The 142,512-nt window shown below is 40.0% G+C and overlaps 2 protein-coding genes across 2 annotated transcripts; one reads left to right on the plus strand and one right to left on the minus strand.

Moving 5' to 3' along the window:
- Nucleotides 1-24,824: 24,824 nt before the first annotated feature.
- Nucleotides 24,825-76,087, minus strand: hs3st4 (heparan sulfate (glucosamine) 3-O-sulfotransferase 4). The gene is made up of 2 exons (XM_067232972.1): nt 75,474-76,087; nt 24,825-25,479 (listed from the first exon to the last, which is right to left on the minus strand). The coding sequence occupies exons 1-2, from the start codon at nt 76,085-76,087 to the stop codon at nt 24,825-24,827; spliced, it is 1,269 nt and encodes a 422-aa protein (XP_067089073.1).
- Nucleotides 76,088-107,214: 31,127 nt separating this feature from the next.
- hs3st2 (heparan sulfate (glucosamine) 3-O-sulfotransferase 2) lies at nt 107,215-116,468 on the plus strand. Its single transcript, XM_067233029.1, has 2 exons — nt 107,215-107,759; nt 115,850-116,468. The coding sequence occupies exons 1-2, from the start codon at nt 107,215-107,217 to the stop codon at nt 116,466-116,468; spliced, it is 1,164 nt and encodes a 387-aa protein (XP_067089130.1).
- Nucleotides 116,469-142,512: the final 26,044 nt, after the last annotated feature.

Consider the following 142,512-nt stretch of genomic DNA (forward strand, 5'->3'; position numbering starts at 1 on the left):
TTGTGCATCTGGAAAATAGATTTCAGCACAGAGGAAATAACAGTCATGCAAATAAATGCACTTGTGAGGAATTTATTCATCAGATCTTGAGAGATGATTTGTGTCTCAATAAAGCACAATGGAAAATGTATGATTTTAGAGGGAGATGCAACAGCTTAAACAAAACGTACTGTAAAAAAAAAAGGTTTGCATGTCAGGCACAGGTCACTGTCTGAAAATTGTGAGACATTAGAAGGGATGACAAAAGCTATTCAGTAATTTGCAGTTAGAGCAAGCAAGTCTTTTCATACAGCAATTTGTGTTTTTCAATCAAATTATCAATGTTTAGGAAAAGCATTGCCAACCGATGTCAAGCAAACTACACACACACAGACATGCACACTAACCACACACACATTAATACCTATTTATACCGTACTAATTACGTTTTACTGAAGCTTAGTATGAAAGTTGCTTTTTTTACATACTGACTAGTTTCAAAATAGGCTGAATGCAGATGCACACACACGCACACAAACAAGCATTCATGAACACACACATTCTCTCTGTAGATGTAGATCCAAGAGTTATCTTTCTCAGTTGCTTAAGCACATTTTTAAGTTGATTTTTAAGAAAACTAACTTTTTCAAAATTGTAAAAAAAACACAAAGACCCAAACTGGAACTGGATCAAAGACAAGACACAAAATCAATTACCTTCATCAAAACAGATAACTTGACATCTAATTACAGGTTTTTCAGTTGCTGTAATCAATAACCCAATGAATACAAATTACACATAGTTCACCTTTTTCTGTGCCATTGTTAATAATTTTATAATAGTATATCACGTAAATAAAAGAAGACATATTACACATTTGGATATTGTTTCAGAATTACAGTGTTTTACCTAAGACTTCAGACATTCAGTAACAAAGACAGTATATATTTTTTTTCCTTTTGTCATGATTTTTCATGATCTACTCAACTGAAATATATGCTTAACTATTGCATTGTGTGTTATAGAAATTAAAAAAATGACACTGTTTTGGAATAAGTATAGCAGTAGTAGGTTATTTTGGAGATAACGTGAATCTGAGTTTCACTGAAAGCATCATAACATCTGTAAAAACTGAAAGATTTGACTTGGACTCCAGATGTTAGACTTTAAACAATGTGACAATACATGATTAAACATATTTAAAATGTAACAAATGTTTCACTGTTTAAAACGTTTTTTGGGGTACTGGGATTACAAAAGAAAATACAGGTAAGTGTAATAAAACACATTTCACCATTCAACTAACCCCAACCCTATACAAATATTCTAGTTATTACAAATAATTAATTACATATTTTTTTTATGGTCTTAAGACAGGGTTTGTATAACTTTACCCCACTGTTGATAGAAAGCTTGTGTCAAAAAGGTTGACTCAGGAAAAGATTTGGGACTTGACTTTGAACCTCTCGGCTTTAGATATTTCACTCTACTTGGATATCCACTCAAGCCTCTGTGAAAATTAGTCCATCCTTTTCCAAGAGGTCAGTAAGAGGTGAATTTTAGTCAATGATATATACCCACTCATCTAGCAAAACATTTCTCAACTGTCATCACTATCTATACTCAATAACGTTGAGGGATTGTCCTGGGCAAGGTCAGTCCTCTCAGTCACTGTGTCCAGTTGTTTCCAGCACATCTTACTGCTATCTCAGGAAGGCTGAAGAAGTAATGAGTCTGAAATGATTTACCACCTTCTCAACCTTTTTCAGACTGTACTAACTAACTAAAAATCACCATACAAATCAGTGTTTTAATGTATACTTTGAGAAGACCATTAATCTATAGATCGGGGTGAATAAACATAGAGATATTGCCACAGCATCTGAATAATTGTTCACAGTCAATGAGGCCTACATGTTTTAATGTACATAATGTTAAGGTGTACAATAGCTTCAGTAATTCTGTAAAAGACTGGGAAAGATGATTTCCTTTTTAATGGGCTATATCATGGATCAAGCTATCATCAATTAATATCCCACAATAATAGGCTTAATTTCTGGTCTTTATTTTCCATTACTAACAAAATTGTACTTATGCATGGTTGAATGGTTTATCATTATCTCCCCACATATCACTCCCTCGTCTTTACTTGTACTATTCTATTCTAAGTTTAATTTCAGTGTAGTTTAACAAGCTTGTCTTACATACTGATGTGTTGACAAGGAGTGGGTGTATTTCTCCAAACAGAGGCAATTGAAAATGTGAGAAAGGGTCATGGAGGAGGAAATATTGAAAGACAAAATAAAAAAATTCTCTAAAGCCTTAAATGATCTTGCATAGCCACGCTACACTTGTATAATAATAAAGTGTGACCTCGATATTACTATATGTAAATTGACTTGACGTCTAAGACTAACAGAGTGATTAATTTACCATCCCCAAGGCTATTTTCATAGCACAAATTCAGGTTGAAACTCATAGACAAAGTTTATGTTTACCCTCAGAGTTACGTTTTGCCCTCCCTGAGTCACCACCTTACCGCGGTGGAGGGGTTTGCGTGTCCTAATGATCCTGGAAGCTATGTTGTCGGGGGCTTTATGCCCCTGGTAGGGTCACCCAAGGCAAACAGGTTCCAGGCGAAGGATCAGACAAAGCGTGGCTCAAAAAACTACCATGAAGAAAACTAACAATGGTTCTCAGTTGCCCCTGCCCGGAAGCGGGTCACCGGGGCCCCCCCCCTGGAGCCAGGCCCGGGGGTGGGGCTCGATGGCGAGCGCCTGGTGGCCGGGCCTTTTCCCATGGGGCCCGGTCGGGCACAGCCCGAAGAGACAACGTGGGACCCCCTTCCAGTGGGCTCACCATCCGCAGGAGGGGTCATGGGGGTCGGGTGCAGTGCGAGACGGGCGGCGGCCGAAGGCGGGGGCCTTGGCGGTCCGATCCTCGGCTGCAGAAGCTAGCTCTAGGGATGTGGAACGTCACCTCGCTGGCGGGAAAGGAGCCGGAGCTGGTGCGCGAGGTAGAGAGGTTCCGGCTAGATATAGTCGGCCTCGCCTCGACGCACAGCATCGGCTCCGGAACCAGTCTCCTTGAGAGGGGCTGGACTCTCTTCCACTCTGGAGTTGCCCTCGGTGAGAGGCGTCGAGCTGGGGTGGGAATACTTGTTTCCCCTCGGTTCGGCGCCTGTACGTTGGGGTTCACCCCGGTGGACGAGAGGGTAGCCTCCCTCCGCCTTCGGGTGGGGGGACGGGTCCTCACTGTTGTTTGTGCTTATGCACCAAATGGCAGTGCAGAGTACCCACCCTTTTTGGAGTCTCTGGGAGGGGTGCTGGAAAGCGCTCCTCCCGGAGATTCCCTCGTCCTCCTGGGGGACTTCAATGCTCATGTGGGCAATGACAGTGAGACCTGGAGGGGCGTGATTGGGAGGAACGGCCCCCCCAATCTGAACCCGAGCGGTGTTTTGTTGTTGGACTTCTGTGCTAGACACGGCTTGATCATAACTAACACCATGTTCAAGCATAAGGGTGTCCATATGTGCACTTGGCACCAGGACACCCGAGGTCTCAGTTCGATGATAGACTTTGTAGTCGTGTCGTCGGATCTGAGGCCGAATGTCTTGGACACTCGGGTGAGGAGAGGGGCGGAGCTGTCAACTGATCACCACCTGGTGGTGAGTTGGCTACGATGGTGGGGGAAGACGCCGGTCAGGCCTGGCAGGCCCAAACGTAATGTGAGGGTCTGCTGGGAACGGCTGGCAGAATCCCCTGTCAGAAGGAGCTTCAACTCCCACCTCCGGGAGAGCTTCGACCATGTCTCGGGGGAGGCCGGGGACATTGAGTCCGAATGGGCCATGTTCCGGGCCTCCATTGTTGAGGCGGCTGACCGGAGCTGCGGACGCAAGGCGATCGGTGCATGTCGCGGCGGTAACCCTCGGACTCGGTGGTGGACGCCGGTGGTGAGGGAAGCCGTCAAGCTGAATAAGGAGGCCTATCGGACTTTGTTGGCTGGTAGGACTCCAGAGGCAGCTGATGTGTACCGGCAGGCCAAGCGGAATGCGGCTTTGGCGGTCGCGGAGGCAAAAACCCGGGCGTGGGAGGAGTTTGGCGAGGCCATGGAGAATGACTTCCGAACGGCTTCGAAAAGGTTCTGGACCACCATCCGGCGACTCAGGAGGGGGAAGCAGGTTTTCGTCCTGGCCGTGGAACTGTGGACCAGCTCTATACCCTCGGCAGGGTTCTGGAGGGTGCGTGGGAGTTCGCCCAACCAGTCTACACATGTTTTGTGGATTTGGAAAAGGCGTTCGACCGTGTCCCTCGGGGACTCATGTGGGGGGTGCTCCGGGAGTACGGGGTACCGGACTCCCTGATCGGGGCTGTTCGGTCCCTGTACGACCGATGCCAGAGTTTGGTCCGCATTGCCGGTAGTAAGTCGAACTTGTTCCCGGTGAGGGTTGGACTCCGCCAGGGCTGCCCTTTGTCACCGATTCTGTTCATAACTTATATGGACAGAATTTCTAGGCGCAGCCAGGGCGTTGAGGGGGTCCGGTTTGGGGACCTCAGGATCGGGTCGCTGCTTTTTGCGGATGATGTGGTCCTGTTGGCTTCATCGGGCCGTGACCTCCAGCTCTCATTCGGTTCGCAACCGAATGCGAAGCGGCTGGGATGGGAATCAGCACCTCCAAATCTGAGGCCATGGTTATCGACCGGAAAAAGGTGGAGTGCAATCTCCGGGTCGGGGAGGAGATCTTGTCCCAAGCGGAGGAGTTCAAGTATCTCGGGGTCTTGTTCACGAGTGAGGGAAGGATGGAGCGCAAGATCGACAGGCGGAACGGTGCGGCGTCCGCAGTGATGCGGGCTCTGCATCGGTCCGTTGTGGTGAAGAAGGAGCTGAGTCGAAAGGCGAAGCTCTCTATTTACCAGTCGATCTACGTTCCTACCCTCACCTATGGTCACGAACTGTGGGTAGTGACCGAAAGAACGAGATCGCGAATACAAGCGGCCAAAATGAGTTTTCTCCGCAGGGTGTCCGGGCTCTCCCTTAGAGATAGGGTGAGAAGCTCGGTCATCCGGGAGGGGCTCAGAGTAGAACCGCTGCTCCTCCGCGTCGAGAGGGGCCAGTTGAGGTGGCTCGGGCATCTGATAAGGATGCCTCCTGGACGCCTCCCTGGTGAGGTGTTCTGGGCACGTCCCACTGGGAAAAGGCCCCGGGGAAGACCCAGGACACGCTGGAGGGACTATGTCTCTCGGCTGGCCTGGGAACGCCTCGGTGTCCCCCAGGAAGAGCTGGTGGAAGTGGCCGGGGAGAGGAAAGTCTGGGCCTCCCTGCTTAGGTTGCTGCCCCCGCGACCCGACCCCCGGACAAGCGGAAGATGATGGATGGATGGATGGAAATTGACTTGACGTCTAAGACTAACAGAGTGATTAATTTACCATCCCCAAGGCTATTTTCATAGCACAAATTCAGGTTGAAACTCATAGACAAAGTTTATGTTTACCCTCAGAGTTACGTTTTGCACAGACATTTATTATGAAGACACGATCTCTGTTGTACCATACTGTTAACATTCCATCACCATTATCAATCCATGCATTTGCCATTCCAAGATCAGAGCAGAACATTTTATCTACCTTAACAAAATAGAATGGATTTCCAATGAGACACCATGTTCAAGCGAGTTGTAGCTTTAGATAAGTCAATATAAGTTAATTATCACAATAGCACACATGGATAAGCTTATTTACGCACTGTGCCCATAGGAACTTGAAGATAATATGGAAATGTTTTGAATCTTTGAAAAAAGTTTGGTCACAGTAGCCAGTCCTACACAGCAGTTCAGATGGGTAGAACTGCAAATCTAGCATAGAGAGGTACTTGTGACAAAAGTATTTTTCCATTGTTAGAATTGTACTAATCATACAACTGCCATGACATTTTATCGATACCCCCATCCCAATTTTGTTGAGTGATGCAGGCAGTGCATCAGAAGTATCTGTCTCTCTAAACATGGATGCTGCAGTTAATTAGTCAAATCAATGCTATCTATAGCTCAGTATCAAAGTTTAGGTTTGTGTTGAAAACTAGCCGTAAAAACTGTAACTGAAACATGTTCTTCCACTTCCATTTGACCTAGTTGTGTAGCCATATCACATGGAAATATAAACATTGATGCAGGTGCATGACTAGTCAGGATGATTTGAGTCATGTGGGTGGATAGGCATCGGCATGAACCAATGACTTTAGTGGGTTTCTCCCAAATCCAATATTCAGTGTAGGCCTTTTGTTTCGTTTTAAGTTGCTGGTATTATTCATCTTCACCTAGTCAATGTGTGTCTTCCTCTATCTTCAGAGACATCATTTCTCAATGCCACATTAATGATTCCTGTGTTTTAAACCTATTAGCACCAACTATAGCAGAAGATCCATTGAACAAAATCAGCATGCCTCATTTGCAGGTCACCTGAGTGGCACCTGAGACAACTTACTATGTGTAGCCTGTGTATTTGCACCTTAACTAGTCCCTCAAATTGCACTACATAGACAGTGTTGTGTGTCAAAATGTTCGTCTTGATCCCGAAATCGTCGCTTGTATTGGCTGGAACGTTCCGTTGCACAGTTTAGGACAGTTTAGTTTGTTTGTGGCAAAAAGTGAACCTAACGGTAGCTAACTAGCTAGCCACAGTCATAAACCTGCCTGCATTTACCAACAGAACATCACAGTTCAATAGCTTGTTAGCTTAAGGGAGATCCAGCAGTAGTTACCTCAGCTGTACAAGTTACTTAGACTACCGGTTCGGGGGTCAAATCTGAAGCTAGGAGCAAAACAAAGCACAGCCGAATTCTCCAGGTGAGCAACATGGTACATTAGGCCTGATAGGGTGCTCTTCTGTAGCTATAATTTCCAGTTCTCCAAAGCACTGGATGTACAAGCTGGTAGCCAGCTATAGTTGGTATACCCATAGATATATATAAAGACTAGATGTCTTACGGAGGAGTCTAGAACGTCCGCACATGGCGGCCATGTTGCTACAGTCAACTACTTTTTAAATGACCATAACTTGCTCAGTTTTCAACCGATTTTGAAACGGTTTGGTTTGTTATCAACGTCAGAGATGTCGTTATGCCACTGCATACTTTTTTTTAAATAGAAGTATGCAGTGGCATAACGACATCAAAAGTACATGTAGCACCAACACAATGTTATGGGTGAGCGAGTTGACTGTAGCAAGATGGCCGCCATGTGCGGACGTTCGACTCTGTTGGCCGGCAAAGCGGACGAGACATCTACCCTTTATATACATCTATGGGTATACCAACCAGTAATACTTTGTCAACTTAGTTTTCCCTGCGCTGTTGAGCTAGAATTGTGGTGTGACTGATATATTATCAAAGCAATAAACCAAGATAGGGGTATCAAATAATGATCTAAAGTCCTGCAGAGCAATCGATGCCATTCAATATCCGAACAATTGGAGTGGATACTGTAAACCCATACAGTGATTTCGCTACATGAACGAGCACGTCAAGTTTCCTTCTGGCCATAGCCAGAAGGACTAGCTACACTGTAAAAAAAAAAAGATCCTGTAAATTATACGTGTTTTTTTCTGTGTTTCTGAATGACAGGAAATACAGATAGAAAGAGAATGGCAAACTGTAAATTTATATTTTTACATAAAAATTACAGGCAAATGTTGTTAATTAAAATTACACAAAAATACTTTTTATTTTATTTTTTACAAATATTAATAACATTTTCACCAAAATTTTCTGTTAAAACACAATTTCATAATAAACTAGAAAGTGCATTTCCTGCAGAAAATGCGTTGGAATGCTGAAAGCTGTGTGTTCAAAAATGTGTGAGTCACACAAAAGAGGAAGTGTGGAAACTGAACTTCATCATCTAACAATGCTAAGAGCTGAAATACAATGCGCGAGAAGCTGAAAGCTGAACTTTTAAACTGTAGAAGTAGTAGAATATTCGTTTTAGTAGCTGAAATTATAGTGCTCGTAGTCTTTTAATGAGACTGAGTGGCGCATGTCTGTTTGGTTGCCACGGTGATGGTGCAGCTATGATTGCTAACAGTGCGTGTCCACTGCAGCAACGCAAATCGCTTGCCATCCCTTGCCTTCCCACAGTTCACCACGCTCGGGGGCGTTTCAAACAGATTAATGTAGAATGTAGTTCTCTATAGTCACTGTTGTAGTTGTCATGGCAAAGTGTGCAGACTTGGGTTTACGTACTCACAACATCGATCAAAATACAACTTATATACAAAATACAAAACAGTTTAATAGACATACACGTTGACATGTGTAAAAAACGTTTTATTATATTACTCAAAGTCTCTGCTAATCTGTCGATACGACCCGGGAGTTCCAGCCGGGCTACTACTGTAACTAGCTGGTTACCAGAACAAAGTTACGTAACTAATGTGACAAGAGACTGAATTCGAAAGTACAAAATTCCTCTTCTCTTGAACCAAAGGTGAAATTGACTTGAAATTTGGTACAGATATGCATCATTGACGTATTTAAAAACGTTACTTAAGGCAATTGAATCAAGTACAAAATGGCTGAAATGGGTGTATTTATGTAAATGTCCACATTGCCTCAATATGTTTGTGTCACTAAATCAAATGTATTTTTCAAGGATGGTTCAAACCTAATAAGCTTTAAGGTGACATGCCTCTGAAGTACCATGCAAAGTTTCACCTTGATATGTCAAAATATGACTGAATTACAGCTGTTTGAACTTGGACCAAATCTGACAATGCTCGCCATTGGAGAAACAGCTTTTTTTAATTATCCAGTTATTGAACTTTGTGTATTCCATGCCTGGGAATGGCTCAATTGGCTGAGATGTTGTGCTGGTAATCAAGGTTCAATACCAGTCAGAGGCATAGTTTTTCATTTTTTATTCTGACTAAACGGTTTCTAGTCTCCCGATAAATCCTCCGGTTGTAAAACATAGCAATGCGTGTTTATTTGAGCCCATCACAACACATCTGTTAAACGAGACTTTGTAAACCACTGCAACACAAGCCAGGTTCACCACAGTAGCTAGCTACACATGGTAGTGTTAGATTCACAACTGAGTTAGCTCTAATGAAGTATATTGATTATTGAGGTGGACCCTTTGCCTGTTGCGCAAATTATTTCAGTGACCTAAGCTAGGACACACGGCCACTGATGCTAGACATGATTTGAAATTCTCTTCCATGACTTATGTTGAGTTATGGCACCCCAAACAACCTAATCTAAGCACTATGAGTAATATATTCTTTACAGCAGCAACCAGGTCTAGCCTGACGTTGTCATACTCATAATTCTAGTCAGAATATGAGTCTGAAAACTCTCCGTTGGGCTGTGACTACGGGGCCTGTTTCAACCGAACTCGTAAAACAAATGCCTCTTCGCTCAATTGGATAGACCTACAACCAATCAGAGCAACGTAATATGTTGTTTGTTGAAAACTAATTCAACCCAAGGGCTCTTTCGTGACGTTGTTGATTACGTTACTGTTAGATGATTTTCTGTCAGAGGAGGGGCCAAGGAAAGCACCACAATGAAAAGAGTTGACTTTGTTTATTAAGTCGAGCTGCTCGGATCACGTAACCACAACAGGTAGAGTGGTTGGCATGAGTGAGAAAACATGTCTCTCAGAAGTCCTTTATATATGGCTGGACTGTACAAATATAGTTACCATCACAACATCTCCTTAAACGGTACTCATTCCACAACTTGATGCACAGAAGAACCTACACACAGGTGATGCGGCAATCAATCATTGCTTGTACTATTCTCTGCATCTTGCACTTAACCTAAGTTGACCATAGCACATTCCTTGATCTATATGTGTATTGTCCAAGGCCTGCTCCGTGACCTCTTGACCACAGCAAGAAACAACCTCACACATGTATAGAAAATCTGCGTATCAGTTACTGTTGATCATCTGTCCATCATCGTATAAAGCCCGCCCTGGCAATTTCATTGGTCTGTCCAGATCCTGGTTTTATGTAGTTGTTCCCAATACGAGACCCTCCAGACCCAACTTCCCGACCAAATTATTTTGTGGGCGGGGAGAAGTTGGGCTGGCAGCCAGGCTAAACCAGGTCATCCCCATGTCTTGTTTTTATAGGAAATGTACATATCTTGATAGTGGACAACTTTTTGTTCCCCAATCTCAATGAACAGCCAAATACAGCAACAGCATTCACATTGTTTAACAATTACCACAGTCATTTTCTCACTTGTTGTACTTCTAAACTCGCAGAATGAAATCAAAACAACCACTAGCGCAGTGGTTTCATTCCACCTTATATTTAATGAATGGTCACATTTATAATCTTTGAAATAATTTGATCTGTCTTCAAAATATTATAATTATATATGCATATGGAAAACGTTTCAACAACAATGATATGGTATGCAATGCCATAGATTAATTATACATTACATGTTTATAATATTTTGCCATTTTGCGGAGGAACCCGCAATGCTGCTTGCAGCTATATTTATTATTCTATTTCTTCCGCGACACCTTTCAGCGCCTTCAAATCTTCAGCTATTAAAACCGTTCAGCTATCAAAAAATTCAGCAGTTTCAGGCTATGACTGCTATATCTTTTCAGCTTTGTACCTCTTATGCTTGAATGAATAGCTATAAATCAATATTCATTTATATTTTTAACATGGTTTTCCAATTGAGTTTTTTATCAAATCCTCTCAATCCTCTTAAACGTCTTCAACTTTCAAATCCTTCTTCTTCCTCAATCCTTCAGCTACAGCCACCATTTAAACTTTAAAATGTTGACAAAACCTTAACTGTTTTTTTTTTATTCAGCTTTTTGACATCTATTCAACTTTTTTAAATATCACTGATTATGTTTCATGAGTTTTTCAAACCGTTTCTGAGATTTACATGGGTGTGTATGTGAGAGCCTAGAGTGCTGACTGAAACGCTTAGAGTGGAGGGGAGCTTCGAAATCAGTTTCAAAAAGTATTTCTAGTTTGCCAGCATTGCCACAATTTTCACTCTTCATGCTTAATTTTTGGATCAATAGATAGCTAATTTTGTGCTGGTCGTAGACAGTTGTCTGTGGAATCCAACAGACGTACACATTTGTTCAGAGCCCCACGAAAGCGAGACAAAGTCCAACTCTCGCCCCATAGAGACCAATGCAAATCTGGTGACACATTTCTCAGAGAAAGCAGAAGTTACACGTTTTTGAAACTGCCGGTAGAGTCGTATTTCTGACCGCACAGACATATAAAGGATATCTCTGGTTTTGGCAAAGTCTTGGGTCTCAGAAAATATCCTTATTTTTGGGATTGGACGTATAGTTTTGCGTCTAGGTTAACTTGTTTGAGGTGTGGATTCTAGCTACATTTCTGTTATTTGCTTTACCCTCAGCGCGTTAGCAATCATAGCTGCACCATCACCGTGGCAACAAAACAGACATGCGCCACTTAAGCTTAATTTATACTTAGGTCGCGGACACCTTTGAAATGGTCGCCGACGAAAAAGAAAAAGTGTGCTCAGGCTGCTGCATTTATACTTCGGCAAACAGTCGCCTGTGCTCAAGGTTCGCGTGACGTAAACATAATCATTTTACCGTTACATTCATTGCTATGGTTACATTGTTAACGCTTTGTAGCCATGTTGATCAATCGGAGAAACTGACTATTTTAATTTTTCACTATGTGAAGACATCAGCGCCAGTAGATATTTCTCCTGGTAGGCGACACTTCTAAGCGACGGTTAAAATTGTCGACCAAGACGTCATTTCTGTCGGCGACCTTTTCAAAAGTGTCTGCGACCTAAGTATAAATTGGGCTTTAGTCTCTTACACAGGTGATTGGTATTAGCTTATTAGTGGAGACACAAGACAAGTTATTCAGTCAACTAGTCTCATTTAAGGAGTGAGTTATTTTTCCAAAACGGAAGCTAGCTAGTTTTAGTTAGCTTCCGTTACCTAGCAACCTACTTGTTAGCCTCCTAATTGTAAATTTTGAAGCCATACTATAGCGTCTGTCATATATTTTTTGTCTATCGGAAAATAGTCGGTTGGAATGTTCAGAATCACATATGTGATGCTACTCCTTAACGGGTTAAAAGACTAAGACCACCTACTAATTCTGCAGATGCTGCTAATATCTCTTTTACTAACTACTATTGCTAATGGAACTGTTTTGTTCCACTACGCCACTGAGTGCGTTCACTTGACCATGAGAAACCGATTACTAGCAATTGTCGGTTTATGCCAATAATACGATTACTCCGTTTACATGTGTAATTAGTTATGCGATTACTCAATAAACGCGTCTACATGATTCTTTTTATTAATAGTTGTATGCTCCACGGACAAAACTTCACCACCATCATCCTTCTCCAACAAAGTGTCGCCGTGTCTTCCTGTATCGGCCCTACTGCTGTGTTTCATTCAATCAATACATTGAATCCTACTAAGAAAGCCGAGTAAACGCAATCAATGATAGGCTACATCTGCTACTGCTATTACTATCCCAACTATAATTTCAGCTGTTAAAACTATAATATTCTTGTTACGACTAGCTACTTCTTCTGTTTAAAAGTTAAGCTTTCAGCTTCTCCCGCATTGCTTTGTTAAGATGATGCAGTTCAGCTTCCACACTGCCTCTTGAAATTCAACTATTTCTTCGATTGCTTCACACCGTTCAAACTTATGCTACATGATTTTTTTACTAACGCTGTTTGCAAGGAACGTAAATTATCCTATTCTTTCGTAACTTTCCTTCTAATAACAGTCTCTCAGGGGCGTCAAACCCAGCTGGTCCTCGAGGGCCACTGTCCTGCATGTTTTAGATGTTTCCCTGCTCCAACACACCTGATTCTATTAAATGGGTTGAAATTCATTTCAGCTTGCGGGTATTTTCTCATTTCTGTATTTTCAGCAATTAAAAAATAATAATTTCAGCTTTCAGCATTCCAACGCATTTTCTGCAGGAAATGCACTTTCTAGTTCTTTTTATTATAATGTCTTAGTACAAATACAGAGACGTATCGTACAGGACTGGATATGCAGCCACAGGCGATTAGCAGAGCCTGTTTAAGGATTAGTTTAAATGGTGGCTGTAGCTGAAGGATTGAGGAAGAAGAAGGATTTGAAAGTTGAAGACGTTTAAGAGGATTGAGAGGATTTGAAAAAAAAACTCAGTTGGAAAACCATGTAAACAATATGATGAATATTGATTTATATTAATTCAAGCATAAGAGGTACAAAGCTGAAAAGATATAGCAGTCATAGCCTGAAACTGCTGAATTTTTTGATAGCTGAACGGTTTTAATAGCTGAATAGTAATATTCCTCCAATTCACACAGCTAGCTGACGCTACAGTTGTAAATATTATCTGGATACTGATTCCCGCATCTAGATGCTGTATGTTGTGCACACGACTTGTTTTGAATGAACATGTTAAATTTAGATATCTTGTTTTGGCTTTATTGAATATTTGTATTCATTGAGAATGCTGTATTTTTACATTGAAGTAAAAAAAAAAAAAAATTGTCATAACATGAGTTTATAATGTGAACATACACAACGTACATATGTTTGTACAATTTTTTACAGAGAAGCTCAATTAATAAAAGTCATATTTACCGGCAAAGAACATGGCCTATCATTGGCACTAAGGAAAAGAGCAGAACCCTGTTTCATTCTACACTTTCACGCTGTATTTGCAAAATCGTCTTACGTACCAAAATATCAGTTATAAAAAAGTACACCCATGAAAAATCTCCATCCAAAAATATTTGGATGTTTGATATTAGTTTAAACAATAGGTTTGGATGTAATACAATTAAAAAAATGCCCCAGCTGCAACCGATACAAGCACACCTCACAATTTCCCCCTCTCTGGTTGAATATTACTTTGTCACTAAAAGTAACTTAAATCCTTGACATCTTAATTACTCGATTTCTTAGTGTGTGTCACCATCTAAAACAGGTTTTTGTAATGATGTCAAACCCAGAAAGAGAATGATTTATAGAAAGACAACATTCCACAGTGTTACAATAACACTCTAGAATGGCTTGTTTTGACAGTCCACGTGAATCTGTAAAGACTCTAGGCCTCTATCCATCGCCATCCTAAACTGTACACTCTTCTGTCTATTTTATGCTAGCCAAAGAGTGAATGAGTGCACTCCTGGGATGAGCAGCAGTGATTTTCAACATACTGCCAGGTTTTTTTTGCTGACATTGTGGGCAAAACGCAGGTGCATTCATTATCCTGTAATTACCCTGCTGTTAGTCCTCTGGTATATTATTCATTACATGCATTCTCCACACAGGGCTGTGACAGGGAGGGTAAAATGGATGAGCACCTCAGATAAGTTCAACCACTACAGCCTGTATGGCCATCATTAATACTGCACCAAAGGTGAGAACTACATCACCTCAGTTCAAGGCTTCTCGCAATGACCCTTGCATAGTTTGAATGCCAAATGGAGCGTAAGACTATTGCAGTAGTTTTATGAAAACAATGTCTAGTCTAGTGCAATTTTCTGGGTAATATCAATAATAATGACAACTTTGGGAAATACCAACAAAATACTGAAATAAATACAGAATAGGAGCAAGTGAAATGTTCCTTTTCCTTGTTATCACATGGAAAATGTAATGTGTCATCTTAAATGATCCTTTAATAAACCTTTTATGATGAGCATTGAGTTTTCAGACTGATCATGCTTCTGGGGTTTAAAGCAGGCCAACTCAGCAGGCCTAGGAGGAAGTAAAAAACAGTGCACTGAATCACTCCAAGGGGATCATTGCACAAGAGGACCGCTTACTCTCTTAGCAGCAAGGAAAACAAGGGAAGCGGGATCTGTGCAACTTAGGAGAGAATAAATTGAAGCTCTATCGATCCTCCAGCGAGACCAGCAGAGAACAGAGCTAGCACACTGACGGGAAGGGCCTCATCAGTTGAGAAGATGCGACACACATTGTGCAAGAAAATGCCCTGCTTGAAAGTAAGGATCAAATGCTGTCCTACACATAGGATGGAGAAAGAAGTTCAACAGGGAAACCAATCGACCTAACATTAAAGTGTATCAAGGTTATCTGTACAAAATCATCAGTAGTTGACCTTTTAATATCAGATATTCTTAAAAGTAGTTTTGCCCCTTTGTTAAAGGTCAGTAGGCTTTCTTCGGCTTCGAAGGGTATCTGTTCACTTCAGTGCCAGTGCCAACATCCATCACGCATGTAGTCACTGTGCTGTCAGTGTGCTGTCATAAAAAGAAAGCTGGCGTCCCTCTTCAAAACCACAGAAATGTTTGTTTCAATTTCACCTCACAACTCAGTGATATTACATAATAAGAATTCTTCTTCATTCTTAAATCATTTGCTATATGTCTACAAATGTCCAACTTTGCACAGTCCCAGAAATTCTAGAGTGAGTTGACTAAAATCAAAGTCTTATTTAAGTGAGGCTTACAGTAGTAAAGTGCAGTCAAAGGCAATACAACATACACTCTTTAGATAATAGTACACTTCATAAATGGTGGGCTTTGAAAATGAGAGTTCATGGCCACCTTCGCTGATAATAACTATTTTCAATAACCATCAATCCTTACCAAGTTGAGCCTTAGCATAACATTCAAAATTGATTCACCTGCAGGCAACTTAGAACTGTCCAAAGGTCTCCTCACGCTTGTCTTTTTTCATGAACCTGAGTTCCCACTTGGGATTTGACTGGGCCCTCATCTTGTGCCTTGGTCTATCAGAGTTTCTGCAACACAGCAACATTTATATTTTAACGGGTGGATATGAATTATGCACAATAACCAGTGAGAAGGAATTTAATGATGCCTCCTTGGTACAGTCTGCCTCACCGAACGAAGAGTGATTCCCCCTATCTTAGCCTGGGGGAGGGAGGTGCTGATTTGAACAAATCTTGACCTCATCCTTCTTGTTGCTTGGTGTGTGCAGTTGAGGTATGAGCAGGAGACAGGAGGAAAAGTATACCTCACCCTGTCAGCATATTGATTTGTTCTGACACCTAATGTAATGATTCTTTGTCAGTAATGAAATGACTAAAGACTGTGAATCTGGGGTGCATCAAGAGTGGCTTTTAATTAAGGCCCAATACAGCATCTTCCTTCGACCTTGCCATCCACATACCAGTCATATATGATCTGTATTCACTACAGTTGAATCCAGCCATGCAGTTTTCTTTTTTTATCATGCTGAGGGGAAGTTACAGTTAGTTAAACCTCAATAGTGTAAACAAACCAAGGCTTTGCCTGGACAACCTCTGCGAGTGAACAGGAATGGGCTTTATTGATTGACGAGATCACCTAATGCCAGCTGTAATTTTTAATCCATTAATTTGACAAGAGCATATTTTCAATGCACCCGAGACTAACAACCTTTCAAGATAGTGTAACTGAATTGGGACCAATAGGACATTGTATTTGCTGTTTCTTGAGTGTGCCATTTGGGTCCCAGACAGGGTAATATAATCAAGAGTTAATAATAGTAGTTGCAAACCACCTCAGCTACAATTGACCCTCTTCCTCACTTCCACAAATTTTGTTTTCTGAATAAATGTGGTCTGGCTCATAGTTTTTGAAGCTCAACAAATTATTCTCCGTTGTATGGGTTGTTTGCATATCATTGAAACATCAAAGAATGTTTATGCTCAAAACAGTGTTTTTTTCCCTCTGCTTCCCTCTGCATAATGGTTTTCCTCATCCTGAATCTGATCAATGACTTTATCACTGGAAGCGATGCATCTAAATTATAATTGGGCACAGCACACGGTATCTTCCTGAAAACAATCTGCCCATCCTCAACTGTGTTTGGTGATTAATGAAACTCCTGTAGGAGAGGATAGAAGCGCCACACTTCCCTTCACCCGCTTCCTGAGGATCACAAAACCTTCCCTCATCCCCCATGAGGTATCCCCATTTGCACCGTCTGTCTTACTATCACACTTTTACTTTGAATGCAGTTTCCAATTGGTTTATTTGGGGGTTTTGGCTCATGCTTGGCCCCACTATCTCTTGTGATTTCATGTGCTGCCTGTTCTCTATGCAATTAAATGATAAGCCTTCCTCCTCGCCATTCAAAGGATTGTATGAATCAATCGAAATTCATGAGCTGAACATGGTTGTCTCTCACTGGCCTTGGCACCATAATTGTCCAGAACTCCCTTTATTAAAAAGAGGTGAAAAAATCTCCTAGAGCACCACACCCCCCAACCCCCGTACACAAAAAATAATGTTTGTGTTGCAAACACAGGATTTTCTTTCAACCAATTATGACAAATGACCAAATGTAACAACCTACCTCCAAGTTATGACACTTCCATTCATATCTCTGTACTCATATTTCCCCTCATGTTTAAATCAGGGGCGTAGCCACGGGTAGGCCTACCCAATTTGTTCTAAGGTCTACCCAAAAACGAAAATATCTCCGAAAAATTATGCACCGGGTGCACATCGCAAAGTAAATAAGTAAAAAAAACGGAATAGATGCCTATCCATATTTTTCTAGGCCTACCCAAAAAGATTATTCTGGCTACGCCCCTGGTTTAAATGTAGTCTTATTTGAATGTATTAACATATTGGAGGATGTTTGACAGCATATACTGTTTTATCCCAGGAAGCTTTATTACACTACATCTACCAAAGCCTTTTTTCCAAGAGCCAACAATGGCGCTTCCAGATTTTCAGCATTGAAGGATTCTTACTTTTCACAACCAATGCTAATTCACAAATGGTAAAGACTCTCCTGAAATGTATTGTGGTAACATGCAAAATAGCGTGTTGCAATCGTTGACTACACACTGACATCTGCAAATTTTAGATGAATGGTCACATGTAAATGGATCATTAACATTGTTGTTCATATAGGCCTGTACTTTATTGTTATCTTTGTGCTGTTTGTGTCAGCTGTTTTTTTTTAATGTTGGATTGCTTAAGGCACACTTCCTCCTGACATGACATCTCTACTGCATCATTTATGTAGCATCAACATCAGAGTACATCTGTAGAGGCTAGAACAGTGTGCAATTGCGAACTGTACTACAGCAGCACACCCAATGGATGTTTGCAGTTTTATCAGGACAGCATACTATAGCGGGCGATGGCGCAATGTGATCTTTGCAGAAAATGGTTTCACATACAGTATTTGAAGCAGTATTCACATATTTGCCTTGTGTATATTTCATCTTCTCTTCACTAATGCACAGCGTGTTCCTCAACTATATGTGTTGGTAAACATCAAGACAAAAAAATCTGTTTAGTAAATTATTAAAACAAAACTTCAGGCAATGCAGAATAACCCAGTTAACCCTGGTAAGCATTTCCATTATCAGCTTTCATTTCAAGTAACACTCTGAAAAATAGAATAGGACACTAGTTAATAATGGAGGCTTCCAAAATAATTTAAAATGCATTATCTGCAATAAGTGTGGGAGGCCTGCATGGGGTTCTTCATAAAAGCAGAGCCTAGTTGCAACCATTCAGGCAGAGGATTCCTCGGAAACACAAAGAGGTTTAGGCATTCAGCATCACATACCATCACTTGAAAGCAACTAGGAAACTGATAAGCATTGAATGCATTAATTATATATTACACATTACAAGCATTATAAGCAGTTAAATGAAAAAAATAAATAATTTGTCAGTGTTCAATTACAGTTTTCTGACTGCTAAGGCAACACCTTTGAAACTATCGGCTATTTATTAAACTAGATATTTCTCTACACACTAACCACAAAACCTTGCAGCAAACCAGAAAAACATTACAGAAAACAAACAATTATTAGAAAACAAACAATTATTAAAAAACATTGTTTTTTTGATCAATACAATGCACATGAACCATCATTGGAATAAGCACACAAAGCAGTTACTACACACTATATATATAAAACACTTGTGGCTTTTGCTTTTTCTGTGTCCAGGGCATAACCGTAAGGTTTTGTCATACATGTTGTAGTGGAGTTCTGTGAACTTTAATCGCAATTGTAACTGCGAAAGGCCACTGATGCAGCATCAACACATGTTTATAAGCAGACAAAGAAAGTTCATTTTAGAAACAGATGAATTTTTGGGTAGGTTTAATTAATTTATGTAAGAAATGGAGTCATGCCTCCCTCCCTGTGGCTCTGTCTTTCTCTGGTAAACAACCACATGTCCTCCCAGCCAGCTGCATATCTTACCAGCCTTACATACAGTGTACTACCTGAGTGAGGTGTGAACCCCAGTTTAATTACATAAACAATAAAACAAAACAAATACAATAAACAATATTTACTGATAATAATAATAATAATGCATGGTGTAATGTCTTCTACACAGGTAGTTCAGTGAACACACAAACACAGGTGTCCAAATGTATAAATGTACCACAGTAGATGCTGACCACATCATTAAATGTTCCCCAATGGGAAAAATACAGAATACGAACCCCTAACTTAGCAGGATATGACGTCTTATCTCTCTGGAGGAGCCTCAAAGGGTTGATACTAGACCCTCTGTCTCCCTCTCCCTAGCGGCCAGCCTCCTTCAGTCCTTTGTCCCCTCTAACCCAGAGGAACTCAGGATAAGGGAACTTACCCAAAACTGACCTTTATGGATTTAAAAAGTTTCTCAAGGACCACTCTGTTTATGGACACTACAAGGATGATAGGAATTGATGTGTGACAATGTGTGTTTTTCCCTTTTATACTGTGTTCAGAATCAGAATCAGAGTTTATTCGCCATGTATGTTATACAAACATGGAATTTACTGTGGCAGGGAGGTGCAAAACACTAAACATATACGAATCTTAAATAATATAATAGATGTTTGATATAATTTGATGTTTTAATGTAACTTCCTTTTACATTACATCAGATAACCTTACATTTAGTCATTTAGCAGACGCTCTTATCCAGAGCGACTTACAGTAAGTACAGGGACATTCCCCCTGAGGCAAGTAGGGTGAAGTGCCTTGCCCAAGGACACAACGTACTTTTTCACAGCTGGGAATCAAACTGGCAACCTTCTGATTACTAGCCCGATTCCATAACTGCTCAGCCACCTGACTCCCACCTTGGTATCCAATTTATTGTAATCTAGTAACAAAACAATTTATCAATGTTGTGTAGAAACATTATGCTCGTACAGCCAAAAAGTTTGAACAACCTCTTTTTTTGTAGGTTCAACTATACATTATGATTGTATGGAAACAATAACTGAATGATCTTGGGAAGAATATTGAGAAAGAAAAAAATATGTATTTTTCTCTGGGAAATGTCTGTATAATCATGATCAGTTAGAGCATTAGCATAGGAAGAGCTCTTTTATTTGGTGTATTTCTGTGTATCCAATACAGAACACTTGCCAACCACCCCGCTCACACATAATGAATGTTTGCTGGCAAAAGGTTAATATCCACTCAGTAAAAAATGAATCAACAATCTATTAATGATACCATTACCACCTATGATTGATAAAGATATCAGTCTCATTCAGAGATCTGGGAAGTGAATACTGTAGATTAGCTAAATAATGCATATTTTAGGCCACACCTCTTTTTGAAAACACTAGAAAGAGACAATGCAGGCCACTATGCCAAGTAAACAGTGCTGAAGATGATACTTGTGAAGCTGAGAACAAACCAGTACACGTCATGGTGTACCTGCCATGTAGGCTACATAAAGTTGGGCTTTGAAATGGTAACAGACTCGGCTTGTTTTGATTTTGGTGTGTCTTTATTTTCAAAATGAACATCTGAAACACACAGACAAACAATAAAATAAACAAACAATTGAATAAATGATCGCCCCCCTGCCCCACTCCACAGGACCAACAATTGCTAAGTGTTTTATGTATGAAATGGACAGTATAATAACACATGGTCATTCTGAACATACAAATTCTTAGTAGTTGGCAATCAACAGTTATGAAGTTGGCATAGAAAATGTTTTAGTTGGCATTTTAGATTCACAAATGTAGGCAAAAATAGCAATTAACACTAGCAGTTCCAAGAACAACTTAACAACTTTGATCAGGCTAAATTGTCCCTTGTTCATTTCCATTTGACCTTGCTACAGAACAACAGAAGTTTTGCGAACCTAGCAATTTTATGTTGAGTTTGAAAGGAATAAAGCCAGACTACAGGGAGGTAGGTAAACAGATTGACAGTAGCCCGTCCAGTCATTGCATTTGGTCCGAATGCCGTCCCAGAACCATGTAAAGGGAGAGTTTCGTCAACTCCTTTCACTTAGGGAACGTTATAACAGATTAGTCTAGGGCAGGGGTTCCCTATCCTGGTCCTCAGGGCCCCCTGTCCTGCATGTTTTAGATGTTTCCCTGCTCCAACACACCTGATTTAAATGAATGGTCGTTATCCAAGCCTGATAAAGGTACAGGTCAGTGTGCTGTATTGGAAATCAATGCATTCAATGTGTTATTAACTACAAATTATAAAAAATGTCTGTCTCTCTGTTTTAATCTATTCAAATGGACAGCCAAGAATTTCCTGGAACTATTTGAGTCTACATGAACCATGTGACAATCAAGCATTTTGGACTTCCGTTGACATGACTCTCTCTTTACAACCACTAGTGCCGGTACAACCTTAAAGATTGGTCCTGTTTATAACAGTCCTGCGATGACAACTGATATAGGATTGATTTCATTTTAGTCAAACCTTTAGATTTATTGTTTGCTATCAGGATGTGAAGTTTATCCAGTAAATATGACAAAAAGTGCTTCTCAACAACATTACCTAACCTGCCTTTAACTTGGTGCTAGGTTCCTCTTTTTGACCAGTAAGGAAACATGGTTAACTTCCCTCCTAAATCTAGAGCTGTTAAACTGATTATTGGGTAAAAGATAAGAGTGGGATTGGCATTTTCTTTCAGGCATAAGTCTTGAGACCCAGAATAAGACCTAAACTCAAAACAAGACACATGACAAACACAGTCCATCCCAGACAGTAGCTAGAGGACTCCTGTACACAAGTTATATCCCCATAAAGATGCATCCTATCGGACAGAGATTGGACATTGGATGTAAATTGAACATGAAACCTTCACAAGATTCAACATGATGGTTTTGTCTCTTTAGGCTGGTCCCGAATGACAAACCAGGCTTAAGTAATAAGCCTGGCAATAAGTAAGGGGATGAGGGGGTGAGGCTCGACCTGCCGTCTCCGAGTATTGTTCTCTTGCTTGCCGATATCTCTATCGAACCGCACACCACCACATGAACCCCACTGGGAGACACACATGGAGGACAGCTTAGCATGCCTTTCATGCTGTGGAACTCTTGCAGGTTGTATCAAAGTACTGCTCCACTGAGATCAGCGCTCACCTAAAAACAAGCCAGAAGTACAAATGAAAAGGTGCATAAATCTGTTAATGAAAGATTGAAACAAGAGATTAGTCTTTGGCAGGATGATCCCCCTATGCATATGTTCTTTGATGCCTAAATGATTATTTTATTGCACAGAAAGAAGAATATCACATTTTGTATAAAATAAATCTAACTTTACTCTAAGCATGTTCTTCTATTTGTGACATAATGTAGCCTACAGTGGGAAATCATGATTGGTATTGGTACACAGCAGTGAAAAAGCCTGAATGGTCTGAAATTTTAAGGTGCCTCCTTACAATAGAATTGTGATTGGTATTTATATTATAATTGCATGGCTTACAATTATCTATTGGGTTTCAAAAATATGCAAAATTCAGAGGTTTTTTTTCATGCAAAACAAGCAAAACAGTTTCAGCAGGCTGACTGAATAAACATGTAAAAAGATAAATACTTCACTCTAGAGGACTGTAGATTTAACCAGGTCCATTTGTTAATTGTGGTCGTTAGGATTTTTTTATTAAAGGTTGGTCACCTCTAGTGTCTAAAACAAATGTTGCACATTTTGAAAGTATCATTATGTTTGCCTGTATTATGTTAATAAGGAACATTCACTACTATAAATGGAGAAACTATATATGCTTAAAAACATACACGCCATTCTGTTAACCAGGCTGCCAAAGGTCAACAGTGAGGAGTTTAATCTGAGGTGTGTTCCTAGGAAGGAGCCTTCTGAGGGAGAAACTGGTGGTTGACAACAGTGAGCTGGCTCAAAGTGGAAGGTGTGACTGTTTGATAGTGAGACTCAGAGGTAAGTGTTCAGGCTCGCTGCTACAAAGGGCAGTACAGTGCTTACCTTGATTGAATCAATCGCTTTGTGTAACTAGCTGCCTGAGTCGGCCTCTCCTGGGTAACAGAGAGGCTTGCAGAGTGTGAACCAGTCCAGCCTTGCATGGCCAGAACACATAGAGGGTTACAATTGTAGTGCATCATAGCTGTGCAAACCACTGATGTGTAGAAGGCTGTATTTATTGACTCATTGACTGTATTGATTGTCTCAATTGATGAAAAGTCCAGAGACAGCAGACAGAAGCACAGCAAGCAATGCATGGTTCCATGGACCCCTGTTATAACATGTTGTAAAGCACAAGTAAAGTAACATTTATGCTGAAATTCATTTAAACCCTGTTGTATTTCTTGTACCATGTATGCCAACCTGGGTGAGTATGATCACATACGGGGATTGCAGTAAAAAGCATTTTTCCTTAACTGACATATTAATTCACGTTAGATACATACAGTCTTAATGGTTACGCAGTTTACTGGGAAAACTTGTGCATGAAGCGTTAATCTGCAGCCCATTTTGACATTGACATGGATGTTCCACAGACAGGCTGACTTAACAGCCACTTTATCTTTGATGACAGAAGAATGCATTAGCAGATGTTTGCTAACACCCTTCTGTTGATCCACCAGTGTTGTTCTCCACCCCTGTTCACTTGAATGGCTTGAATGGGATAAAGAGAAAGTATCAGTGTACAATATACCTATCCTCTGTGCAGTACTGTAGATAAAGCAATAATGTATTTTTATCAATTAATATTTCAAACCGTGACCTTGGTTTTTCTGAAGGATCCAACATCTCTGAATGCACAGTAATCCTTAGTTATTTATGGGACATATTTAAATGAATGCCAAAACCATTTGAGTGGCAGGTGAAGTCTTCATTGGAATGCAAGCTTTTTCCAAAATTAAGACAAGTTATGAAAAACACGACTGAATAGTATGATCTACCCACCTATGTTAAAGGTTTGTGTAATTTATGACCGCAGAGAACATATAGATTCTGGGGAAATTAAAGATATGCTTTGGTAAACTTGGATTGACAACAGGGGCTGTGTCCATTTTGAATACAAACACAGAACTTCAAATAGAACATAGGTGCATGTCAAGGGACTGTTGTACGTTGAGACAATAACTTCTCCCCTTATTTCTCTACAATAGGATGGGAAAGTGTCTAAATAAATCCAGCAAAGTGCTTCATGCCCTCAGTCACCTGAGGTGAATGAATGCACTGTATGCTGGTGAGTGGGTGCAAGGGCATCAAACTGCAATGATAAGTAAAGGGAGAAGAAACAGGCGGAGTTTGCCCTTAGGGCTCAGGAGGTAAGGACACTTAACTCATCGCATGCATCGCCATAGTCAACATGATTTATATATCAGCTCTATGTTTGAAAACAAAAGCAATAAAATCATCTCCTCTTCACAAATATAAATATATTTTATGTATAATATATACAATAATGTTTTCCACCGTCAACGACTTAGTATTGGAGGAGAAAAAAAAGCATGTCAGTACATTTTTGCTATGGATACAGACACTTAGCAAAGACAGCCATGATTGATTGACGTGCTCAAGCACTCGCTCCAAGGATGAAGGGGACACTAGTTGTTTAATTGAGAAGGCTGGTGGTGTGCTGTGCCGAGCGGCAGTCTGCTAGTCCCGAGAGATATTCGAGTCACTGCCCTCCTCAAGCTCCCATTCAAAGTTTTGGCCAGTCATTTGGTAGAACATCATGTTAAAGGGTTTGAAGAACTTGTGCAGTCGTCTAATAACGTCAGGGTCAATTTTAGGGTGAGTTCTCCCTTTAGACTTGCCCAGGCACCTGGGGGTACTACTGTCTTCTGGCTTTTTTAGACAAGGAAATCCCTTTGTTTTGTTGAAGTAAAAGTGCTTATCCGTGACAATCCTCTTGAGTCCAAGAAAGTCCTGCACCTTGGCCATCTCGCCCGCAGGATCAACAATAAGCCTTTCTCCACTGACAAAGTGCATCTGGGAGAGAGGGAAGTACTGCATCCAGCTCTCCAAGTGGAGTGCATAGATCCCAATACGCAATGCACTCCACGATGCATCTATCAGTCCCAGCGTCCGGTTCTTGAAGGCCAGAACCTCAAAGGTAGGGATCTCAGGTTTTTTGGACAGAGTCTGTGTGTAGTCTGAAATGGCTCTGGTGACTGGGTTTCGGACCACTATAATGAGCTTGATGTCCCTGGCCATCGAGTGGATACGCTTGGGGGCGTGGTTAGTCACAAAGTAGCTTGGTGTCTTCTCCATTGTGATCTGTCCCTCCAGTGTTGAAGGCATCAGGTCTCTGTGAACACAAACCCCAAAGGCAGCAGTTAGCTCAGTACAATGAATACCTAACACCTCACAACTAGCATAAATGAGATAACCAAGGACGCTGTATCAGCAACATTGGTCAATTTATTAAGTCGTAAATTATTTGAAATTACAAGTGAATGTAACTGTTATTATCACTGGACATTAAGTTGCGCAGAGAAACATACAGCTAATTACATCCGTGGAGTAATATGGAAGAGATAAAAGAAAGAAGATGAAAAGGCGCACAAGTATGCTCATTGCTTAATTGACTCCATCTGTGTTACTCCAGGAGCTGTTTTGGAACTTTAATAATGAGTTCACTGCATATCATTAATACTCTGGTGCCTTGGGTATTGTTTTGTCATACATTTATTCTGTATGCTCCACACTGTGCCTGAGTTCTATTTCTTAGCACATACTCACAATGTGTGAAGACACTTTTCTTATCCTCCACCTCATGTTTAAGGTTAGAGGCTGTTCATTGAAGGAATCAGTGATTAGTTATGAGATTCTTTGTGATAATTTGTAGTAGAACAGAAATGCCCCTGCCTTGAGAGATCTTTCTCTGGGATGAAAGGAAATCATTTGCCAGTGCCACAAATATAATGCTCAACTTTGTCTCAGAGACTATTAGGGGATGAATCAATGCAGATCCAAATGTAATTTATTTGTACAAAGGAGATGTGTTCTTACAGTTTCAATTTTTTTATCTGGATAATAAAGCATAGTGCTTGCCTCAAGCAAATCAATATTTACTGCTTACAAGGTTTTTCATTGCCATCCTTTGTGTTCCTATTTGTTTAGATGCTATTTAATGTAATACTTTTCGTATTCATTTACTCTATATGAAGGTACTGTATAGTTCAGCCTTTATTTAGTTAACCAAAAATATTTCATAAGAATTTTATGATATTAGGAAATGATTTATGATTGAGAGCATCCACAACGGCTCATAAAGGTTAACAGTCTCATCATGAAAATAATCATTTCAAAGCAAAGTCAATATTGTTCAGACAACATTTTTTAGTAGGGTGAAATAACCCCCTACTACCACATACTGTATATCATGCAGTATTCATCCTGAAAAGCAATTGCCTTAATTTTTAACTCTCTGTTTAAATGGCCCACGTATCTCCAGTGATAAAGATATACAGCCACATCAATCATTTGCATCTTGGACACATTCTAAATTAACTGTTCTCCGGCAAAAAAAATCCAATTTACTGTGTGAAACACATCAACTGTTATGTACATATCGACCTCTCGGCACTCATTCACACATGGACACTCGCGCTCAGGTCTTACAAGTGGCCTGGTAATTTCATCTCTGCATCAGTATTGCACTCCAGATGGGTAATTTCCCCCTGGATTATGTTTGGCTCAAGACACTATAGAACTGTAGCTGCTTTGAAGACTGTAATGGGATATAAAACATATCTACAGATAAAATAATGACTGGAAGGAGTATTCGTTTTCATTATTCTCCATCAATGTACCACATTTCCTCAGAGTGGTAATGAATGGCTAAAGATTTTTCTCTCCTTTCAAGGTCTTCAGCTGTTGGCTTTTTAAAGTAAACTGTAAAGCATGTATGGCATGAAGGTGTGCAATCATGGTGTACAGTATGAGGGGAAAAAACACAGAACGAGAAAACTCACACAACCACAACGAATCACCCTGAAACAACCTAGCAATGCCCATCCGACACAGAACTGTAAGGGGGTGCCAAAGAGTGTAAGTCGCCAGGCCTCTATGGAGAAAAAATCCCATTGACAGTTCACACAAATGATGTTCAAGGTAACCTTTCTTATATATGGCAGGAACATAACAAGCTATTGTCCTCATCAGGCTCAATGCCACTCATTATGTGATTAATTACAAAAATATGGAGATTGCACAATACCGATGCCTTTTTCTCTGATTGAGGTCGAACTCATTTTGATTAAGCATGAATCAGTCATGGATCGTGTACATCTAAAATGTCAGTAGGATGGAGGGGCGGAACAAAAATCACAATGCTTATAAACAAGCTCATTTTCCCAGCGAGGCAGATGACTCCTCTGGCCTTGCCGTCTTGTGGAACCCCTGTAAACAAGGCCAGCAGATAACTCCCATTCCTCTCTGCATCAGATGTTCAGCTCCACACAGGTCATTCAGGTGGGTAGCTACTGTAGGGTAGAGAAAATGCACAGTGCTGAAGGTAACTTGCTTACCATCTGCTGTTTACCGAATCCGACCACAGAATATGTCTCATACATTTACTTCCTGTACAGACCTTGTGTACAGTGTACAAAGAAGCATCCTGTACTATTAAGTAATGGAAAACTAAATTAACTATTTGGTTTTGGTTGAAATATTGGTTTGGTTCTATTTGTGTGACACTGTACCTAGATAAGATCTAATTAGATTCAAATCAAACTACTCCACAGCATTAGGTAGGTTTATCAAACAAATAATTTGACAAGATATGAGATTTGTTGGATTTAAAACATGCTGTTCTGAGGTACGCCATTGTTAGTGGAAAAATAGATAGTTGTAATGAACAGTACTTATGAGCCTTACTACTCTCTTAGTCCCCAAGCCTTCAAATGCATTTCTGTGAGTGCTTTGAAGTTAAAAGCAATCTAATTGCCTCTATGATTTCTAATGCAGGAAAAAATATGGCAGAACTGATCATTTTAACCAAGTCTTTTAAACTTATGCAACTAAAATGTTGTTTGAATCCTCCAAGCAAACATTTGGTCTACCAATGGGGATTTATAAGCATAATGAAGAACTGGGCTGCCCAGTACAATGTAAAGACAAAATATAAACACACTATTTATTACACTATTTATTTATAGGCTATGTCTGGATCTGGACCATTGCAACATATCAGACAATTGTATACTGTAAATTAACAGTATAGTCATTTCCTCGAAAGGTCTGGAAACAAAATAGTTCTTCAATGAATGTACTCATGTGATATGACATCAGACATTTTTCTCTGTGACTTTTTTCATTAGGTTCTGTCAAACCAGTGGAAGGGAAGCACTTCAAGCCATGACGAGTTGAAAGATTGTAATAATTTGCATCCTCAGATATTAATAGGGCCAAGCTGTTTTTCGAGCAAAGAGAGCAATTCTGCGGAGACGCTTGGTAAACACTGGCAGAATAATAAGATCTCTCATTGGTCTGATCAGGGTTTTTTTCGCTGCATTTTATTCCACTTCCTCCATGTCATGTCAAATGCATTCAAACATTTCAGGGACATAAACTAACTTACAGTTGGCATAAACCATGGATTAAACATATTTGTATTGCCACAAACAAGGAACTAGATATTTTTTAAGTGGGTGAGGGATTATCTGTCTGAGAAGCAGGAGCATGGAGCAAACACCTATAGCAGTGGTTTTCTGGCATATGTCCATCGTCAAGCTCAGGAATTTAACACCGTTTTTCTAACAAGCGAAACGTAACTGTTGAATGGCTGGCAGGATAGAATGGTGTGTTGATTGAAAACATAACACAGGAGTTTTCTGCTGTAAATAAACCCATTATACTCCTGCAAAACTGTGTGCTTCAATGGAACAGTTACAGAAAGAACTGACAGCTGGTGCTGATCAAAACCCTTTTCCCCACCTTCTTCCTGAGATCCCCTGAAGACCGTTCTACTTCCAACAGTGGGGGAGCCAGACACTGCTCTACCCACAACACCACACTGCAGAGCTGAGATCTGAAGAAATGTTCACATGCCCTTTGGACATAGAACATCATGAAATAAAACAAAGGCAAGAAAAAAATGCCTGTTCCATCCAAGGAATATCATATTTTACTGCATGATTAGGCCATCATGGTGTTTTTTGGCCGTTACATTTGCCCGTGTGTTAATGAGATTACAGTCAGAGGTGGACACTGAGATGATTACCTATCAAAAATGATGATATCTGTGACTTTGAGTTAAATTTTGTGTCACTGTTTTCATGAACATTTCAAAACATTTGCCCAGACTGAAATAGAAAGTATCCTATTTAATCTAGTACCCTTAGCAAATCCAATATTCCTACATTACTGTTCATCAGCTCTTAAATACACAGGACAACAACAGCAACCTGCCACTCATTTGAATATTGATGTTGTTCTGTATCAGTCCTCGCTTCTGTTTGTTATGTATGTTTTGTTGTGCTGATGAGAGCACTTCAGGCTACACACATACAATTTGCTTACAATAGCCCTCAATATTCTATGATTGGTGTTGCAATTACAGAAACAAGCAGACATGACGTGTTGCATTCTACTCTAGAGCAGCAGAAAAGAGACAAGTAAAAATGACCGCTCTCTTCAGTTATCTTTCAATGTCATTATGTACCTACCTGAAACACTGGTGAGACTTTAGATGCATGAAATAAACCCTAAACAGTAATTGGTAGTCACACCTGAACGCGTCAGAGGCAAAGGCTAAAATTTACATCAAGGACATTTTGTGGATCTGGTTCAGTTAAGCAGAACCGATTAATATGACAGATTGAACTTGATAGATTTCTTCTCTAGCTTGAAAGGGGACACACACACACACACACACACAGCTTGAGCACTTATCCAGCCACTGAGAAGATGCTGCAGCAGTTGACCATGGATGAAACTCAACACCTGTCCTGTTACAGCCTCTGCTTAAGTGATAAGAGTAAAATACACCTATTAGTGCATGGATAAACTTGTGGGCATGAAATACATTAAATAAATCCCTTTCACATCAGACAGCCCATATGGTTCTTGCCCAACTCGGGAACAAGTGGCATGTGACTCATCACAGATGACACTGACCAGTTACCATAATGATATCCACATTACTGTACTGTACAGTTTCTGGGGCACAAACATTTCATATTTAGCTGAGTTACATCTCTATCTTATTGGTTGTATGGAATAGTACATAATATGGTAATGACATTGATAGAACACCCTTCTAATTCTGACCAAACTTGTTTGGATTGGAATTGTTTTATTACTTTAGTGGGAAGGTTGATGAAAGGTCATACCAAAAGTATTGCTTTGAATGTAAACGCACCAATGAAGTAGTGCAAACCCACCATTACATTGTTTCCCCATAGTTATAAATGATTTTGACTCAATTTATTTTACAGTTTGTATAACGTAAATTGATGTTTAAAGTGAAAAAGCTGGATCGGTTTATAGAATAGCTCTGAATGACAAGCCACCAAATATACATATTGCGATACAATGCCATGTTGCTTGCAAAACAAGCAATATTTATATACTACAAACCTCCTTAGACAACCATAATCTGTCTGAAAGGTTTCCTGGTGTGCATAGTGACCTTGGTTAGAAAATAATGAGATACTGGATTCCTAAAACTGCACTAAGACCACGCTCAATAAAATAAGTCAGCACTGTCAGGTAAAAATCACTACCATGGCTATTTCTCTACCACATAAACTATGTATTTTTATTGATTAATTATTTATAAAGTTACTAAATGTATGGACTTTTCTCACTTAGTGTTAAAAAGGAGCATACCAGAAAAAGGTTTAAAGAAAAGGCATCATGATTACACTGACATCTATTTGGTAGCATGAGGCTGCAAGGAAGCAGGCTGCTAAGAATGCTATAATCATGTACAGAGAGCCCTAAGCTGCTCCATTAAGGGCTAAGCTGACCTATCAGTAGAACCTTTACTAATCCAAATTGTGCTTTAGCTGCCTGAGATTGCTCAATTCAAGCAGACAGCCAGCACTAGAAAATGGTACACCTGGGTTTGGCAGCAGAACCTATTATGTATCTATTACATTGTTTTGGCACAAAAGCCTGGTATTTTACTGTTTACTGTATCATGTTTGGAGCACCTTGAATGCGTTTCATTGCAACACACAATGAAAACGTGTTATGCCAGGTTGCTTTGCGTTGTCTTGTCCTAACAATTTCAGTGCCCAGTCTGACCTTGTGTTGTTCTGTGCAACTGACAATAAAAGACTTGAACTTGAACATTATAATAATGACAACAAACAGACAGTTTTACAGACTTTTGATTTTCTAAGCTTGGACAGTTGTTTGTCTGATCAATGGTCTTCCCATTCCTCTATGGTAAGAAGACTAGACTGTAGACAAGTTGATCTCCAAGCCTGTTTATTACTGCGGCATAGACCTATTACAAGTACAGGTAGAGGATGCATATTAGACCAGCAAACGTAACAACATCCTACAAACGTAGTAAACCACACATATAATACAAATCTGCAGCTGTTAATGTAAAAATCCTACAAAAGTAATACATTTACATTTAGTAGATGTTCTTATCCAGAGCGACTTACAGTAAGTACAGGGACATTCCCCAGAGGCAAGTAGGGTGAAGTGCTTTGCCCAAGGACACAATGTCATTTTTCCCGGCCGAAATCGAACCGGCAACCTTCTGATTATTAGCCTGATTCCCTAACCGCTCAGCCACATGACTCCCGTTGATATACGTTTCCTGCTGTATTTTATTAGTGATTTATTACATTTGTGGGGGGTTAGTAAAATGTTCAAGTTGACGTACTACGTTTGTGGTAGGCAACTGTTATTACGTTTGTGGGAAACGTATTACATTTGTGGGATTGTTACAATAAAAGCAGCAGATATGTATTAAGTTTGTGGTTTACTACATTTGCGGAACGTTGTTACGTTTGTGGGTCTAACAACCCACATGAAAGTTCATTTTATATAGTTTGGTTAACTTAAACCAGGTCAAACTAAAGAATGCGACAGAACCCTTATCTCAAAGGTCACCTCAAAGAATCTCAAGCAGAGATTCCGTAACTACAAAAAAGTGTGAACACACATCAGAGATAGTGTGCTCTGAGGGGAAGGACCCTTTCTGTACAACATCAGGGCATAGAGGTTAACAGCACTGTCAAAATAGAAAACTCAAGAGAGAAATGGCTACCACCAGACCACTCCATTTAATGTCTCTCTTTATGCTGGACAGGGTTCACATAACACCAGCACAGTTGTGTCTAGTTTCTATGTTCATGTATATTTTATGGTTCTCAGGATCAAAGCATGCTATGTGCAATCTACTTTCACTGCCCTGAAGTAAGCCACAAGCAACCATATCATGGAGATAATTCCAGACAAACGTTCTCCATATACATTTTCAAATGCTGCACAACCTCTAACGCAAAATGTTTTGGAGGTGATGTGCTCCACCAACTCAGCACACTCTTTATCTTGGGAAAAAGGACTGACAGCATGTCGGCTGTGAAATGGCTATTACAAGTCATTGAAATGCTTGCAGGCTTGCCATGCTAAAGATTGGGAGACATTATGTGTGTAATCCTGGAATGGATCTCAGTGCAGCCCTTGGAGGCTTTTGGGCCAATGAGCAGCTTGTTTAAGCACTTCCATTAAAGCACTGTACATATCCTTAATCTCCCCAGCAGAGGTAGCCCGACACTGTGAGTGATTCCACCATAAACACACATCACAAATGCAGGATAATGTTTTACAGATATACAGATTAATTTGTGTAATCCCTGATGCCAAAGGGAGAGCTTAAAGGGGAACGTGTCAAACGTTTATGTACGAAATAAAACCCAAATATTAAAGCCTCATCCGCAGAGGGGTTTTTCCTCTTGTTGCTGTAATCTCAAATATTGCTCTCTTTCAGGAGTATCTGCAAGATCAGTGACATATCTTCTTCTCTGCAAAACTCGAAATCTCCTTGCTTAACAAGACGGAAATAAGATTTTTTTTTTTTAACTTTACTGACTCATAATAAACTGTGTCTACTTTGACAAATGGCTGTGAACCCAGGGTTAAGACAGTGCTAAGTATAAACTGTGTCTCAGACCAAAGCTGAAATAACCTATTTAACAGCAAATCTCACCAAGGTTATGGGGAAATATGAGGCGCTGAGTTAAATCTCTGCCAGATTGTTGCTGGGCTCACACTGAGGCTAACTGGTTTACTGCAGCCGCTGCTGTCCATTCCTGAGTTCAACTGAGTACTGCAGTACTATTATTATATGTATTATTATTAACTATCAAAAGAATTGACTCAAATTACTTTTAATTTTATTTATTTTCATAAATAATGATGGTGTTAAAGGAAGGGACGAAAGTAAAGCAAAGTAAGCCAAGTGAAAGATGATTCTGTGGGATGAAAGAGCGCTCCAGTATCACAGTGCATTTCCTAACTGGAAATAAGATACATCTCAAGACACTGATGGAAGATCCTGTCCTTCAATCCCCGGCTGAACACCCAACCTTGAAAAACCTTAATTTAGCAGGCAGAGAGGGCTGAAAAATTAGCCTGCAAAGCAACACTGCAGACATCGCCTCAAAAATGTAAACAGAAGACATTTCACTTGGTTTAGTGTTGCAGTGATATAGCACATTGAGGTGGCCTGCTGCACAAAGGTATGTTCTAATCCATTCAATGGCACTCTCATGTAATCCTGGATAAATACAAGGAAATACATTTTACATATCTATACTGCATCAACATGGGACTTTCCTATGTACAGTTCTGTGCCTCATTAGCTAGAATCAGGAGTGCATATCTCTGGCTCTGTGCCTGAACCAGCTGAGATATTTCAGGGCATAGTGATGGAGTGACCAGGCCTGGAAGGTATGCTGCAGAGTTTTGTTGCCAAAGCAGCTCAAGTTTGCTACAAAGAGGCAGTCCTCCACTCCAGGAAGGTTGAGAACAAATACTGTAGTAAAAGATGGCTGACTATTCACCCTTGAGATGGCCTGGCTGCCCCAACTTTGTCCCCCCTTACTGATTGAATACTTATATATAGTTATAATTGATTCTTCAACAGCAACTTAGTTGAGTAGAAAACATTTCAAATAAAGCTGAATAGTTATTTTACTTTTTTATGACAGTTTGTGCTTGATAGACTGAACGGAACTCATACATTAATGATGCTGAAGAATGTTTTCTGTTAGCAAATATGAATTTATAAAAGTTTGCTTGTTTACTTTTCTCAGCAACATTAGATTTACTTTTTTGGCTGGCCTAAATTCCTTTCTTTTGAAAGCCATTCTTCATCCAAGAGTCTATGAATATTGTATGGTGTTGTTGCGTATTTTACTGGTATTTATTGGTTTAAAGTTACGGAAAGTGTTAGACAGGGCCTTGAATGGACTTGAGGTGAAATGCAACATCACCTTAACTGTGCCCTAAGATTACAACACAACATCTTAACACAACTACTCACTGTACTATCAGTGCTGTCTAATCTAACCAACACTTGAGATATTTGCAAATATTTCTGTTAAATATTTGAAGAAATGTTTTAGCATAAACGTTGATGAGACGAATATGGAGGCAGTAACCTTACTTGTGTGTTAATGAAATGATGGCCTTTGGCATGATTTTCACGGAGGCAGACTCCTGTAATGTATGCAGATGTATTCCTTGTGATATTACCACTTTGCTCCTCTGTTTCATTGTCGCTTCACCAGTTCTACTTAACACTCGACCCTTGGACAACTTCCTCCTGACCTACTTTATAATTCCTTGACAGCGGTTAGTGTCTTTTGTTTGATGCCTTTCAGTCAAACACAGTCATCCAATGCAACATCAAACATCTAAAGATTGTAAAATGATTGTTTATTTCAAATAAATAGTTTTGCAAAAACAATGGTTTGTGGTTTTATGTGCCACGTATGTCATAGTGAATGCATGCATTGGTAGTGCAGTGTTCAGTAAGTATGGAGTAATTGTACGCTGCCGCATCCAAACAGAAACCACATCATTAAAACTCATCAAATGAGTCATTTTCCCTGCTCTGAGCAAGAAACCAAAAGAACACAGTGTACGTTTGTACACAGCATGCATTGCCTTTATCTTTAATACTTTAAACCTGTCCATCGCCGCTATCATCTGCTCACTGAAGAAAGTCACTGCCGCCAGAGGTTTAATCATCACCATTATGTTAAGAGGGAACGCTACAAAAGGACCAAACATCCCAGGAAAGCCTGAAAACACACAGGGAGGGTACTCATAAACACTCAGAGACCATGTTTTCCTTCCAGTATTTTGTAATAAGCCTGTTTCCGGGAGTGTGGCACATTGTCTCCCAAAGCCTTGCGGTTCAACAGTCGGTTTGTAAGAATAGAATTGTATTCCAGTGAAGTTCATGGATAGCTCAGCACAATGCATCTCTGACTGTGAAAATGTCTTATCTGTCTCTGATGGTTCTTTAAAGAACTTGTTGTGACAAAAGGGTAAGTGTTAAAAGGAATTAATTAATCAGAGTGGTGTATTGACATTTGTTGTCATAAAATGTGTTTTGTCCAATTTTTTCACAAACATTCCATTAAGCTCATGTGAACAGGTGGTTCGACGCAACAAACTACACAGGATCTTTTGTGTCTTGTTTCACACAATAAATCTTCTCAAAGGGAAATGTTTAACTAATGAGGGGGGAGGGGATGAGAAGGTTTAACTTACATTTACTACAGCTTGTGTTAACTCTCCATTTTAACACTATTATATTTGACCTTCTGATAGAATTCAACCACCCATTAAACAGTGAACTCCGTCATTAACTTCATCAATGTCAGTATCTCCATTAGCGCCACAGTTATTTGCATCCATCTGTATTATGTCATTAACCACTCAACTCATCTCAGATTTATTATCCAGGATATACAGAGAAGTCTAACAGCCATTAGACTGTACAGAAGAAGTAGGCTGACCAGTCCTTGAACTCTAGCTGAAGGCTGCAGCTTTGTGGGGCTGGATACCTCATTCAGGAAAGAATGCATTGTTCACTTGAAGAACCTAGTTTGACTATTTATACTGACCTACACCTATCCACAACAGAAATATTCTTCTGTACTTGTATTAATATTACATCACCAACATCTGTTTCATATTCTGCATAACTGATGCCAAAGTATAGTTTCATACCTCATATTCAGACACAAATCTACTTAATTACTAATTATATAATGAGTGATAAACTGTTTCAGTACACATTTGACAAATGTGAACCGCAAATTAGTATATTCGTATTCAAACAAGCAAAATGGCTTGATGGTATATAATTACATGATAAAATATAAAATGTACATACTGTATATTTTTCAGTCAGTAACACAGACAAATGATGTTAAAGATCCTGTAAAGTGGACCTGGAAATGAGTTAAGTTCGCCACACCACAGAATAATGTGTTATTAACTACCCATCCAAATTCGAATGAAAAAATAACACCGACAAGTATGTTAAATTAGGCTTTGAAATCGTGAAAAAAATCAGCAGTCTTCTCTTCTTGAGACTGGGGGGGCGTGTCGCCTGAAGGAGCTGAAGCTCCGCCCCTCGCTGCCTAGTGCCTACCTCCGACCCAGATAATGGACGCTATGTCAAGCCGAACAAAACCGTATAGAATTAGAATGTATTTGTTCAATGAGTGAAACATACAGATGCATATAAATGAAATGTTCCCCTGAGCTGTAAAAGTAAAAATGGACACCAGAGATAGCAGACAGTGAGCTCTCCAACTAGGCTACTTCTCACACATTAGCTACCATTTCACCAAAATACCATTATTCTACACCGAGTAGCCTAATATGAAGTTAGCGGTTTGCACTAATTATAGCAGAGATACCTCTGGAAAAGTTATCTAGTATAATTATAACAAGCATACAGAACTGAGTGATGAACTGCTGGCGGCGGTGGATGGTCCAGGTGCGACCGGAGGATGAACGGCCGGGGGGGGCGATGCTCTGTATGGCTCCGCGCTGCAATAGAAGCTGTGTGTTGGTGAACCCCGTCTGTGTCTGGTCCATGTTAAAACTGTCCGCCGTGAAATGGTCAGTGGCGCAGAGGCGGCTGTTGGAGTTTATCCAAAGCTTTCCATGAGCGTGGCTCTTCACAATATCTATCCACCTATTTTTCCTTTCATTATCAACAGGGAACTTACAGTAAATGGCTTTGCAGCGCAGCTGGAGTTCTTGCATCCAGGGAAGAGTCAGTTGCGGATGGTGGGAGACATCCTGAAGCTAGCTAGCTAGCTGATGTAAGCTCCAATAACAGTACAGCAGGAGTACTTTACAGGATATTTAATAGCAGTTGTGGGGTGCAGTTGTCTGAACGCACATGGCTTTGGTGGGCAGTGCGGTTCAGTTCATGACTTTCACTTTTGCTTCACACAGGCAGTGAGCAATACAAATGTTTATTTCCTCCCATTAACTGTTAATTATATCTGAAAAAATTATGCTGACATCCCAGGCATATTGCATTTCTACCTCTGAGTCAAGGTTGAATACTTTCAACATTTCACATTAAACAAAATATACATTTTTTGAATTGAAAGTGCCTTACTGAAATCGACAACATCTATCAAACACTCTATTGTTCTATTCCCTCGCGTTGATCTGTAAACAACCTTGAATACAGAGATAAACAAAGATCTTGCTGTTGCGCTTAAAGACAGTTCTAGGCCAGTGTGATGCAATCACAATGGGAGGTCTGAGGCTGGCTTTCATTATTGAAAAGATATGGCTCCAGCCCCAATCGGACAGCTATGAAGGCAAATGCAGCTCTAATGTGCAGCTTGTGACAAGCAAACACTACCGGCTCCCACACAGTCTGGTGACGCTGTTGTCACACCATCCCACCGCAACCTGCAATTATTCATGCTGCTTAAGTGCTCCAAACCAGACAAGGGAATATTTTGTTAGGTGAGACTTGTTCCAGAAACAAACTTGGTGACAGAGAAAGAAAAGCCTTGGTTATTGTATTTCACCAAATAAGGAATCCTGAAGGACTTGAAATTGTTACTTGAGATAAGGTCCCCCTTCCTCAAATTAACCCTGATTGAAACACTTTGGCACCTCTCTCGTCGTAACAAGCAGTTTTAAACGTGTTAATCGAAAACATGCATGCTCGTTATCCATTGGTTGAAAGCACAGAGAGGAAAAACATCAGCTGAATCTTTGTTTCAGGAAACACTGATGGTCCAAAAACAGAAGTAGAGTTACTCCCCCTTCATCTGTGAAAGCTCTCAATGCTCCACAATTTTTCCTCAAGGATGTTTTGATCTGACACGTTGCACAGAGTAGAGACAAGCCGTAGGCAGTTTGCTCATCATTGGGCAGATCCCATACCAATCTCTCCCAAAACCCTCTCTACCCCTGTCCCACCTTCCATATGAGGTAGCACAGCACAGGGCCCCTTTGGGTTCCTGACACTGCAGGCTGAGTCACAGAAAGCTCCAGCTCCTGTCTGCCTGTCACCGGCCCTGACGATGACAGAGAGGCACACGGCTGCAGGACTCTCACACATTCCCTCTGTGCTGCCACCGCCGCCTCTACTGACACCCTGGATCCCGGCTGGAATGAGCTATGTTTGAAGGCCCTGGGACCGACTCGCAGCTGTCTGCAATAGAGGCATGGGAGCCTCTGGATACCTGTCAAGCCATGTCAATGTTGTTCAGGCTGGCAATTCTAAGCAGCCGCTGACTTAGAGGAGAGATAGAGGACAGTTGTGAAATGGCCTACCATTCAACTGAGTAGTTCATTGATTCCTGAATATAAGTATACTATCATAATTTTGAATCTTTCACCTTACACTGACATATTCAGAATCAACCACATCTACATCCTTCAGATATTCAATTTCTGAAAGACTGTTTATGAACATTATCAAATTAACCCCAATTTAACTTCATCTTTCATATGGAGAGGAAAAACAAGTGATTTGTTTGGTCCAATGGTGGATAATCAGTGGCCATTAAATGTTCTGTCTGTTCAACAACTGCCAAGAGGTGAACCTTTAAGAGGAGCAACAAGATATTATAATGAGAATAAAAAGGCTAACCTTGAACCCAGTTACTCATTGTATTGAGATAAAAGCATAGTTTGGTGTGGTGTCTGGTATAGCGAGGCAGACATAGCAGACTTCATTGTCATTTGAACAGACTTTGCTGAGTACAGATGACCTATTGGTATATGAGAATGTCATTGGTTTGCTCTCATCATTTTATGCTCAATGCTATGTTATCTTACTTAATGTCTGTAGCAAATGACTGCCATTTCCTCAGAGTGCAGCCATTTATAAAGGTTGCACAAAGAAGTAGTCAAAAAAAAAAGCTATTACCCACATGGGTACATGTGTTTTGATGGCTGTCTTGATATGCTAGCCCGTGAATAAAATTCCAGGCAAGGCAGTTAAATGTCATCGGAAAAATGGTACAGATCAGGGCCTAAAAATTCATTGTACCCAATTAAAGATAAATATGCCAGGAATTGATATGAGACATCAGGTTATCAGGCCACTTCCATTTTATAGCAATTAGTTTGTCACAGACTAGGAGGCTGTCTGACTACTGAGCAGTTCACACCAGAGTGAAGAGATCCACAGACCTGTAACACACCATCAGTTAGTTGGAATCAATGCCATAACCTTTGCTGCGTCAAAGATTACTGGGTTTTCAGTCGAGTCCTTTATGGAATTGTAGTGAGGATGTGTCGTGGCTAGGGGGTGAACTAGTAACCTTGAGGCCAATGTGCCAGTCCCAATCTGCCCTGCTCATTGCTGTCCTTCATGCCCTACAACACATGCTCTTTCTAAACTGTAAAAATAAAGACACCAATGACCTTTTGTGGGCCTTGCCACTGCAATGTAAAATGACCTGCTGACACTGTATTTCCTCCAACACTCTTTCTGGCACACAATTCACTTCTGATTGTCTTGTAAGATACCACATTTCTTAAGTAACGTGGGGAAGGGGGTTACGATTTCTCCAAACGTAAAGAATCCCAGATTGCACCATAAAAAATGCACCGGGTGTTGGATGAATTGATGCCAAAGAGATGCTGGCTCAGAGAGGCTGGCACTCTGGAGAAAATGGAGAGACGGAAACAAACAATGTCATCAAATATTAATGGTTGTCTTTTCTACTAAAACAGTGTATTTGACCAAGTAAATGGTACCTTTACATAGTAATCCAGAGAGACACAGACACAACGCTATTAAACTATATACACAATACATACAGTAGAGGGGGCAAATGGAAGTCCAGGGAGAGTCATGATGGCAGCAGAACTACACATGTATGAGAAGCATTTACTAGACAACAGGAGTACTCTGCAGTGCATAGAAGTCACAAGGAAGGAAAAAAGGAGGAACAGACCTTTCATGCAGATTCACTTTCAGTATGATGTCAAGAGTGTTTTAACAGTACTATATAGCTATGAAGGTCCAAAAAAAACGAGTTACTGGAACTCATCAGGGATTCTATGCTCAAGATGGAGCTCAACTGAGCCTTTCAAAGGCTAATTCACACTCTGCAGACATTCAAAGTCACTCAAACAAGCCCTGTCATTTGAAATGCCACATTATTGAGGTCAAAATTCAATTTTCCCGCTTTGAACATGTCAACGCTTGAATGGTTAATCAATTACAGTTGCCTTGCAATTTAATCGTGTCTACATAAAGCTCTGTCATCGGACTCCTCCTAGGGACGTTGGTGGCTGTGCAGTCTGCATATCCCTCAGTGTCAGTGGGCAGAGAGAAGACCAATTGAAGACCAGTTTATCTTTTGCAATTTTAGCCAACAATATCATCCACCCATTAATGCTAAATGTGTCAGCCAGACTTTAAATGTCATCTTCATCATCATCATCATTACAGACCATGTATGGATTAAGCCACCTTATCCTCTATTCAAAATCACCCATCCACTTTAAAATAACTCAATATAAAATCATTGAAATCAACTTTTGTTCAACTGGATTTTAAATTAGACAGCCACTGTATTTTCCCATCAACAGAAGTTATAAATATTCTTCCTATTATGTCATCTACAAGATCAACATAGACAGAGAACAACAGTTACCATTTTTTGTCTCCTAATATCCTGATCAGCATCTTACATTTTCATGCAACATTGCTTTTATATAACGTGTTTCCCTGACAAAATCAAGCCTGGCTCCTTTCATCTCTGGGGAGACATAACCCCTTTTGCAATCCTGCTTTCAGACACTGTCTGAAGCGTACAGAGCTGTGAGGCTTATTTACTCCTCTCGTCCATCATCTACATGTCAAAACCACTTTTAAACTCTTATCACTTAATCTGGAGGAAGAGAAATGAAATAGCGCTGTAAAATGAAAAATGTGCTTCATAATGACAGGAGCTGCAGCCGTGATAAAAGGCAGAGTAGCACACTGACACTTCTCCTGACAAGTGTGGCCTTGGAGTCAGCTAATGTTTAAAAAAGAACAATATATTTATAATTTCTTATGTTATTTCCAGCCTCTTCTCTACCAGGAAAATAAACCTGTGTGGCGGACATGTTTGCAGGAAACCAGTCATCTACTCTGAGTGGTTGCCACGGTAACAATAAGGAAGGCTCATATCGGAGCCTTCTCTGTATTAGTGCAAAATGGGGGACCATACATTTACAGCATGGACCACAGTAATCACAAGAACAAATACAAAAACATACCTTTATCAACGTTTTTTGGACGAAGACAACAAAATAATGACCACCTTAAAGGATTTATATGTAACTGTAACCTGTAACAGTACAACTGTAGGCAAGACTATATTCAGCACAGTCAGTACATAAAATCATTCTGAATGTGAAGAACTGTGAGGGATGGAGCGAGCCACAGTTTTGCATAAATTGTTACAATCTAATCTAAACTATAATGAATAATAATAATTTGACATAAATGTCAGAATAGGTACAACTGAGAATAACAAAAAATAACCACTGCTAATGACAAAGCAAAAATAGTGCTTTTCTTCGATTAATTGTTATTTAGGTCAGCCAAATAGCCTAAAAGACATATCAGGAAACTACTAAGGGCCTTACCTTGCTGTTTATTGAACCTCCCTTTTCCTGTCATGAATTCTAATCAAGTTTCATGTGAAAATATTTATTTACTAATTGTGACAGTCTCATAAAAAGAACATCTGGCTGTTTATGCTCAAAGCAGAACAACATATGTAAATTAGATTACTTATGCCTGGGTTAGGTGATAGCATTCTGACTAAATCTGGACCCACAAACCAAATGACTAATACGTCAAAAGGCAACATGCTTCTGAGATTGAACAAGCTCTTTTTCAAGTGACCTCTGTTGTCACACATGACTGATACATGGAGGAAAAGATGCTCCACAAGGCCCCAGAATCCACAAAATCTTATTGGTCACAAAGAGTTGTCAGCTGGGGAGTTCAGAGTAAATACATAAGACAAGCCAGGGCCCAATTAAGACTGAAGGAACAAAGGCTTGTTCTGATTATTTTGTATATCTGATACTAATTAAAAGTTAGCAGAACACATTGGGTATACTTGAATATGCACTTGAGTTATTTAAAAAGACAGCACACATGTCCATTGGTTTCAGACAGACAGGACCACAAATCAATATGAAAAGACCGTCCACATGATTAGTACTCATTCCCTTTTCTGTAGTAGCCAAAGCCTGTTCCCTAAAGTGAGCACAAATACAAGTCTGCCACAAGTCATTAATGATACATGCATTACAGTTGAAATGTCTTCTATATTTGATGAATCTATTTTAATACATGACTTAATTTTCCAAAGCTGTGGGGGAGACCTTCTACTCCTCGTACCAGATTCTGTCATGGATTACATTGGATGTAGGACGAGAACTTCAACTTCTTTCCATCTCCAGACTGTATTATGATTCAGAAATAATAATATATTCTTATCTTAGTTATTCTCTTATCTGCTGACATGTCTTATCTTTTCCCTTTAATGCACATGTCATTAGGAATATTATTACATTAGGAATGTCATTGTTCGTTGATATACAGTACAATGTCTAGACATGGACACACTGGAGAACTTTCCACTCATCTCCACAAGATGCATCATTTCAACATATTAAGTCATATTGAAAAATAAAAACCACCCCCTGACTAAGAGGCAGTAAACATCAATCATTGCAGCTGCAACATCTGGAAACAGCAGAGCATAACTCAGCTTTATGAGTCCCAATAATCCTCTAAAATCCACACATTTCTGGGAATTTAGGGACAATAATCACAACGCATAACCACTTTGTCTGTGCAGCTCTCACAGAGCATTAAAGAGCCAACAGTGCAGTTAACATCCAAATCTTAGCTTCTCAGATCAATGCAAAGCAGCAGGTAATGAGTGGGTAACTCAACGACATTGTGCAACAACAACAGTATTCACTGGCGAACTCGGCACAGTTTCAATATTTGTTCCAAAAACGGTATGTTCCAAAACAGGCCATACATCATTCATCTCAAATGAATGAGAAAATCTGACAAACTAATTGAGAGTGCAGTGTTTCCTTACACCAAATGAGGTATGACTAAAGGTATCCTCGCAAATAAAACCTGTATTTACTATAAAACACTCAGAGCACACGATGACATTCTGCACGACACTCAATGCAAAATACAGGGGCATGCTGTTTCGTGCCAGTTACATAAACACAGCAATCACTGCAAACTGGGTGCCAACAAAAAATCTATGATGCCGTGACTAAAATGGGAATCCTAAATGAGGTGTGTGTTGTCTTTGCCTATCGTCTTCATCACCCTGAATTGAGCCTAGTGCTCAACTTCAAACAACTATTGCCAGCATTCTCACAATCAATCACACATAACTTGGAGTAATGAAAATACATTTGTCGCTAATTTACATCCTGCTGCCAAACATCTGAGATATGTCTTAAGGTAAGAAACAGTGGATTTTTCACAAAACTTTACGATTGATATAATGCTTGTCTTTGTACTGTATGTGTTCCATCAATTCAACTTGGCGACAATGAAAGTCTGTAAAAATAGACCCAGCGATCAAAGCCACATCTGGGACTGGCAAGGAAAAAAGAATTCATCACCAGTGAGAGAATGGCAGGTCTGTTCACCTCGCACTGAAAGCATTGCATAAACCGGGGGAGCAGTCCTCACACATCTCCTTAGAGAGACAGGTGCTCAACATCACCTGAGGTCACCAGCACACTCCCCACATGGGCCTCCATGTTCATGGCAGGTATTATCAATGTTTAAAAGATATACAAGGACAGGGAGCAAGGGCGGGAGAGGGAAGGAGAGAAAATGAGAGAGGGAGCATTTAGCAGAAGATTGACTGAATTCTGTCCATTGTGAGGGCTATCTCTATCCTTTTCCAGAAACAAACTGGGTCATTCATTTTCTATATTTTGTGTTAACGCAAATCAGCACACAATTTATACTCTGTAATGCAGAAACAAATGCCAGCATGAAAATTTGATCTTGATCCACAAATATAATTCCCTGTATACCAATTTAATCTCAAGAGGCTTGTCCTCAGAGTCCCTTCAAAGCTGGACAATTGGACAACAACTGGGATTTTTTTTTAATTCTAACGTCAATTTAACAGACAAGCATTGGAGTACTGCCTAAAAGTGTACAACTGTTTTAATTAAATACTTATTCACTAAATATGCTGGGGCCCTAATTGCTCCCCAAAGCCGTAGATGAGGAATGTTTGGCTAATGTTTTGGTGATTTAGCAGTGAGGGAAATTTGGGTGGCTCTTCTGCTTTGATGTGTGATCCAGGCTATGTGCATGGATGGGGAGTCTGAATACACTCTATGTGCTTCACACAGGGATGAGGATTGAGCTGTAATTGAGATCCAGAGCCCTGTGGTGTCCATCATGTCAATCACAGCCATCAGTCTAGAGCTAGCTGGGAGGGACAGCCATTACTGTAAGAAACTCAGCCATCTCAAAATGATACACATTGCTAGCAACAGGCTGGATTTGTGTGTATATAGGACCTTCTTATTTGGAAAATCTTCATATTCTAGATCAAATTTGTGCACATCTGTGCAAATAGGGAAACGGCCTGGGCCCTGAAGATGGGCCCTTGCATTATTATTCATTTACATTTAGTCATTTAACAGACGCTCTTATCCAGAGCGACTTACAGTAAGTACAGGGACATTCCCCCGAGGCAAGTAAGGTGAAGTGCCTTTCCCAAGGACACAACGTTATTTTGCATGGCTGGGAATCGAACTGGCAACCTTCAGATTACTAGCCCGATTCCCTAACCGCTCAGCCACCTGACTCCCTATTCAAGCTGAATACATTCAAGCTGAAAGTAACCTCATGTTCTCTTCCACTGGACATTAAGATTGGAGCAATAGTGTCTCTTCAAAATATTCCTCATTACTGGTAGCATCATTAAACTGGATGCTCAGACAGCAGCCGTCAGCCGAGTGACAACGCGGGAAAAAATGTGGGGTGACACTCTCAGCTTAATGACGAATTAGCATCTCAAAACAGATCTGTTATATGTGGGAAGGCCACCAGCTCTGGAGGTGTTTTATTTAAATATATATTTCAAGTTGTCAGTATTAGCCACGTCACGACGTGAGCGTAGCACCCTGTGAGCGCCCACTGTGCTGTAAACGAGATGAAATGAGTCCTGCTGAGAGGCGGCTGTGCAAGCTGTCCTCCTTTGTGTGCCGCTGACCTTCTAATGATCGAGTCACTGACACGGGACAGCACCCCTCTTCTGAAAATGCAACACTGACAGAGGAGATACTGCTAAGACTGTAATGCGCTGTACAGTCTAATCAGAATCAGAATCAGAATTCGGTTTATTCGCCATGTATGTTATACAAACACGGAATTTACTGTGGCAGGGAGGTGCAAACACTAAACATATACGAATCTTAAATTAAGTAAAGGTACAGAAGTTTAACTATTCCTAAGAACTAAACAATCTAAGAATAAAACAATTTAAATATAAAATAAAATATATATAAAAATAAGAATAAGAATGAGCAGCATGAGTGGTCAAGATAGTGCAATAGTGCAATTCCATACCTACTCTCGCAGAGCTGTTAATAAAATCCCTTAGGCATATGTGAGGCGGCTGGCTTCCTTTTTCTGATTACCGAAGAAAACGGCAAGTCAAATAGCGTGGCTACGGTATACCGTTCAACATTTTTAACATGCAGACGCATTTTGGATAGATTGAGAAAACTGCCAAGCAGGACTAACTCCTCTCTAAAGTGGGAGAGAGAGAACTGGCAGATAAACAATGGTGGACTGAATGATCTAACAATTTTAACTAGGGCTCAAAGTAAAGCAAACAACCCCATCCCGACAAGATAAATATCCATACACTGTTAGACTTTAGAACAGTTGATATGGTACCACTGATTTTACTCATGGCTGAATATAAACCAGGCATCTAGTTTTAACTTATTCATTGTGCTGTTTTAGTTGTTACAGGACAGAAAACATCTTCACAGAGGGAACTTAATGGCAGAAACCCTCCCATGAATAAGCCTGGCATTTTTTTTATGGAAATGCTGTGTTCCGCTGTGTAAGCAATATGCCCTGGGTGAAAAAGCGTTAAAAGCTAAGGTCTACTCAGAGTTAATGTCTGCTCCACAATGAACCTAATGGCATGGAAATATGCTAGGCCATGACGAGTGTTTCTTTAGGGTGTTTGTACTGGTGATGGTGGAGGGTCTCCAGTGGTCTGGTCTTCACAAGACTCTAGTTATTCCATTCATCTTGAGTTGATCCATGCAGCTTCAAAGTCTGCAGTTTCCTTGACTCTCTCAGATTCCTTTCTGTCTATGTTTCTTGTCACATAGTGATTGAAAACCACTAAAACCACCAACTAGAACAGTTTTGTGCACCTGTTGTGCTAACGTTACATCACATACACATGTTTCTGAAACGTGTTTTGTTATCAAAGGCAGGTAGTAATGAAGGCCTCTGAGGATGAATCCTATTTGTCTCCTTGATCAATGTTATCTTTAGTTTTTCTGCAATGGTCTCTGCACTCCAGTCTACTCCACTTGCTGTGTGTCTCACTTGAGATAATGTCACTGGAAGGGCATAGGGAACACTTTCACCTCCCCTCTGTTCTTGAGACGCTCTTCGGTTTTCATCAAGCACCGAACCAGACATGGACAAGCATGTTAAAAGGTTATCAGTGGCTTCCACAGATCTCTATCAAAGATAACACCTCAAGCACACTATCAACACAAAGAAATACAGCAGGGTGACATGGCAGCAAATTGACAAGAGACAAGGCAACAAAGTCAACTGTTTCAGTTCGAAAAAGCTGTGCCATTGTTTCCTAAAATGTCAAATTTCTTTCCAAGGACTGTTTCTTACGCAGTAAACAATGCCCTCAAACCCTGACAAAATTGTATGATTTTCTGAACCATGAAACAAAATCTGTCTCAAGAGATGAGGTGAAGAAAGCAGTCTGTGTTCATGTGATTTACTGCACTAACTGCAGAGAAAAAACTTGAAAGACATACATTTACAAGAGTGAAGCAAGGTTTCCGCCTGCGCTCAGTAAATAATCTTTCTCACAGTTAAAAAGGTGGGTGCTACAAGAAATCTGGCAAACTCCTTTTGGGGCAAGATGGATATCAGTGATTTTTTTTGAGAAAATCTTGTTTAGAGCAAAAAGCACATTGAATCTCAAATAAAACCTTTTAAGGTAAATAATAGTCACCTGACTTAACCCATGAACTTGCACCTCAGATAGAAACCCTACTTGCCTGAAAAGTACAGGGGATGCTACAGGCAAATGTTCAATATGATATTATACAAAATCAACTGGGTTAATTTGGGTTTAATTAATATAAATTGATTAAGGATAGAATACGTTTGTGAGTCTAAGAATATGTGTCAAAAGACGCACAGGCCGCGGCCATGCTCCTGCTCTTGTGTGTCACACAGCTGTCAAATGGGTAACGCTCCAAAGAGTTCCATAGTGTAAACGTTCAGGTTGTTTGTGACATGAGAGGTTATGTCACTCATGACTACTGTGTTACCTTGATTCAGCATGTGATTATTTAATACAACAAAATGTGCAATGGGTTGCTGATATGGGACAGTGCGTATCCAATAAAAAAAGACCTGACTCATGCGGTGCCACGGCAAGCAGACACACAAGCGCAACTCCATCCATACTGGTTGGACTCTGAGGTCGGACATGACAATAATAATTCATTTTAAAAAACAATTTGATTTGTAGTGTATTAATTATTCAGGCAGATGATTATAGAAATCTACTCAGTTGAAGACCTACACAATTATTGATGGTTTTGCATATGATCGACACTAAGTTTCACATAGACTCAAGTTGATAATCTAGGAAATATATTGTGCATAGAGTAAATACCTAAGGTACTAAACAATCCTGTTTCTATCCCTCCAAACTCCATCTGATGTCATTGAACCTGGCTTTGCATTGCCCAGGTGTTCTTGAGACCCAATACCAAGACGCAGTGACAGACACTGCTAAATCCTCATACGCAGTTCTCAACGTAGTAATCCATGGAGGATGTTGATAAATCATATCTTTTCAAAATCTCTACATCGGTGGACTTCCATCTCAGCCTCGTGAATTTAGATTGTCTTAATCTCTGCATAGTTACTCACTTCCTTTCACATACCCCCCTTTTGTACCGTCGGGCACCTGATTGGTTATTATAGGTACAGACAAAATTACTCAGTTATTTCACCCACATGGTGGAGCATGTCCCACAATCTTTCGGATTAATTGCGTGAGCAAGATACCAAATTGTTTTCATTTTGAGAGCATTAGACAATGTACCCTAGTGCATTAGCTGGTACCCTGGAGCATTAGACCCTACCCCGGAGCCTTAGCGTTTCCAAGTTCTCTGCAACAGTATGAAGAGGGGAAAAGGCCTTTCCTGTGATAAATTAAGTTAGCCCTCTCTGCTCCTGACATGTAGTGACATGGTGGACGCTTTTAGCATTTAACAATTTATATGGTCATACGGATGGTGGTTTCCAATATGTTCACTAAAGTAAAAGGGAGAAAGAGAAAACCAGTCAAGCATTTTATAGGCAGAGCAAATGGCTTGGCCAAATCCAGCATGCTCACTTACTGTGGTGGCGAGTGCGAGAACTGTACGTGGAGAGTTGCAGTGCTTAAGTACACCCATGCCTCTGTTTTTGTTTCAGCTGAGTCAGAAGCTGAATCGATGCAGTTTGACAGGTGATGCACTTGTACCAAACCTGCTTAGAATGGCCCCTGGATACCCGTTGAATATTTGAGATTTAGGACACCTAAGGTAGTGCATACCAATATACCTTCCCACCTTGGGAAAGGTGGACTTAGATAGAATACTAGAGCCAACAATAAGTCAACATAGTAATTACTCTCAAAGCTAATACAGTAAGAATGAGCTGTAAAATAGAGACATCAATTCAGGTATATTGATTTGTATTAGTATACTAATATTTGTATACATTTCATTCAAAGCTTGTAGTTTGTAATACATCAATAGTTATGCTGTGTTTTTGTTATTTCCGCAAATATCTCCTAAGTTTCAAGTGAAAACAGGCTTTTCAAAGACCTCAAATTCAAAAAAAGATACTGCTTCTAATTTGGGTTTCAGTCATGCCTAACAGTTGACAAGATTTAATGAGTACCATGTGCATATAATTACTCTAATTGGTAACATCTTTTGACAGGATTTTAATACATTACCATTCATTACACATATTCAGCATATGCAAATAGCCTACCGCAGCTAATGTAAGCTAATTCTTTGGTTATGCATTGGTGGTATACTTGTGATTCAATTTGGTAAATAAATAGTGTATGGTTAGCTCTATAATACAGTAAAACCTATTTTACGCCCCAGGTTTCACATGATACATTTGATGTTGGCTCATGTCAAGATCATTCATATGACAACATGAGTAATTACCATTTTGTTGGTGTACACACTAAAGCCCTATTCAGCACACAAGTTAGGGTGTAAAGTTTTAACATTCCTTAAACCTGAACTAAGAGAACGTTCTTGCCATTTCAATGTGTCCTCATGTTTTGTTGTAACACCATTGGACCAACTGAAAATACATTTAAATAGCATGCTCTTTACTCTGCCATAACATAACATGTGCAGTACTGAAGTATTCAACACAAAATAAGATCTCATGTGCCAGATACTATCTGAGGGTCCTTCTATGCTGAGGCGTAGAAGACAACAGGCATCTGGCCTTTAGTAGAGATGTTGCTCTTATATTCCTATAGCCTGCTGCCGTGCTTTACTTTGAGTAACCACAGAACAGAGTATACTGTATATTGATTAGCAGAGCACGTCTCTTTTCTATAAATGGTGTCCAAAGCCTAGAATGAATCATGTACATCAGATTACACCACACATAAAAAAAGACAGAAAAAGATTGTGCTATGGAGTTGAACAAAATGTGTACTCCTTCCAAACTGTCTGGCAGCATCGTTAACATTAAGTGCTGCTCGTGCCATTATGGCCAACACGACTTTATCTTGGCAAGAAAAGAAGCCATGGCTGTTTATACCCACAAAGCAGCAATGGCAACATCGGTGCACTCATGCCAAATGACAACACTGGAGATGGCATGTGCAAATAACCAAACAAAAAGAAAAATTAGCCATTCAGCTAATCTTGCAGAGATGCTGTGAGGCAATATATGAGATTTCCTATCGTCTGAGACTTTAATTAATTGTCTTAGAACTCTTGTATGCCTTCTACACAGGACAAGAACAAAAGAGCTAGGGGTAAGAGGGTTGGTGTCTCCAATATTGAATATTACAGACTGTGCCTGAGGAATCTCTAATGAACTTCATCCAATTTCATTCTAATGGTTATCAGGCTGATTTGATTCCACTAGCCTTTGTGGGTAATTATTGATTGTGGGTAAGGAAGGTGGGTTGTACAAAGCCCAGTAAACAGCAGGTAATTAGTATTTCTGGTCCTTTGGCAGGATTACACTCAGTACTGCTTTTATTCGTTTGCCTGAATAGAGGGGGTTGGGGATGTGGGCGGTGGATATCCACAGAATTAGATAACTGTGCGACACACTGCTCTGCCTTACACCATAAGCCTTTTTTTCTGAGACTTAAGTTGTGCCATGGAAATGATTGAGCTCAATGAACTGTAGCAAAAAGTGACACCAACACATTCGGCAGTGTATACATACAACAATACATAACACCATCACAACATATTTGAATAGAAATATGACAGCAATTGCAGAACTGGCGCAAACCTCGATATCACAAAAGTTCACAAACCAATAGCACAACAAATTCTTGATAGTACAGTATGCCTCACGAAGACATACATCACACATGTTGTAGAGATCCATGCTTTAAATTAAATCACAGACTTCTCTGAATGTGACAGCAGCAATGGCAGTCTCTCATTGCAGAGGAAAGGGGAATATAAAGTACAATATGAAGCATCCGTTCAAATCAATATTCTGATGCTGCTGTATATCTCCATTTATAAAGGTTAAGCATCGAGTCCTGTTCAGTCCCCCTTCCTCAGGGTTGACCTGTGGGGATGGGCGCAGTACTGGCTGGCGCTCACTCCATCAGTTCCCTATGATAATGTGTTCTTAATATTCACAAACACTGATTACCGAATTCACAGCGGGTGAGTTACACAATATACACTTTGTGCAACCAGAGCATTAATACACCATTATGGTATCCCATATTGTTGGCACATTAGTCACAGGGTTGGTGTGTGGCTGTGAGCTTAATTTTCGGCGAGTGTTTATGGCTGAGAGATAATGACTTTGTTTCTGTTGTTTAATGTTCGCTGTAGTGGAAGGAATGATTACTTGTATTTAGTAAAATGAGCCTTTTAATGATGAAAAAAGAACATTTTACACATGACAACTTCCACACGGAGTAGAATGGAGGGTTGACCTGTGCCCCCTAGTGGAGGGGTCACCTCCTCTGACATCACCATAATAGCAGTGGGCAGGATGCGTGGCAACAGAGCTGACTCATGTGAAAGAGGATAGGCTGTTAATGGGCCTTTGCTGTGGTGCCGGATCACTTACTACAAATGTCACCTCAGTGTGCTGCCTGGCAGTCCCCCCTCCCCCCTCTCCCCCCATCCCAGCGACAGCGTTAGAGCATGCAGAGGGCACACTCTGTGGGCACTCAAACACAGGCTCTGTGACCCCTACAGCTCTCCATGTGCTGCGTGACTCACGTCGCTGAGATGGACAAACAACACACCCATTACCCGCAAGTACAGCAGACAACAAGCCACTATGCAGTGCTGTCACAGTGGAGCCTCCCAAACTAAGTGAAAGTTTCTCAGAACCAAGAAGTAAAATGTTTTTTAATACAGTGCTTTCAGTACAGGGCTGGACTGTATCATTTCTTTCCATCAGAGTGTAAAGTACGGTATGCTGGGTCTCCACAGTCTGTCCCTGACCTTCAATGCTGCACAATTCTTGAATCCTTCAACACCTGCAGCTAAAACAACTGCTGTACCTTTCCTCGGAGCAGAAACTCCCACACACACACAACTCAGGTCTCCAGTGGGGGCGGTTAAAGGGGGCCAGATATCTCCTTTAATCTTAGGAGATGGCAACACTGTTCGCAAAACCTTGGGAGTGAGAGGAGGGAAAGGAAACCTTTCGCTGTGCACCTGATGCATTATTTAACCACTATCTCAATGGTGCACAGGAGTGCAGCAGAATCGAACAAACTTCCGAGAGATCGCCACCTAATTAAATTAAAACAATCTTTTGTATTTCTGCACGTGGCTGCTGCACGTTTACAAGCCTGGTGGTGATCCAGGTAGTCCCTGGGCCTGGGGTCTTGTCTGCCTGCACTCCCTGATGGATAGCCAGCCTTTGGGCTCGCCTGTCTCCCCCTGACACAGGATGGCCAGATTGATTACGCCTGCTGCCAGTCTTCCTGAGAACTGCCAATACCCCCTATCAGGAGTCCGACGTGGCAGGCCTTGCCAAAATAAAGGCATCAAGTGTGTATCTAGAATTACCAAGCTGAGACCCACTGTGAGAGGCGGGCAGATGGATCCAGCGCTGACTGACACGGGATAAGCCCTGATGCCTGAAATTTCATATGCTGCCGGCTCCACCGTTCTGTTAAATATGGGTCTCATTTTAGGAGATTAAAGTCATCAGCAGCTCGATGGCACTTTCAGAGAAGTTAAAAAGGAGGGAGAGATAAGCTGCTAAAGTGGCCGGCTGATAAGGAGCGATGAATGGAACCCAAGGAGAGGGACCCTTTCAGGCCTAAGAAGGTATTGGATAATTACTCCTTCATTTTTTTGTCCAACGTTATGTTAGATGTTGGCTCTGACACAATGTAGAGGCTGATACCAGCACACTCTGAGAAATGAAAAATAGAGGTCATACGCCTGTGTCTCTCCTACACAATGGGAACTTTCGGCAGGGAAGATGAAGGAGATTGTTATTGAAAACGCAGTCCATTCGAAAACTGACAGTGAGGGGCAATGAAAGTGAAGAAAAAGAGAGGCATACATAGATAGATGCAACATACACCCCATTCTGTAATTAATTCTGCCACATAACGCTTGCCATAGCATCTAAGATTACAGTGAGCAAATTGCTGTATAATTACATGCTAAAAGTTTGACAATTACAGCCATCCTCTCTTCTTCCTCAGAAACAGCTGCATAATCACATGTAAATTAGCTTTGGAGTAATCGCTTACCTATTTGAATGGCATTCAGAAATCACAGAGGGGCAATTTTACTTTCACATCACTAATTCCACCATTAGGAATAAAGGATCAGGTACAATGAAAAAGTGTTAAGTCATTAAATCACCAAGCACCTTGTAAGACAAAATTATTCTCCTTTGAGGCTGCACATGGAAAAACGTGACATCTGTTGACAAGCGCTGTAGACACCGAGGAGTAAGTGTAAAAAGATTCCTCTGTGTTCAACCCTCTGTATAAATGCTGCACTATTTCTGTAGTAAGGTGACTCAACTGTCCCCCTTTTCTTCAGATATTGTTGAAAAGTACACAGTAGGTCATGGGGGATAGTGTAAAGACTTGGAGGATTATCTATGTGGGCACTTTCACTGTCAGCAAAGTAATGGAAAACTGAGAAAGCCAGTCTAGACGATAAGGAGGAGTCTACTTTTCTGTCTCTACACCACTATGCCTGCTGGTGATTGCTTATCAGTAGGCAAATCAGCTTAGTCATTGACCCTGCACCCTGTGAGGCTCATTAGAGCTGCTTGTGACAGTGATGGAAGGGTGGGCTTGTCCTGAAGTCTGCTGCTGACACTGGAAACATTCGGGTCAGAGCTGGTGGGTGGTCAGATTAGCGAGTGCCAGAGAGCTCTCCGGTGTATCCTGCCCCAGGCGAGCTTTCGCCTTATGCATGAGGGACTTCTCCAGTACTCATTGTGGGGAACTTACCTCCCCTCACTTACCCCTCCCCGTAGTATCTCTGCTTTTGGATAACGGAGGACAAACTATAATTGGAGAGTGGCTACACTGATGTCATGTGGCTCAGGCGAGCACTCAAGGCACTATGGGAACAACGTTTCAACAGCATGGACAGAAAGTATGGTATTCAGGGTCCTGGGATTGGCATCAAAGACTAAATAAAACTAAGATAATGTTTGAAATCACTTTTAATAATGGCATTTAATGCTCAGCTGATTACTGTTACATCTATATACATGGTTGCATCTAAAGGCACTTCACTTCAGTCTGTATTGAGAAAGATTAAATGTGTTGTTGAATGTTTTAATGTTTTATTGAATGTTCTTAATTATTTTTAAATCTTGTTTTCTTTTGCATTATGTTTTGATGCTTTTAATGGTTTTATGTGAAGCACTTTGAATTGCCTTGTTGTTGAAATGTGCTATACAAACAAACTTGCCTTGCCTTGTATTCATAACAATTTAAAATAAACCGGTTTAAATTGTTTTAATGTATTTCCTATGGAAGGTGCTCTTGAATGAGTTGTATCCTCATGGGCAACACGTTTGGCAAATTTAGACAACCGCAAATTTGCAATAGCTGCGACCACATAAGTGCAAAGGGTAGGAACATTTTTGTGGATCAACCAACCAACTGCCAGACAGAAAAAGGTGCAGGTCACAGTTAAACAGATACAATTTGATGCACGGAAAATGGCTCTAGAAATGTGTTTTCAGCAATTGACGGCTTGCTAATCAAAAAACATTTGAGAGCAACACCATTCAAATTATATCACAACATGGTGCTTGGCGCTTGAGTGAGACCTCAGGATTTGTGGGAGTTGAAAACCTGTTTAGTTTCACAGCAAGCAAAGTATTTCCATGGTTCCATCTAGGGACTAGATATCCAGAGCTGGTACTCGATGCCGAACCTGACGTGTTTGGAAGATTTCTTCCCTTAGCTCCTGTGATTCCGTTAACTTCACTTCTATAAATAAAGTGCAATGTTAACACAAAGCCTTCTGCAGCAGATTGGATTACGTCTCGCAATAGAAAAAGAACAGAAGAGAAAACAAAAAAGGGAAAAAAGGAAAGAAACTTTAGGATCTGAAGGCAGCATGAGGTGCCTATGAATTCCTGGACTATGTGGGAAGTGTGGCTAATTTCATTCTTTTCTTAAGGCGGGTGTGAACGCGAGGGAATGGTGTGGTTCACCCACATAGTGTAAGGACAGAATAAGCCGGTTGGACAGAGACTCCTGTGGTATTTAATCAGCGTCCCCAGGCCATTACCACAGCAGGGGGGAGAGCAAACACCAAGTATTGTCTTCTCTATAATTCTATGCTATCTTTTATTAAACCAGCATGACAGTCCAGGGAGGGAAAAAAAAGAATTTGCGACATAGAGAGAGGAATGGCAGGATAACAGAACGAAAGCCAAATTCATGGCAGGTGAATAAAGGAAGGCTAATTTCCCTTATCACAACCTCCAACGGGGATTTTAATTGTCCATTTAAATATTCAATTACAGAGGATTTGAATAGCACTTATTTCTTATATTTGACCTTCCATTAATGACAGGTGTGAAACCTATTAGCCTAACAGAATCTTGTTACACCAAACTGTAGAGCCTAGATATCTGCAGCTGAGATCAACAATAGGAAATGACAAGGGTGTGGGTTCAGAAATGTTCCCCTTTTATACCTGTCATACAAAGAATATGAGTTTTAAAGCTGGGAAGAGACATATGGCGTTGTATTACTGTGATTTCTGCTTCCTTTTAGCAAAACATCTCAGATCAAACCCAATAGAGCTTGAGTGCTGCAGGCGTCACTAGAAGTGATGCTTTTTGGAGACAAATCCTAAAGGGATCCTTACTTATTCCCCCCCTTACTTAATTTAGAGCTGCATAGAGCTTACTGATTCTAGTGAAAACCAAACAGTAACCAATGTTGATTTGGTGCAGCAAGGCTGATCATTTGCATTTTTAAGTAGTTTCCTATTGGAATCATGGCATGAGGTTCATGTCTTTTAATCTAAATTGATTCACAACTGACAGAGACTTTGGCTGGAGTGAACACTTTCCTGCCTGTAGAACTGCCAAATGTTAAATGATTTACAGAAGCAATAAATATCGGAAAACATGGGCCTGCAGCCAATCCCACCACCAAAAATGTGTTTCTAACCTTGACTAATGAATCTAAAGCGATTTGGTTTTAATCCAGACCTTTATGGAGAAACAATTCAGTACAAAAAACTAACAAACACCATGCAACAACACAAAAAGAATGCATGTGTTGTATTTATAGATGTCTGAATGACGGAATTAGAGAATTAAGGATAAAGAAATCACGCAAATGAAGTGAAGCTAATGATGTAACTCATTTTGGACGGATCAATGAGTTGCTTTTTGGTGGGTGAAAACTGTGAAAAAGGTGACTGGGTTAGATCTGAGGTCACTGACATGGCAGACTCAAGTTTATTTCTCTGTGCTGGGATAATGCAGCTGTGTCACTAAAACAGTTAGGACTTATAATACTGCTGCAGATGCTCTGGTGCTACTGTAGCACTAAAAGGCTATTACTGGTGCATATTATGTAGTAGGAGACAGTGACAGCAACAGTTGAAACTGCAGACTGTTGAGTAATGCTGTGATACAGAAATATACAATATTTGGGGTAGTACATGCATGGTGTATCTTACCAATGAAACAAAATTAATTTGAAATATGCAGACATTCAGATGCTGTTAAAGGCAGGGACACATTTGTATTTCATTTTTATGACATTTACGGACTGAATGAACAAAAACAGATCCAGTTTTTGCTTTAAATCAAGTCCTATCTTTCTATTGTAGATTACGTGCTACATATAAGGCATATAAGTAGTTGTTCAACAGTACTGTACTGTACGCCTTGGTAATCATGCTCTCGAAGATATGCAGTAATCATTTTCACACATAGTGGCAAACTGTGCTACAAGAACCAATTCTACAAACACTGATTATTCGTTTTAGATTCTCCTCTTAAAACACTACATGGCCAAATGTAAATTTTCAGACTTAGTATTCTGAACCTGAACAACACGCTCCATGACATCCAGTTAGTCAAAGTCATTCAGGTTAATTGGGTCGCAGAAGTCTTACAGAGGCCTTTATCATTGTTGGGTTGTCCCCAAAACAACATGTTAGACTCTTGCTCGGTCCAACATTTTAACCGATGTCAGAAGAACACAGGTTTTTCTATTAATATAAACAATACGTTTTTATCCATATTACCACTCCCATATCCAAAACCAAAACATGGTGATATGAAATCTTAGACAGACAGAGGCATAAATGCAAATCAAAAGCAAACGCTGGGGAGTATGTTTGTCTATGTTCTAAACTGAACTTTGTCTGGAGAAGAAGCCAATGAGGATACGCAATGTAGGTCATCAGCCTTGGGCAAAGGTCAGTGGCCTCAGTTTGTTCTCGAAGAGAATCATAGATATCCAACAAACCCAGAGGACTACTGTAGCTTGAACTTTTCATGCTCAGTTTGGAATGCAGTAATATAACAAAGAAAACCATGTCAAAAGCTCTCATTACTACATTTATGTGATCATTTAACACATGTATTTTCTCTCTGCGATTGTTTTCTTGTTCTGATTACTTGTTTTGTACCCAACAGGAAAACAAATCAGTTGTTTTCAATTTTCGATACTAATATGTTCAGATTTTCAAATAAACAACCTGATTGTGGAGTATAAAATCAAATGACAATGACTTAACAGTCTATTGTATAAAAAACACTCATACCACTCAGTTTGCTAAGAGTTTGAGTGCTACAGTACGATTAGAAAACCCAGAACATTTGAAGTTCATTTGAAGTTTAAACAAAAAATTTCCATTACGGCTTGGGAAGAAAACCTCCCAGCACCAAAGAAAACTACACTACCCATATCCAAACAAAATTTGTCAGTAAAAACATTTCTAAAGGAAAGTATTAAAAAGACTAGTACTTGCAAGGGCCAAGTTACAAAAAAATATTAAATCACACTTCTTACCAAACCACTCTACTTAGTTATAACAGACTTACTTAGGGCTCATACATATAGGAGAAACATATTCTGCCTTTTACTGATTGAATGCCAAAATCATGATTATTTCAGGGGTGTAGCCCCAAGAGCGATTACAGGGGGAGCAGAACACCGACAGGCATCAACATACCGACAGCCCCAGGGAGGGAGTATTAGTTGCTTTCATTACTATATTAACTGTGTAAATGGCCTGGGGTAAACTACTGCCACAAACCAGAGCACAGGCCAAAGATTTAGTGTTTTACACATAATCCCCCAAAAAATTATATTCAGAGAAACTATGGCCTTTAAAAATGGAGAGGGTCAAGATCATTCACAGCAATATTTGCATAATCTTAAAACATAAAAACTACTCAATTTACTTTTCAGGACCATGGAGAATGAGCAGCTGTTGTCAGATTTGAACAACTTTGACTGCTAAATTGTGTAAATGGTATTGTACATCCATGTGTTTTTCACTGAAGACTTTTATATTCCTTCCACGAGACAATGACCAAAAGTCAGTGTTAAAGGTATCAACATACTTTAGTGAGCACGCTATGACACCTACAGTAAGTTAGAATGCTGTGGTATAACATATCAGAATGTTTCTTTTTATTTGCAAGTGTCTCCCTGACTTTCTGTACAGTTCCCCTTCTGTGAACATGTTGTCATGTCAGGCTGTCAGTTTGAGGAATGGCTCGTCATTGTCATGTCAATGGGCAGTGTGAATTGAGTTGCGCAGCTGGAGTTATGTTAAACGTAAGGCAAAGTGACAGAAATGCTAATCAAGTATCAAAACTGACACTGCGTTTCCATCGATGCACATCAGACCCTCAATGATTTATTAGTCGTCGTGAGAGCATGTGTCAGTGTTGTGAGTGTCTCGTGGGTAAACAGGGCGCTCGCCAAGGTGCACCACTTAGTGGCTCCCTCCGCTCGCCCTGGAGTGCCGTGCAGAGCGGGCCGCACTCTCCACCGTGGCAGCTGACAGCTGAGCTGAGGAGTAACTCTCAATATAGGTAAGCTACACGCAATATATCTAACCAAGTCAGTCAGAGTGTACTAAAGGGCCATTACTAGAGTACAAGCTAGCAGAGGGGGGGGGGGGGGGGGGGGGCGCCCACCTCAAATGTGCTCCTCTGCTGAGTAAGCCTTTTCCCCTTTCTCCCATTCCATTCCTGTCCCCAGATCTGAGGGAGGAAGGGAAGCTGCAGCAGACCCCAATTATCTCACCGTCATTCACAATCCCTCATTCACCTCCCCAATCGCCGCCCACCACTGCATTAATTTTCAGTCAGGATATTCCAGCCAGAGCCTTGGGGATCCGGGGGTGGAGAGGTTAAACACTGCACAGCTCAACTGAATTTGGCATTAGAACCTAGGGGATGAAACTTAAAAGACAGCTGGCTCTGCTTTTCTCATACTAAACATTATTTGCATGGTGGACTGAGTTAGAAAGGTGTCTGTTTGCAAAGTCTCTACTTTGGTGTTGCCAATTACTGCTGAGCTTCTTTGTGGGTAGGATTCTGGAACGAGGCCTGGTTTGACGCATAAACAATGTTTCGGTGCATAATTTAGCTTGGGAATAAAAAAAGAAACACAATCAATTAATTCCCTTAGTTGTCTTGGTCTTAACTTCAGTTGTCTGTTAGTGGAGGTAAAATTATTGCTTTCCATTGAACATTTGATTGTTTTTTTGTAATTAGCACTATTGATAATGTCAGTATTCAAAGCTGTTCGCAATGTACCAATGCCAGCATATTTCATGATTAGCATCCATCAGTCATTTTAAAAGTCTAAATATAAAACAAATATAATGATTGTGTCCTCTTCATCAGCATACAAATATTCACACATAGTGATAAATATTGGAACAGCTGGTTTCTGCATAATTCATATGTCTTAACATCTGAGAGAATGCCCGCCCCCGCCAAGACATTTCATTGGTTTGCCTGCAAATCAAGTCCAAGTCCCAGCTGCCAGGTTTTGCAGCTATAGTGGGTCTGTTCGTTTTTAATAGCAAGGGAGAGAAATAGAATTCCTAATGATGTTGATTATTCAGTGGGGCAGACCAACATGTTGCATTTTTCCTTGAGTAAAGCATGAATCATCAGAGAATCACGGATTTTCCACAGTGAAAATATTCTCATTCAGCACAAACGAAACACTCTCTCTCTCTCTCTCTCTCTCTCTCTCTCTCTCTCTCTCTCTCTCTCTCTCTCTCTCTCTCTCTCTCTCTTTCTCCCTCTCTCTCTCTTTCTCTCTCTCTCTCTCTCACACACACACACACACACACACACACTTATACTGTACACACAATCAGGCACGCACACTCTCTTTTTCACACACAAAATGATGACTCCCTGAGGATCCTATTTGTGTTGAGTCCTCTACTACAGTACCTTTGATGTTGATCACCATTAAAAAAGACTCATTTGTTCCTGTATGTAATTAATGTTTAGTCTTTGATTACTCCAGTTTCATTATTTAGAAGCAGTGACATTACGTAATATTCCACTCTTGATTAAGTTTCTTTTCACAGCATCATTGACATCACTAAAGGCAAAATCTTGCTATTCCAATTGTAAACAAGCTTGTCTTAGCTAATGCTCTTTTGTGACAGATGTGCCTTCTCTTGAAATACTCATGGTCTCCAGTGAGTCAGGTGAATGCTTTTCTGTGTTATGGACAGTGTGAGGCATTGTTGCATGAGAGTAGCCTGGGGCAGTTTAAGCTTTCATAAGGAGAGTGAAAGAGAGGATGCATGAAGAGATTAATGGCGTAAAAACTATATGGAGAAGAGTGTAAACACAGTACTGGAGACCTGTGCATTTCCTCCACAATTTTTGTCACTGGCAATGCTGTAACTCACAAGCCCTTACCCACAGTCCGCTGAAAGGTTTGGGTCCCCAGAGTTTCTGATACTCAAAATACGCTACTGGCATTCCTTATACAGACATCTGCCTCAGTGATTCAGTACTACTGTAGCCTTTTCTGCAAGAAAAAATATTTTTCTTGCAGAAAATAAGCGTATAATAATATGGTTCATTTATGATCACAGCTACAGTTGGTACATACTGTATCAATATTTTTTCCATGTATGGGCAGTCAGCTCGAGGCCAAATGGGATGCCATCAGAGATAGGGTTAAAGAGGTTAAAGCAGCTGTGTATTCAGCTGAGTCTCCTCCAGCTTGAGGACACCTGCACGCGAGTCCAGTGGCTTCCAATAAGGGTTTACAATGACTACAAAAAGTGCATTTAGAGTTTAGAATTTGTGCCCAGCTGTGCCCGGATGGACGAATGAGTATACAGGTTTTCAGAAACTCTCAGAAAGCATTCATCCCTCAGCAAGGTAAAGATTACATTGATTGAGCTAGATATGTCTTTTAAAGCGGATGCAAAAATACATCAAAGGTATTCATAGAATGTAATATGAATGTAATAATTCCAAGGCAATGTCTGGAAACATGACTGAAATCTTTAAGAGACTACAAGGAATCAAAAAAAACAATTTCAATGGTTACTTTCAGACTCCTACTCAAATATAAAAGGGTTCTGACTGCAATATCACTTGAATCAAATGAAATGTGCTTGCTGGATAAAGTTGATTACTGAAGGGCTACATCAAGATAAACACATGCTGACAACAATAATAATTCTCCTGTCCGACCACATCCGCATCATTTGATGAAGGGGAATCTGATACATTTGTGCAGAAAATCTGGCTGGCACAAACCAGATACGGGTTTGCGGCAGTACATTGCGGATGCACTCTCCTCAATTTAAAATGGTCTTCAATTTCATACAGTATGTGAGCTGTAGTGCATTGAGTTTTTTGCTGTAATTTTGTTTTGAACTGTAGCCTTGATAGTTTTTTACAGTTTTTCTCAATTGTTTACACACACATACTGGTACTTGAGACACAATGACCACAACATGTAACTCATGCACCAACCCCATGAACCAATTCTGCTAAACTACAAGCACAATTCCTGCTTTACACTCAAATTGCAGTTCTAAAACACACTTTTTTTTAAACACTACACACAATTCTCTGCATTTGGCACAATTTTCATGAAGAAAATCTTTTGTTTTCACAAGGAACACACTGCCATTCAAATACGCACTCTGACTCATCGCATGGACAAACACCTGTCACACAGTTTTACAATTAGCAATCAGAGCTTTAGCATAAAAGGGCAACAAGTGACCTCTTCTGTTTTTGAGCAATGGATGCCAACATTGGAAACAGAGGCAGAGGAGTGAGAGTAAGAGGAGGAGGACGGGGAGGACGAGGATGAGGAAGGCCAAGGACCATAATCTCTGATGAGATCCGAGTCGCTTTGGTTGACCATGTAGTCAACCATGGTCTAACAATGAAGGAGGCTGGGTAAAGAGTACAGCCAAATTTGAGCAGGTACACTGTAGCATCCATCATCCGAACTTTCCGAAATGAGAATAGGTAAGAAATCTACTCTCACTACAAAATTGCAGTAGGCCTACTGCATATCAATACAGTACTCAATGAGTACAGTAGTACAGTATTGCCTGTGGACTGTTCTGTAGGACTGTAAAAATAAAGTATGTTTCAAGTATTTTGGAAATGTATTCCTACTTTGTATTCCTACACAGTATTTACAGTATTTTACTATTTGTTTGGCAGAACTGAAAGATTACCAACACAAGGTGGTCAGGAACATCTTCTGTCTCCTGAACAGGAAACTGAAATCATGAACATGGTCCTAGAAAATAACGCCATAACATTAAGGCAAATACAAAGAAAAATAATAATAATGTAACTGTGTACACTATACAGTAAATGATTCTGTTGTTTTGTATGTAGAGCACTGTATGTGCAACTTTGTGTTAGTTGGGATGTACACTGTGTACATTGTTTTTCTGGGAAAAATACGTAAAATATATTTGTTACCGTGTATTTCTGTGTTCTGAGTATAAAAACAATATTCTCAAATATTTTACAACACACTTATGTATGTACTGTCTGTAGTAAATGTAACACTGAACAAAAAAAGGCCTAACTCACTATGATGAATGAAGAAGAAGTGTTTTCCATTCATCATAGTGTTTTACATTGAGCACATCAGTGTTCAAATGGTTCTTATAAATGTCTATTCATATGATGGTTTGTGTTTGTCATTTGAAAACGAAATACCATTATGAGATTAAATAACATTGTTTTGAATGTTAAGTTTAACTTTGCAGGAGAAGTGAGTGGTTTTGCCCATTGTGTGTGTGTTTTTTTGATTTGTGTGTAGAGTTCTGAGAGTATGAGGTATGCATTCAGAAAATGTGTGTAACCAATCGAGAAAAACTGTAAGTGCAGTATATGCAATAAATACCTCTCTGGAAGGAATGTGGAGAATACTGTTGTTAACGATGCACTAATTGTGTTCTTGCTGTATAGGTACAGTGGTACTCTGTGAAAGTATTGCATTTTTCTGAAGAAACCACTTGAGGCGTTCTATGTTACAATTCAGTTTGGATGTTACAGTTCATTATGTAGGGAAGTATAAACAACCTGAAAAAGAGCGATTCTGTAATAAATAAAATACAATGTGTCTGTAAGGTTGAAAAAGATGACTTGTTAGAAAGGGTACTTCTGCAATTCAGAAAAAGTTGGATGTGTCATTCTACATGGCTTTATGTGTCATACTATAGATGAGACACAAGCCTGAGAGAATTTCTAAAACCCAGTACAACTATCCCGTGGGGAATATTACACTGAATTTATTGAGACATGTGGCACATGTTTTGGACATGTGACTGAGAATTAAAAAATATATATCTTTCCTTTGCAGACAAATTTGCTCACTGTAATAAAGATGTCCACATTGCACATCCAAACAGCTTCAATATGCCAAGGAGGAAATTTACAGTGCGTCCTTGATTTGTTTGCTGTTATTAATGTGGCAGTGAAGAAGGAAGTGGTCGGTAGCTGCCAGCACAATATCTGACCTCTGAGAGTACATTAAATCAAGGCATTAGGGGCTCCAGTAATAAAGAGGACAGCTAAGGCTGAGGGCTCTCTCCAAAACAAACAAGTCCAGGACACAGCACAGGGACAGATGAGGCTGGGATCATACCCAGAGGCTGCAGTGATATGGTTTTAGGGGGCGCCATGGTGACTGTCAGTCAAACCAGTGGGTCATCACTCCTCATTGGGTGCAAACAGGCTAGAAGATAAACAGCACAGGGGCTTGCACTGAACCATTTGAAGCACACGCACACACATATTCTGTCTGGTCCATGCCATAGCCCAATGGAACAGATGGTTATTTGTCGACATTTGCTTAATTTCAATATGCTATTTTCACAAAATCTATTAATTCATATCTGTTTTTGTATTTTTATAATTCAATTATACATTGATTTAGAATTCATAATTGTCTATTTTGTTTAATCGCTGAACGTGGTATATAATAATAAAACAAAACATAACATGGTACAAAAGGTTCTGAAAAAACATACACTACACGATGCAACATTTCAGGCCAAATATTATTGCATTGATGAAGGCATCACAAAGAAAACATGAAGAAAAATGAATCCTACAGCACAGTGTCAAGAGTTGGTAGAGACTATTTGGTTTATTTTACCCCTCACCACATGCATAGGTCCAAAGGCTGACTCCTTTTTTCGTAATTGTGCTTGTACCATAGGAGCCAAGATGATTGCATTCATTATCACACCGGGATTGCTCTGTTGAGTTTCAGAAATTGACAGAACGTGTGGTGGACTTTGCTGCGTCTTTCTAATTCTGGTAATGTACAAGCCAGAAGGAAGAAAAGACCTAAGCTTGCAAAACAATAAGACCTAAGACAAGCCCTGTGGGGCACTATTTATCTGGGGCAGAGGGGGTATGCCCTTTGTGTTGTCAAAGATTATCTGATCGACACATTGTGTTCTCATTATCAAACTAGATGATTACTTTTGACATCATTAACATAGAAAATAGAACTTTGCCTCAAGACATTTCATTTAGTCATTTAGCAGACGCTCTTATCCAGAGCGACTTACAGTAAGTACAGGGACATTCTCCCCGAGGCAAGTAGGGTGAAGTGCCTTTCCCAAGGACACAACGTCATTTGGCACAGCCGGGAATCAAACTGGCAACCTTCAGATTACTAGCCCGCTTCCCTAACCGCTCAGCCACCTGACTCAAGAGTAGCCAAACTTGACACAAAGCTTTTGATATTTTCTTTTTTTGACTACAAATGCTGCAGCAGACACATCACTCTTACAAAACAGCATCCATGCATCCAACAGTAGGTTACTACACAAATCTTGAGCCAGAAGATAGAAGTGTGAGAGTGTGGAGAGTGGTTCAGTAAACAATGCTTTGCATTTACAAGCAAGAAATTGAGCAGATGCATTGTTTGCTAAATTCTGACTTAAGAATGCAAAATCTCCAATACTCATCATAAGCCAATGACAAACTCCAAGTGAATTGACAACGCCAGGAGAAGCCCAGTTTTCAGATAGAGGTAGTCTTTGGTTTGCCTGCTGTTTTAATGCTTTGTCAGGCCACCACAATCCAAGATATCTTGGAAGTAAAAGCATTTTACAAGAGTGTTTGTGATGATCCATCTGTGTGAGATGGAATAATGAAGCAGCTAAATGAGACTAGAGCCATAAAATAGCATGAAGAAACATATGCCCATTTTAAGCAAGGCAAATTACACTATCTGTTATTAAACACAAGGTGTAAAATTTCTTCCTCTGGCATCGCTCTGTTGGTTAACTAATTATCACGCCACATTAATTTTCTGAGCCCTGAAGTATTTGTTGCGTTTACCCAAGGTACAGTGTGTACGTGTTTAGTCCTGTAAAAAGTAGATTTATTACAAAACAGACGCCATCCAGCATGAGCTCAGACAATGCAGCGCAGGGGCTGATGGGATTGCTTCATTTATATTCTACAGATTGCATCAGGAATTCTAAAACGGTAAATTAGAGAAAACAACACAGATTAGGTCTGACGTATGACCATAACAATGGCATCAAAGATGTATTCATCATTAATGCGTGTTAATGTTGAGGTCAACATGAGGCCATAAAATCATATTGTTTTGATCACATAGGAAAAGGAGTCCAAATAAGTGTCCCAAATAATCTGATGTAAAGTCAGATATGCAAGAAAGCCATTTGGTTGGCACGTTTGCAAGTGATTGTTGTTGCAAAGGCTCACTGCATCCATTGTAGGTTTGCAAGACCCCAGCATGACGTTGATTAGGAGGCTTGTAAAGAAATAAGCTTGAGAGCCCCATTTCACCACAAACCTGTATTCATTTAGTTCTGCAGATTTATATAGCCTGCTTTATCACCAAGAAAATCCAGCATGACATGAGAATGAATTTTGCCCTTTTGAGAAGAGGGTTAATCTTTCTTTCTTTCCCATAGCAACCTCAATCTACTGTGGCCAGCATGCCTTCTATGATTCAGGGGCCACAGCAGTAAATTAAATTAAATAAACCCATTAGTTACACCATTGCTACCTTCTCACCTCTGACCAGATGCGCTTTCATGGTAAGTTGGCCCTTTAAAAAAACCAGAGGACACATTATAGGGTTGTGATGACAAAGTGACCTTGAATAAACCAACAGGGGGCCTGTCCTCTGTGTTCATCATAGAGATCCATTAAAATAGCCTTTTTGCAACACAGCATAGCCCCAATTTGTTCTGCAGGCGTCTGAAGGTAAATGTATGCTCGTTAAAAAATCAATTAATACTTAAGATTCTCTCCTCTTGTCTTGTACACACGAGACAAACTGGAGGTCGATTGGAGCGAACAGACTCAGAGTTGGCAGAGTCATCCCAAGCATACTGAAGATAAAGGTGAACACCCAAGTGCTGCTCACAAGAAACTCAGGGATGAAAAGTAGTTTAAGGAAGCTTAATCCTGCCAGTGTAAGTGTGAGTTGCTATGTTTATTTGTTTTACTTCTCTTTTATCTACTTTACTTAAGATGACATGAGATAGACATGAGCCTCATACATTTGAAGATATAAGAATATCTTAAAATGTTGAACAGTTAAAATTTTAGTATACATGTGCATGTTGCACCTTTGTACATATTGGTATATATAAAAATAAAAAAATTATATATATATATATATATATATACTGTATATATACACATGTATATACATATATGTGTAGTAGATATAACGGTTATAAGATTCTATCTCGTGCCATGACTTCTCTGAGCCATATTCTAGTGTGGTTCTGTGTGTGAATATGTATGACACAGCAATCTAAGAGAATAAAAGAGAAAAATATCACCCCCAGTTTCTCATGGTCAGGCACAGATAATGGCTCTATTAAACAGGCAGAGCACGTCAACTCTCCCTTAAATCTCTACTGCCAATAATCCAAATAATCCAGGAAAAACAATCACCTTCTGATACACCAATTAGTAATTAGCATAATCCCTAAATGCGTTCTTTTGCATTTCATCGGCTTAGTTGGGGTCTCATAGGAGTTTGGCACATGCCGCGGCCTCTGTATAAAAATGACGGTCTCACACTGTTTTCTGTGCTCGGCTGATGTTACTGGATGGATTTACTGTTTAAAGTACTTCAGATACCAATAAAGCACAGATAAGCCTATGGTTGCTTGATGAAGCATGCTTGGAACCCACAGACATGTGAAGGTGTCCTAAATACAGTTTCCCCCCATGAAAACGTTTTCCTCAAGATCCGAATCACTCCAGATCTATACCAAATTCTATGTAAGGACTGCGTCATGCGAATTTTACGCATCTAATACCCGGCTCCTACATTGTTTCACACTGTGCTAAAATTATTCTAACGGAATACCCCATGGTGATTTCAGGCAAAGAAAGAGCATGAATAAATAAACAACATAAAGCGACGAGAAACTTCAAAGGCAATGGGACAATCACAGAAAACAAGCTCCTGGAAGCCAATGAATGTGTTTGTCTTTGTTTGTGACAGTGACTCAGGGGTGTAAACAGAGGAATTAGCTCACACCTCCGGAGTCTCAGCACATCTCACTCCCATAATTGAATTAAGCCTGTCAGATTGTTTTTTGAGCTCTGGATGGCGTCAATGGTTCGAGAAGTATTTGGGCTCAACGGATCACTCATATCAATTACACAACTTTGCCTCTTTAGTCCAAAACTTTGGTCGATGCATGGAAATACGGCTACGGTATTTCATAGTCAAGAAGAAAATATTTTGTGAGCCGTGGATGACTTCATTGATTCAAGAAGTGTTTTGGTGCAAGATATCACACACATCATTTGTACTTTGTCTTAAACTTTGTCACTTTCTTCAAAAAACGTTGGTCCATGCATGAAAAATATGGTTACGGTATTTAATGGTCAAGAAGAAAATATACTCTGCTTCCATTCCATGGTAATCTCAGTGTTTTGGCCATGCTGCCAAATTGATGAACAACCTACCGTGTGAGAAAGCTTGTATGTGTAACATGTCATGGGTATGCAGGCGGAATGATAATAGTGGTGCAGCACGCAGGGAGAAGTTATGATTTCCAGCCCACCACATCCCTCAGCATAACACACTCCTGAAGTACATGTCAGGTCATGGGCACATATTTGAAACATGCTCCCAGCAGCCCTTGTGTCTTGGCTTCATGGCCATTCCCGTTTGGGGCTCTGCCCTGACTACACCAATGCATCAGCCTGCTTTTAAGTTTGTGTCATGACTGCATCCCTCACTGCAGATAAGGGACATACACAGCTCTAGTGCTTCAGGAGAAGCAAAAGGAAAATTGGAATCTTGACAAGTATGATTGACATGCTTATTTGTCCCAAGGAAGTCTTATTCGCTGAGATTTAAAGATGGCTGTGAACCAGCATTCTGCCGAATGGAATCATTGTTCCTCCCAACTAGAACCACATCATGGCAATTCTGCGGCAAGTAAATAATCCCTGTGAGATAGGAATCCTTTTAAGCTTAAAATGACTTCAGCTTATACTTTATTTTTGGTCCAAAATAAATCATTTAGCAGGCAGGCTGTGGCTGTCATTTTAAGGCAATCCATCCATAGCATGGAACAAAAATACAGGCCAAAGACTTCCCAACTGACAATGAAAGAGAAGGCAGAACTGAGTTCATTTCAGCGGACAGACAACTCAAGTCTGACTGTCTTGATGGTTAGCCATGCCACAGTCCTGATACATGGTGTTGGCATAAACCAAATTATAATTACACTGTGAGTGAACTTTGTGTAAAGTAAACTTTAAAAGAGATTCAATTTAGACACCTGATTATAGCCACTATTCAGCATGAGAATAACAGAGAGAAAAGAAAGAGAGAGAGAGAGAGAGAGAGAGAGAGAGAGCGAGAGCGAGAGCGAGAGTGAGAGAGGTACTGCAATTGCATGAGAAGAGGAGCTTGAGCAGAAACCACCCATCTTGACAGTCAGAATGCAGCAGTCTTTCTTCTTTCATAATTCTTGTGCCACAATAGAAATGGACTAAGATCACTCCAAAGGCTGACCCTGGAGTGATACAACCTACATTCACACAATAGAAAGCATGGATGATGCCATAGAAGTGGAAAATCATTTTAAGGCTGTGAAAGTGCTGTGTGGATGCTGTTCATGATTGTTTCACAGCTTAGCATTACAGTGCCACACACATATATTCGAGTATTTAAAATTCAGTATAATATTGTATTATTTAATGAAGATGTACATTTTGTCCAGACTACAATAATGATCTGAATTTGAATATTGATATAAGCCAAATTATTACAAAACTACAGAATACAAATATTAGCTTTTACATCAAAATAAATACAATTTGAATGGTAACTATGAATCACATGCAGGATGGTAAGGCAGCAATGTGACTGCATACTCTATTGTTCATTATGGTATGTCTATTTTAATAAAGGCAGTCAAGGGACACAAACGCTTCCCTCTTTTCAGTTTCCTGATGGTTGAATGTCATCTGTTTCACTATGCCGTGGCAAGTTTGGATCCAATAAAAAAAGGAAAGTACAAAAATGCTGGGACAGAAAGTAAATGTGATTGGTGTTGTGGATAGTGGTAGAATCTCTGGGCTTCGTGTTACTTGGGAGTTTAATCAAGTGGAAAGAAGGGCAGGAGGGGGGAAGGGGGCGGTGATGGTGTTGAGACAGACCTGACTGCTGCAGTCCACTCTCTCGACAGGCACTGGGGCATGCTGCTAATTAAAAAGTTTAATTCCACGACTGCCGCGTTGGCATCTGAGTACCCAGAGGTGCGTCCTTGCGAGCCTTGGCGTCGCCTTATCAGGCGTGGGCAGATTCTGCCGCGCTAAGGAGGAGTGGGACATGGAGGCGCTGCAGTAGCACACAAACCCAGCTGGAGGATGGAGGGATGGAGGGATGGTGGGATGGCATCCAGCGTGCTAAGGGATCTGGCCCACCTCCCTCAATCCCATCTCCCCAGTGGCTGGAGTCATAGGCCCCTAGTCGGGTGGCAGGAGTCAGTGGCTGAGCTTCCTGTAGAGTTACGCGGTGAAGGGGAGGGGAGGCACTGGGGTAAACAAGGGATAAACACTGGATTTAGACTTTCTGCTGCCTTGCTCTGCAGTGGATCTGTGTCTCCGTCACACACTTCCTGTCAGAAGGTCCTGTCTTATTCCTGAAGGGCGAGGGTGAAGCCAGGGCTGGAGAACACACTGTTCTTTCCTCTCAGTCCCCCAGCAGCACAGACAGACATGATGCTCTGACACTCCCTACATGATGTGAATTTAGTATTCAGGGAAGAAAAGAAGAGCCCGTGAAATTCTTTTCAGCAGTGATTCACAGCGCTGTACAAAACAAGAAACCTTCAATGATAAAGTAGGGACGAGAATGAGAGCACTTCATTGTATGGCCTTGGTTAAGGTACAACTGTTGTGTGGGATTCAGAGCTGTGTAGCTTCTATTGATCAGGAAGCCTGATAACTCACACACGGAGAAAAGTCCTTGGTGATAGAAAGAATAATTTTTGGGACATCTTGTAATGGCCACATCACATGAAAGCAAATGAGAAACTGAAAGAAAAACCTTCATCTTAGGTAAACCAGAGGCTGGAGAGCATGGAGTGTGATACTCTCCGACATTGGTTAAAGGACACTGAATACTGTCTCATCATACTTCATTTGCTGCACAGTACTGCCACACTATAGTTTTGCAACACTGGACCATAGCCTTGAAAAGGTACACCACAACTCAAAATATGTGTGTCAAATATTCTCAGCATTTATTGCTAACAAGGTCAAAGTGTCAATTTAACAACATGTATATAGAAGGGATTGAATACCTCACAAGCTTTTCAGAGCAATTTGTTTCCCTGGCAGTTTCCACAGCCACAATGGAATCTGTGCACAGTGAGACTACTCAAATAATCTATTGGAAAATCAATTGTATTACAGTACAAGCAATACAGTTGTTTATATGATATCCATTAACCCTTTGTTGTTTGTACCACCTATTTAAAGCCAGATCAATTTACAAGCAGTGGTGTGAGCCTTCAAATGATAGCACCGCTGTTATTACCTGACACACATTAAGGATGACCTACTCAATAAAAACTATAGCTTTTCTACAAAAGCAGTAAGAGGTTTAACACGGCATGCGGCCCTCCCTGACAAGCTTTTAAACATTGTGTCAGGAGTTAAAATTAATGTCGCCAGGGTGCAAAATCACATTTAGACAAAATGGAGAAGAGAACAACTTGCTCCTTAAACAGTGTATCCTGAATGAAAACATAAAAATAATCTGTTCTAGACGTGTCTTGTTTGAATGGACTCTATCTGACTAGCTACAGAGGTGATTAGAAATGTGGGATTTTCTAGACCCCATGCAGACATCAGACAGAATAACAAGAACCCTGGAAATATGGACGATGCAGAGACCCTTGGAGACATGGGCCTATGATATTGCATGACCTGTGGAACAGCTACAGATTGGAAAGAGGAGAAACGGAAGTAGCTACGTGATGCAGCTTCCCCAGCTAGCCCAGAGCAACAGAAACCACATCCACCACAAGCATTGGTGTGGCATAGATTAGTATTAAATGGCCCTGGAACTGAACAAGTTTGTTCCATTCGGAAGTTGGGATGTTTATTTGAGAACCATGAGTAGTTTGTAGATTCATGAGAAAAACCACATCTCTGGTGGTGTCCTGCCAAAAACAGAACAACAACTAAGAATGAAGAGAATGTATTGAGTGTCTTGTCACACCCAGATGTTGCTAGACAAGCTACTACAGAGCCTGGCTACAGAGAGCTTCAATCTAGCAGCTTGCACAGTGATTCACAGTGATGCCAATGATTCGCTGATATTTAATACAAATGCTGATGAGAGAGTAAAAAGAAAAGAAGAAAGAAAGAAAAAGAGGGAGTGAGAGAGCGAGCGAGCAAGAAAGAGAAGAGGCGAGAAAAAGAGAGCGATAGAGACTGTGAACCCTATGGCATACAATAAGAGTTTATGGACAGTGAAACATTATTATTAGTCAAGCACCTTGGACAGCGCCCAGCTAACGGAACTGAAGACACATATTGATCATGCTAAGCCATAAAATGGGCTATCCACTAGGCCTACAGAATGACTCTCAGGATCTGTGGATAATCTTACACTTTCAATAAGCAAATGCAGTAATCTCTGTATTCCAAAAATGTTAAATAAGACAAATATAACCTTTTTAAACATATCAAACATGCTAAATTATAACACATTCTTTCAAACTGAATACGTTTAGATTTTAGTTTGACTTTAGGTCGTACGAGTGTTACTCATAACATACTCAGCTATGACAATGTGCAAAGAGTGAAACCATTTCATATTCATTGCATTTGGTTGGATAAAGTGACTAGATTCAGCTTTTAAAAGTAATATTAAGTGGTTATGATCGTCAGCTGCTTATGAGTTCAAAGGATTAGGCACACATTAGACTGCACTGTGCCCATTATTGCCACTACAGAAATATATTTTTAGAACAGCATGAACGTAAGACTCTCAACGATGACCAGTCCTCGGGTCATCCGTGACATGGCTTGTGCCAAAGTCATCAGGAAAGCTGACATATCTTATAAATCTGCGTTTAACCCTTTCCCCTGTCACATTATAATACATGGTGGCCGATAGAACAGGCCAACTGGATGAATCCACCCCATGGGTGCAAAACCTAAGCTCCCAGATTCTTTAATTCCTGCACATGCACGTCATTCTGAGGTTAACGTTACTCAGAGGACGGACGCAGAAATAAATGTAAGAGCGCTTAAGGGATTTTGTTGGCTCAGGGGCACTAAAACACACAAGCACACTTTGGTGTTATTTATGTAAGCCTGTCATCTTCCTGTCTAATGAGCCCCGCACCGTGAGTGTAATGAAATGGCTCACATTAACATGGGCTAAATGAACAGCCGAGAGCTCCCATTCCTCTGCAGTGAGATGAAGGCAGATGCTCCTCTACCCAAAGCCCTGTGCCACAATAATGGTTGTGAAGAGCCACAGCACTGCTATGGGCCTATGCAGGAACTCTGTGTGTTGAAATCATTCTCACCAGCTCAGTGAGTACATTTCAAATCCTGCATTCCCCTGGTCAGACATCGTAATGCTAGAATTACGCTTTACTGAGCGTGTGTCACATGGACCATGATTGAACCCGACAAATAGATTTTTTCCCTCCAATAAACATGTGTAAATCACGTAACAGGCACTAACCCAAACACTGCTGGGAATTTATTAAAAAATACCCCTAGCTGATATTGAGTACCTGGTGTGGACAGCAACTTAATCTTAGCATGTGAGAGGGACAATAGTTGGATCAAAGAAATCTAGCCTGCTTAAGCAGATCAAAATTAAGATATATTCTCTTATTCGTGCCTGCGAAAGGCTGGCAATAAATCTTTTAGGTCTGGATGGACTTTGAGGCTTGCCTGTGATCTCTATTTCAAGCATTTCTCTCTTTTACCTGCTGTGTAAGAAGGAAATACAGGTGTAAAGAGAATTTGATAGAAAAATGTGCTGTAGTACATATGTGCACCTACAGTACACTATACGACATTTACAGTGTCATTGGTAGCGATATTAGGACCAGCTAGTAATGACTAATGAGTGTGTGCAAACTACTTATTTGCACATATATAATGCACACAAACAGAATGTCTCCTATCACTGTTTGAAGCATATTATGGGGAATAATTACATCTGGCAAACCTGTTGCACAGATGTCTTTTTGAGGACCACATAAATGTATACTAAGCACAACTTTGCATGCAATTTAGTAGACTATAATATATGAGGTTTATTAAGTTTGTGGTGCTATAAATCTCCTTTTAAGAAAACATTGTTTTGTGTTGTGAGGTAAATCCCAGCGTTTCACAAGGCGTAGTATGCAAAATGGCATACAGTGCAAAACAAAGGTGAGATTTGACGTCGATGCATTAATTATTTTAATCGTTTTTCAATATATTATTTGCATGCCAATATAATGCTAATGAGTCGGCCTTGGGTTTATCGATCATGGACTACTTGGCATGGTTGAACGAAAAAGCACACGGATGAATATCACTTATTTACGACGTACTGAAACATTACTTTTATCAGTATGATAAGTAGATGTAGTGGAGCTTTAGGTAGTAGCAGACATGCCACGGCTAATGTTGGCTTATTTTGAAAGTCTGACAGGATGCTAAATGAAAGTGAACGGGGTTGTGCGCACCTGTACCAGTCTAGTCCCCTTTCATAGTTCCTATCGAAGAAATGTGGCTCGTTTCCAACGGCTCTGACGTCGGGATGGACCCTCAAAGCTTCAAGTAGAGCCCTGGTTCCTCCTTTCTTCACTCCAATTATAATGGCTTGGGGGAGTTTTTTCTCCCCATAATCCGAGGTGCAGTTCACCCTGAGTTCGCTGTCCGTGGTGCTAATATCCTGGTGTTCCCTCTCCAACGCTGTGGAGTGATAAACCGAGGCGGCTTTAGTTGGAGACGCCTGAGTCCTAACCCACTCCAACGTTCTTTGCTCGGTTTCCACATTATGTTTGACGGTGGTAATTGTTATTTTTCTGTCAGCATCGGTAGCTTCGATCAGTTCCTCGTCGATAAAGCCCTGGGATGATGTAGAATAAAGTTTATCCCTTAATGTAACGAAAGTTGTCTCCTCCGTCACCAGCCTCCCTTGGTACACGTAGTTTTCTTGCAAGGGGAACTGCAACGAGTTGTAACAGCTCATCAAGCTATAGAACAAGTAGGTGACAGAGAGGGAGAGGGTGAACATGAATAAGATTTTACGGGGCACTTTAGAGGTAAAAACCGAAGTGCTGGACCAAAATGCCATCTCTGATAGCAGTGATCCTCTCAGAGAAGTGGCCAGACATGTTTCCACCCCAAGTCTTGCATGGACACTCAACAACAATAATCTGTCACTATCAGCACTGTTCCAGATGAAAATGCGCGTAGCCGTGCAACTCCAACCTACCTCCAATTCGCATAGTTATAAAGATAGAGGGAAATAGATCGTTAAAATTCCGAACGGATATCGCGTCCCTTTCTTGAGTATCGATTTCTTATTCCAACGCTGACAGCATATGTCACAATTTATTGGACTGAACTTGCAGATTAGAAAGGCTGCGGTCTGGCGTCCTTCCAAATGAGCCTCCTGGTTGGAAATGGCCAGAGTGTGATGGACGAAGTCTTGGCATTTTACGGGCAAAAAAGAAAAGAGCGAACGGCAAAGTGTTTGAAGTTGTGTGCAAAGCACGTCTTCATCAACCGCTCAGCTCTGAGACCAGTCCAATCCTGGATACACTGACAAGCCCTTTAGTGGATTCAAAACCGCCAATTACAAATCCGCTGGATCTTTCGAACACGGAGGGTAAGCCACATTCCCTCTCACATGCTACTAACTTGATGTCGTAACTGAAGAACCTTTAAATACATATTAATTCACTGCTCTCAGTAACCACAAATGCTGCTTGTTGTCCTAAGCCTTTTGGTGTTTGGTAGATACGATGTGCGCATCAGCTGTGTGAGATCATCTGAACCGAAGCACCGTAGAAGCACACTCACAAGCTTTAGTGTAGCCTACACCCACTTTTTCTCAACCCATGCAGAAGTACAAACGTCAGATTTAACTGAGATACCATTTGGATTAGGAACGACTTCCCCCTCGCTCTATGCCTTGGTTTACAATGAGGTCACATGTGCATAGGTAGTTTAAATGAAAGGAAAAACTCAATTCAAATAATCTTATCATAAAACAAAACTAAAGTTTAGGAGATTAGCAAGATGCAAGCATGTCTGTGTATAATGTTAAATTTGTGATTTTAATGCACCCTTGTGTCAAACTAACAACTTATTGTTGTTTTCGATATTATTATTACTTTCTTATTACTATAATTAATTAATAATAATGCAGCTCATGTCTGCACCCTACTGGTTCACAGAAACATTACAAAATTATACCAATCTTTCGCAACAATAACAAACATCAAAAAACATTGAATTTACGCCTCTTGATTTTAGAATGTAATGCAATTACCTTTCTGACTTTCCTACAGCAACCACTTTGATGTGTCAGTTGACAGACTTACATTGTTGCAGGTCAATAAGAAAATAAACACTACAGTAATACTGCAGCAACAGTACTCTTGAGTCATACCAATTAACTCCCATGAGATTGGAAAGGCTGTTGAACCCAATAGGGTTCCCTGTCCTCCAACTTAAAGTCGTGGTACTGGGGTCATGGAGAGGACTGCTACCTAATATTAGCAGCTATGCAATATCTGTACTTTCATTGCCCTTTGTATGTTATTGTAGATAAGTTTTATTTTCTGTGCGTTAACAGATAACAGGCAAAAGCCTTTATTTTCATTTTGGAACACTATGATTTTGTACCAATACATTTGAAACGTGCTACACCTTGATGTTTGCAAGATTGTGAACAAGCCTAAATCACTCCCTTGTCATGATATTGCAGTCATTTGTCATGTTTGTCATCACATGCCATGTGTGATAAATCATTAGGTACCTCCTTAAGGACTGACTCCATCATGTCAATAAATGTCATACACAGCTGTTTCCTGGCAATTGGCAACCATCAGAGTAAAGTATCCCACATTTATCTTAGCACATGTAACTCATCTTTTCATTAAAAAAAATCATAAAAGGAAATTAGTTGATGCCTTGAGACAGTTCAACAGTTTAATTAGTCAACGTGGTTTAGGCATTGGTTATGAATGTTGTATTGTACTAAGCTACTTAGCTACCTTATATCTCTCTTCCTTAAGGCTTAATTAATGTCTTAAATCATTTTTACTTTCATGAGGTGGGGGAGGCAGACTTTCTTGAACTGTCTGTTTTACAAGATTTGCATCGTGTAACAACTTCAATACAATGTTTCTAAATAAAAAAAAATGGTGTGAATACTATATTCAGTGCCAACTGTCAACATTGTGAGACAGAGTGAACACTAATTGGCAGTTATTGTGATACAAAAAAGAAAAAGTATCGACATATATTGTAAATGGTGTCTGAAATGTACAGTATGTTAAGTTTCATAGCAATGCCAGGCCAAGAATGATGATGATACTGTGTTAGTTTCACATGCAAAGTCTTGTGTCTTTCCGGATTTTTTTATCCTCAGCTCAACTCTATTTACATTTACATTTATACATTTAGTCATTTAGCAGACGCTCTTATCCAGAGCGACTTACATTAAGTACAGGGAAAGATGATACTGTGTGTTTAACATTAAGCTGCTTTAACAGCCATCTGACGACAATTTGTCTTTTTTAAAGTCGTCCTCTCCATGCTCAAAATAGCTGGAGTGTGTCAATGCTGAGGTGAAATGATAGATACAAGCCCTTTATTGGATCGATAAGACTGTTTCCCCCAATGTTGACCAGCCTGCCACTCTGTAGACTAATTAGATGATAAAAAGTGATGGATGTGTATTAAATTCAGCTGGCCCTTAAAAAGAACTCCTCTGGGTTTTGCACCATTTCCTGCTGACCTTTTAGATCCCAACTTTATTGTATGTGAATGCAATTAAATCAATTTGTCGGGTGTTTGCAGTGCAGCATTGGTTCGAAGGTTGGCTAGTGTTTAAAAATCCAATGGAAGCAAGGCTTTACATAACTAAATATGATAAATGAAATAGAAATACAATGATTGTAGTACAATCATGATCATTTTGAAACAAGCTTCGAAATGGACACTGGCCAATTTCCACATTTCCACATTCTAAATAACACTGTGGATAGACCCCCATTGATCCTCATTTCAAAACCCAAGATAATGAGATTTCCCAAATTTGCCCCAAGATAAGTCACAGAGTCTAGGCTGCACAAGAAAGGGACAAATTACCCACAGTGGAGTTTGTTCTAGAAAAGAATCCAATAACCTCTGAATGGGTCATATGTTCGATAGCATCCTTTGAGAACACGAAGACCAAGAGACTGTAAATAGAGGAGAGGACTTCAGATGTATAAGGCATTTCCCACATGATCAGCAAGGGGCCATGTAAGTCTTTGGAGAACAGAACTTTTATCCTTCTCTCTTTGTTAAAGATAAGGCCATAGGTTCTAGCTTATCGTGTAGAAATACAAAGGAGTACATTCTCAAAGAAATCAATCTTCAAGAGAGAGTGGATGTTATTTGAATAAGGGCCATTGAGACTATTGAAACTATACTACAGACAGTGTATATTTAGTTTAAGTCTGTATGTTTATATTGCAGTCTCTTTGCATTGAATATTAATCTAATGAGTAGTGTTTCATCTGCAATGTGGTCCGTATTAGGCTCTGTCGTGGTTTTCTAGCAATTTTTAAACAGAGATTCTGCAATACCGCCATAAAGAAGACCCCTTATTATACCGACTTTGTTTACACTGAACCAAACAAAGGCGGCATAATGCAGTCCGGGTGTGATGTTAGATAGCATGCTGGTGTTCCGGGAAGCATAAGCGTGACATCAGCATCCGCGTCTAGTGTGAATGCCTGCTCTCCCTTTTACACAGATGCCTGCTCTCCCTTTTACACAGACGTCAATTCAGCTCTGTGAGTACTTCCACTGCAGACTTAAAGCTGGCTCAACAATGTCCTTCCCCTTATTCCATGTTCATACTTTTTACACAGAACTGCGAGGTGGCACAAAGGCACAGCTTTCCCACCTTGAACAGGTTGTGTCAAAGGACCTTATGTTTCTCACAGTGTGTAAGTAAGCTATCTTGCTGTCGTCCACGTAGAGCTGATACTACACTGGGCCTGCTGAGCAGTACATCTTCAAGCACATGGCACATCAGCACTGTGAATCAAGGGTGTGCAGTGGTAAAAAAAACGTTCATGTTGGAAGCCAAATCACAAAAAAGTGTCTCATTCAGAGAGGGCCAAAAACAATCACTTGCCCCTAATTACCCATCATTGGAAAGTGCTGAGGATTGATCACTTCTATTTGCCCTTTCAACAAGGTGTGCTCGGGGAACTTGTCCCACACATCACATCCTCCCTGGAGTGGAGGCACCAGGAACCACGGCGATGTCCTCTCTCCCAAGGTGCTCTAAAACCTGCACTAAAGCTGTGGTGAGAACTACCTGTGGGGCTGCAGGAACAACTCCCGAGTCCCATTCCTGAGTCTGCAAGATGTCCCCCAGTGCCTCCCAGGTGTGGCTCCCTCAGCATAATTAAGGTGGGATCTGCCAGGGCTTCTAGGCCAGGGTCATTCATCAACCGGATCACCCGCAAGATTAATGTGCCCTCGCTGCAGCGCTGCAATGGATTGCTGCCACTTGCTGAGATCATTAGCACTGGCCTGCGCACCACTGCAGTGGGGCTCCGCTCAGTAAAGGGAGATTTGCAGCTTTGCATACTAAATGAATAGTCCATCATCGCCTAATTAAGGGATTATTGGAGACACTTGTGTCCAGTCCCCCGGACAGTAAACCATAACTGAAGGGCAAAAGAGATAGATTAGCTCCACCTGCTTAGTGGCAAAGAGCAAAGTAATAAAACTGCTGACAAAGGTAAGCTCAAAGGAGCATGGTGAAAGAAGGTGTCAACACACAGCATTCAAATCCCAACAGTTTCAGAGACGCTATTTAATAACCCAAAGACTCTCCACAGCAGGAATGCAACATTTCCACTGCCTCTTAGATTAGTATTATTCCTGCAGTCAAATTAGGTGCTCGAAGTGTGCTGGCCATGTTAAATGGACATATTGGTTTGGTATCACCTGATATAAGGCTAATTGTCATTCACAGACAGGAAGGCTCCCGTATATCTATCATGCAGATCTGAGGTGAGGTGCAACACCGGTACACACCCCATTAAATAGAAATGTGATAGACACGGAGGTATTAAGAAGTCCACATGGTTGTACTGGAGCTGCATGTGAATTGAATACAAAAGATCATAGGGGGTCGATTCCGTTGACACAAATTCAGATCTTTCAGATAATTGCCTCAGTTCAGTTCTAACACAAAATCAATTCACTCAGCTTACTTTGAATTGGATCAAAGTTTGGGTTCAAGTACCCAAATCAATGCTCTCAACATCACGAGTTATATCCAATATGTCAATTTGTTTTAGTTTTAAATGAACCAAGTGTAGTGTAAATTGATGAAGATTAAACACGATTTAAGGTTTGACCTATTGCCTATAGTAAATCTATTTACACTAAATGTCCACGTGCTAAAAAAAATTGGGGTGAAATATAAATGTCAGAACTTTTCTAAATTGAACTTAGCTGAAATGAAAGATGACCCTTGCAATGCCATGAAAGGAAAAACAAGAAGAGCCTCCACTTGTTGTGTAAATCATCATACAGCTCCACTTTCTCAGGGAGGAGAGAGGAGGGAGGAAGGGAGGGTTGAGCATGGCTTTTCTGGCAGTAAGCCTTCCAGTATATAAGGCTTGTTTTTCATTGACTGTGTCAGGAATCAAGAGGGCTAATCCCTCTGAGACTTCAGATGAAAGTTTCAAAAGAAATAATGAAAGGCCCACTGCCTGAGGGTGCATATCAGGGTGAACATACAGCAAGCTGGAGAGAACCGCAGCAGCGTACGACAAACACGCTGCAAAAAGAGAATACAACAGCAGCCTCCCCTACTCGCTTACCACCGCCCCCACCATTCCAACTGAAAATATACATATTCACATGTGCTCTCTCTCTAGTGACATAAACAAATAAGCTACTGTAGGAACATCAAAAGCCTGGCGCACCAAGGATACAAGCCTCATTTGTTTTCAGTTTCCATATGAATCAATACAATCTTGGAATGACCTTCCATTGACTACAGAGTATAATATAAAAGGATAATTGGCTGTTACCATGCACCCAAAAGAATATTTGCCAATAAGCATGATTTGCAACAAAAGCATGTGAATAAAAATTACAAAAATTACTACCGGTAAATGTAAAAGGGATTCTTTGTGTAGAATGTTGTGTCCAATTTCTTACTGTGTGTGTGTACTATATGGCAATATTTACTGTGTTTGTACAAAGGAAAAACTCAACGTCCTTGGGTTAAGTGTTATGGTGAGCGAAGCAAACCTTAGTGTTTTCTGTGTAATTGTATTATTTTGCAGAACCTTTTATCCAAAGGAACCTATACATATAGTGCAAAAAGAAAGTACAGCAGAAGATCAAGGATCAGAAGTTCTAACAGTATTTTCAGAGTCAAGGTCTGTATTTACTGGACACAGCGCAAAGTAACCACATCTCAGCTGCCAGGCATGGTAAAAAAAAAAAATACAATAAGTATCGTGCAACAATAACATCTCAATTACAATAGTGCAGGTACAGTGCAGCATAATAAATGTCATCTCCCTAAGTGCAACATCAAATAATTTTGTGAGGGATGACAAATTAGCAGTTATCACAAGAAGTAATGGACTGTACTGCTTAGTGTTGCTTTTGGTGCCCTTAGGCCAAGCAAAAGAGTAGTTAGTCTAGGTGAAGCTTAAAGAGGAGGGTCTTGAGACCATTGTGGGCAACCACTTATATCTAGCACAGCATTGTATATTTTGCATCAAACACTGCCTCTCCTAAGAAAACAAACAAAGACACTGAAAATATGCACCATGTTTTCTCAAAGATACATTAAGCATCCGATATTTAGCTATACTGTAATATTCACTTACCCGCACTCTTATTTACTTAAAAAAGTATTATTTACCCTCTCCCTGTGAGCAATGGCAAATACATTTCTCCTGAAATCATGACTTGCACAGAGCCTCAATTGGCCACAGAAGGTTTTTAAATGTCTCGGTCACAATGTTCTCACATGAGAATGAATACTGCTGCATGAACCTTTAAATTTAGAAAAGGTATGTGTGTGATTCATTGGACAGTGCTAACCCTCACAGGACCTTAGGCTAGGAATCCTATAAAATGGTAAACGTCACCTCACCCTTATGTCATTTCTCATGTTATGCTAGAACTACAAGGTGAAAAAGGGTTTACCCTTTGAGTAAGATTTATAGCCCGGAACCACCCAGAAAATTGACAGCTGAGATCATCAACTTTATCATTGTCTAGGAGTGATCATTTTCAGTCTATGTTAAGCCGTTTTTAACAACCTAATGATCTTTGTGCCCTTTGAGAGCTTATGAGAGTGCAGAAAATGATGAGATGCCAAGTGTTTTATTTTTCAGAAGAAGATAGCTTTCTACTACAGATTTACAGCATATACAGCCCCATCCATTTGACATTTAGCGAACAAAAACTTTGTGTAAATGATCTACAGTAGTATGATCAACACAAGGGAATCTTTCTCATACTTAAGTATACAATGGCTCTCCATTCAGAATACTCTGAATATCAGAGTGCAAGTGCAAAAACAACACAGACATTGACTATTACATATGCCGACAGTACTTAAAAATGACAATAGAAAATGTTCATGATTTTTAAATGATTGATATATCTACACACAATATCCAACATGGTATTTTTAACTTAAGTATTCAAAGATCACTTTGCTTGTGATTCTAGTGGGAGAAATCAAGGATGTTCTATGTTCTTATGTTGTCAAAATGAATAGATTAGATATTGACGTATTTTCTGTTCATGTATTCTTTGTTATCACTCATTCATATGTGTTCCTATTGTATTGTGTGTCAATGTCCTGTCTAGAACCGTTTCTACAAGTATTCAGGAGTCCTGGGAGTAAGTGGAGTTCTAGGAGTACTGAAATACTGTGGCTGTCGAGTCTATGATGAAATGTCTTTCTGATTTAATGACTAATACCTGTTGGCTGTAAGTTTATTTTTATTTGTATCCTATTCTATGACCTTCATGCCTCAAACAGTCTTTACTAAAACTACAGTGTGTCTGAACCAGTTATTATTCTGGTCAAAGTGTGCATAGATTCTCTCTCCAATCGCCTGGTTGTCTAATACAGTATATCAGTATATACCATACACACACAAGCATATAAGGAACAGAAAGAAAAATTGAAAGAAAAAAATCATCAAGACATTAACAGCAAATATGCCCAAGGTCAAACAAAACTTCCAGAGCCTGAGAGATGGTCCTTTTTTCATAAATTCTAGCCACGTATGGAAACCAACACAAGCCATATCATCAATTCAGGAGCTCCTTCACTGTCCAATTAGTTTTATCTGGGCTTTGCAAGAACACAAATGTGTCATTCAAAAGAGAAATGTGATAGAAATATGAGAATGTAACTGTCCCCAGAGCCAAAGCCCGGAATCTATCACCTCTTTAACACCTAATTATATAATAATTCCAATTCACTGCTCACGTCAGTGTTTGTTTTATGGTGTACTGCGGACGATTGTGCTCAAAATGACAAAGGAAGATTTCAATTAAAGATGGATTTCATGAATGACAATGATCCTACCCTGTCACCAGCAGACACTGTGAAGGAGCCACTAGGTGGGTTTCTTGTGTTTATGAATGTTTATGATGAACCGCAGCATTCAAGTGCAGGGACAAAGTGTCATATACAGTATGAAAGTGTGACATTTGTAACTTACTCCCATGGGATGAATGTGTCACTGAGAATAAGCAAGTGATTTGAAGGGACTCTGGAAAATAATTCCTGTAATAATTCAAGGGCATTTACTGTGGTGCCTATCCTATTTGGTAAAAAATACAATATATAATACTTCACATTAACCATATAAATGTTGTGTGTTAATCTCAGTGTGCTGGCTAAACTGATTGGCTAATCGTTCACTTGTTAGAATCCTGCCTGACTGCTCAACTATAAGAGGTATGGTTCAATCTAAAGAGCCCTAGCAGAAAAAAAGCAGCACAGCTTAAAAACAGCAAAGTCTGTTGTGAGTGACCCCCCAAAAAAGATAATCAACAATATCCAGAATGTGACTGTGTAGCTCTTTTTTCCATTTGTGACTATGGGACTACACTCAGAGAAGAAGGCAAAGAAAAATCACAACACTAAGTCTCATAGCTTCAAGGACATCAATGTATGAAACAATTCAACACCAGTCCACAGGCGAGACACTTCCCCTCGGCATGTGCCGTTTGCTATCGGAACGGTATAAATCATACACGGAAAAAGGTTGTCAGCTGTGATGACACTGGCCATAAACAGTGCTGACCGGTGGCCATGGCTGTGTACTTCTTCATCAGCGCCCTCCACTACACAAGAGTGCTCAGGGCATCCACACCAGCACTGCAGATGAGCTGAGCTTCACTGGTTCACAGACACACACATCCACAATGTGTCTAATGTGTCGTACTTGGTTTCTGCAAACACATATACAGTCATCAATTTCAGTGATCCTCAGCCTCAGCCAAGAAAAACGGTGTTGTCCTCCAGCAGAAATGTAATAAATACAAGGCAAGGATGTTAAACCAAACACTCAGTGGAATCCTCCAATTCCTTACATCTGATAAAGCTACAAGGAAGAGCCTTGTGTGGTGAACAGTGAATGAATGAGAATGTGTGTGAGCCAGGGAGGTTTAAGTTGTTATTACTTGGCTCTGTGATGATAGAAATCTTGCGTTTATCGCTATAAGTGGCCTAGGTTATCCAGATTGAATGAGTGAGGTACAAGTTAATAGTTTGCATATTATTACTATGATTATCTTTGTAAGCCTAGCCCTAGACATGACTGGCCACAACTAAAGCAGGTTCATTATCATTCAACTGGAGAGTGATCATTTTGTGTAATGGAATTCTGAGGTGATAGAATTTAATAATGTATTATACCATCTAATGCGGCACTTATCAGTTGCAACATTTTGATGAATTGGTAGTGGTTGGTGTATCATGAAAACAGACAGAACAGAAACACGGGCTTGCTAATAAGGACCAAGCATCTCTGCAAACTTTGTTAATTCCTTAAAAAAAGTAAAAGCACTTGACAGCTGTCTACTCTCTCCCCCCCCCCCCAGCCCTCCCTCTCCGCCCAAACAAAAAAAATGAAATACATTATGAATAGAAGTACTGTATCTCCCCTTAGTTTATTGCTATATGGCAACAAATGTCTGGTAGCCAAGATGAGAAAGCTACCCATTCTAAGACCACGGCTACAGTATGACATTCATTATTTTTGCTAGTTTTCTCCTATGCCAGCCATTTGATCTCAAGTACATACTTTAATAACTTTTCTATAAAAATAAATTAGATGTGGATTGTGTTAGCAGTGGCCTCTTTTTCCTTAGGGCATCAGGGACAAAATGCTTGTGATTAATAATTCATATTTTCTATTTGATCCCCATCATCATAGAAATAGTTTCCTCCAGCCTTATCCCCTTCGGTCCAAAAATGGTTGTCTCCTGAGTCCTGCACACCTCGCCTGTCCTGTAAATTAACACATTAATAATGTTTCTATTGCCCTCGCAACATGAATGTGAGCTGCATGCCCGTGTTGTAAAAAACATACCATTGGTAATACAGTAGCAAAGGCCCGCTTGAAGTGGCTGGATTAAATATCAGCTAGCTGAGCTATTATCAGAAGTACTCTCCTCATGTCTGAGACATGGATCTGAGGGAGGTGATGCCTTTACACAATGAGTGCAGGTATGACCAAGTATTTTTTCGCAACCGTTATTCACGCTGGGGGAATATGTTTCGACGAGCACACTCTGCAGGATCCTGTGGGACAGTAGGCAAGCTGAATAGGATAACAAATGTACAGTCCAACGAAAAGCAAAGTTTCATTAAGAGGCAGGAAGGATTTCTATTCAAGCTGTCCCCTTTGCCATGTAACATACTGTCGCTCCACTCAGAGATTCAGGGCCACCCTTGCGCCTATCCATGTGCTGTTATTGGAAGATCCATCACTTTACCCAATTAGTTTGGCAACATTTTGTTTCATATTAACTCATTCAATTCCTTGAATTTACAGCCTTTTTATGTTGTATTGCCGGCATACTGTAACTGCGTGGCACACAGATATGTGTTTAGGTCTCAACAGTGTGCCAACTTCCTTTCTGTCTTTCAGGCTTAATGGGAATGCATAATGATAGGGCATGGGTAGGAAATTATAACAAATAGGTGCATTTAAAAAACGATCAAAAAGAGGTTTGCACCATATTGGTCATCTTAAATGAATTTGAGGCTGAGTGTCCATAAACCACCGAGGAAATTACACTTCAGAACACAAAAGCTCAATTTGTAAAAAGCTAAGCATGGCTGTATTGATTGGGGTTGTCCTACACATTTAATCAGACAGAACAGAATTTGAATAGTCTGGGGGCATTGATTGCAGTTTGTCTCATATTTGTAAATTATTAGACTCTTACTGAGAATGGAAGGTAAATATATACAGCAATGGAAAGATATGTAATCATGGATGAATGTTAATATGCTCGCAACTATACATCTGTCTTCAGATTTACCATAGAGGACTATATAATGTGGGCCATAAAACAATAATGTTGGGACCGCCTGAAACCCAGGCATCACAAACATATACAAATACCATGTTGTTTATGGCCATATATGTTTGTACTCACACGTCTCATACAATGAAGTGTGGTATTAAAAAACAACAGCATAAAAATAGACTAACTGAAATCACGGTATGTGGAACACATGCATCTAACATTAGAATATCCCTAAAGGTTAGCCCATCACTTGGTCACAATGATAATGACACAAATGTATACAGTTTAGATTTAGCCCAGAAACAATATAACCATGGTTTATGTAATGAAATGTAAGATAATGTTGCTTTTCTTTACAAACAATAAAACGTTATGTGCATCATTTATGAGCTTCCCCCAGGCGGATCCAAGCACAGTCTGAGTGTGGTCTATTATGCAGATGCTGGGAGACCCTGTAATTGTGTTCATGTTAGAACCTGACTTTCAGCCATGGCTATGGTCATTTTAATCCTGTCCACATTTAACATCTGAGCAGTTTTCTTAAAAGGAAATACAAAAGGGACCAGTTTTGAGATAAAATCAGTTTGATGGCAGATGTGCCATCTCCTTTATTCTGCTGATCAAAGGCCTTGAATTACATTAAAAACAACGTATCTGTACTTTTTTGTTTTAGGTCCAGTGAAAGTGGTGAAACTGAACTTATGTGTGATGACTTACTATTTCAGTACATCCTGATACAGATGCTAGACACACTCTCTGGGAATATAACCGAACAGATAATTACTTGCTATTGGGGCGATGCTTCAAGTTCAGCGTTAATTATACAGTATGTGTCTGTCACTAAAGGACAATGGGCTTTTCAATTTTGGAAGGTAGCACACAAACAAACAACTGCCAAGTTGTTAAAAAAAGTAAAGTCATATTGCTGTTATATTAATGACAAAAGGAAAACACAGAAATGCAGACCCCCCCCCCCCACACACACACACACACACACACACGCACACACACACACACACACACCCAGACAGGATTATTTCTAGAGTCCCCCTGAGCAGACAAGCCGATTGGGGATTTACCACACAATAAGCTTAGGCCTGTATAATTGCCTTTGGTAAAAGGGAGCGGACAGAGCCATATGCAGAAGAAGAAAAAAGTGTGGGCAGAGTTGCAAGGGCTCCAAGGCATCCAAAATCAGTAAAAACTAGGGTGAAAAAAGAACAACTATGAGAGCTGAAGTCGAGGTGTAGTGGAGTAGAGTCGTGCTGTGCACATAGTGGGGCGAGCTGCAGGTCCATTTTACCAGTGTTGAGCCTCACCGAAGCCTCTGGGTGTATTCTGCAGGGATTGGATGCAGTTGAGCAGCAGAGGAGAGCTGACATGCACCTTTATCACAGAGCTTAGAGAGACTAAGGCAGAAGAGAGACAAGCCCAGTGATGGATGGGCTGCAGGCCTTGCCTCCCCTCTTCCTGTGACAGAGCTGCTGTAATCTGTTACAGTAGAGCCACCGTCGCCTCCATTAAACGGTGACACGTGCAGCTGCACACTGGCTGCCACTGACCCTGCACTCTTTCTCCTCACCATCCTGCCACCCTCACCATTATCCCTCCGCACTATGTCTTCACCATTCTACCAGTCGGTAAAGGGAACAAAATCAACAGAGCTAAATAGTATATAGACTGCCAGCTAGTCTGCCAGCTACACAAAGAGTTCAAAGATGATACGAAAGCTTTCCTCTTTTTCAAGTACATGTGCACCTTAGTTTCCATATTTTACCCCTCTGGCATTGAAGCTGCCAAAAGGAGGATCCCATACATGTACACGCTATAATAATCTGAAGATCAAAGCAAACAAGTAAAAAAGAACAGATTAGTGATCTTTTTTGAAGCTATGTTGAAAAAGATCTGACAGAGAGTTAGCATCGTCCTAACCTTGTATTCCCTAACAATATCCAACATGGCTCATAGTTAGAAAATGTAAAACTACAAGGATCTGCATTTAGTATCTGCATTTGTATTCAATTAAAATAAATAAATAAGCAAAACATTTTAATCGAGGACACTGGCAGGTGACATTTGAGAAAACTGTGATGACAAACACATTTTTGGTGAATGAGCATGATGGGAAGGACATCAGAGACAAAATATGTTTAATAGCTCTGCAAATGTGTGACAGCATTTCAATTGAAGCACTCAATGAATCGAGTTGAGATGCTTCCCTAAATAAGGGATTGATAACCACTCATTTATGTATGCAGAGCAAGACGATTTACTTTCACCCCAGGTCAACTTAATCCCGAAAGCCTATAATTGAAGTCAATCATGGCCAGTAGTGGCAATAGGCCTGGGCTACAGAGGTCACTACCTACTTTTATTTGAAGACACAAACTCAATTAGCCTGAATATGAGTTTATATTCTTGAACTTATTCTGACACATACAACAATGAGACATGGAGCTGAGATGAACTACATACACACATGTCCAGGTATCACTTTGCAGTATAATCACAGTGATGACCAAAATCCACTTTAATTTTGATGAAGGATGTTAAGCTTATTTATTTTGAAATCCTCTAAAATCAAGGATTTAAGTATTTCAATCTAAATCTAACGTTGACCTTTCTGCATGTTCATATTAAGCAAGATTTCAGTAAAAGGTCATTGAAGATTTTCTTACAGGGCTGGTATTCGTGTCATTAAAGTAAAACGGCTGATAATATTGATGAAGACTTTACTTTCTTATCCACTGCAGAAATAAATGGTTACAGATAGAAAACTTCAGTTCAGTCCAGTTCAATCAGTCCAGTGTGCTATGTATTGACAATTCTAAGATAAAATTCATTTATTCTTAAAAATATGGAATATTTTGCACATACATGCAAAGTACTGAACATTATATTTTCACTTGGATGAAAAATATTGATGATGTTTAGATTGTCACAGTTTCTCAGGGGCACTGTAAATGTGCACATAAAGATAACAGACATGTCTATCCCAGACTATTTCAGCCGTGGGCCACACAGAAACATTGAGAAAAACTTGAAAATCAATAGATCGCCCTGTGGTTTATGATCTTTCTGCACCAGGAGTGCTTATGCAGCACCTGGCCTCTGACCCTGGAGTGAATTTCCAACACTTGCTCTCTTGTTATTATCTTCTGTAGTCCTGAAACGCTTTTGGCCAAACATCACTGGACAACAGTGGTCACTTGATATGATTCACTACACTTCTTTTCATCCAGTTTTTCTCCAATCAACTCTAAGACAAAGGGCCAACTAGTTCCTGAGGGGGTGGTGTTCAGAACCCCATAACAACCATGAGCATCACATAATGAATAGTCGCTTTCAACACTGTTGTGGACTTCCTTACCGTTGCAACAAAGGTGAGAGTTCATTTGTTTTCATGAGGTGTGTCCACCCGAGGAAGAAGACAAATTGCAGGCCTGTGTGGCAGTGTTATTTGGCTGAGTGCCTCGTCCTACTGAAAAGTCCCCAGAGTACCTTGGTGCTGGCGTCGGATTCCATGTGGGGAGAGAAGAGGGGATATCAGCTCCTGCCCACACAATCAAAATATAACATGCAGCAGGCTGCTGGAGTCAGTCTGAAATCCAACACCCCATATGGTGCAGATCATTAAGGTCAACCCACTGATATCTCCGGGAGGCAACAAACTGTTCTTCTCTGCGATAAAGATGTGGCTCTACGACCACTCTGACTGATTCAGTGAGGTAGCATTTGACAGGAGAGACGACCTTTGGTCGGCGCTGAGTAAATCTTCAGACGTATCTTGTGCATTTATCTTTTCTTCCCTGGCTTGTCAAGCTACTTGAACAATCAGTCATGACTTGACTGACCCTTCATTTGTGGCTAGCGTGTGAAGCTGAGAGATCAGATCCCGACATCAAAAAGCATTCTTGACCAAGCCTTTGAATTGTCTGCTTAATTGGCTTTGCCTATGCTATTTGCGGTACTAATGAATCCCCCATTCCTCTGCAGGCTAGTACAGTATCAGTGATTTTCCATCAACAATTTTTACTCTAATATTAAAATGCACTCATTGAGTTTGTCATTGAGAAATTAATGAGAAAATGGAGGAATCGATGCATACATAAATGATGTGGGCATGCGTACACACACAGACAGAGCAACACCCTTACTGTATTTGTTCCCCCAGAGCAGTAGCAAGTGTTTTCTCTCTTGTCAGATGAAGTTCTAGACTTTTATGGAAATGAGGAACCCAGCCAAAGGGTGTACTTGCTGAATGAGGCACAAGATACAGTCAATCTATATTTGCTATTCATCTTGTTTTTTCTAGCCCTGTTTCAAGTTCCAATTTCAACTTTCTCCAGGTCTGCCTTTCATCTTTCTTGGAGTTGCCGCAATTTACACTTCGTCTTTCAATTCATTTCTGTCTGATGTAGTGCTTGGTTATCAGTTCACCTCATGCTTTCCCTCACCCGCACTTCTGAAAGGTTGAGGGATGACTCACAGGGGCACTCACTCCAGTGAGTACAAGACAACTGCCTTTTTCTGTCACCTTACAAAATACCCTCTTTTTATTTAATGACCACATACATATTCCATTCTATATCAAACAAGAAGCAGGGAGAATATTTGCCCTGTTGACATATAAATCTGGACTAGACATTCCAGAGTTCGACAGTATTGCTAGTAGTCTGAATCTTTCACCTGTGGCTGGATGAACCTTGAAGACAGCGCGCAGCACCACCTCTCACATAGATTCCTGTTTAGCTACTGCCATCTGCTGTACTTCCCTGCTTGCTGCTCTCACCATTGAAATACTGCTATCGGTAAGGCGAAGCAGCTGAGTGATCAGTACTTATTGTCTGTAACTGCAATCAAAAAACACAGTAATTTGATTTTAGCCACACTACTGAACATGGAGACAACCATGGGTGGAAAATAAAGGAAGTACTATTAAAATACTCTAAATGTTGAAAACAAGTATCAAACAGACCACAATCATGTGTGGGTGTTTGTGTCAGGTTTACTTTAATTTGACCCTGTACAACAAAATGAGAAGAGATGTGCTCTAATGATCTGATAAAGGGTTAGGATGGCTCTTTCCAGGGCATTGTTTAGTGGGATGAGGCAGGATAGGGCTGCACACTTGATCACATACCACAACAAATGTCAGGGATTGAGCTTGGAAAAATCACATTCAATCTGGAGGTTTCTCAAAAACTTGCCCCGCAGATGAGGCCAGCACATCCTCTCGTTTTCAAGAGTCATGGAAAATGCCTCTTTTCTGTAAACCTGGGTCTAAAGCACAAGACAATATAAATTTTCAATTTATATTCTGTCCATCAGAGGAATAGGAATAGAGAGGTGCACCAGCACAATGGGAAAACATAAATCAGTTGAACTGAAAACAAATTTGACAAAGAAGTGTCTGAAAGGTGATATTTTCTGTCTTAAACAGGTGAAACACTGATCCTGCAACTAGCTTCTCACACATCATATTATAATCAAGGGCCAAATTACAGGCGTCTAAGTATTTTACTAAATGCAGGAGAAAAGTACAATGTAAAATAAAGTACAGTAAAGTACAAAGTACAATAAAGGGAAAGTACAATATTTACAAAACAATCACTTCAAGCTACAGGAGTGAGGAATGAGATTCATGTTGTCAGCAGTTTAGATAAGTACATATTCATATTGATCGATGTTTATATGCGCAACTGATGTGCAGTACGGTACAGCTTGCAAATAATATTTCATTCAAATGCAAGATATGTAAGAGATATTCTCCCCACAGGGCTGATGATCTGTATAAGTCCCTGCATGTGCCTGGCCTGCATGTACTTTCAGACAGAGTGGTATAATAGGAGCATGTCAGCATGACCTGGGCCGAACACAGTAGTAGGACAAATCTCTAGTACAACTGTCTGACACCAGCTTGTCATCTCTGACATATTCTCAAGCTGTGTCTTTAGCTCTCTGGCCTGGATAAACTGGGATTCCAAAATCCCTGACTTCACTATGCTCCCACTGGCCTTTGATCTGCGCACCAAACCTGCTGTGGCTCTGATGCCTTGGCATTCTTCACCTGCATGCCTCCCCCCCCTCTCCCTCTCCCTCCCGGTCCACAAGTAATAATCCCTCAGAGTGAACGAGGCGTTGATAGCCTCCTCTCAATGCACCATCTTTTTAAAACCTGAGATCCTGAGATAACACATAAACATCCTGCAGTACCATAAATGTAGCACAGAGTAGATACAACATGCATGCATTCAACAAGGTTTGAGGTTTTTACTCAGGTGTACTGAGACACAAATTCTGGATTGAATAGCATCACCCTGTGATTGAAATTGCAGGCTAATACTGGTAATTATACCTTTACTTGACGATGTCAGCTTTGAATTATGTTCCTCACAAGAATTCCCTGCCCCCCAGATTTAATCAAATTACCTGACGTGTGCCAACCCTTACAGATTGGAGGAACAAGCACCTGCTGTGCCAGCCTGGGAAGGGGACAGGGCTGGCAGCTTGTAGATTAAATAAAGCTGTCTACTCTTTGCCAAGGTAATGGCTTCTCAAACCATAGTTAAATGTAATACTGATGCCATGTCACAGTTGCTTTGTTGGATAGCTCTCTCCAGGGTACTGGGTTGACTGTTGCTGGCCAATGCCCACAGTAAAGTTATTAAATGCATGGAAATGCAAATGTTGCTTTTTCAAAACAAAACTGCATTATTTATGTTTACTGTCACAGCGGAGTCATATCTTTATAAAGGCTTTTCAACCTGTCAAATAGAGATAAGTATTGCGATTTCTAAATCAATTTTGGTTGAGATAGCAAAATTCATTTTTATCTTTCATACATAGATGGTTGCCATGACAAAGAATCAATCCTAAACGGTAACAAATGTGTTCAATTCATAGAGGGAAATGGTTCCCATTTGTCCCCAGCTGGTCAATACACATTTGAGGCCAGTCAAGAGCTCTTTAATGAATGTGCTGGCTTGTTTACCCTGGGAGACAGAGACATAATTTCAGACTCCATGTTTCTGGCCTGCACTTTGCCAAGGCTTCATGCCATGATTGCTGAAAAGCCTGATTCCCAGAAAATATTCTTGGCTGATTTTCACAGCTGTCAGGCCTTTCTCTTTGGCACTCTAAGCATTGCACTCACCGCCAAGGTATCAGATGCAGATAATCACTGCAGCCATGATTCATGAGCTTTACTCGTCTCCTCAATTCCAAAGGGCAATGCAGAAGGATCTCACACCATGCATAACACAACACAAACAACATGCAACCAGGAATACAGAATAAGCATGGAACAACGACTGTATGTTTCCAAGGATTTGAAAATAGAGGTACTCCTTACACAAAGCATTTAAGTACTACGAATGAGTTCAAGGACACGGACAAATTCATAATCGATAACTGTTAAGGGCCCTAATTTAGCACATAATTCATGCTGACCACTTTGCTCCATGGTTATTGATTGATGGATAATGCTGCTGAAATGACAAAGATGGATGAAGTGAAGCAATATGACTTACATGCATTCATCCAAAACTAAAAACATGAAATTCAATGTTGTTCAAAGTGACAGACTAAAGAACATGGTAAGTCATGTACAGTAACGAGAATATTTCCTACCCCTTGCACCCATCCGAATAACATAGATATTAGTTTGTGGTCCTACAGTCTTCTTTATGTCATGTACACTACTTATGCAGAGGTCCTGATAGATACTATTGATCTCAGTTGAGGTTTGGTTATTAGGGGATCCCAGGAACAAATATCAATAAGCAAGGGCATTCAGAAAATGGAAAAGAAATTCAATTTACCATCATTCATCCAAAGGTGTTTTGTTCAATGGTTTTCATGACATCTTACGTCAAACAAAGCCAATGCCTGAGAACTCAGACGGTGACCTGGCCGGTCAAGCCAGAACAGTGGATCACTTGAGCTCCAAACCATCCCAGGGTCCTCCCCTTGGGAGTTCTCAAGGTCTCTCCATCACTGGGACATGTAGCAAGCATTTATAAATCACAAAACTAATGAAACAGTGTCTATATCCCATATTCATCAATTGATAATCAGTGCATTTTAATACTTTATAATTTATTAAATAAAATTGTTGATTTAATGGGTCAGGTTTGATGCAGTTTATCTATCTGAAAGTAATACAACTGGCAAAGTTTCAGCTTGTTGTGCAGGAGGTGTTAGTCTACATATTTGTATAACTTTTTCACAGATTGAGAAACAACTGCTGTGTGAAGAGTGAAGGTGTGATGCCATCGGCAATCACTTGAGGGCACTAAAGTAGCAGAGGTGGAACTGGATTCAGATTGAGGTAGACACTGTGGGCTGGTTTCGTAGACACAGATTGAGCCTAGTGTAGGACAACAACAAAAAACCTCAATGAAGTTTTGTATTAAATCGTATTTTTTAGACCTAGACTAAGGCTTAATGTGTGTCTGTGAAACCGGCCTTAAGAGTATCATGCTACTGTAGTCGTTCTTTTAACACAACATATTTGTGGTTTTACAAAAAGTATTTATGTAGTTAATTTTGGTAATAGTATTCTGTGCAGAGATCAATAGAGTAATTAGCTAAACTGTACACATGTGACTGTATATGTTACACAATGGTCTCAATATAACTCTCTCTTCCTAAGACAGGCATATTTATCCTTATCCTCACATACTTACACACACATATACATGCCACCGCATGCACACACATACACACACACACACACACCAATAAATTTGATGCGTCATTTATCATCAAGAAAGCTGTTTCTGATTCCTTCCATTTTGTTAAGTGGAGAGGGATCACTTTCTGAAAGGTAATTTCTCATTCAGGACATGAGCTGAAAACAACTCCCTCTCTAGTTCTTTACTTCAACATCTACATCAATGGAATCAGATGACATGTCAACATGGATACCTCTGCAACAAATTGCCTCAATACAATAACAATGAAAATGTGATTGAATTAAAAATGCTGAAAAATGATAACCAGGATAGCACTGTGCTAGCATGTATTCTGTGCTGCGTGTGAACTGTAACAATGATCTTAGCTGTGGTAATTAACATAATAACACAATTTACAGTACCATCCTCCAGATCTGAGAAAGTGGGGAAATTCAGACTTTCACCACTAAGGGTCTCCCTTGTATTTCTCCTAATGCTCACTGACATGTGAGCATTGTGAGACTGCCCATGTCCATCACAAGAAGTAAAAATACAGGTACACAGTATATGTACAGTATATACTGCACGTCTCAGCTGTTTCCTGTCATTTTTAGACACCAAGTTATAGCCCCCCTTAGCGATCTAGTATCTAGTTTAAGATGATCAATTAAATAAAACAATCTATACCTCAACATTTACCCCCCCAAAATTATAATTGTATTGTTTGGTCATGATGTTTAGTAATTTACAAATGCTTCTACTTGTTTTTGTTGTATATATACACAGTAGGTTTCAGAAGTCACACCACAAACAAATGTGACGTTAGACAATCATAGCTTTTCTATCAGGAGAGGGAAATATCAACCAATGCATATTTACATGAGATGGCAAGAGCAAACATCCATTGTCCTAAGGTCAGAATGAAGAAACAGCCAACACAATAGAGAAAACATATGGTTTTGCATGAAACCCACGTCCACCACTGACCTTTCTTGATTGAGTATAATAGCATGCAGAGCAAATGCAAAAAGGTCACTGGTATACGGAAGGCTTTAATAGTATAATTGGCACTTTTTCACAGGGAGACTTGCTCTTAAAAATCCATTACGTATTCAGTGTATAATGACAGCAGTACTTGTCATATCCACATGCACTGGGCTGCCTGGTTAATCATGAGGTCACGCTGCTGTAACATGACACGGGATTTTACGGTGCACCAAGGCCATTGCTGCTTTACCTTACCTACAATTTGACTTCTCAATATCTCAAGCTGTACCAGATGCAAACTCACTTAAAGGGACAATTCTGCTTTGTCCATCTATTAAAGTCACAAGGTATAATACTTATAGTGTTTGCAGTACTGCCCTCTACCTTAATTCACAGACAAGTTACTTGACCACATCAAAAACTGGCATACATGATATTTGTATACTGGGTTGTGACACAACAAGGTATTAATGCACTGTCATGGCTAAAGAAAAGAAAATTAACCATCTTATATTTGAAGGTGGATTGCTGCTCACACAGGTGAAGCCTCAATGTAACTCTTTGCCCCAGAAATAAGCTCCATTATATTAACGGAAACAGTCGGTGAAGTAATTACTTTTACAGAGTCTGAATAATTGGTTTAAACTCATTGGATTATTTGTTGTCGGTTAAGCAGATAGATTATAATTAATGTAAATGGGATAACAGAAAGACATGATTGGGGAACATCATCACAAGACATTACTGTGTGTTGCGCTGTGACTGTTAATTAGGATAACGTCATTTGCCATAATCTATCCATGCTTCTGCCTGCCATTGTCTACAAGACACACCACTATGCACATAAGAGAGGTACTCTGAATTCATACATGAACTCAAACAGAGACACCGGACAACATGAAAACCTGGACAACTGAGAAAACATCTACAGGTCAACTAGCAAAAATATATAAACAATAAATCACATTAACTTAGCCTTCTTGGACACATTTTCACTAATAGAGAAGTCCATCTACTATTTATTATGACTAGAATGTTTATCCATTTTTGAACCTTGTTTGTCCTGCTCTCACACTTACTTGCAAGGGCATGTTTAATATCCACTGCTGTCACAAGGCATTGCACCAATGTTCCCTGGGATCTTGACACTTGGAGAGGAGTCTTCAGGCAGCTCATGCAGCTCCTCAGCACCAGCTCTGTGCACTGGATATCCAGCAAGAATCCTTCAGTGATCACAAAAACGACACAAATTGAATCTGAATATGTTGAGTAGGCTTGCATGTGCCATCAATTAAGACTTTTGACCAAATGCAATATGAATGCAATATAACTTGCCAGCACAATAACAAGTCTTAAAAGCCTCTGACCACAGTGACAAGACAGAATTGACTAATCCCATCACAACCGCCTGGTTACACCACTGTCTTACAAATCTAGACCCCACTGGCTTCCAACAGTACAGACAAAGCTATTTCAGTTTCATTTTTGCAGGGTACATTCTAATCTCACTTTACATTGCTATACCGGTACACTTGTATTAAATATGGTCTGGAGTACAGTACATTCCTTACAAATCGCAAACTTGAAAATTGCACCCCTATTGGGGAAGAGAACATGGTTGGTTTTCCAGAACTCTGTATTGCATTCCAACACATCCACTTGGTAGGGACAGCAGCAGCATGCTCTCCTCTGCAGGGTCGTTGACCACAGCTGAGGCAGAGAGATCACAATGGCCAGTCTGTGGAAGTGATCACCCAGTGTCTCCACATGTCCGTTTTATTTCACTGACAGAGGCAAGATAAATATGTGTCTCTGTGCGACGGGCAGCCCCCTGTGCTTCCGTGATTATAGCATTTAATAACTCGCCCTCAGTAATACATTGACATTGTCCAGCCAGGATCCTTGCCAGGAAGACTTGATTTACCAAACCCCCTCGAAGGGGAAAAAAAATCTCATTGAAGAGACGGATTGCTGAAAAGGCTCTCCAGCAGGCCCATAAATCATTCTTTAATCAGAGCTCACAGAGTGCGAGGGTAGATACTCAGACCCCACAGTAGGACCACTGACTCTCAGCTGTCGTAGTCACTGCTCCTCCTCTCGGCACTCTCTACTCTGTCTCTAACCTCCTCCATCTTCCCTCTTTTTTCACACGGTCCCCATTTAGCCATCAGTCGTATCGAGATTTTTAGAGACCAGTAAAGAATTAATTCCACATTAATCAATCAATTTGTACTTTTGTGCTGTGAAATTATTGAAATGGTAATGTTTGGATTGTTTGAAACAGCAGAACCAATACTGACTTCATTAGCATAAAAGAATACCTAGCATGGATGGCACAGCATGCTTTTAAAATCCACTGGTTTATCTTTATTCATATGTTGAGACAGGGAGGAATACCAATATTGCTTTCAGGTTTGTGTATGTGCACACATTGTTTGCGTGGTTACAGATGACCAACTTTGTGTACCCAATCTTCATTGGATATGTGTTCTCTCACCGCCTCAAAAGCAGTCTTACACAGATAGCAAAGCAACATTTCAAGCATCAGTGCATTGACATCATGGCCTGCGTTTAGTGTATGTGTCTGGTCTATCATCCATAGCTTTCATTCTTGTCATTTCCTTAAAATGGTACACCGTTCAGTTTCTAAACTGGAAGAGATATTGTGTATTTTCCTCGTGTACAGTGCACGGAAATTGAATCAAGTACTCTCTATCTAATTAATGACCAGTCTGACCAGTGTACACCACATAATGCAAAGGGCTGTTTTAAATTGTTAAGTTATGACATAACAATGAACATAGTCTACAGAAGGGGGTTTAATTATCAATGAAGGGCATTGCAATAATTATTTAATCTCCTTTCTCATAGAAAGGAGATGAAGGTCCGTTATGGCAGTTACTTTTCTGGAATGGGAAAATGAAACTTTGAGACTCATCTTTGCATTTCATCAATAACTCTTATCTTTAATATCCTCTTCTCTCTAAGGTTTGAAACAGAAGAAGCGGAGAGAACAACTCTGCAAGCAATCAATGAGAATCAGTAGTTTTCATAACAAGTACAGTACACACCGTTACAGCAAAATGTTGGTAATTCAGAGGGGAAATTCAAACTGAATAAGTAGAAATTAGTCAAAGATAGTAACACTGGAAAAGGTTTGCAGTTTTGAATGATCAATATACAGTACATGGTGTATTATGTACATATCCATCAACAAAAACATATTTTTCTTCATCAGTAAAAGTTCCAGTACTTTCTTATTTCAGTGTTTTTTATTTATTATACAGCTAATTTACCATACATCACAACAGATCAAGCTATGGCATCAATACAGGGGGACAAATACAATACTGTTCGAGATATACAGTATATCTGCATACAAAATACATTATGTTGCAAAACACATTTTAATCTACAGTTTGTTTGTGTATTAGTGTCATGCACAAGCACGAGAACAACAAAGTAGCCTAGGCCTCAATGGAAAAACTGGAGACTGTATTAGTATGGGAGGCAACTCAATACACTGGTACACAGAAGGACATTATGCCCTTCAAAACATCTGCAAAAGAACCCCTAGGACCTGATTAGACAAATACTAAGGATCGCTACCTGACTGGAGATAAGGTCTGGATTTTAACGCCCTAACTCCTATGTTTAGTATGGTGGTGCTGTATGGAAGAGAGGCTCTAAGGAGAATGTGAATGAGGATGAAATCCTTTACTTGTGGCATATATCACAGGTGGTTGTTTTTTTTACATCCATTACTTTAAAAAATGCATAAAAAACGTCAAAGAAACTAAGAATATGTTCAACACTTCTGATGTTGTGTTCCAGGACATACTGTCAACTGCCAAATGGTAATACAATACTGTTCTATCTCCTACACCAAGCATGAAGACAAATTGCCTCTCAATGGCTTTTTCCTATTTCTGCCATTTTAGCAGCCCTGAACCTTGTTCTGTCTATTCTAATTTTTCACCCTGATGTGACAGTGGTGAAGGGAGATGATCAATGATTGAATTTCTCCTCCTCTCTTTCTCCTCTCCTTCTTGTTTCCTCTTTCAGACAGATGCCGACTATCTCCCCCTGCAGACGCTAACTGCCGGGGTGTCGGCCTTGGTCTCACCATTCCGACGGCCTGAATATGGAATTGCTCCTCTGTAACAAGACAAACTGGGAAGAAAATTGCACAAAATACCGCCATCAGTATTTGCCACAACCAACTTGTTCTAATTAAATATTTATGTATCAGTCCTGAAGCTGCCTTCTGATGAAGGCCTCTCTGATTAGATCACCTCTGTGGTACCATATCTCCCCAGCCTGTAATGAACACACCGAGATGCACTTCTCGGCCTACTTGGGGAACAAAGCATGACCCACATACAGAGCATGGGAATACTGTATACACCTCAAACTGAAAAGTTACTCCAATTCAATGTACTGAAACACACTGACTGTTTCAGCTCAATGTTTCAGAAGTCACTGTCATGAGTCCTTCCATTTGAAATCCCTTCCGAAATCCCGGTAAGAACATTCATTGAGACTAGATTCCAGAAGGATAAAGGTGCCACATCTGCATGGATGAGCGTAAATGAGTTGTGAATATGAAGAGGGGACTGAGGAGGATTCACAAATAAATAATGAATTCAGCAGAACCTTAGAGTGCTCTAAAATTTCATCCTCACACATGAATAATGAATGTGTTTTAGCGCACGGCTGTTCCATTCGAAAATGTAGGCGCTGGTGTTTGTGATAGTAAAAAAAAATGCATACAATGCATCTGTATTTTGTTCATTTAGAATTTTGACAATTTTACATGAGACATGTATTGTGAAAAATGGTAAGTCTCACCACTTCACGTGACTTTCAATATATGTTGTAGGTCAAAGATGAGCTGCTTGATAGAAAAACAACAAATACGATGACTCCTCCATGAGGCTTATGTCTATGGAGTGTCCCTAAGAAGGACGGATAAACAATGCAAAGGAAAAGGAATACTGTAGACTTTAAATCATACATGAAGATGCTGGTTGTGAAGATCATGAGTAGTTGGCACTACACTAGAAAATTTTTGTATTATCTTCTATGACTGCTAGTGTTGAACCAAGCCTGTGACTGAACCTTTTACCGCAAGGTTCAACTGATCCCTCTGACAGTGACTACAGTACTTCTCTCTTCAGCCAGTACAGGAGTTTAATCAATATATAGTAGGATATATCATTAGCTCCACATAACCTTGTTACGAAGCAGTGTTATGACCATGGCCTCCATCAAATCATCTTCTCTTATTGGGATCAATGGACTGTCAACTCATTCTCCAACGAACGCACCCCCGCTGAGCAGAAACACTGGCCCAAACTGCTGTGATAGACAATATGGAGATTACTGTGACCCTCAATGCTAATAACATGAGATCTCAACATAGAGGGATCAAATAAACCATTTTTATTGGAATGTATAATAGTCTGATCAAAAAACATTCAGACATTATTGAATGTTTTAATGGTTTTGTAAAAATACATTCTGTAGATACAATTTCATTGCACTCAGTGTGTGCCAAACTTCCTTTATTTGTTATAACTTTGGAAGAACTTGGCCTAACCAATGAGATGCTAGGAGTTTGCACTATTAGCACAGGGAAAGATACAGTGCATTCAGTGTCATTATCAGAATCATTTCCTGTCTCTGCCTGAGGAACCTCAGAGATCTCATTCCTCAGGCTTTTTGTTTGGATTCAATTGTGCTGGGGCTCAAAATAGATAACACGCGGGTTTAGGTGCGGCCTGTTTGCATGCATTTCACAGGGTGTCAACGAACCAGATGCCGTAAAAAATATGTGCAAATGTAATCTAAAAAGTCTGATATGTTGAAAAGGTTCTGAAATCTTCATTGCACCCATCATTCAAATGTTATTCCATCAGAATCAGAATCAGAATCAGAATTCGGTTTATTCGCCATGTATGTTATACAAACACTGAATTTACTGTGGCAGGGAGGTGCAAAACACTAAACATATACGAATCTTAAATCTAAGTTTAACTATTTCTAAGAACTAAACAATCTAAGAATACAACAATTTAAATATAAAATAAAATTAATATAAAAATAAAATCTTAGCTTTGCAAAAATTTGATAGTGATACAGAAACAGGATCGTTTTAGGACAAGGGCATTAGTCATGTGGCCCACTCTCTTGATAAGGTAAACCGTAATTCCCCAGAACTTTCTGGATAGGTTTACAGCACAAATACAGACTAATGAATATGCAATGTTCACAATGCTGTTTACTTTCCCTGTAACATTTGACAATGTCAAATTACACAAATCTTAGGGTTCTTGAACTCTATTTAGAAATAGATTCCTACTGTACCAAACATGACCTGTAACAGTGCAATACATGTTCACAACAGCATCAACCTTTGCAGACAACCACACTGACAACATCCAATGGTGTTTGGCAGAATGTAAATAATTGTAGGTTTGAAAATTATTGTTTTTCATATAAAATGTGGGTGGTACCAAGATACTGTATGGTGGGGGATTTATGAGAGCCTTCATGATTTCAATATGTTTTAGTAGTCAAATAGTCCACTTTATGTCAAGCAAAATAAGATTAATGCCTCACTATTGAGATGACACTTTCAGACAAAGTGTGCCGTGTGGCGTTGGTGTCATGCTGCAGTCATCAAGCTCAACATTAACTATCTGAACTGAGACAAGAACAGAACAGGACATACTGATTGCATAGTAAAAAAAAGCATAGTAATTCAGATACTGTCAGTCCACATTATTCCAAAGTTTGTCAGCTTTATTAGCTCATAAAGTCCACGCCCTAGGACCATATACTACTAGTTAATAATTCAACATATTAAAATAAATGAAGGACTAAAATCAAACAAAAAATCCCCTTGAACCATCATAATAAATACATGTTAAATAAAACTCAGGAAACTCCAAAAAGACAAAGTAATGTTTCGAAATAGCATCTTCTCCAACTATACTCTCGACATCTCAAAAAACTTTTCAGAGAGTTCAGTTTACCTTCTAGGCCCCTGTGTCTCAGCTGTATGTGCACAGGGTATGAATGATGTGACGTTTGGTCTGGATCTTTGATGCCAGGCATCTTTTTCCCTGTGCTTGCCAAATCACTGAGCTCCGACTATGGACCCTGATCCTCTATGTGACCAAATTGGAGAGGATCAGAAATGGCCTCTGTGCTGAGGAACCTCCTGAGCTCTGCCAATGCAAACGGTGGGACAATTACCTGATTCTAAGAAGCAGTCCCAGGGAGATTCTCGGCAGATGACCAAAGGGGTGACATTTCTAAACCATGTTCGTCTTTTGTGCAAAATATTAGAAATCGATAGATCCAAATTGTTTTGATTTCAACAACACGGGCAAAATGTCAGCAACAATTAGCCGACTCTGTGGTTGGCACAAAGGGAGATGGCCTGCTGTTCAATGGCCTTTAGTTGATGCCTGGCTTTTGTGTATTATTCTGTTGGGGGATTAGGGATGAGAAGTTCGATTTTTTTTTACTGCAACTGATACAATTTTACATAAACAGAAGCTTGCAAGACGGAGCCATTTATCTTTCATGGATTCATAACTAAATGTAATGAACTAGCAATACAGAATGATCCTGCATTGATAAAATAGTACTTTGTATGAGCAAGTATAGTATCCCACCCTCTTGTTATAGGCATAACATAAACGTTTTATTTCTATCTTTTTGCAGCTGTGCAGGATATCACATGGATTCAGTATTGGATTATGTCAAGTTTCCCACTCAAGGTACCTCTCTGTAGCACATAGAGTGGGTGGAGCAATTTCCGTTTCCCTTTCAGACAAAGGGTGATCCATGCAGTCAAGTCTCTGATCTCATTATTTATGAACGATGGCATAGAACTTCACTAAGAGTGAACAGCTGTGCTGTATGAACAGTCAAACTTTAAAGAAAGAGGGCAGCTCCAGCTACATGCAAAAAAAGTATCACGCCTTAGACCCTGTAAATAATAAAGAGATGCTGTGCTTTATGAATGTTTCAATGCACTCTCAATAACTTTAAAAGATGTGATGTGTCAACAAAATAATGCATTTCACTTCAATCCATTCAACCTGAGTGGAGGCATCCAATTATTTTGTTTCATCTCAAGATAATTAGCAGAAGACACTTTCATTTATCTTAATCCAGATGAGTGACTTGCCTTTGTGTGGAGCTGGTGTGCCAACGACACACAGCTTACAGAATCACACACGTGTTTGTCTATACCATTGCAAAGATAATAGGCTATGTTCATTGGGATACGAACTGGAAACAGGTACAACACTGAGACTATATTTGCAATCCTCCTCCTGTTATGATAAAATCTCCTGAGGCAAGGGGAAATATTTCAGCACCATGGACAGCGCCCAAGAGACGCAGTGGGTCAGCACCAAATTCAGTAAAACGTGACAAAAAAACATATTTTACAATTCTACAACTGAGCAAATTGTTCAAGGCCATGAATGGTGGTGGAAAACTATTCATGTTATTAGCAATTCTTTCTCTATCTTTCTCTCTCTCTCGCTCTCTCAAGGATGTAAAGGTTAATGAACGCCCACGCCTCATTGTTTCAATGTCATATTGCTGTGGACTGTGGACCCAATTGATCGGTGGTCCCTAATCACATTTCACTAATAGCAGGTTCAGCCCCATGGCTATAGAGAGGGTCTCTGATTAGAGAAACAGACTCTGTGGTGCCACACTAATTTGGAAAATCTAGTGTTTCACTCCAATGGCCCCTATCTGTGAGACAGCCTCTACATTAGCTGTTGGAATACATGGATTACCAGATGTAATATACCATTGATCATTGATTTAATTAATAACTGAGATACAAAGTGGAATTGATTATGTAATAACAAATAAATTGGGCTGAAACAAACATAAACACATGAAATCATCCTGATGTGGCCTAACAAGGTCTTTATGTTGTCTGGTGGCTAGACTAAATAACTTTTTCTAACTTTTTAGCAAACGTGTGCATCAGGTTGAAAAAGAGTAGCAGTCTTCTCCCTTGAATACAGAGCCAAAATTACAAATGTATGCTACTTGCAAATGCAAAATTAAGATCTATAGCTGGTTTCTCATTTGGTCCAACTCCATGTACTTTGTTAAGGTCTTATATAATGTGCATGAGTGGAAATATATTTTTAAACAATATTATGATAATAGAATAGTAGAATTTGGACAAATATTAATATGATAACTGTATAATATTTCACAATAACACAGCATATTATCATGTCCCATATTGTATTAGTCATGGATAAAATCATCTCTAAAAAATACCTTTAGTGCTCCTTTAAAAGATAAAACGCATGGAGAATTATGATCATATACAGAGTGACGTCAGACGGCAGCTTTAAATATTTATCACTGGTTCCCGACTGCTGCAACGGCATTCTTCAGAACTTTGAGAAAGCGAAACATGATGAGCTGAACATCGGATCCCTGGAAGGAGAGGCTTAGGCTTGCCTGTGAGATTTTGGGGCAGATAGCAATGAAATGATGCCTTCAACGAAAGAAATATGGATTTCATCTGAACCCTTACTGTCTAAACCAAATGCAATTTTAACTACAAAGGAATGAGAAAAGGGATGGACGACCAAGTATGTGGGTTTTAGGGTTTCCATTGAGGATTATCTAATCAACCATGTGTGATCCAATAGATAAAACTATTCAAACAAACTTTGCCTCAATATTTACACTTTCACGAGGCGCTTTTAATCTTTGATTTACAGCAGTATGTCTTCTTAAAGTTGTCTTAAGAGAATGACACTTACACATTGTCATTATCTTTGAGGAACATTCACCTCGTCCTGTCACTGCTGTGTCTCACTGCTATGCTGCTGAAGCCCGATTCCACAGGGAGGTACAGCAAACAAGGAGCAGCCGAAAAGGAAAAAGATGCAGCCTCTTAACCCATGGCGACATGGCATACAGGTTCCTCTCAAGCCGGATCGTGCCATCTTCTAATAGGTTCAGCAAACGATTTGTTTTCTTGTTCATGCTTTCGTTGTCCTTTACGTATTTATGCTACAGCATTCTTTATTGTGGTAGTACAATCATGACAAACCAGACTTTTGAGGAGAGAAGTTGCCTCCATCACAAGAATGTAGGTGGCAAAAAACTTCTGCAAAAATTACGTGATTGCACTTTCCCCACGGACATGAGGATTGTCGTCAATGAGACTCTGACTCAACAAGGATCAAATCATGCTCGTAACCAAAGTATACATTCTGCCTTTTCTAGTACTCACGCACGGAATACTGTCTTTTCTGAAGTTATGTTAAATAATATTACTGTTGCACAAAAATATGGCAACAAGAAGTTACCGAACGCACTAATTGTCGGTGTGAAAAAGGGGGGCACTAGGGCGGTCCTGGAGTTCATTCGAATTCATCCGGATGTGCGCGCGCTCGGTACAGAGCCACACTTTTTCGATAGGAACTATGACAGGGGACTTGATTGGTACAGGTAAGTTGATACAAATAAATTGTAACAATGTAATGTAAGTATTAAATAGTTGAGGGACCTTTTTGTTTTACATACGTTTGATCAATTATCTCATACGTTATTGCACACACAGAAATGAACACCTTTCAGCTCAATTCAAAAGTTGTTGGCACTTCACCTGCATTACTATTATGTTGGAATAGTTTTCTTTCTCTCTCTCTCTCTGTCTCTCTCTGTCTCTCTCTCTCTCTGTCTCTCGTGCTCGCTCGTTCGCTCGCTCCCTCTCGCGCTCTCTCAAGACTTCCTATAAGTCAATCACTCAAATGCCTTCGGCAATATCCAATAGAACCACATCCTTCTTTATAATATAAAACCACTTCATAGCATAGAAAATATGATAGCAATACATCAATACAGAAGTGCGAAAATAATTTGCGTGAAAAGCTTTTGAAAGCAATGTCAAATCCATGTCACATTAACCTTGGACACCTATAGAATATAGCCTACTCCATACTTGTATTACCACCATTGCAAAAGTAATAGAGTAATTCGTTTTGTGATTCGTTTTATGGAAGACATTTGATAATCCAGGTTCACGAGAAACGCGAACACAGATAGTAACAATGTATTGCAACAGAATATCAGACCCTTCCTCCTCTGCCATTGACAACACGCATGTCCGCAGTTTATGGAGTATCTAAGACGCCATTGGCTCCATGCAGGGGTTACCCCTTCATCCTCAGTTCCAGACAGTGGAGCTGCTCGAACAGTAGTTGGCTTCCAGAGACATCAGCTAACATCACAGGTCTGAAACCCAAAGCTGAGTAGGGATGTAGCCGCCGGAGAGCTGGTATTACACACAGCTGGTATATGAGACTCTCCATAGTAGAAGATGGGGTGGTACTAACACAGACGGTATAGAACAGGCCTGGTTCTGGCCAGCTATGGAAGGGTGGGCTGGCAGATATCCTGGGCGGGCAAATATGGGGATAAGTTGAGATGTTTTTTTATATATATATATACATAGATTATGGTTCTCCCATTATTTTGAATAGACAACTAAATAAAATATGTAATTTGGCCACCCGTGCCACTGAACTTTTTGTTTTACGTTTGTGTAGCTGTTAGTGATCGCTCTTGAGAAGTTGGAGGTGGTGGGTTCGAATCCAGGTGCAGGCGAACATCAACTAAGTGTACCTCTGATGGTGGTGTGGCCACATCTGTTAGATACAAATTTTTATTTAAAACATTTTACATGTAGTTTTTTTGCGTTTTGAATGAATGATTCAATGACTCTCATAAAAACTTCACTACTCTCGTTACTGGATGATAGATTAATGTTATCGCTCAAGTCTTGTCTGTCTGAATCTGCTTCTCTACTACTGAAGAGTCATGAGTGTGGGTGCTTTTAACCAATAAAAACATAGAACAATACTTACATTTTCAGGTGCTATTTTTGATTGGTTGGGGCAGTCTACAACCCTCCCTAAAACTTCCCAACACAGCCTGCCTCAGATTGCACAAATTGTAAAAAATAAGAGATGAATGTTGTCTTTGCCTAAATTCTGATTGGGTGGGCAAGACAGACGTTTGTCAATGCCAGATCCCGGCCCTGGTATAGGGGACCCTCCAGGGTCATGTCTACACTTAGCTGAGAAAACCAAACTAAACAAAGTGTGTTCCATTAGCAGCTGCTGAGTGGAGACTCGTCTGGTCAGTTTACTATGACTATGGCTCCGACCAGTTGTGTGTCTTTGTGTTCACTCTCCCATCACAGTTGGAAGTCATTCATACCTGCTGTGCTTAAGTCTATTGAAACAGGGTCTCACGGGTAGGTAAAGTAAGATCAATAAGAAAGGCTAGCGCATTGAGAATGTATATTAGTGGACTTTACATACTGTAGCCATGATATCCCTTGTGCAAATGAAAGTTTGAAATAATACAAATAACCTGGTGGTTAATGATTTGTTTATGTTTGATATGAACAAAAACTGATCTCAGTACACCCATGCATGTACCTAAGCAGTGTGAATACTCTCACACACTCTAAATTCATCAATTCTATTAAACTAATTAAGATGCCATAGACATAGGGACACAACAACACTTTCCCTAATCCTCTCTGAAAGCAATTTTATTTTAACCACTGCCATCTTGCAATAAGAGGCACATAAACGCCCGCAGTAATGAGGAAGATAAATTGGCTGATTAAGTCAAAAGTTTCATATAAAGCTGCTTTAATATATTTTTGAGTTTTTTTCCCCTCATTTTATTTATCTCCCAGTAATGACAAGGCCGTTTTATTGAATTCAAAGATTTTTTTCTGGATTACCTCTCCTCAGACTTGACTTGAACGTGTGACAGATAACCTAAAATGACCTGGGCCCAGTTTGAGGAATTAGATTTTTACCAAAGGCATTATTGATGAGGCACTACAGTATGATAGGTTTTGTTCTGTTTTGTTAATTGAAGAACTAATAATACCATCTCATTCTCTTTTACCTAGTGCAAGTGACAGAGCAATATAAGGAACCAGAGAAATGGTGCAGTGCTCATTACTGTATGTCCAAAATAGAAAAGAACCATGTGGTCTTATTTCAATACAGGCTTTAGAAAGCTACGTATGGGGCTGCTAATATGGATAGTATACTGTATTTTGCAACCAATTTTCCGTTGCTGCCGTAGTCCCACTTTCATTTTGTAGCAGGATCATAAAAATCAAACAAATACGCATCGCTACATTCCATGAAAACTTAAAAGGGCATCTCAGCGCTATTGATTTTACAGAAGTCAGAGACACTTCGAGTACATTCCTTGAGAAGTGCTTAAATTGTGTGAGAGCCCTTTTAGCATTTGCTGCAGCCAAGAATATTCTCCTGGTCTAGCATTAATTGGCTAGGGGAGGAAAGGAGCTCTAAAAAGCTGTCGTCAGAAAGGTTGACAAGGATAGAAAGTTGGATGGTGCTCATTTAACACTGAAAACGACACATTCTACAGTGTGATGTCCAGGCTTCTCTCTGCAATATTAATGAGGAGCCTTCAACCAGAGATACATAGCTGAGAGAAATGAAACAGTTAACATTAATTACCAAAATAAGATCCTCAAGGAAAAATCCACAATAGAGAATAAGGCAGATGTATTAGTTTTAAAGACAGGGTGGGTCATGTTTTTGAGAAGCATTTTTTGTCATAATTGCTGAAATAAACTTACAGTAAAATACAATGCAAAATCTGTGGCCGTTGCAGGACTGTAATGAACACAAATAATCATTGCGTTCAGCCTAAATGCAATGATTGGATGGCATTCAGACCGAATTCAATGATTGGACCGCTTTGAAGGGAGGGGGTGGGATATTTTAGGTTGGATACTTTCAAACTCAAGTCGGAATAGCTAGTTTCACAAAACGTACCTACCCTGCCTTTAATATTTTTGATTCATATGTATTTGCCAGTAGCAAGATCCAAAGGGATTGTTGGTTTCTCACTAGAGACTGGGTCACTTTTCACTGTGTGCATCCAAGACTATGTTACATGTCAGACCATATCAACTATTGTTTGGAATTATAGGCCACTGGAGGCAAGCAAAGCTAACATGATCCAGATATGTCAGATAAGGCAGATATGTGGCATAACAAATAATTGCACATGATGTACATTTATATTAGATAAGCCCAGAGAACAATACATTGACAGATGTGGCAGAATAACTCATTTGAAGTTGAACATATTGGATTGTGTGGTCAGGGTTGACATGCGTTGAAGGTTTTCTGTTCACTGCATAGTCTTCCGATTAACTTGGCAGCAAAACCACAGTTCATAATTCTGAATTATTAAAATGATTTATAATCCTACACATAAATTTCTTTCAGAGGCCTTCCCAAGAGCATCTTCATCACTGGAAAGTGTAGGACATGTTTTCATGTCAGACAGTAGCAGCAATTGGCTCGATTCAGTTCAGCGTTTTATCTATCGAAAAAAGCAATTATTTATTGTTTCCTTCAGTGTATTAGTTTACTGTTATTCCACAGAAAATGTCAGAGGCCAAATGTAAAATGTTACTAATTTAAAGTTAATGTTTTAAAAGTTGTTTTCACTTTTTACAAGTTGATCCTACCTGTTTGTGATTTCAACTTAATTGACTGAGTATGCACTTAGCAACAAGCTATGTTTAGATGTTTAGTTAAATGGAAGCTGCTTGTTATCAGTGAGGGTGGTATTCTGCTATTGTTCCCCATCCAGCTAACTTATCTCCAGTATCATTTTGTCTGTCTGAATTGTTCCTCATTAACTCTTAATTGACTTTCATTATGGCCAGATTCTGCTGCTGACTTGTGATTAACAGTTGGACATCATCCCAGAAGTCTGAGTGAGTGAAATATTAATAAGATGATACTTTAGAGACAGAGCAGAGCTATTCCCTCTTATTATACAAGAAAGGCTTGGTTTAAAGGCTATTCAGTGGATCAGACACTGAAAGATACAGCACAACACATGAAAAGTATAGCAGTATAGCAGTCTATTGTGTAGTGTGGTAGTATAGTATAATACAGTAGTATAGTATGTAGTTTTTTATCCTCAATCGTAGCACATCAGAGCTGAAACTGTATTGAAATCTTTTGTTTTAAGGGTCATGTGTATTGTAAATAAAAGTATTAAGGAATACAATATTAAGTGATACTGTACACTATATATTAACTGCAAGAAAATATGCTAATGCCTTCAGATGTATACAGAATGTGAGACAACAGTGGAGAGACAATTCATTTTCATACTCCTGAGCATTGAATCCCAGGGCTTACCTTACACTGATCTCCTAGCTGCATCTGGTAATAAGGAGCCACAATACATTTTAATAATTTTATGTGAGGCTCTCCAAAATTACCCTAAAACCTAGTCAAACACAACAGTGGACACTTTGATGTTGGCAGGTCACTGTCGTGAGACAATAACTCACCAGCAGGCTTTTGTTTAATGGTCAGGGTTCATTATTACTTTCTGTGATGACAGGCATCTCCGCTCTCGTGAAAGATAGGCCCACTCTCTAAATCTCTATGTCTGTCTTTGTTGGAACGCTGGCCGTGTTGATGGATGGTTTCTAATTTAAATCCCAATCAGATTGGTTTTAGCTTGTGCATTACTGTCCAATCCTCATGCTCATCATACAGCACTTTAATTAGTCCAATGAGGCCCAGATTAATTCAGATGAAAACAGTGTGTCACCCCAGCCTGTTTGACATTGCTCAGTGACAGCTTCCTAATATTGGTGGACGCCAGGAAGGTGGAAGTTATTACAACCAGAGCTCCAAAGCAACAGTCAGAAACGCTTTGCTGAAGATGAAACAGGGTATACAGTAGCTTATCAGTCGCTGACCTATTTGCTAACAGCAATCTTGTATCTGTCTTCTTTCTTGGTTTAAAAGTTGTACTACCTTGTGTCTTGTGGATTCAACCATACCATTATCCATGTGCTACTTATTCTCTAGCTAAGGAAATGTGTATGTGCTTGTTCATATATTTACTCAGGGCTCTTGCTAGACTGATAATGTACTCAGCTCCCACTTGAATTCAAACATCAATGAAATGACACTTGGAAGGTCTGAGTCCATTGATTGTGCAAGAGGAGATGATCCAAAGCTGACCTTTATTACTTGGTGCCGTGGTCTGCATGGCTGATACTGTATGTTCTTGAACAATTGGACTTCAATGTATTTACTTTAAGTAGAAAGACATATTTTGTAACTATTTTTTATCATGTGTTGCACTATATGTATCCATCAAAGATTAGACAAAAAAAATAAAAAAATAACACTGAACAGGAAATTGCTATCTCACTGCAGACTTGGGAAAACTGGGCACATTTACACTATGAAGACAGATTCTTCACACCTCAGTTCATTTTACTGGTGTGATTAAAATGTCACAGCCAAACCTGTAATGCTTCCTGGCTTCAGTTTCACTAATAACCTGTGCAGAAGACTCAAATGTAAACTGCTCCAATAAATTTGGTTTCAACTTTCAACTCACAGTATAATGGTCACCCATCAATTCTTACTAGTGTGATTCATGACATTAAATGCCAGTCGGGGACTGTGTGTGTGTGTGTGTGTGTGTGTGTGTGTGTGTATGTGTGTGTGTGTGTGTGTGTGGGTGTGGGTGTGTGTGTGTGTGAATTAGTACTCTAAGTGAGTTAATGTATATGAAAGCATTACTCCCATCTTACTAGTCTCACAAATACTATTAGTGTCTTTGGACTTGAAATTGAGGATGTAAATTGAATGCATACAACAGTACACCTACAGTCAAATATAATTTGTATTACTGTCACCATTCAACAGAGTTGCTTTGGCAAACCTCTCACTGGAATCCCAACCTTGTAGCACATTTTCCGGCTGTATAGTGGTAGTATAGTGGTAGTTATGACTCACACCTCATTCTATTGGTAATATTGAATAGCTCTGAAGTGTCCAGGCACCACATGGTGCTGTGACACAGTACAATGTTAAGCCCCATGCAATATATCACTGTCACCTTGTCATATCACACAAGAGTTCAGGGTGTTTCTCTCTCTCTACAATGCTAAGAGCACTGATAGAAAGAAAGACATCATAGCCCAAGGGAATCAATGTCATTGGCCTGTTACAATTAACATGCATAGCAAGGAATTGTAAGTGCAACATCGGAATTTGAAATAGCTATTTCCTTTTCTGTTTGACATCAACTAAAAACGTTTCAGACTGCTTTACTCAACCCAAATTTAGAGATGTCCTGGAGTACACAGAGATTCAGATTTTAACATGGACAAATTCAAAATGGAGGGGAAAAGAGCCAGCTAGTAGCCAATTAACTTTTTCATGTTTAGAAATGTGACCCACATGATTCAGTCTAATGTCTCATAGTATCTTATGATGGATTTTTTGTTTAGTGTTTAGTTTTTTGTTTATTTTTTGTGAACAGTTTCCAGCAACAGCTGCAGTAGCTGGCAGAATACAGTATTTTCTCTCCTTTTTGTCAGCTATGAAACGCCAGTTTGCCTTGTTCACACAACATTACAATCTTTTACTGTGCAGCACTGGAAGATGTGGACTCCCTCAGATGGCATGCTGTTACAGTAGTTTTATGAATCCAATTATTATGGTTTTATAATATGTCTGATTGCACCCCACTTCCAACAGAAAAGGGGACTTTGCTGAATGAGGAGCTTAATATAGAGTGCAATTTAGAGAAACCACTGTACAATTCAGAAGAAGTGGACATTTTACATTAAATTATGCAGATTTCTACGGGGGAAGCATGTACCCAAATCCAAGAAAAAGGATGCTGGGAAGGTGGATATTACATACTGTAACCAAAGCAAGTATTTGCCATGTCTCATACATTAACATGTCTTCAGTATACTGTAAAGCTGATAGGGAAGGTTATTTTTGGTCTCATAAAGATTAATGGATGGCTGTAGCCCTGAATTGCTTTAGCTAACTGAAACACGTAGGCAAACAGCACAAAATTCATAAATCACGTTAGATGGATCAATATTTCTGGAACTATGAAGGGAACTTATGGCCACCCTTACCGTAGGTAAAGCCCTTTTAGAGCTCCCAATTCTTCGAAAAGTCCTAGAGTTCCATATTGCTATGGTTGAGAAAGCACTGAATCTAATTGACAGCAGATTGTTCGCAATCATAGAACTTTAAAATATCTTTGATATTTGGCTCACATGTTTGAGGGTGACCAATTCAGTTTAAGTTTTAAAGAGAGCCAAATCCCAAAACAATCCCTGCTTCTACAATGTTCTTTGCAACCCCATTATTCTGTACTTTCACTATGCTTTGAAGACAGAGAACTAACTTTTTACAGAACTTGAAAAAATCTTTGTTCCCAGTAAAATGTGATGGAGATGACCTACTTAATATGACCCAGATTTTCAGACCCAGTGTCATTCGCCACTGGACTTCTGTCATGCAGGTGATGATGATTCATGACTACACCTATGAAATGTGACCACTCTTCAGCATTACTGTCACGCTGGGAATATAAACTATAGGTGATTAACGTTACAAGGGAGTCAGAATCTTAGTTTTAATAAATGACTCTTCTCTTTGTTTCTCTGTGTTTAGGGGGTTAATGCCAAGGACACTAGACAGCCAAATCACCCTGGAGAAGACCCCCAGCTACTTTGTAACCAGAGAGGCTCCGAGGCGCATTGCCAGTATGTCCCAAGACACCAAGCTGATTGTGGTGGTGCGTAACCCGGTCACCAGGGCCATCTCTGATTACACACAGACTCTGTCAAAGAAGCCTGACATTCCCAGTTTTGAAGAGCTGGCCTTTAAGAACAGGAGCCTGGCTCTGGTGGACACCTCCTGGAACGCCATTCGCATTGGCATGTACATCCTCCACTTGGAGAACTGGTTGCAGTACTTTCGCCTATCACAGATCCACTTTGTGAGCGGCGAGCGTTTGATCACAGATCCAGCAGGAGAGCTAGGCCGGGTGCAGGACTTCCTGGGACTCAAACGAATCATCACAGACAAGCACTTCTACTTTAACAGAACCAAAGGATTCCCCTGCCTGAAGAAGCCTGAGAGCAGTAGCCAGCCACGCTGCCTGGGCAAGTCCAAGGGTAGAACTCATGTGCAGATTGACCGGGAGGTTATTGAGCAGCTGCGGGACTTTTATAGGCCTTTTAATGTTAAGTTCTATGAGACTGTTGGACATGATTTCAGATGGGACTGAAAGTGTGGTGGAAAAAGAGGGCAAACAGGCTAATTTTCATTGGCTACCTCAGTGAAGTCATCTGTTCTTTTGCTGTGTAATGACTTATGATGAGCGCTAGTCCAAGAACACCTGAAAAAATCTATCTGAAAAGTTTAAAAACAATGACGCGCAAACTTATCAAGGTACTGTGTATGTACTTCACCGTTAGCTTAAATATTCTGCAATTGAAACATTTGAAATAGCTATAGTATGTACATGGTTCACCGCCTATTTGTTTTCTTAACCAATAAAAGAGAAAGACATTCTGCCATATCATTCAGTTTCCAAATGAGTCTGTTGAGTGTGTCTCTCCTTCCATCTTCTAACCATGTTCAATAAATCATACTGATTCAAATGGTGAAGGCAATGTGGATGCCAACACAGATGATACAGGATGCATTACACAAACCCAAAGATTTTGCATCGCAAAGCACATACGGATATGTATATGCTGTAGACATTATTGAATGTAATACCTGTCTTCACTCGTCATCATATGAATTTATCAGCACCTTAGTATGTTATTGGATATCCAATTGGATAATTGGAAACACCTGTGTCTCTGACACCAATGCTGTGCAGTGGTGAGATGTCTGGAGCTGTAACACTGAGCAAACACACTGCAAGAGAGACAGCAGATGTTTACATACGGAAGATTTTTTGAGATATCAAAAGGAACATGATGAACACACTTAGACCCATGTTGACTGATAATGATTTATTGTTACCGATTCAATATGAAAGTGAGTGTAATCGTCAAAGTTTCAGATGCAATTTTGTGTGTGATTTTTTTTCAAGCATTGGACCAGTGAAATATTGTTTTATAAAACCTATGGATATAATTCCTTTCTGCCAACCTGATGGTGACCTACCACATCACAAGAATTTGGTATTCAGAGCAACAGAATTGCAACTGTGCTGTTCCACAGCATCTCCTTAGGCAATTGCAGTACTTAAACTGTCATTTGTGATATTCACCATTAATTCTTGATTAACCTGCCAATGCTGTCTACCCCTGCCTGCTCTACGAGCCACCATCATACACTGATATGTGGCGCAGTGTACCAATGAGCTCAACTTTATCATTGCTCAGTTAATTACAACTATTCCCCCAAACTGCCTAAGGCCTGACTGTGCAGGACTGAGAGTATGCCATTTTCCTGCTTGGTATGATTGTAGATTTAAATAATGATGTGTTATCCAACCTGTGTGAAATAATAATAATACACATTTAAATATCATTGTGAAATTATTTTCTTACTTGTAAGACGTGGAAAAATATATCTTACACAGAAGTTTTATGGGAATTTTCAGACTGCACAATCAGACAGACTGTCTGATTTGACTGAATGCCATACCCAGTAGTCATTCAGTCGGGTCTATCTGCACAGTAAACCATCATAGTAAGTTATCAAAACCAGGCGTTGATTTGATGATCATGGTAGAAGAACCAATGCAATTACCTGCTGCGGCTAGTCTAACCTTCAAAGGAAATACCACGGAGGCAAACAGGCTGTTGTTGTAAATGTCATGAACTTTGGAAGACTCTGAAGTTAGTTATGTCTCAGCCTTAATGGGCAATGTCAAACAGTACATGATAAAATCAATTCCCATGGATTCATTACCTTGCTTAAAATAAATCAAGTGTCAGTTTAATATGTGCACTGTATACTATTTGACAAACTTTCTCCACCAGGAATCGCATTGCTATTCAATTGATGCTCCAAACCTGAATCTTCATGAACTTCTCAGAGTTGTGTCTGCTGTCTGCAATCTGTAATGTTCAAAAGACTATTGGGAGAAAGTAAAGTAGCTGTCTGGCAGACTCCCAGTGTGCACACTACGCTTATGTTCCAAAATGATTGGTTAGTGTACATTAATAATGTAACATGCACCCCAAAGCTCTAAAGTAAGAGTACAGGCTTGTACAGCATAATCTACAAACCTAATCTCTTAACCTTCTACATATACTGTATATTGGTGTGTTACTGTCCATATAACCAACATATTACAGTACATGTCTTGTAAACAGGTATTACTACATGCTGCAGTTCTTGTTTTATTGTTGTCACAGACAGTTTTAACAAACATTATTTATACCAAAATATTTATTATATTTTCACATTAGTCTCCAGCTGTTTATGTCCAGACTACATGGCTTACTTAAACAGTGTACCCTTTAAAAGTTGTGAATCATAAAACAAAAAAAGCAAAGCATTTTAGGGAAAATTACTTTTTTCATAGTGTTTGAAGAAAGGAAGGGTGAAGCCAAAGCATTTAAATAGAAATAGAGACATGCTAGAACATATGGCTTTATCCCCACACCTGATATTCTCGAAAACTTGGATTTGTCCAAATGTAAGTTTAGAGTCCGGAGGTATTAATAGATTGTATCTAAGGGAGACATCACCTTGTCTCTCCTCCTAAGGCAAACCCATAGAGGATAATGAGAATGTTTCTTCTCTCTATAGTGAAATAAGAAAAACACACTTGCCTATGGATGATTTACAATGTGGCAGCCGTAACCCTTCCTCCAAGGATATCTCATTAAATGCAAAAATGGCATGTGAGCATCTCTACCTGCATCAATACTGTATGAATCCCATAATTCCCTTAGGCCTCTCAAAGAACACATTGCTGTGTACTCTACCTCATTGGAATATTTTTAATCAAAAGCTGTACAAAACGAATGCATACTTCCTTGACAAGCGTAATTCAATAGAATACATTGTTATTGAGAGGTCTGGAAGCTGCCACGGTGTACGTTTCATGCTTGAAGTCTTCCACCTGACAGATTCCATGCCACGATAACGAAGAGCAGCCCATTAAGGACAGTGTCGGCAGAGTTATCACCTTTGATTCTGTCAAGGTCTTGCCTCTACCTTTCCTCTTCTGTTTCTAGTAAAAAAAAATATGTATACACACTTGCACATCCACAAGCACAAACGCCATAAACGCAAACACAGTTCACAGACAATGGCAACATTTTCTGGTCGTAGTGTGAAATATATATTAATACTATTGCCTGTTTTGACTGCCTATGTATGACATTCTGGAAGTGAGTCCTTCTAGACCGCTATTATTTTCTTGTTTCCTGTTGAACATGTGCTGGTAGGCTTACCTATGAAAAAGGTCTGGCAGAGAAGAACACTGCAGGCTCACGATCTGCCTAATTAGGCAGTTGGAAGTTATCAGCTCCCAGGATACTGCACACAGTGGCTAGACCTCTGGTGATCACGGCCATCTTGTCCCAGATTCATGCATGTCTCCATTTGCATTCTGTATCTACTTGATACAGCTCGACCCCCACAGCAAATGAACACTGTCATTACAACAGAGAGTTCCTTCCATTTGTTGTAGACTTGTGTGCACAAACAGGAAATTGTCCAGTTGTAATCTGGTTCATGTTTCAATTTGTCTAACAGGCTGATTATAGTCTTAATTTTTAGGACAAAGACTCAGTGTCTGTTTCATGTCTATACGTATGTAATTCATAGAATCGCACTGCATACAGACATTTGTTGGCTTTAATGTCCTTTCAAGTGCTGGGTTCTCACATACAAACATGCAATCCATAAATGAGTGGGCTGTACAATGTCTTGTGCAGAAACATTTTCTCACATTCATGGTTTCACACCACCTGCTCTGCTTCCAACCCACCCTGTCTTTCTCACACCCCATCTGAGATAGGTAAAACACTGCCAGATAAAGATGTAAATGGTTTTACTGTGAAACTGCTCATTGGTATAAAAAGAGAGCTGTCTCCTTTAATGTTTATATTCAGAGGATGCATTTAAAGTTGATAAGCTTCTCAGCAGCTTACGGGTGAAATTGTGAGGAGAAAATGTTCTTTTGTCAAAAATTGAGTCGGACATTCTGAATGATGGATGGATCCTTTTTTGGTGCTGTCACCACAGACATTTAGGGCAAATAAGATCATGACCACTCATACTCCTTCGTCCTTGATCAGAACATAATCTCCATTCTACTTTTAAAACAATGCTTAGTCTGAATAAAGTGTAAATTGATTTCATTTGCATTGCCGACTGTGTGGTATTATATTATTACAGTGGTTTAAAGCTTAGGGCTGATGCTGTAGGACTGTTGTTTTGTGGTTTCTCTCGACGCAATTAGTAGTCTAATGCTCTGATGTATGAAGGCATTTCTCATAATGTGGGGTCATAAAACTGCCATGGTTGTTTGGAGAGTGTGAATGAAACACAACCAAAGCCATAAAAATAGATGGAAAGCTTGGTCTGCTGACATAATGTCCCATTGACCGTTAATGTGTTTGCCATTATAAAAATATGTGGATGATTCTTGGAAATAACTGTCAGTAACGGTGGAATGGATAGTTTCACTTTAGAAATTGGGCACCGATTTGTTGTAATCAGACCATATGCGAAGGGATTTTTACAGATTCCGCAGACTAGGCACAGAAATGATGAACTTGCAACACAGCGGCTGAATGTATTTAACTAGTGTAGCAGTAACTGTGTTACTGTCAGTAACTATCTAATCAAGTATTGGACCTAAGCTTGTTTCTCATAAGTAATACATAATATCAGTGTTCCATTTATAAAATGTAACTTTTTTTCTTCTAGAAGACTTTTTTAAAATCCAAAGTGACATACAAATAGTGCATGTAGAAAGTCTAGAAAATCGTGGTTCAGAAGTACAAAGTTCTTTACTTTTTGTGTTCAGATTCAATGAACGGTCTTGTATTTTCTAGCCACATCACAAAGTAACCACATCTCTGCTGACCAGACACAGTGAACAAAAACAATACTTAAGTGCTAATCAGTTACTTTGTGCAGTGCATTGCAACATTACAGTGCAACACTAGCAAACACAGTGGAGCATAGTACAGAGCAGCATGATACTTTTTATTTATATTATGTATTTATTTCTACTTAAATAAATTAACAACCAATATTGAAGACAAAATCAAAATGGCTAACACTCAACATCACTCAAGGTAGACTCAAAACGACTTCATTTTCCAATAAATATATGGCACTGTACGGTGCTGGATTGTATTATATGGAATTGTACAAAGACCAGAAGTTTCCCATGATTTTTAGCAAGGTGACAGAATTCTAAACATACATGTCAATTTCACCAACTTAAAGAACTGGGCATGTCCATTCAGTGCAAAATGCCCTTCAAAAGCTTTTCAAAAACCTATTGAATTTTAGAAGATGAGGCCTTTGGAGAGTTAATAAAGAAGACGGGTGGCTGTGTTTCAGGTGCTGCACAGCATGAGGTCAGCCCACAGTCAATACAAGTAGAGACATAGTGGCTGGCCTAAACCAACCTGAGCCAACAGGATTACTCTACAAGGCCACTCATGGTCAAGACCACATCTGTATTTAGTTCCAGATCACAAGTTCCTGTAAATTATATGATAGGGCCAAAGCATATTGATGTTGGAGAGAGAGAGAGAGTCTTGTCCTTGAAGTATAATTGTGGTTTTATTCTGAGTGAATCTTCGAGGTCTTGTTTCAAACCCTCGGTGGTAGCCAATAATTCTTGGAATCACTGAAGTCCACCAGCTGGTTAGGGACTAAATCGAGGCTTAAACCTCAGCTCCCTGTTCTGACCTGTGTTAATTGCACATCATGTAATTGACACAATAAAAAAGATACAGATTTGGTAAGTATATTCGTGAGAACTGCCAGGTAAAGAAAACAGCTAAAGTTATATAAATGTAAAAATACATCAAACCAAGGACTAACATTGCACCACACAACTCAAAAAATATGTTGATTTTCAAAAACAAAAATGTTGACATAACTAGGACTTGAGGTCCTTTGAAATAGCTAGCTTTTGTGTTCAGCAATTTCAAAGTTTCTGTTTCTGCAGTAAGGTTACATGGTAAAGAGATGTCAGATGCTTCAAAGCACGATTACTAAAGACAGAAAAACACAGTCTCTTACTCAGCTGTTCTCCTGTCAGGGGAAGCCCAGATTCAGCTGTTGAAATAGATACTCTCCTCCAGGCAGAGCAGCAAGAGTCTCATGTTATATTGGTAGGATATTTGGATTATTTATGTTCTGCTAAAATATAGGAAGGGCACAGAAGAGACAAGACCCTTTGACATCTTGTGTTTATTTGGAATACTTTTATACAGGTGAATGCAGTGATAATATAGAGCTAGTGCCCGCTGTTAGAACATAATTTGTATCTCCATTACAGTGGTGCCCCCAGAATGTTCTCATAGGGGTTGGCCAGGGGGGTCCACTGAAAATCTTGTGATAGCACACCATCAAAAGCCATAACTGAATTTCAGGAATTTAATGATCCTGTTGTAGTATGTAGGCTAGTTGAAAACTGTATCAATATGAGAGTTTGGGAATCACATTCCTGGTTTTACTATTAATGTTACAAATTATCTGATATGCACATATGAATACTGGTACAGTTAACATTTTGAGTAATACAAAATAAAAAGCCCCCCCAGCTTTGAACCATCATCCAAGACGTCTGCCAATTGTCTCCCAATTGTCTATCAATTTCCAATACATCTCTATTATTCAAATACCATCTACCTCCATGACCATTTTCTCCAAAGGGTAAATATCCTTTCCATTGCAGCTGAAAAGTTACATTGTTAATTACAGTTTTGGATGAAAATAGAAAAAGTAATGGACCCAATAAATGACCCAATATCATGTTTCAATAATTTGATGTTAACTTCAGGGTCAACAAAAAAGGATTGACATGAAATAAAACATGAGTTTTTCTGTCTCACTTTTAGTGTACCTTCAGAGGAGGTGGCTGGTAAATGTGTTAAAGACAGATAGTGGCCTTTTGAAAACCCAGGAGTCTGTAATGCATCCCTGCACTGAGAGGCCTGAACCCTCTCTTCACCAAAGATTCCCAAGATAAAGCGACATGTCAGGACTGAAGCCCTGAGCGTTTCATCAAGGAAAGGTCACTAGCGTTACTGTAAGGATGCCATGACAAGTGTCCACAGATAACATACAGGAAGAGGCTACAGATTAACATAGAATCCTAATAAAGTTGGAATCAAATACAATCAGTGCTTCTATACTGTCTTAACTGCCCATGACTGGATGTTGAACAAGTACATTTGAATCAGTGGTTCAATACTGTTTTAACTGCCCATGACTGGATGTTGAAAGTGTGAAATTTATTTTATGTAATTAGTTTTTGTGAACTTTATTCTTCGTCTGGCATTTGGGTGTGATTTTTCTCTTTTTGGTAAGCCTGATCCTGCATGCCAACAGTCAAAGATAAGACCTGACAGAACAGTTATTTAGCATTGTGTCACAAGCTGGAATGCTGACATTGTCATTCCTCAGTTTGCAAGCAGACAGAATATAAAAAAGGTTATCATCAAACAGCATCACTTGGGATGTACATGGTGTAATTTAAAATCCAGCCTGCTCCAAGTGTCCACATCCACACGAAAACAAATATAATGTCTCAAGACACTATGGAATATTGTTTTGCACTAATCTGTATTCACTTCCAAACATTTATGCAAGTGTTTGAAATAATCAGCACCGCCAGGTCAACAACTACTTACTTCAAAATGAACATAATTTGAAGCAGATAAAATGGTCTCAAGTCATACCAAACCCTATTACACATTCATTTGTTGAGTCTGAAATGGATTGGACACACCATTGCACTGCACTGTTTAAAACATGTCACTGAATCAGCAATGCTTGAAATAGGAGTGTTCAGCTGTAGTGCCTTCAGCTTCAAAGTGAATCGCTCCAGCGCTGTAGTTTTTGATCACTGCAGACAATTGATCTTTGGCGCTCAAAGAATATTTATGTTCAACTATTCTTTTTTTCATGCCTTGCTTTGGGCATTCTTTAGAAGCATCGCACAACCCGCCATAAAGTATATGATTGTGCTGTAATGTCACTGTTGTGGATTAACAGATACTGAAGCTATAGTAGTCGGTCAAAAAATGCAGTCAAAAGTGCTGTGTAATGCAACACTTACAACAACACAGATACAGGAGACAGAGGCTCTTGGTGCCATATTGAAACAGCCAGACATGTCATATAAATATGTAGAGGGGAAGCACAGTGTGCAGTCATTGGAATGTGTCATTTTACATACAAAATGTGTTGTTCTTCACAGAAAATAAGCTAAGGCTAGTAAGAAGCATTTTGTCATGTTAAATATCGAAAATGGGTCCAAACACCATCATGCGATCACCCCTCAAGGGTTAATTAATTTAATGATTCAATAAACAATTCTCCTGGAATCCTGATTGTGGTTGGGTTTGGTATACATTAAATGAAAATAACAAGAATAATACATAGATAATAGCTGAATGACATGAATTGAATTCATTTGATAGTTACTATGCATTTGGGATTTTATGTGAATCTAATTATAACACTGGAATTAATTAGCCTTCATGCCTCTCACCATTCCAGCAACAAAATACACCACATTGTATGATTCTACATCATGGTTACGAAATAACAAACAATGCTTGGCCCTTTTGGAGATCACTAAAATACTTAAAGTGTAGCATAATTACTTTGGGCAAAAGGGTAAAAGAAATGTATTCAATGCATTCTTCAGAAATGCAGTAGGACAATTATAAGAGGTTCAGGGCTTGTTTCTGTACTTTATTTTTCTGCCATTCGTGTGACATGATCTTTTATCTCCCCCTCTGTTATCTCAGTCTTAACTTATACTTCGGACTGATAAATGTACCAGAGCCAACTTTGCCAAAAGCTTTGATTAAAAAAGTGTCCACATGTCACAGCGGAATCCAAGTGTGAAGTCATCTTTATTGCTTACAAAGTCTGCATCCTCTCAAGAAACAACGTTGGGGATAACACACACACACATCTGTGAAGAGATTGGTAGTTACCTGTAGCCTTGTCTGAATTTCTGTTGAATCAAGTCTGATGAAAAGTATACTCATCTGAGGTGATTGAATATGTATGTCTGACAAAGAATAGCAGACAGACCAAAACAATCAGAATTAATTGCCATTGGGATTAGATGATGACATTGTAATCTTGCAAGGGTCCAGTGCCTGTACATCAACCCTCCCATTAGCGCTCACTTCACACATTTGATTGCACAAGTGGCATGACTTGCGACAGGCTGGGTTTAATATTTTTGAACAGGGCTCGGCGACTAACAGTTGGGGCATATTTTATCGGCTGTTAAATGCAAGTGTCTCATGGTTCCTACAGAGAGGGGTAATGGTGTGATGGAGAACCTTTTTAGCAGCTCAGGCACTCCCTCATGCAGTGTGCGTCCTGTCTTGGGTCAAAGTGTCTACAGAGCATCACTGACACCAACCAACACTGCCTGACACCCCACTTCCATCCTGCTTTGCATACCGTCAACAGCAAGTAGATGCTGAACAAGCATGAGAGCCCAAGGGCCAGCAGTGTCATGATGAGGTGGAATTATTTCACGGTTGGGTTCAACATCTGGTAGATGATGTGGCTGGTGATGAGAGAGACAAAAAAACAATACTCTCTAACCAGTCCAGTAGATTTTCTTATCTGTCAACACACTTCACATGACAGAGCAGCACATACTGGGATTCAAGGTGTGATAAGATATGTTGCTTGATGCTGAAGAGAAGCAAGAGCAATACAGGACACATTTTGGGGGGTTATTATTGAGGCTTAAGATGGCATTCAGAAAATCCCTTTTTGTATTTCAATGTATTCATAATTGGTGTTAATCCTAAACGGTATTGTGGATTGACAATAAAATATAAATACTGTCCTTCTCCTTGCTCACCTCATGCGTTCTCTCAGATTTACAATGATCATAGTAGAGTAGGTAAGATTTAAAGCCTTCATTTTGTAACATGTTTGCCTTGTAATTGATTTCATTCATTTGCAATGTTATTAAATGCAGGGGTCAGATGGCTGAGCGGTTAGGGAATAGGGCTAGTAATCAGAAGGTTGCCGGTTCGACACCCGGCCGTCAACACAACGTTGTGTCCTTGGGCAAGGCACTTCACCCTACTTCCCTCGGGGCAATGTCCCTGTACTTACTGTAAGTCGCTCTGGATAAGAGCGTCTGCTAAATGACTAAATGTAAATAAATACATTGAGTTGTGAATGTGAAACGTTTCTCAAACCCAAACCGACCTCTGTAGCCCTTTGCCACTAAAGCACTATGTTGCCCCCGTGTGTTGAACTCTCACTGCCACAATGTGTGGGCAATCCATCCTGTGTCTAGTCCAAGACTACAGATCTTGGGTCCTCTAGAAAAAGCTTTTGCAAGAAGATCCTGTAATCAAGACTACCATTCCTAAAATACACTGGGGGTTCAGTCCATTGGACAGTACCCAGGTTCCAGAAAGACCAAAATATGAGATATTAATCATGGTGACGATGACATAGAAGATGAGGATGATGATATTATGATGATGAGGATGATGAGGATGATGATGATGATGAGGAGGAGGATGAGGATGATGAGGATGATGATGATGATGAGGACAATGATGATGATGAGGACGATGATGATGATGAGGAGGAGGAAGAAGATGAGGATGATGATGTTGATGATGTTGATGATGATGATGATGATGATGATGATGATGATGATGATGATGATGATGATGATGATGATGATGATGATGATGATGATGATGATGATACATTGTAAAGTTGGGCACACCATAAGATCAAGAGGCTTGTTTTTGTGGAAAAACGTTGAGAGCCACAATCGTAGCATGGATGATCTTTTTTCATGTCAAAGGAAACTGCTTGTGGGTAAATATCACCGAACGTAAATGTAACCTTCTTACATTTACATTTAGTCATTTAGCAGACGCTCTTATCCAGACTTACCGTAAGTACAGGGACATTCCCCCCGAGGCAAGTAGGATGAAGTGCCTTGCCCAAGGACACAACGTCATTTTTCACAGCCGGGATTCGAACCCGACTCCCTAACCGCTCAGCCACCTGACTCCCATTCTTAAAATGTATTGGTGCAATTTTATAGCAGTGAAGGTTTGTTGATAGAGTGCTTACTTTTCTGTGAGATGAATGTCACAAGTGACTGACTGAACTCCGTCCACCGGCAATATGACTGTCACACTAAAGTATTTATAACCATTGCTGTGCACAATAGCACTATAAATATAATGCTAACTTACTTTCTCATTCACGTCTATTGGCATATTAATCAAACTGATGTCTCCTCACTCTTTTATCTTGACCAGCGGAAGTATTTTCCAGTTTTGCCGGTAAAAAGCCCTGTCAGAAATTAGATTCCCATAAACTCAGAGTAACTTATTTGTCTAATTAGTGTAGTCAGTGTTCTTCGAGTTCCAAACTAATGTGTCTGTGTTTGACAACAATGGAAGTTTGCTGTGAGCCCATGTGGTGAACACAGAATGAGCAATCCCATTTTGCTCATGCAGTGTTTGGTCTAGGTACCTAAATGAATGTTCATGAATGTGATACCCTGGGCACTGAGACACAGTTACAGCTGTGCCACTGTAAATCCCACCACCTCACAAATGTCATTATTGAAAATCAGATAGAATTTCATTTCTTGCTTTGGTATTCCAGAAAAAGGTCAAACCCAATTACAGATATTTTCCTGCAGGCACTGTGTGACTGGTTGAACAATGATGCTTCAGTGCTTGAAATTAAAGCTGACACAGAAACAAGCTCAGGAAATTAAACCTTGACACATAGGTCAATTTCTGTAATGCAAAATCCCCAGCTATGCCTCTGCATGTCATGGGCCATGTTGTAAGTGCAGCAGAATTATTAGGCTGCGTAATGTATACTTTTCAGCAACAAATGATTGCTATATTCCCTGTGACTGACTCTTAAAGGGTGGATACTAAAAACAAAAGGGCCAGTCCTCTTTTGACACAGGCTATACTAACACAGGCTAGACTGTACATGTTGATTGTTGTCTTGAAGTACAAAGTGATTGAATGGCTTTCCAATGGTTTGTGGAAAAAGACATTCAAAAGTATGAGGAGATGAAGAGACATTGCTGGTTGAGAACTGAGTTGTAACCTCCCTGATCCACAAGGAGTCATGCTCTACTGATGCGTTCAGACTTTGTAGTAGTCCAGTAAATAACATGCCCCACAGACATGTTGTTCCTGGTGCTGCCGCAGGTGAAAGGGTGTAAGCGGTGCTCTGTGACTCACTCAAGCATGTCCTCGACACCACCCACTCTCCTCTCGGTCACATGTCAGCAGGACTCCATTCACAGGGGGTTTGACCGCAATTTGTTGTGTTCGACTGGGAATACTTATCCTTTACCAACCATAACTGTACCACACCATTTGGGGAGAATTAACTATTCACAAACAAAATACAAACATTTTGAATTATTGTATGTTACAATATAAACTCTTTAAACACTATAACATTATTATGTGATGATATCATCAGCCAACAGTACAGTCCTAACCCAATACATATATTACAGTATAATGTAGGAATAAAAGGAGTATGTTGTAGGAATCAAAACCAAACTGAGACTTGTTTACAGGAGGGACATTACCTTCTGTGTATCCATGCATCTGTAACCGGGTAGCTCTAGGACCCAGGAGCTAGGTAACTCACAGCTGGCGCTCATTTCTTAATGAGGCCCGCGATAGTTTAAGTAGGAGTAGTACTGGAGGCAATTGTTTTTGCTGTTTGAGTAACCTAATGCCTTAGGCATCAGTTCCAAGGTCAGCGGGATATTGACGGTGATCAAGTGAGTTGCGGGGTCTAAACCCAATAGCAGTCGGTGTTTAGTGCCTGCCACTCTTTTTCCCACATTTTGATTTATATTTGTTTTCAAGTTGTTTGGTTTGAGGAGTGGTTTGTTGTGCTTACCTCGTGTGCTTTGGTTTGCCGTGAATTATTTTTATAATGTACTATTAAATACCTTTTGGATTTTATTATTGTGTATAAAAAAACGTTGTATATTTTTGATACCACAGTCTCTGTACAGTTCATTTGATTGGACGGGACACAAGGAGTAGTTATAGTATTTCCAACTAAGGGTCTCTCACCCCATCTGTGAGAGTGGCGTAGTCAGTCCACCCCGCCACACATCAATGGTTTTTTAATTGGATTTCAATTCAATCTCTATTTACAAATTATTTACTGACCATATTTAAATGCAGACAAGCATTAATTGTTCAAACATCCAAGAACGATTTGCATTAAATGTGCATTTAAATGTTAGCTATTCTAAAGTCTAACATTGGGCTTGAATCACTTAAATATCAAAAAGGTACCATTCCATATAATATCCTGCCACTAGAGCTGCTGCAATCCCTCTTGTCCATCTATCTATCTGTGTGATCTACTAGTCTGTTTGTTTAGCTATTCATGAAGGGATATGGAATGAATAGGAAATGAAGTGATTAAGATGTGCTCTGCAATTACTGTAGTTGGTTGAAGACATAGGAAAACATATCTCAAAAAAGAAAGCTGCCAAGTAATATCTCTCGCACCATTACACTGAATAAACATGCACATTTGGAGCCATTTGTGTATGCAGAGGAATTATAGAATTATTGTACAGAGATGTTTGAGACATGTTTAATTACTGGTTGGAGGGAATGTGTGAGAGTGACTCGATTCAGTCTATTGATTTATAGAGTGGCCTGGTGACTGCAGATTGGTATGCAGATTGATGATCCTCAGCTCCAGTGTTTGGGTTCCATCCCTTTTTTTGGGAACCAAGATATGAGCTAATAACGTCTAACCAAAAGGGTCTGATTTTTGAGCAAGTGCCTGCCATAATACTCTGCCCTCCACTTCTCTCTCGTTCTGTTTCTCTCAACATAGGCATCAAACTGAATAAGTGCTCTTAATTACACTTGGTCCACCAGACCTAGAGAGACAGTTTCAAAACAAAAGCCCAAGTGCAGGATTTCATTTTGTGTTAAAACTTTGATAATACTGGAGAAATCCCTCCTGCCGCAGTGGGCAGATGAAACGACTGGAGGCACCTTCTAATTCTTTTCACAGCCTGGCCTCAGTCCTTTATTCAATTATTTAGCATGATGATCTTCACCATTTCAATAAATAACAGAAGCAACCCATGGTTAACTTTTCATCTCATACTGAATATCAAAACCAATACACTCAAACTGGAGAGTAATTTACTGTTGGTTCACTGAACACGTGTAATATGAAGGAAAACCTAACAAGCAAGGAAAAAAACACAAACCAATACAAATACTGTCCAATCCAATTTTGGATCTGGAGTAATAACTGTCGATAATAATGCTGTTTTTAACAGTGGAAGACTCAAATTAACCAGGTGCATTGACAGCATGAATACAGACAATCATTGGGTACATCTTTCTGACCTCATCCCTTCAAAAACAACCTCTTCACTGAGTTGTCTGGAGATGAGGATGTGATCCCAACAAAGTAGTTTTGGTCTTTGGACTGCCTTTACATCTTCTTTGTCAAGAAATTGAGGCAGGACCACATTTTTGGTCACCAAAATACAAATCACATGCAATCAAAATACACTTATTTTCGCCAGCATTTCTTTTCCAGATGGTAAATAGTCCTGCAAGCTGCCTCCTAGTCCATATGAGTTGTAGAGCTATCCTCTTTCCGTCTTGAACGGTTAACAGTCTGAGCCTAAAACCTTGTCAGCCGGCACACGCAGAGTAACCCAGGGGATATGAAAAACTTATCACTTTTCCTTCTCTGTCACATAAAGCAAATGTTTTCTAGTCTAATGGTCTCAGCTGACAGGAGGGGAAATATGCTGTGTTCATTATTTGATGAGGCATTTTGGTTCCAGGAGTTAGCATTTATGAATCTGTCTTAAAACAAGAGAGAAGTCTTTACAGAGGTAAAAGTATCCTTCGCCTCTAGTCAATCCTCCACACAGCAGGCTGTAACATTGCTATTCTCAGGATATTGTGTGTGTGTGTGTGTGTGTGTGTGTGTGTGTGTGTGTGTGTACATACACACACATACACACAGTTAGGTCCATAAGTATTTGGACATTGACACAATTTTCATCCTTTTGGCTCTGTATACCACCACAATGGATTTGAAATGAAACAATCAAGATGTGCTAGAAGTGCAGACTTTCAGCTTTAATTTCAGGGTATTTACATCCAAATCAGGTGAACGGTGTAGGAATTACAACACATTTTATATGTGGCCCCCCCCCTTTTTAAGGGATCAAAAATAATTGGACAAACTAACATAATCATAAATCTAATTGTCACTTTTAATACTTGGTTGCAAATCCTTTGCAGTCAATGACAGCCTGAAGTCTGGAACCCATAGACATCACCAGACGCTGGGTTTCGTCCCTGGTGATGCTCTGCCAGGCCTCTACTGCAACTGTCTTCAGTTCCTGCTTGTTCTTGGGGCATTTTCCCTTCAGTTTTGTCTTTAGCAAGTGAAATGCATGCTCAATTGGATTTAGGTCAGGTGATTGACTTGGCCATTGCAGAACATTCCACTTCTTTGCCTTAAAAAACTCTTTGGTTGCTTTCGCAGTATGCTTCGGGTCATTGTCCATCTGCACTGTGAAGCGCCGTCCTATGAGTTCTGAAGCATTTGGCTGAATCTGAGCAGATAATATTGCCCGAAACACTTCAGAATTCATCCTACTGCTTTTGTCAGCAGTCACATCATCGATAAATACAAGGGAACCAGTTCCATTGGCAGCCATAAATGCCCACGCCATAACACTACCTCCACCATGCTTCACTGATGAGGTGGTATGCTTTGGATCATGAGCAGTTCCTTCCCTTCTCCATACTCTTCTCTTCCCATCATTCTGGTACAACTGTACAGGCTCTTTTAGATGTTTTGGCAAACTCTAATCTGGTCTTCCTGTTTTTGAGACTCACCAATGGTTTACATCTTGTGGTGAACTCTTTACTCTGGTGAAGTCTTCTCTTAATTGTTGACTTTGACACAGATACGCCTACCTCCTGGAGAGTGTTCTTGATCTAGCCAACTGTTGTGAAGGGGTTTTTCTTCACCAGGGAAAGAATTCTTCTGTCATCCACCACAGTTGTTTTCCGTGGTCTTCCGGGTCTTTTGGTGTTGCTGAGCTCACCAGTGCGTTCTTTTTAAGAATGTACCAAACAGTTGATTTGGCCACACCTAATGTTTTTGCTATCTCTCTGATAGGTTTGTTTTGATTTTTCAGCCTAACGATGGCTTGCTTCACTGATGGTGACAGCTCTTTGGACTTCATATTGAGAGTTGACAGCAAAAGATTGCAAACACAAATACCATACTTGAAATGAACTCTAGACCTTTTATCTGCTCCTTGTCAATTAAATAACAAACTCCCTTTATGAGGGAATAACATACACCTGGCCATGGAACAGCTGAGCAGCCAATTGTCCAATTACTTTTGGTCCCTTAAAAAGGGGGGGGGGGCCACATATAAAATGTATTGTAATTCCTACACCGTTCACCTGATTTGGATGTAAATACCCTGAAATTAAAGCTGAAAGTCTGCACTTCTAGCACATCTTGATTGTTTCATTTCAAATCCATTGTGGTTATATACAGAGCCAAAATGATGAAAATTGTGTCAATGTCCAAATACTTATGGACCTAACTGCATATATATATATATATATATATATACTCCAAATGGAAATGTAGAGACACTTCAAAGGCGAATCTAACAGCCAACCAAACAGAAATTACAACAGAAACTTTGCAAGATTAACAGCGAAACTGTTTGGCTGAACACATATGAACAAGATGGAACATTAGATACTGTCAGTAATGCTTGTTGGTGTTGTTGACTATAGGTATCACGTGCAGCACCAGGAAGGTGATTTGTTTATAGCATTCCATTTTTTAAACAGAGCTCTGCATTTGCTTCCAAGATGGAAAACTATCTTGTTTTCCTATCTAACTAACTTGTTTCTATCTTGGGTGGCTTTTTTCCTTCTATTGTTTTTATCCACTGAAATTCTTTTCATTTACATTTTTGTCTTCTCTGAAACATGTCAGTTACATTTAGTCATATTCTGTATCTTAACATTAAATTGTTAAGTAAGGACACTATTATGTTTTTATTTGCCCAGAATAGGTCCTCTCACCTCATGCTACATATATGGATTGAAACTTTCTGAGGCTTGTATGGTAAATTTATTGTGTTTACAATCCTCAGGTTATTAGCATTCTGTGGAACATTTAAATGCCTGACTTTCAATCTTTTAGTCATAGATCTGTAGCTGATTTAAATCAATGAAGGGCCGCAATTAAAGTTAAGCACCGGTAAAAGTCGATTTTACTCCTCTTGCTCAACGCTTCTCCAAGCATGACACATTCATCCATATGATTCTGATGGCAAACAGCACGTATTATGTACAACATCACATGACTAGCACATGCTTTATATTACTCCTCATCAAAGCATATTTTATGTTTGAAACATTGCTGGGCAAACAATACATTGGTTATTTAGAAACTGGACTTTAATTATAGTGATTTGTGATGCTATGTCATAGCTTCTTATGTGCCTTAAAAATGAAATTCTACTTTATAATGTAGATCTCTCTCACAGTTATGACCATGACTCTATTATGGATAGAGTATGGTTGATGAGAGTTCATTTTATACAAAAACTACCTTTACCAATGAAACATCATGTCTCACAGACAAAGCTTTGAGCAGCTTTGTAAAGCACTTTGTCCAACTCCCTCTGTCTGCAAGAGTCAGATTTACTACTGTGCCGCTGTAGAAAACCTGATGTCCTTGATCCACATACCCACCCCACCTCCCTCACCCCTCCATATACACTGACAAACTCTTTCACACATGCCCATACACCAACACACACACACACATTACTTTCAATAGGGGACTGCAGCACTACAGCCACAGTGGGTTAGAAATTATACCCAGAGTAGCTCAGCCCAGTCCTCAGCCAAAAGATTCCATTCAACATCCTCTCTCTGGTTACAAACCCCTTGCCATAAATCATAATTAATTACAGACCTAGCAAATGTGTGGACTTTTATGGAAGTTACAGGCAGCAGGAACAGGAGCCCAGAGGTGCTCTGTCTCAGTTAGAGCAGCATCTTGTTGACTGCACTCACATCCACTGATGCTGAGCGCAGCAGTCATTGGATTGACAGTACGGCCATATTCCATACTTTATGCTAAGGACCAATATACCAATCTTCAACATCAAAGCTGGCTCCACCAGCCACTGTGAATAATCTTCAATGTGGAGGGAGAGGATTACTGTGCATCACAAACAGCTGACTTCACAACACATTAGAGCGAGCTACACTGCAGCACATAGACATAATGAAAGTTAATATTATGCAGTAAAAACATAGCAGGCTGGTCATTTGATTCTCTTAACTCAGTAATGGCATACTGCCGGGCACTTTACCTCTCTCCAACCTAAAGAAAGGACTCCTGAGTGTATTAGCCAGGGGCTCAGCATGAACCTGTTCAGCCCGATTATTTCCTCTTGTGCAACATGACCACAGGGAGTGTTGTTGGAGAAAAAAACGTAAGCGGAGCAAGTGAGAGGAAGGGGCAGCTGATTTGTTACATGATGCGGGTGCCTCCTGTTCGTGATGCAGGTTGGTGAGGCACATTGGTTTCTATGTTTGTTGGACATGTTGTGTATACCTTTGCCGGTCGACAACTGTGTTTACAAGTCTCCACCTCCTACCAAGTTCAAAAAGCTGTCAATGAATAGCACAGCCTGATTCATCAAGCTGGTACTGTATGTGTATTGATTGTAAAGTAGTGCTCTCGGTAATCAAACATGCGTTTCTGTCCTGGTCACCAATCTGAAAACTAGATGGACGTGAGTCCAGCACAGTCCATAAAGCTCAAAATATGCGATAATTAGGCACATGTGAGATCCTCTTCTTCTGTTGGATCCCTTGTCCTTCTTCTCAATGTCAAAGAAAACCTGTCCAAGAGACTGGAGAACATGGTGATTAAATTCATCCCTTCAGCCACAGAGCTTGAACACTCAGGGGAGAACACAAGTCAAGGTCACAACATCCACACTGCAAAGCCCAGGTCTGCTCCAGGGCCCGTTTGTGTGTCTGTTTATCCACCATGGCCTCCTGTGTGGGGGTATGAAGTTTTAAAGGTGGTGGGAAAAGGGAGAGGATGGTTTGGGGAAACATCAGCATGTCTAGCTGTAATCTATTACAATGACACTCTGGGGGATCAAAAGCAATGAGCTGCTGACTGTTTAATAAACTGCAAGCTTACACTGCAGTATAGTCTTAACTATGATTCATTACTGTCACTGGATCCTCTATGAAAATAAAAGAGGAGCTGGAGGAGCCTGCTGGAATCCAGCCTTGCGTAATTGCTGTAAATTGTGTCTGTATTGCACGTCAAGTTGCTCACTTTCTGTCTGTATTTTTACTACCAATTAAAATACATGATAAGAAGAACTTTAGAATCTTCTGAGTTGCTGTAGGGCTTTAGAGTTTACATATTGGAGTCTGATATTTTATTCATTGATGTGTTTCTTCTAACTTGTAATTATACAGGTAGATTTCAACAGCTTGCCCAAAGATATGTCAAACATTGGTCATGTTACGAGGTTTTGCTAGTGTGAATATTTTTGATGGTTTAGTATTTTTACTATCAACACTCAACATTAAGAATTCCAATTGCAGTGATCTGTTAAAAAGAAAGTGGGGTCGTAATTGATTAATGGCTGTCAACATTTTAATAATAGTAACAAGGTGTTCATTTAGCAGACACTCTTATCAAAAGAAACAACGTGGGGACTTTGAAGTACAACCTCTTGATCTGTACACCCATCCCCAGTGGCAAATGAACATTGTTCAGGACTATGAAAGAGACGGGAATGTGACTTCCTGTCAAAGGAGAAGACTGAAAAAAACAACACTACAGATTGGAGTCGGCTAAGTTGATTGGCTCTGAAATGTGGCCTGTTATTCCTCCACATGATATTTCTAGGAAGTATGTAAAGGGACTGTTTACTGTGTATACTAGTACAATTAATGTGTAAACTTGTATTACTACAGTATTACTTATAATACTACTCAGAGTGCGAATTATACAATCACAATCGGGGGGGTCAACTTCTTCTCCAGGGTGTTTATCGACCGGGTGTTTATCGTTTAACCCCCAACATATTTTTTTACCTCTTTTGGGGGGTCTAAGTCTTAATTAGGGGGATCAGACCCCCCTAAACCAACCGAATAATTCACACCCTGCTTCTACTGTGAATACTTGTATTATTACTGTGCATATATTTTGTATTTTTTATGTTGACCCTTTGATGTAAATCTTTTAGGGCTGCTGTGACATCTTAACTTTCCTTCGGGGATGAATAAAGTTATATCTAATCTAATCAAAGAGTTTAAAGTGTAAATAGCTACCAAAATCTACCATGTAATAAAGCACTAACAGTATTCCTCTGAGTATGACATGATCTATAATTCATTCTGTTGAGTTCATTATTATTCTCGCTGGTGTGAGCTAAAGGAGCAGAGCAGAGTCTGGAGGTAGTGATAGAGCCTCTCTATAGTGTTAATTAATGGAGGGAGGAAGACTTCTCTAACTTGTCATGGACATGCGACAAGAACATTAGAAGCTGATGAAAATAATGGTAATATTAATGTTAACCGTGCCATTGGCAGACACTGCTCATCCCATTCTCCTTAAATTAGTTATCCTCAGGATGATGCACTGCAGTATCCACAACAACCGATAAAGACAGGAAAACTGCAAAAAATGCTTGACCTTTACGGAGAATACAGCTTTGAAAAGGCTTTAATACATATCATTGCCCTCCAAACCTGACATGCACAATATGAAATGGAAGGGTGCTATGGAATCCAATAGAAATCTAAAAGAGGTTCAAAAACATTAAAGGGCCTAATGATTCCTTGACTGATTAAACTCTGACAGTGTTCAATATATGAGTGTAAGAGTTTCTGTGTCACAATTTATGACAAATGTTTTCTTTGTTGTTCTGCTGCAAGCCAGCGTCTGCATCTTAATAAAAGTAATGAGAAATTCCTCTCACTGACAAATCTATTACAGAACCAATTTACTCTCTTAGACTGCTGTAGGTTATGTTTATGATGCAAATGTGTGAGGAGGAGTTAACATTTACGACTGGGTCATTAACAAGGAGTGTGGATCCATTTGCATTTTGAGTGCCTTCGTTTAAGGAGGTTGGTCCCCAGACCTGAACATCTTCCTACTGTCCCTTCATCCTGATGGCGTCATCCAGAAGCCTGCAAGAGAAGGCACATGAACTGGCACCACAGTACTGTAAAACAAATATCGCTTTGGATTGTTGGGCTGTAGAATACTGGCTCTGTAACATTTTTTGATAGGTAAAATATAAATAAAGATTCTAGTTATTGTGCATTTACTGGTGAAACTGTTCACCCAAAATCAAATTCAGTTTTTTATGTTCAGTAGAATTTGCTTGCTAGCGACAATGGTCACAGCAAAACTACAGGAGCAGAACTTGATTGTGGTACAGGTGATAATAAAGACACAAAGACAAAGAATTGCAGACAAATCAGCTCACTCCAAAGAGTGAAGTCCAAAGAGATATTACAACAGTAGGAATACATCCATTCATAAATAAATGATGGTTAAACAGCCAAGGGCATCTGGATTCATATCTGTATTAGTTGCTGTTCTTATGAACCAATGTATCATGATGAAGAGGATTTGTGAAGGTGCTAAGGCAGCTGCATGCTGTAAACATTTTAATGTTCTAGTAATGTTCTTACTCAATGTGATGTAACTAAATATTTCACTAACAACTTTTTTGTCATCAACCGAATTCTGTTTATCATGCCTCATTACCTGAATGCACATTACAGTGGTCTGCCTAAAATTAAGCATGTAGCTATTCTCTTGAATTTAAACCATTTCATGAACCTGCCTAAAATACTGTAACTAGAGAGGATACAATTTCTGGGGAAATTGTAGGGTGTGCTTGCTTGCGTCGGTTGCACAGGGGTCTGTATATTTTATATAAAAATGCATCGGGCCTACTTATTATTTATAAAGATTACATAGATTTAAAAGCATCTTTTTTTTGCTGCTCATTTACAACTCAAAATATGAGTGAAGTGTCGAATGAAATATGATGTCTTCTCATTTCCCCTGCAAGAGGCAGCTGACAGGCTGAATCAAAACGAATACATTTGGCAGACCGGTGTAAAAATTGACCTAATCTCTATGACTTAAACGTCCTTTTAAGTTGTCCCTTCTCGTGATATTTTCAGGCATTTAGCCTACTCATATTGCATTCATTCATTAATAAAGAACCCCCTTTGAAGATTATTCTACGACTTTACCGGCAGAAGATAGAATCGCGATTCAAACAGTACCATCTGCTAACTGAAAATATGCCCCCAAAAACGTAAATAAGCTTGACATTTATTTAGTGGAAAATTGCTCATTCATAAAAAGCTCACTGGTAGCGATCATTGTCAGTAACAACGCAAAATGCGATATAGCCCTGTGTGGAGAAGCTGCCCCGGTAAATTGTACTACTACGGTACAGTACTAGACTACTGCTGTGTTCGTCTTGGTAGCGATTGCGTTGGTTGAATTGGATTTAACGTTCCGTTGTACGGTTTAGGCTGAAATTAATTATTTTCATGAACAGATTGACAACGTTTAGGCTGTGGCAATGAAGTTCAGGTTAGTCGTTAGATAGACTTTTGATTTAAGTAAGGGGAGTGCCGAACATTTTCTGTCGCCGTTTGACTTCCTAAACAGCTGTGTACTGTAGCTAGATGTTTTTGTAGTGTGTCTCGCGTAAGCTACAGCGTTGCAGTGAGCTACACTGGTTTGAAACCACAGGTAATGGTAATTTCACCAACAAATCGTTTTCTAATGTCAGAATAAATCCTACAACGAAAATGTATATGTGAGGAACATAGACATATATATGTCTATGGTGAGGAATGTTTATTTTAAGGATTGAAAACAGATAACGCTACATCATAGACCACTGTAGTATGTGTTGCCCGGGAAACACAGGCTAATGTCATGATGCTAATACTTCAGTGAAATAGTAGACTACTGTTTCCGAAAGTAGATGTACTTCCTTAATAATATCAGCTTATATTGTACATTACACATCACAATTGTGTGTCATATCACAAAGTAAAATGAGTAAATAGTTATCACCCTGGCCTCTTTTCTTGTGGCGTTTCTGCAGCTGCCTTGCAGTAAAGCTATAGTTAGCCTAGCTATCCCCCAAGTTAACAGATGCTAAACGAATGTTCTGGCAAAGGTAGTCACGCGTGTTTTCGTGACGTTAGTGACGCAGTGACGTTAGTAACGTCAGTGACTGTGGCTAGCAAATTAGCCACCGTTAGCTTCACTTTTCGCCACAAAAACTTAACTGAAGCTTAAACCATGCAACGGAACGTAAATTCCAATAGAAGCAACTCAATCGCTACCAAGACGAAACTTTTGACACCTACGTTGTCTATGTAGGCCAAATATTGACTGAGCTTTAGGGGGGCAAAAAGAAATAAAAATAATAATAATAATAATATATATGTGAGAGAACAAAGGTTGTGCTCTCGCCGAAGGCTTGAGCACACCCAATAAGATGAACAAGAACGTGATAATAACCATTATCACCCTTTTATTTTGGTAGGTGTTTTCAAAAACAAGCACTGTCACCAGTGCTTGTTTGAAGCAGCATTGTGACCTGAAGCAGCATTGTCACCTGTTCATGCAACTGCACATCTATATTAAAATCGGTTCAGAGATTTCAGATAGGAATCAGTAACAGAGCATAATTCTCTTTGTGCAAGTCATGTTTTGTGTATTTCACTTTGCCTGGAAAAATATGTTTAGGCAAGACACAGGAATTATATCAGGGTACAATCAAAGGCAACAATGAAAAGAAGCAAAACACACATTCCCATCATGCTTATTTTGTTCAGGGTTCAGCTCTTATCCAGGTTTAAGGATGCTCAAAGGGTCCACAGGTGCTTTGTTGCTGCTCTGGCCATGGGAAGTACCATTCATCGGTCCTGATGAGGGGTGTCACGTGGCTATCAGCCAAGGGACCACACAGACCATGGGGAATTGACTGGCTGGTGCCCCCCTAACCCCCCCCCCACACACACACACACACACTCCCTTATGGGGGCTTTGGCTCACTGCTCATGTTGTCCAACACTTTTCCACCTGGGAAGTTCGAGCAGGCAGGGAGGATCTTCCCCATCAATCTTTGGGCTGTCAGCTGCACTGACCCGTCGGACCCCGTCACAGCAGAGGAATCCGGCAAATGAAATCAAACAGTTCTCCTGCTATATAGTGGCTCCAGCAATGGGGAGAGTCTGTTGCCATCTTGCTCTGAACATCACCCTGCGAAGCTTGATTGACTGGTCTTGGAAAAGAGAGACGAACAAACAAGCATTGTGAGAATGTAAGGGAGGAGATGGAGAGAGGATTTTGACATGAATGTGACAGATTGCTGTAACTAGCAATGAGCTGCACCGGTGTAGCGATGTGGAGAGGCAAGGATGAGGGAGATAACAGAACCGTTTTCAGTGCACTGTTGCTTACACAACACGATGCACGACATTCGGAATCATACATCTTTGTCACAAAATCGCCTCTTTAAAGCTCTTATCAGAATTACCATGTCTGAGCTCCTGGCCTGCTAGGGAAGGCCTTCTATTTAGGATAAACAAACCCTGAACACTATCTTTATTCCACTTCTTATTCCCAACAAGGGCAATTAGAAGAGGTAACACTACTCACTGCTGATCTCTTTGATCCCTCAGTGACTGTGAAACCAATAATGTGACCCTCTTTAATAATCTGTCGCAACAGACAGGTTCATGCTGGTGACCTTTAGCTGTGCAGCCACATGCATATTTAAGTCAGGGTCCTGCACTTCTCCGCTACCAGCTCTCTGTCAATGTCTTCCCTGAGCTCTTCCCATGAATTCCAACCCTCTACCTCCGGTCTTCAGGAATCAATTACTATCGATTTTCTTACAAAGTTCCCGCACTCACCAGTGCACAGTCAAAAGAGGGGACCAAGGAGATAAAACCGCAGGTGATTACTTAAGTAACTTGCTCTGCCGTGGGAGATGGATATTATTGAGTGTGAAGAGGAGGACAGTGGTTAGACTCTGTTTCGAAACATGGGGAATGAGGTTAAAATGGCATCCTCTGCAAAGTGGGACATTTTAAATGACTTGTCCTCTGGACTTGAGCCAGGTCACAGGTTGAACGTCTGTCCCAGTTTAGAGCCCAGTAGGACATGGGGGCAGTGAGAAAACACACAGACAAACCAGGAGGTTCGCTTAAGCCACATAAGTTGGCTTCTAGCGAAACTTTGGCAACCATGCTTGGCATGCTTGTTGTTTTTTGTTGAGTCAAAACGCTAAGGGAGTCAGGTGGCTGAGCGGTTAGGGAATCGGGCTAGTAATCTGAAGGTTAGCAGTTCAATTCCTGGCCGTGTCAAATTACGTTGTGTCCTTGACGTTGTGTACTTCACCCTACTTGCCTCGGGGGAATGCCCCTGTACTTACTGTAAGTCGCTCTGGATAAGAGCGTCTGCTAAATGACTAAATGTATGTAAATGTAAGGCAACTAGTGGGTCATAATTCTTCCAGCAATCCTAGCTAGAGGGCAACATGCACACAGGGGAGGTCTTTATTGATCAATATTAAACTCATTGTTCTTTTTCAATGATGGTCTACCCTTGGATATAAAACCCAGCATGACATCCATTTTAAGTCCCAGTGATGATTAGACTAGATTATCGTTTTATTTTCGATTGGATGGAACATTAGTGGAAGTTGTTCCCATCGCACACAGATCACTGCAATCTAGCCTGAGCAGTTAAACCACCTTCAACTGTACAGGAACATCAATCACCACAACTTCTTTCATAAGGAAAAAATGAAACCACAGACACTGGCATCAGCTCATCTAGGCCGATCGTCAGACCCTAGGCTGTTTCACAAGGTAGGCGATGGAAGTGGTGTTGAAAAAGCTGTGTAATAACCGCAGATAAGTACATAAAAGGGCCAT

This window comes from Osmerus mordax, chromosome 3 (genome assembly GCF_038355195.1).
Source record: "Osmerus mordax isolate fOsmMor3 chromosome 3, fOsmMor3.pri, whole genome shotgun sequence".
In the NCBI taxonomy this organism is placed as follows: Eukaryota; Metazoa; Chordata; class Actinopteri; order Osmeriformes; family Osmeridae; genus Osmerus; species Osmerus mordax.

What these genes read in the sequence shown, in the direction of transcription:
- hs3st2 (XM_067233029.1), top strand. Translation starts at nt 107,215, where the DNA reads ATGGCATACAGGTTCCTCTCAAGCCGGATCGTGCCATCTTCTAATAGG. An exon ending in AGGGGACTTGATTGGTACAG is followed by an intron (nt 107,760 to 115,849) that starts GTAAGTTGATAC and finishes CTCTGTGTTTAG; the next exon opens with GGGGTTAATGCCAAGGACAC.
- hs3st4 (XM_067232972.1), bottom strand. Translation starts at nt 76,087, where the DNA reads ATGGCATTTTGGTCCAGCACTTCGGTTTTTACCTCTAAAGTGCCCCGT. An exon ending in AGGGGACTAGACTGGTACAG is followed by an intron (nt 25,480 to 75,473) that starts GTGCGCACAACC and finishes TTGTGTTCACAG; the next exon opens with AGACCTGATGCCTTCAACAC.